Here is a 101,306-nt window from a genome sequence, read left to right as displayed (position 1 = left end):
TCGAAAGTTATTTTAATAGCAGGAAATTCCATTTAAATCATTTTAATCATAATAATGATAAGTAATTTAGGAAAAATCACTGAGGAAAAAAGTTGTGGTGTTATGGTCTTATCAACAAGCAGGCAAAGTATCAACTTTTAGCCTAAGGAGCTATTCCATGTGTTTATTTATTTCCTCCTAAAATCAAGTTATTTACAAAATAAATTAAAACCAATGAATATTGGTTATAAACTCAATATATGTGCTTTCTGGAAACACAAATTGTCCCCAGTTGTATTTCATATGACTAAGCTTCTAAGCCTGCATTCATCTCTGTTCGAGGTATTTATGCAAAGAAATCTTGCAACAAAATGGGTCCCTATTTGCCAACAGACTTTTCTTGTCAACAGTCTAATCACAGTGACTGGCACTGTCACGCCTGAGCCACACACACTAATGTATAGTCATCAAAGTTGGTTTGTCGACTACAATGCCAATCTGGATTTACTAATGTTTTTAATGTAGTTTGATCGAAATGCAGATGTCACTTCAGACACAGACCAGTTAAACAGTCAGAAGGCAGGGGGACAAAATAAACCCTAATTGAGGCCATAAAACAAATAAATAGGTGGAACTTTCAATTAAATATGGCTGTATTTGATAAAGACACCACAGCTCACTGAGCTATTACAAACAGTTCATACTCCTTATCGCCTTGATTGCCAAATAACCTACGATTGGCATCTTTCAAGTCAATGGGTCAAGTCAATTTGATTTGAAATGGGTCAAATCGACCATTAACAAAATATGAGGGTTAATTGTATGTTTCTCTGTTAGCTGCATAAGCATGTTAAACTGTTGTTTTTATCACTTCCAGGATGAAAATGACAACCCGCCTGAGTTCAGCAAGCCATCATACATTGTCAAAATCCCAGAGAATATGATTGCTGGTGAGTCAAGTTATAATTTTGTGTTGACTTATGGTCTGGCACATCCAGTACAAATAAACATCAACTAATCCCTCCAAATGAGGAAGGAGCTCTGGGAGATGGTCATCATCAGAGCCTCAAGGTGGGTGGTGGAGGGAGACCAAACTAAAAATGGTATCCGCCTCCCACCAATATGAGCATACCATAACAGGGCCACCTTGACCAATACTGTAGCATGTACCAAGCAACTACTTGGGAAATTGCCGGAGAGCATCTCATGGGCCCGGATGAAAATCAAGTCGAGCAAATTGCCAAGCATATCTATAGTGAAGGGAGAGCTCAAAAACATGAGCTTTTACATTGGTGATTATCCCATACCAACAGTGTATGAGCAACCTGTTAAAAGTGTGGTTGTGTCCAAGGCTGGGGACCAGTTCCACCATGGCAGCCTCAGAGGGTCAAATAAGGGTCAAAAGAGGGTCAAAAAAAGTTTAACCATTCTCCCATACTCAAGGCTGGGCAGCTAGTCATGGTCTGAGATTGAAACATGTTGGTTGACATTGTCCAGCAACTAATTATTCCCCCAGAAATCTACTACCCTAAAGCCAGATTGGGTACTTTGGTCCCCATCACTGAACATCATAGAACTTACTATTCCCTGGGAGAATGCAGTTGAAGAGGCCTATGGGCGCAAGAAACTGCGACACACCTTGCCGGCAATGAACACAAGAGCCAGAATGGAACACAAAAGTCTGGCCTGTTGAGGTGGGATATAGAGGATTTGTGGCTTCCTCCATTATCAGGCTGCTCAAAGACCTTGATATTCAAGGACTCTTGTGCAGACAGTTAGATCCATCTCTGAAACGCCTAAAAGAAGCAGCCAGTGGATATGGATAAAATGGAAGGACCCCTGCCGGGCTCACAGAACTGACCCACTCAATAGCTAGCATTGTAATGACTGGGCATTGGACAGAAGCTCAGACCTGATCAACCTGTAGTTGGCCACCTTTGAGGAGGTTGTATAGTATTAAATAGCCGAAACACCATATTAATCAAAGGCACACTATTGATGATGTGTCTCAAGATTAATATCTTTTCTGATTCTGATTTTGCTCTCAATATAAACCTCATGTAAGAGCATACCATCGACTGGCACAATGGAAAGTTTTACATCTGGTCCTGTGTTTCTATGATTCACCTGAGTTTAGCAAGCCATCATACATTGTCAAAGTCCCAGAGAGCATGATTGCAGGTGAGTTACATTATAATTTTGTGTTGACTTAAGGTGTGGCATATCCAGTACAAATAAACACCAACTAAACCCTCCAAATGCAAAATCTTTTCTGAAATTATTTACTTTAATGTATTCCAGAAATATATTAGCCTTGTGTGGGGTATGTTTTTATGTGTTATTTATTTTTATTCTTTTGGCCTCAGTTGTCATATTCATTTTGCTGTGGCATTGTGTTTTAGAATGCTGGATATTGACTATTCAAAGAAAAATCACTGCCCGCTTCTTTTCTCATTCTCATGCATACATTCAGAAGTCTGTTTTATCCCAGCCAAAAGATTTGTTTCAAATTGTTAGAGGGAAATTAGATATTTGACTGCCCCTTTCACTCTCTGGGCTTCAGCTGATGCTGGCCACCTTTTGTTTGCTTGACACGAGTTCCAGAAGCATATTGTTGAGCGGCTTGGGCCAGGGCTGAGATTTAGGGAACTTTGGCTAAAGTGCTTGAGTCTGAGCTGGGGACCTAAAGCTTGGGTTTCAAGGCTAAGCTGCGGGCTAGCCCTGCGGGCCTGGCTAGCCTCTCTCCTACTTGCCTGCCTTTGTATTGATCTACCATGTGCCAAGTGTGGGCCGTGCCAAACGAGCTGATAATCCACTAATCCATAAACCCACTCACTGCCATGCCAGCTTTGAAGGGGGCGGTTAAGAAATTAGTTCTCTGAATGCCATTTTTGTCTATCTCCAGCAGCTTGTCTTTCAATGTCTGTCTTTCCTCTTTGCTAGACTTCACTTATCTTTCCCATGACTCTTTTTTTTCTCCCACTCCGTGAGTTGTAACTATCTTCATCCTTCACTTCCACTCCCCTACAGGGGCCACTGTACTGCTTGTGAATGCGACTGATTTGGATGCCTCTCGGGAATTTGGCCAGGCTTCACTCATCTACTCGCTGGAGGGCTCCTCCCAATTTCGTCTCAACTCTCGTTCAGGTATATTAGCACCTCCATAAACTCTTAGAAGTACACCTTTTCATATTTTTGCATTCTAAACATATTTCTTATCAAATCAATTTACTTTTCAGGAGAGATCACCACCACAGCTCTGCTTGACCGAGAGTTGAAGTCTGAGTATATCCTAATAGTCAGGGCTGTCGATGGAGGGGTTGGCCCGCAACAAAAGACTGGGATCGCCACGGTAAAAGCCTTTGGAAGTTCGTCATTCAGCCATGAAATTTTGGAACAAAGTCCAGTATTTTCAATACTCTGTAGTCCGTCTCTGTTTACCAAAAACACATAGCAATATCCAATTTATTGTGATCGTAATTTTTATTCTCCTTTACCTATTTCCACAATCCACCCTTCCTCAAGGTAAACATAACCATTCTGGACATCAACGACAATGCCCCCACGTGGAGGGATGAGCCATACCATGCCAATGTGGTGGAGATGAGCCCAAAAAATACTGACGTGATCTCTGTGAGTGCACACAGTCTGGCACGATAACCTTAATATAACAACTTTGTCATCAAAGCTGGCAAGATTATATTAAGAACAACCAACAAATGCTCGCATTTGCAACAGTGCAAAGCATTATCAATCTTATATAAATATCATATGGATGTGATTCATTTCAGCTTTTTACTTCTTTTCCCATATTCAAATAGTTTAAGTAATTTTTGCAGCTTGATGTAACAGGAGAAGTGGTGCACATGACCCACTGTCATCCCAAACCTAAATCTTGTACTAGATCTAGCCAACCCTCTACCATCTGTTGAAAAATCCCAAAACATCTTTATCTGCAAAAGTAAAACTTTAGCCTATGTACTATTTTAATTCAAAGTTGATTCATGAAGGGATAAATGTTTTCTCTTTGTCTCATAACATTTATATACTGTATACATGTGCTTTGATGTTTAAAAATACTAACAAGGTAAAAATTTATTTTCCATTAAATATTTAGTAAATCTTTGATAATCTAAAAAGTTATATCCTATGTCTGCCTGCACACACAGCCACTATAGATGGACCCTTGTGTAGGTCATCATAAAGTAAACATTTTAATGCTACCCTTAACTCTCTCAGTGTCCTGCTAGTGTCTTTGGCAACAAGTTGTTGGAAATTAAACCTTGATCATTCATTAATTAAAGAGGCGTCAGTGAGTGTAATTAAGGGGAGCCCGATTGCTAATTAAAATGTAGCCTGCAGTCATATGCATAGCAAATTATTCAGCTGCTAGTCACAAAAGGAAGCAAGATCTCATCTTGCCGGGCAAACGAGACAGAGATGATGAAGAAGGATACAAGAATGTTGAGGTGCCCAAGTGCTGCAACATTGGTCACTTGTTGTGTTCTTTTTTTAGCAGCCACTAAGGTAATGCAAACTGAATATGCCAATGGCATTGGTCAGGGTCACAGTGCTGTACCAGCCACAGGATTGCCATTGTTCCAATGGTTAATAGAACCCTACTGATGACTCTTCAAGAAGGTGTCCAAATTACCAATGAACTGGGTAACAGTGTCCAGTGAAAGGCTCAGCCCATTATTCAGCACATATACATTTAGTGATCTTCCTCTAATGTCTCAAAACAATATTCACTATTTGCCATTTCTGTCAGCACCGACCAAATCTACAGTTCAATAGACGAGGTTGATATATTTGCTCCCCAGTCTTAATATGCGCTGCTCAGGCCAGAATTGATTAGTCCATCTGGCTCCAGCCAGACAGTTCCTAACATCTTATATCACCTCCGTTTGTCTTTGCAGTTGCCAACCAATGAGCCTGTGGGTTTGCCTGCCTACTATATCCTGTCAATAATTAAATGCCTGTTCCTCTAATGACCAATTAACCAGTTTCCAGTGTTTTTAGTCAGCACACTGAATAATTGATCTGCTATTTAAAAATCGGCTAGTGTTTTAGTCGGGAACCCAGTCTGACACATCCATCACCCACCGCCAATTTGTGTCAGAAAAGAGACGCAGCCATTTTTCCTTCAACTGATTTATGTGTAAAGATGCTCTAGGCTGAGGAGGGGATGCACTCATTCATATAATCCTCTGCTATTATGTTTTTACCATCCCTAATTCATCTTTTCGTTTAATCCCCTCCTTTTTCCTGATGTCGTCTTTCTGAAAGCACCTCTGTCCTCACACCTTTTAAATATTCCTACTTTGGTACATTTTAGCAAGACACTTGCTAAAATACACAGAATTGCACTTGTTAGTACTCTTGTAGTATAGAGCAAAGAGACACAGGTGTCTTGTTTGGGTAAGAATTAAAGACATATATTTAATATCCATTAAGGCAACCCCTCTCATTTTCCTGCCCAGGTGGTAGCCGTGGATGCAGACAATGGGGAAAATGGAACGGTGGAGTATAGTATCAGTCCAGAGAACCCCTTCTACACCATAAATAGCAGCACTGGGAAGATCCGCACCAGTGGGGTAACCTTGGACAGGGAAAGCTCCAAGCCCAAGGACACAGAACTCATGAGAACTATCATTATCTCTGCTGTTGACCGTGAGTTGTTTGCGTGTATGTCTCTTTGTGGGGAGGTCTCCATGATCATACACACTGGTAATAGTTTGTAAATTTTCCTGCATTGTGAAACATATAACCATATGCAAGCAGCATTTGGATGGCTGTCATTTTCAAGCTTTTAATTTCATGTGATTATTATCAGTATTTAGACCTTCAGTCTCTAGTTTTATGTCAGTCATGATACTTTTTATCGCTGCTTGTATATTCCATTGACTATGAAATGGTAGGTATGATTTGTTTTATATCTCTCTGGCGCCCTCCTTAGGTGGCACCCCTCCTGTGCGTGCATCAGCAAGTACAACAGTATTTGTCAACCTGCTAGATCTCAATGACAATGACCCAGCTTTTGTCAATTTGCCATTTGTGGCTGAAGTACCAGAGGGGCTGCCTGTCGGATCCTCTGTTTATAAGGTAAAAAAGAGGAAACCTAACTGCTAAATTATGGGAAATTGGAGTATATTGAAACGCTCATGAGTCTCTGAAACCTGAGCCTTCTATGATTTATCCAATCAATTTTTCAACCAGGTCCAAGTAGAGGACCCAGATCAGGACAAGAATGGTTTGATCACAATGGCCTTACAGATGGGCATGCCGCGCTTGGACTTCTACCTAAACACCTCCACTGGTATTCTCACCTCCACAGCAATCCTTGATCGGGAGCAAATTGCACAGTACCATTTGAGAATTATAGCCTATGATGCTGGCAAGTTCCCCCGCACTTCCACTTCAACACTCACAGTTGCAGGTAAATCTTTGGCTGATGATAATATACTGGATATGATTGACCTTTTTTCTCTTCTGAAATTATACATGTAATATATATATATATATATATATATATATATATATATATATATATATATATATATAGTAGTATAGTATAGTAGTAGTATAGTAGTGTATATGTATATAGTAGTATATATATATATATATTCTGTATATATACATAGTATATATAGTAGTATAGTATAGTAGTAGTATAGTATAGTAGTATAGTAATGTGTATATATATATATATATATATATATATATATATATATATATATATATATATATATATATACTGAAATAGGGGTGATGCAAGAAGTTATTAAAGTGTGGCTGAATTATCTGTCATTTGTTTAGCAAGATGCTACCACCTACTGGCAAGATAGGGAAACCCCTCAAGGATACGAGTTGTATTGCTGTTGTTAATTTTTTTTTAAAACGAATGTAAATATAAAGTGGATGAATGGATAACTTAAAATTGAACTTAACAATTTTCAAAGCTAAAGATTTAACTCATGTTCTTTGTCACCCTATTTCCTTATTTGTGCTCATGTGCATATGTGCATCCTAATAACTTTCTGTCTATCTGTATTTTTGTATGGGGGGGTCAGTTCTGGATGTAAATGATGAGACACCCACCTTCAATCCCCACATGTATAACATCTCCCTGAAAGAGAGTGTCCCCCGAGACCACATTGTAGCCCGCCTCAGCTGTTCTGACAACGACGCAGGCCTCAATGCTGAACTCAGTTACTTCATAACAGGTCAGAAGTCCAAGTTGGTGCTATTTCAGTATCTGTGGGCTAAAGAGCAACATTATAGGAACTATGAACAGAATGCAGTATTTTTGTCCATCCATAGCTATGTGATGAAATGAGATGAGATGAGAACAACTTTATTAATCCCGAAGGAAATTGTTGTGCCAGAGTTTCAAGTAAAAACATAACAGTAATAGACAATAGTGGAAACAGTGGATTTCACATGACTGTAAGTGATTTGACTCCAGAAGATTTTATCAGTATATTGTTTTGACAAAGTTTGTGTTTTGTACTTGTAGGTGGTAACCAGGATGGCAAATTCAGTGTAGGCTTCAGAGATGGTATTCTTCGGACAGTGGTTGGCCTTGACAGAGAGACCCAGGCTGCATACACTCTGGTTGTTGAAGCGATAGGTATGCCAAGAATACATGTCTTCTTCATTTTGATAGAAATCCTTAACATTCTTTATATTCTCATTTTTAAACAGAATGTGTTTTGTTGTTTTCTCTGTCTTTGGATTCTTCAAAGCACCTGCTCTTTGTGTTTTGATGAAAAAAGTGATGTGTGTGCATCTTCTGTGATTTCACACTGTTGCTTAACTGCTTTTGTTCCTTTTTGAAAAGAAAGAACAAAACTCTGAGGTTTTCCTGTTTTCCTAAAAGCAGTGAGTCAGTTTGGGTTATCTGCTGAGGGGCCAGCAGTAGAAGAGAAAAGAGAAGCACCCAAAACCCAGGACAAGGGAATTACACATTTTTGCAATTCACAAGTATCTGTAAATGACCAATGTTTCTAATGCGCCAACAATAATCCATTCTTGATCCTTTCAACCAGTTATGTTTGATTTTTCCTATAATTTTCTAATTTTCTAATTTACCATCTCACGTTGAACTGCCATTTTAACACAGAAAATGTAATATTAATACCAAGCTTAAGCCTTTGGTGTTGTGCCTTAACCGTAACCTATTAAATATCTGATAGCTTCTTAACAATATGTGTGTGTGTGTGTGTGTGTGTGTGTGTGTGTGTGTGTGTGTGTGTGTGTGTGTGTGTATTCTTAATGTAGACAACGGTCCAGCAGGCAGCAGGAGAACGGGCACAGCCACTGTATTTGTTGAGGTGCAGGATGTAAACGACAACAGACCAATATTCCTCCAAAACAGTTATGAGACCAGCACACTGGAGAGCATACCGCAAGGAACCAGCATACTTAAGGTAGGACTACATACTACCAAAATGCATCAAGACACAATGAAAATTCCTCAGTTGTACTTTAAAAAAGAATGACTTTATTACAATTGAATGTGAAAATCAAAGTGTAGCAAGATTCAGATGGCTCAGGTTGCATTTTTCTATTCAGTATTGATCATCCATCATTCACTGAGAATGATGACAGTAGGTTCAAGAAGGATGGTGACCTCAAGAAATTGCACAGTTCAATTATTCCTAATGTTTATCCATGTTGTAATTTTTTTTACCGCATTAGAATTAGCACATTGACTTCAGGGAAATTAATGATCTCACTTCTTTTGGAAATATTAAGTATACCTAACTGAGCTGTTGATGACCCTAAGTTCAACCATCCAGACAAACATTTCCCTATTTACAACAGAGGATGTTTTACAGTTTTCAAAAGATTGAATTTGATTAAATTTAATCCCATACAGACTTTCTGAGTGGAAAGACTTTGCTTAGAAAATTGATCAAAAACTGGCAGTTAGGTCATTATACTTATAAATACAGTGACTTAAAATACAACCATATCCAAGCAGTTTTTGTGGGGCCAGAATGGTAAAATAATAACTTTACAATCCAGAGACAGCATTTACGAAGCAACCATTATTTTAAATGAAAATTAGTGACACAACCTAAAAATAAAAAAACAGTGTAAATCTCATTTGACGCAGAGTCAAGCCTTGGTCAGTCCCAGTGTTAGATTTCAGTGACATAGTCAAACAGACAAGGCACTGTGAGATGAGGTTCCACACCCACCTCAGGCTGCGGGGTCTGTCTGTGTGGAGACTGGGATGCATGTGTGCTCCTGCACTCTTGTGGTCTACGATGGGGTGGCCTCCTAAAAGAGAGGTTATATGAACGCCGGTAGGAGCCCAGTCTCTTCCACACCTTGAGCTGCGGCTCACTGGACCGGCCTCTCCCACAGGTCAAACTCTCCCCGGTTTGACAGCTGGCCTCTGTGTCTGCATCCTGCTCCGAGGGCCTGCACGCTGCCAGAAAGGCTGCAAGCCCTGCTAGCAGCAGTGATAAACCCAGCACAACCATTATTGTAAATTCTGGGTCATGGATGTCTGAGGAGTGGGATGGTGGGAGGGGGATTGTGGGAGAAATGGTCGTGGTCGTCAGACTGCAAACAGTGATGTTTTCTGCATTGGCAGAAGTAGTTGAGTTGGTGCCTTGGTCACTGCTATTCATGGTGTCCTAGTCCTGGATGAACAGAGCAACATTAGAATCAGATTCTGTGGCAAAGTATTTCTGTTAGTTGTGTGTGTGTGTGTGTGTGTGTGTGTGTGTGTGTGTGTGTGTGTGTGTGTGTCATTTCTTCTTTTATTTTGTGTGTGTGTGTGTGTGTGTGTGTGTGTGTGTGTGTGTGTGTGTGTGTGTGTGTGTGTGCCTGTAGACAGCTTTAGCCAGCATACCCTTAATTAGCAGTTTTTTGTTCAACTCACAAAGCCCTACAAATCCAGCATCATTTTGTTTATTGATATGTTTCCCTATACTGGTATCACAGACTATAGCTTTTAGCCTTACATGCAGACATATATAAATTAATGTAGCAACAGGTACAAAAAAAAATCATAAATGTTCAGATGTGTTGTTGATTTAATATTTGCAGCAATTATGTAGTGCTACAAAATGGGTTACAAACAGCCACTGGTTGACAGGTTTTCTTCATGGTACAATTAATTGGGTGTTTTAAAATGGCCCTTTCAAAATCCATGACGCCCATCTATTCTACCCTGGTCTCCAATTATCAACCCTGGCGTCAGCATGGTAACATTTGTAAATGTCATCGTCCTTAATTCAACTGAGACAAAGCATAGCTTATAGGTTAAAGGGAAACACATTGGGACGTGAAATTATTTTTGAGACCTAACACCAGCCAAGCTTTGAAAAGGCCAGTGAAGCAGGATGGCTTGTTAGGGAGTTAGTTCATTAGTCAGCACTTCCAAGAAGCTGAGCAGATATGAACACACACATAAACACATGCACAAATATGAAATACGTATTTAAAGACAACATTTCTTTGTCATCCAGACATAATGTATCCCGTTGTGCACATAGGAGTGATTAGCCACACTGCTTTTAAGTTAGCAGTTTGGCTCTGATATACTGTCCTCCTTTATCATCCCAAACTCCTGCTTCTCTAAAACCTATTGCTCAGCTAACTGTGAAATACTTCATAATTTTTGTTACTTTCCAACAATACATAAAACTGCATGTTCAGAAAGTTGGTTTTTTTTGCGCAGATTTCTTGCAGCACCATATGAATCCTTTCAGGACAGGTCCTTTATTTCTGTAATTAAGCACTTATTAACATGAAAGCAAGAAAATACTTTCTGCAGAGACAGATCACTGACTCTGACATCAATTGCGCAGTTTGACACAGTCTTAAATCAAATATGTCCTAATCGTTTCAACCAAATGTGTACATAGTCAAATACTAACACAACACTTTCTTCAAAATCCAATGGACTATGTGCAGTCACTGAAGAACTTTTCAAGCTATGGATATTGTAAACTTCATCTCAAAAACAGACTTTATAGCTCCATTTCCATCTTTAGCGCTGTATGTGATGCGCATTAAATTAGCAGATTTCTTGCGTATGTATCAGTTAAGTCATCTTACTTATGCCAACTTTAACGATGCAAAAAGATTTATGTTTCTTATTTTCTTAAATAAAAGGTCTGCTATAAGAACCCTGAAAATATAAATACTCACACCCACACTTTAGACTCTTTAAACAGCACCTTGCTTAGTTCCAGTAACTGAGGTCAGATCTTGGCTCCACACACTTGTTTTCCCCCCTTAAACTGCTGCTTTCCCAGCGACAGAGAGGCCGAGGGAGGAAGAAGGGAACAAGGGGAGAAAGGGGAAAAATGTGGGTAATAACTCCAGCCTTGAGACATCTCACTTTTGTTTTAATCCCAGGGAATAAAACACAATAATGTGTTTTCTGAGCTATGTAGACGATTAGTTGATAATTCCTCAACACTTACACGCCACATGATCACACGTGCAACATCTGGCTTTATATGCAATAAAGTTTTACACTTTTTACACCCCCTCTTATGGCCTAAGTGGTGCAGTCCACTGTGTAATACCCTATTCATCAGTTACGAATCTGACCCCCCAGACTTTTTTTTTCTTCTCTCCCCCTCACCACTCCTCTTTTCTCCTCTCCTCTCCGCATCTCTTTATAAAGCTAATGAGACTGAAGTTGGGCCCCACTCCACATAGAAAGAGACAGAGAGCAAAGGAGGACACAGATGGAAAAAGGAAGGAAGACTGTGGTTGTGGGTGTGTCTTTATTTGTTGGTACCTGAGGGAAAATAAATGACCCGCATAAAAGTGAAGATGCACTTTTTGTTGCCCACATAGGTTCTCCCACTTCAAAGCAGGAACTGGGCATGACATGAATTCAGCCACATCAAGTGCCAGCAACCCTGTGCCTTTCTGGACTCAGAAGTTAGTCTTATGACATGGCCCATTCAGCAGCACCGCAGTTACTCCACTATTTATCTGTGGATGCTGTGGAGCAGAGCTGTCTTTGCAGGGCTTGGGGCTTCCCACTGCTCCAGGCTATATGCCTATGGCAGAGGGTTAAAGGTACTCACTGCCAAGCTATGTTGTTGTGGCAACAAGACACAAGGTTCCAGTGGGTGAATAGTGGAGGAGGACGTGATGGGAGTTTATCCACCTGATCATGGAAACTGTTTGATAAATTTAAAATGTGCATCAAATTCATTATGCACTGTCTCTCATGTCAACTTCATGGGACAAACATACAGGAGACAGAAATGCAGTTTTCTAAACTGATTATCACAATTAGGTGCCTGACAACAAATAGAGTGCTTTTTACAAGTATTTAGAGCTATATAATGCTCCCACCTGCTGCAAATCCCACACCAAAGTAGTCATTTCAAACAGAAGTTGTGAAATTGGGGGAAAAAAGTACTATTTGATTGATGATTTCCATGTGAAATAAGACTTTTACCTGAGACTGCAAATACTTGGTACTGTAGGTAGGGTTTGTTTTCTATCTTCAATAATCAGTCCAAAATTGGAATGATTTAAAGATTGATGGGTTACCCCGACACTTTGTCCTTGTTTTAACAGGTAAAAGCAACAGATGCAGACCAGGGCGAGAATGGACGAGTTCTATACAGGATCCTTACTGGTCAGTGCTACTCACTTACTATATGTTTTGATAAAACCTGCCCCACGAGGGTGCAGGCAAGGAAAGTGTATCATAAAAATCATCTATGATCACTTCTCTTTTTTTCAGAGCAATGTTACATAACAGCAATTTTCACTGCCTCTAGGGCATCTCTTACCATGAGAAAAAATACTAGTTATCTGAGGGGTGTGAAATAAGCAGATGCCTGCAGAGAATATTGAAACCATGACACTAAGTTAAATTTTTTACTACAGATAATAATAACCTCTTTTTATAAAAGTTTTTTCCTCTGTCTGACTTTTGTTGCACTATGTTTGTGTGGTGTTTTTTGTAAATGAATTTAGGGAACAATGACAACCTGTTCAGAATAGACAAACAGACAGGCCTGGTGACAAGAGGCCCTCAGGCTTTGGACAGAGAAAGCAGCAGCTCCCACGTGTTGGAAGTGGAGGCCTATAACAGCGATGAAGGCAGTATGAGGAGTGCTGTTAGGGTGAGAAAAAAAGGTTTTATATCATTATTATTATTATAAAAGACCAACTCATATGTGTCTTTCTAACCCTAATATGAGATGGTATATTTCCAAAGATTTTAATGTCCATTAAACAAGACAAGTACAGACATTAATGCCTCTGTTTTTTACCTAAAAAATGAGGTTATTTCCTCAAAGTTAAACTGCATAGATAATTTGCAGTGACAAATGTCTGCTGTGTAGGTGATAATATATGTGGATGATGCCAATGATGAGGAACCAGTATTTACGCAACAACAATACAACCGTCTAGGACTTAGGGAGACTGCTGGCATCGGCACCTCTGTGATTGTGGTACGTGCCACAGACCCTGACTCAGGTGAGTCCAGTCTAAGATGAAGCAGAATAAAAACATACAGGTGTGATAGTTTTATGGTCACAAGTCTTGTTTCAGTCCTTTTCATTCAGGTTTCATCAGCATAAATTACAGGAATGTGAGTGGTCCCTCTTGCGCTCTGCCAGATTTTACAAAAATGTATATTCCTTTATTTCTAAACGTGTATTTCATTTCGTTCCTCTGTCACAGAAAAGGAGTATTTACTGTAATCTTTGTAACTTAGATTTCTTACTTCTGCTTCGCTCTTCAAACTTCTTCTATTCATTTCCTGTTGGGGAAAAACAACTTCTGTTGTATTTCGTGCAGTGACACACATCTTCTATAAAATTAGCTCAGGCCCCATTTAGAAATAAACAGATCCAAGCCAAAAAATACAACAAACTGTGAGCATTAATGCAAAATAAATGTCAATGCTCTGTGTTGGAATATAATTAAACTAAAAAGTAAAGTTTCCGTAATACCACTGTAACTAGAGTACAGTATTGTCAGGTTGAGCTAATATGTTTAGAAATAACTACTTGTAGCTTGCCTTAAATTGTGCACACTTTTTTAGAATATTGGCTTTTAACCATTGAGTGCTCAGAAGGCTCAGATGGCTAACAACACACACTCACACAGATATTGGCCAGTCATAACAAAATGATACCCTTTGGTCTAGGAGATCTTTTCAAGAAAAATAATTGTTACATACACTCAACAAAATGACCAAACATACAGACATGCCACACACACACACACACAAACAGAGGAAGCGATTCAGAATTTTAGGATGGTGGTGCAGCTTTGTAGATGCCAAGTGTAAAACTTCACTGTTGAGGGAGAAGAAAAACTGAAAGGTTGTAGCAATGAGCGAATATGAGTTAGAAAATAAAGTATTTTGCAGAAAATTATTGTACACCATTACGTCATTTATAGATTGACATCCCATCCCTTTTCGCCTCTGTATATCCAGGAGATGGAGGAATGGTAGCTTACGCTCTTGTGTCTGGCTCGGATCGCAAGTTTGAGGTAGATGTCAGCACTGGCCTCATCACTACAGTGGACTACCTGGACTATGAGACCAAGACCACCTATCTGATGAATGTCTCGGCCACTGACCAGGCCCCACCGTTCCACAAAGGCTTCTGCACTGTCTATGTCACATTACTGAATGAGCTCGATGAGGCCGTGGCCTTCTTTTTAGCCGGCTATGAGGCCTCACTGGACGAGAACATTGCCACGGGGACTGAGGTGGTCCAGGTTCAGGCCCAGTCAGCTGACAACTTAAACCAGCTGACTTACAGATTCGATCCTGATACATCTCCTGCAGCTCTGGCTCTCTTCAAGATAGATAACATCACAGTAAGCGAGCAAATTATGTCTGAGTAATTGTGCATATGTTTTGAACACTTCAAAGACAACACCCGTCTTTTACAAAGTATGTTTTATATCCATTAGCAAGTGTCTTTATTTGTGATTGAAGACAGTACTTCCTTCTGCATCATAGTATCTTGATCAAAGGGACTACCTCCTTTGAAGTAATTAGACATTTTATATTGAAAAGTTTTCTTTTTGTTGTTTTGTTGGTTGCTTTTATTTTTACTGGCATGCCACTTGGTTCTCTTTTTTCTTCGTCTGATTTTTTTTTTTTTAAAGAGATTAATATTCTATCCTTATTGCAGCCAAAAACAATATTTTGTCCAATGTGCATGATTTTTCAGGGCCGGATCACAGTGACTGGGCAGCTGGACCGAGAAAAGGGGGATATGTACACTTTGACTGTTGTAGCTGATGATGGAGGACCTAAAAAGGATTCCACTGTGGTATGGTATTTCACACTGATTTTGTTAATTTATTGCTAGTATTATTTTTACGTGAATTGTGTTATAGCATTAATGTGATCATTGGAAAACGTAATTGCCTTTCTTGTATTTGCATCTCTTGCTGAATGAGCAGAAGGTAAGACTTTCAAACATTTGTATTTACACATTATATTAAAAAGGGTGTAATTGTTCAAGGTTATCTTAAAGTCAACAGAAAATATTTTGGTCGATTTTCTTTACAGGTATCAATCACTATATTGGATGAAAATGACAACAGTCCAGAGTTTGATATCACATCTGATACTTCAGTGGACATTCTGGAGAACACACCCATGGGGAAGAAAGTTGCAGTCGTGCTGGGACGGGATAAAGATGCTGGTTTGAATGGACTGGTGAGATGTAAAGAGAAATGGGCCAAACAAAGACTCAATAATACCAAATTTTCTGCTTAGTGTTGAAAGCCTATGTAATTACATTTCCTATGTAGGAGTTCTTTCACTATTTCTGAAAACTGGAAATGTTCCTTTTTTTTCTTAGTTGTTTTTGGTTTTGTGTCTACAACCTTTTATACACCTAACAATGTCTATTTCTGATGTTCTGTTTATATAGCTACTTCCAGAACAAGAAAGAATTTAGATCATTTTCTCCACTGATTTGTAATCATGTGTTAAGAGTTGATTACTGTTCAGAATTAGAAGTGACAATATGAATGTTCAGCTTTCACTGTAAAAATCTAAAGGTTACAATTATGATATGCATATGGCTCAATGGAAGACAAAAACGTTTGACCTTTTTATTATTTGACTTTTTTTTTAATGCTTGTTTGTCTGTCTCCTTAGGTCAATTTCACTCTGGTAGCAGGCAACATGGAGGATGTTTTTAAGATAAAGACAGTAAACCACACCTATGGGGAGGTCTTCGTCAATGCTCCTCTGGACAGAGAGTCTATGGACCGTTATCTACTCAAGGTCAACAGCAATCTACACTTCGAGCAGTTAGAATCAGCTGCAAACACAAAAAGCCCCAAACAGCATGGCTGCTTTATCTTCCTAAAGAATTAGACATTTATGACATTTTTTCATTGGTGGAGCTGTATCTCAGAATGCTCTTCATCAATAGGGTAACATTTTGAAAATTTGAATGTATGTGTGAATGCAGAAAAATTATGTATATAAATGTAAACATGTTCATATATATATTTATATATATATATACATATATGAATACATGAACATACATGCATATATGTATGTATGCATGTATACATACACACACACACACACACACACACACACACACACACATATATATATATATATATACATATATATATATATAAATTTAGGTGGCACTGTGGTTAGCGCTTCAGCCTCATAGCTCAAAAGACCCTGGTTCGATTCTGACAAGGGGACCTTTCTGTGTGGAGTTTGCATGTTCTCGCCCGTGTCTGCATTAGTTTCCTCCAGGTTGTCTGGTTACCTCCCACATTCCAAAAACATCCATCCATCTTCTGTCGCTTATCCTGCACTCAGGGTCACAGGGGGTGCTGGAGCTGTTATCTGGTGAGAGGCCACAGACAACATTCACTCATTCGAGGCAATTTTCCCCAATTTTTTCCACTTAGCCTGTTGCTTGTTTTTGGAATGCCCCAAATCAGTGAGTGAGTGAGTGAGTGAGTGAGTCTTGTCTGTATTTGTATGTGGCCCTGCGATTGACTGGCTACCAGTCCAGGGTGGAGTCCGCCTCTTGCCTGAAGACAGCTGGCATAGGCTCCAGCATCCCCCCATGACCGTGAGTATGGGATAAGCAGCAAAAGATGGATGGATGGATGGATGGATATACAGTACACACATGCACATATATATGCCTTTTAGGGTTTCAAACATTAAAATTATTTGTGTGACGAGTTTTTTTATTTTTTTAAATATACTACTTTAAGTTTTTCTGCCCATGATGCAACAGCATCACATAGATATTGAATGTTGGATTTTACCCAACAAGTCCAAAGACAAAATCAGGCTTACATCCTAATACCAATGCATCTCCATATTTTTACAGGTGCAGGCCATGGACAATGGTTCACCTCCCAGACACAGAGACCACTCCCTCACCATCAACATCCTAGATGTCAATGATAATGCACCTGTTATTGAAAGACAGGGGGGCTACAATGTCAGCATAAGTGAGGTGGGATAGAAAGCCCAGCGCATCACATGGAGCATGTGTCCATTCTCTGCTTTTGATTCATGTTTCAATAATGTTTCTGAATATTATAGCTTGGTAAAAACTGTTGATTTTGTCTCAATACATACCACGAGTTGGTATGTCTATCTTGTTGTTGAAAAATGGGAGCTGAGAAGTATTTTCTAATTTGAAATACAGAATGTTGGAGGAGGCACATCAGTACTGCGTGTAATGGCTACTGACAGAGATATTGGCTCAAATGCCATGCTGTTTTACTACATCACTGCCGGAAATCAAGATCTTACCTTCCGCATGGATCGTGTGACAGGAGAGATGGTGACTCGGCCTGCCCCTCCTGACCGAGAACGCCAGCAAGAATACCATCTGACTGTCACTGTGGAAGATGATGGAACACCCCCTCTGTCGGTAAGAAAAGACAAATGTAGTTCAAGTAGAAATGTTCTATTTTTTTAATTTTTATAAACCAACCAATTGCTTGACCACCAAACAACTTAACTCCATGAATTGAAGTCCTCAATGACTTGTGTTTTACTTCTTACATTTATCTGGGATCACTTGGAAATTACAGAACCACAATACCAATGTGCCTCTAATTGTCAATTGGTTCTAGTAGAATCAAAATTAAGGGGCAACTGACCACTTACTAGTTCAACTAACTTCATAGACATGGCTTCATATTGTCTACACACTTATTTAACTAGTAGAATCATCTGATCGCATGGGTTGTGAACAGGAGAGCCATATTTCACAACAGAGCAACACATAAATGTTGTTTCTTTCCTCAACAATTTCCTGCAATTTTGAAATGATCCATTAGATGTGGGCACAGACAAGAGTTAAGACTACCTGCTTAATCATGTGACTGTTAGATGTTTCATATGTATGCAGCTTTCATTAAAACTTCTGTCTTGATCACATTGTGATGGGAGTTTTACAAAACCATGGTAAAGAAGTTTTTTGCTCTCTAGTACTGTCAGTAGAGGAGGAATGACAGTGGGAATGGGCAAGTGCAGGAGTCCCCTCCCCTTTTCAGGTCTATCTATTCTCATATACCAAATTACTAAGATTGTTTTATAATTTATTCCCCCCAGTGTCAGTCCTAGTGCCACCATCATAGATGCACATGAGTAAAATAACCTTGTTGCTTCTGTGATGGCTGCCCAGATAGATCATTTAAGAGATTTTCCTGCAGAAAATGACAATGACTCAAAAGAATAGACCGGAGGCTTTGATGTGATAGAATCCCATTTTATTTTACAAGGTACATCCAGCACTGTGAAATGCATTATTATACAGAAGAAACATGCATTCACAGCATTTTTCGGCCTCTAATGCAAGCTTTGTGCGGTATAAAGCATAAAACCCAAACAAACAGTGCGAAATTGCACACAGACCATTGGTCAACACACACACACACACACACAGACACAGACACAGACACAGACACACACACACACACACACACACACACACACACACACACACACACACACACACACACACACACACACACACACACACACACACACACACACACACACACACACACACACACACACACACACACACACACACACACTGAGGAAAAATTAAATACGAAATTATAAGACCATCTATTGAACACTTAGGCATTCAGTAAAATGAACAAGAGACCAAAAATGCAAAAAAAGCATAGTACCCTGTCCTCCACCTTATTCACATCATGAGGTGATATCCTCTTTGCACCTGCAGTTTTACAACCCAATGAGAAGAAACCAACAGTGGTTTCTGACCATCACTATAACATCAGAGCCATACATAATGTATGCTTTATGATATTTAAAAATGTAAATTCTACTCTTTTACAAATATGTCCATTTCAAAAATTAAAACAAATTTGAAAAAATTCACATAATGAAGGATATAAGAAAATACACTGTATAGTAAATCTAACTCAGCTTCAACAAAAACCTGCTTAGTTTCTACTGAGATGCAATAACGAATCAGTAAATGATCATAAATGACTTTGATGACTTGAGTTTTCAAAAATGTATGATTTTCTACAGCAGTATTCAGTTGCTGTTGGCAATGTAGCCAACAGCAACTGTTGTAACAGAGGAGAAACACATAGATGTTTACAAGAAGTGATTCAAAGGATGGTGTAATGCCAGACCGTTAAATTTGGCAAATTATAGCCTTTAGATTGGTTCATGTATTCTGGACCAAAATATTACTATTATTGTTTTGTGGGGTTATATAATAACAATAACGATGCTGATAACATGTTTCATAGACAGTTAGTGTACAACATAACTGTAATATGAAAACATACACAGAGTTCTGTATTAAAATCAATTTCACCTTAGATAGAAATAACACAGAAATCAGGTGGCTTACTCTTCATTTGTTGGTTAAGTGTAGCTATTCAAATAGAGTCTGTACACAAACCTAAATGATTGGAATAAACAGGAATTACTTCAGTTTGCTTGAAAAGTACAAAGCACCCAAAGTGTGAAGTTGGTATAGAGTTCAACGGTTCTGCTTTTTTAACTACTAACTGGCAACAGGTGTGCAATGCAGGAAAATGTCTTAACAACTTTGGTAAGGTCTCATTCCTTACTTCCTACCAGCAGCCATTGTAGTTGTTATGATCGAACATTACACCAATTCCAAGGCCCCACACTTGCGAACAGAAGTTTCTGGCCTCCAGCTGTTATTACAGGTGGACAAGTTTTTGCACAGATCTCCTCTGTTCTGCAGGCCAGACATTGCCCAGATGATAATCCTTGCAGGGGTAACAGTGAGACAGTCCAAGGGTAACATTGCTTTGTAGGCGTAGAGAGGAAAAATGAGGTTGCTGCATTTCCGCAATTCAGGTGATGAATACAACTTAACCCCATTTAAAGTTAAGGGAAGTCTGGAGATTCTGGGATGGTGTCTGCAAAAGATTTTTTTCACATTAAAAAAAACATTTGCTTTTAGAAAATTAAAGAAAAAAAAATCAGAATACAATAATTTCCAAGATCCTGTTTCTCTGGAAAGTATCTTACTAACTAATGCATAGAGATGCGGAACAAGAAGTACTTATGTCTGAGTTGCAGCATATTGGAAGATAACAGGAACTATTGATTTCAACTCCTCTCAGCTAAAGGTCACGCAGAAGAAAAGATCAAAGAAACACTTGAGGAAGTGTATATTTACACAACATATAACCTTCGATATACAGCCAGGCACGGCATTCTATCTTATTTCAAGCAATGGCCAGGGAAAATGCAAAAGTCTTGTTTTCACAGAAATGTCCCCAGTTGTGTCATTATATATAACTAGTTTCATTATTACACAAAGGTGGCAAAGTAACTGCATCTCAATTATGGTTCTGTGACAAAGTAATGGTTAAATGTGAGGGTTTTATTGTTTTGTTTTCTTTCTTTTTAAGTCTGCCCAGACTCCCAAGTGTGTGCTGCCAGGAAAGAGGCCAATCCATTTTAGTATGTTTGGAATGTCCATAGAGGTGCCCTGGGACTCTGTAGAGAAGCACTCAGGATCGAACACCTTCAATCGAATATATGTGTCAGTATTATTTCAGGCCGAATCCAAGTCTGAGAGGACCATGGGAACCATTAGTGTTGAATGAGAATTGTGTCATTACTAAGAATACTGCTGTTTTTGGAGAAATGAGAGCATTAACATAAGCAGAGGGTTTCAGTTGCATTGGCTGTTCCTAGCAGGACGTTTTGTGAGCACATCATACTTTCCGCAGCTCTTTACACAGTGAACATGAAATACAGTGTCTGTGTATCTTTCTGCAGAGACTTCTATCAAATGCAGGATGTTTCAAACACACCTCATCTGTGGTTTCTGTTTGATTGCAGGACTTTTGACACACTAAGTACATTTAGAAATAGGGTGTACCTGAACCACGTTCTTTAGGACAGAACTAAAGAATGTCCATTTATTATTTGAAATATAATGAGAATTTGATGTGGAGGTAGTCAGGTGTTTGCTACTATGGATGACGAGGACTGTTTGTAATTTTTATTCTTTATTTGTACCATGGCCAAAGTATTTTGGATGACAGTCTTTGGGTTGATGAGATGTGTTTGCCTATCTTCCATTTTGTTCTGTCTCTGTGTCTTTATTCATCTGATTTTCCAAGCAATAGTTTCTTTTTCATTTGTTTGGCTTGACATGGCAGCAATTGTTGTCATTTCCTATGTTTTAATTCTGTGGAGACCACAGACAACATCAATGCACTTCTGTTGCACTGGTTTTAAGATGAATATCTCATTCTCAATGGAAAATATCATCTTATGAGTTAACAGGTGACCTGCAGCCACTGTTATCACTGATGCATTGATGTGATTCTTGAATGGAAGTGTAAATTCTCTGATACTTGATACCTGTCCTTGTCAGACTTCCTCTCTGACTTTTTTAACTATGTGAAGCTTGACAAATTCTTTAATAATAAATAGACTAAGCTTCTGTTTTTGGTGGTCACTACCACAGTTGACTTTATGAGTTACTGTGATGCGGAGAAATATACCCACATCTTGATGTGTTACGCCTACCTTCAGTTGGGAAGAAAACATCACCATGGGAAGGAGGAGAAAGCGGGGTTCCTGGTTCAGACAACAGGTGACGACCTGTGTCTGACGCCTGCCTGGCCATGATCTGAGAAACGGTTTGGGTCTTTATCTGTGGTGATCCTTCTCCGAGAAACACAGGGTTCTCATGGCCAAGTGCTTCACTGAATAGACATAATAAACATATACATAAAAAAGAAAGAAAATCCGAGAACTTCATCTCATTCTTGTATGACAATTAAATCTAATCAAAATTTGGAGTTAATAAATAATAAACTAATAAATATGTCTTAGAATACTGAGTCAATTATGTCTATGATGATTTAAGGCACAATTGGAGTGCTTTTGCTGTGCTAATAGCTCAGATAATTGATCAGAGGCATTGAGAGGAAACAAGGAAGACGCAGAGATCTTCATGCAGAGGCAAAAGGAAGATGTTCACAAGAGCTGAACTGAAGACGTATTTGTCAAAATGTCATTGCTGTTATATAGAATCATGCTCAGTTATGTCTTGGAAGACATATACAATATATATATATATATATCTATATATATATATATATATATATATGGTGTATCTTGCAGCTCTTAAGCAGGGATGTTAGGTCCTTGCAGGGAAATTAGGTCCTTGGCAAAAAACAAGTGTGACCAGTACAGTAAATATAACACTGTGCTGTATAAAGCATAAAACCCATACAGACAGTGCAATATTGCACACAGACCATTGGTCAACACACACACACACACACACACACACACACACACACACACACACACACACACACACACACACACACACACACACACACACACACACACACACACACACACACACACACACACACACACACACACACACACACACACAATATTGTTTTGAAGAGCAACATGGCCTGTGAAAGCAGCTGGTTAACAACTGTGGAAAAACATACCTGTCCATCCTCACCAGCTCTTGTGCACCTGGGACAGGGGGAAATAGGAAATGGGCCATTGTGCATGAATTCAACATGAGTGGGACTCTACAAATAGAGTGTGAATGTGCTTCTTAGTGTATTGAAATACAGTTAATCCAATTCTCTTAAGGGAAATATGAGTCAGACCAAGCGTTATTGGGAAACCAGAGTATCTGACCCAGGGCATGGACATAAAGAGAATGAGTTTTTGTGTGTGTGTGTGTGTGTGTGTGTGTGTGTGTTGGTAAAACCTACGTCTATTTGACTGGGCGTTGTGCCTCTGTTTGTAAACCAGCACCAAAATAAGAGGCAGTGACAGCATAGCCAAGATGCATGCTGCTACAGCCAACGCCACTGGCACAGAGCCTGGGGATACAACAAACAGACTGAGATTTAAATAAATTGGATCGCAGGAACAGCTATCCTGTGGCTACAATGCAAAAAGTCAAGAACATGTCTTCTGTGTAAAAGTAGGAAGTTTTTAGATTTTTATAAATATTCATTAAATTCTTTTAAATAAAATCTTGCCTTGTTAATGGTAATTATTGTTTTTGTTAATTCAAGATTCAAAGATTCAAAGTGTTTAATGGCACGTGTACAGTCTAGAAATGAGTATCCCCCGTACAGTGAAATTCCTACTTTGCTGTCCACAGTGCATTGGCATATGTGCTGGTAGAAGAGTGAGAGGCTCAAGTGGCTGAAGTTACATTCTACAGGAAGTTATTGTTTGTTTTCACCACATATCCAAAAAATTGAGTACAATATGGTAGCATACCTCCTGGTGTCATGGGATCCCAGATGGTGCACTCATTAGATCCATTTCTTCCTGGAAAAAAATATAAATTATATGACCATATTGGTATATCAAATGGAACCACTGTGGCACAGAGCAAGCAGGCTTAGAATCATTTTTTTGGTTGTTCAGTTAATTAACGTGGTGTTCAATTACTATAGTTACTTGCTACGTTCTTGTATCAGTTTGCCAAACTGACAACACACAAATGAAATGAATGTGCTTACGTGGTGTAATGTGGAGTATAACATGGCTGTGGGGTCTCTGCAGGATTGTGCCATGATTATGGTCCTTCTGGACATCTAGGACCATACAACAGTAGCGACCCTGATCTGCATGGGTCACATCCTTCAGAATTAGCCAAAAGCTCTTTTCTGATGATCCGACTTGCAACCCTGGCGGCAAGCTGTGATTTCCACGGTGATGACCAACATGACGAGGGCCCGTCCATCCAGTACAGTGCTGGTCACTGTGTGGTGTAAAAAGCCATCCATATTTCAACAAGTCTGTGGGCTGCAATGTACTACCCCTTTGGTAGCACTCAAGTTTGACTGTTGCACCTTCTGGACAGGTGTAGTAGCGGTGAGGAGAGGAAACACTCAGGGAGGAGTGGGCATGGGATATCTCACCATTTGCTAGAGAGAAGATAAAAGTATAGAAGAAAGTAGGTGACACACTTCTTAGGTAGACCTCTCCCTGGTAGTTTTACATGAGACTAAGATGTAAACAGGATACAGTTCAATGGCTGAATTACTCTGATCCGGATTATATTCTTCCAATTATATTCTTCCAATCATTCTGCAGCAAGAGGGATTTTTATGATGTGGGCATTAAACACAGTGCCAAAGAAGTTCAGAATCCTTAACTTTTATTAAAAATATCTGAGGACTAAAGTATCTATAGTAATCTATAATTCAGACAGGTTTTAGCATTTAGCAAATAGATTGCAGATTTATCTTTAAGTGTGCTTAAAAATTGCATATATCAAAATGTGATGCTTTTAACAATGACTTGTGAAGATTTTCCTTACAATTCTGCCAAAGACCACCCGTTTCCCATGTCCTATATCTGCATATTCCTTACATCCTGTTTTTTGTGGAATTTTAGATCAGACCTCCCTGTTTTTGTTCACATTGTGGTTGGAGATACGAGCTAAAGTAAATATACAATGCACCAGTGGGAGTTGAAAAAAACATTTTCCAAAATAGTGACTTATACTAGCCAATAAATAGTGAAACCCATGCAACATGTACCATCAACAATGTGTTTAACTCTTCTTTTCGGGACAAATACACTGCGTGCACAATTATTAGCCAAGTTGTATTTTTGAGGTGGTTATTGTACAACTACAGTGCTCTTGATCATTTCAAAATGTTAACAAACCCTCAAACCTGAACATTTTAGTGGTAAAAGTAAAGTTTTGTTTTGGCTTTCTGAAGAGAATATCTATATGTACACCATTATTAGGCGAATATTAGTGTGCAGAGTCATTATGCAACTAAATGAAAAATGGAGATCTTCTCACCTTATTTGTTTATTTTCACCTGTTAAAGTGAGACTCATAAACAAACTCAAAATTTACAAATGAACATTTCAAAAAACAAAAACAAAAAAACTCAGAGACCAAATAGTCACCCTTCTTTTCAAAAACAATCACAAGCCTTCCATTCACAGAGTCAGTCAGTTTGTTGATCTGGTCAGAATCAACCACAACCCCCCGACAGAGGTGTACTGTTTACTTTCACTGTACATATCCTGCTTAAGAAGGGCCCAAAAGTTCTCAATAGGGTTTAAGTTAATTTGAAGAAGGGGGCCATGTCATTGGTTTTTCATCTTTAATGATTTTACTGGCCAGCCACGCACGAGTATTTTGATGCATGTGTTGGAGTGTTGTCTTGCACAAAAATCAAAGTCTCCTTGAAAGATGCAGACTTTTTCCTGTACCACTGCTTAAAGAAAGTGTCTTCTAAAAATTGGCAGTAGCTCTGAGGGGTGATTTGGAGTCAATTTTCAACCCAAAAAGGTCCAACTAACTCATCTTTAATAATACCTGCCCATACCAGTACCCCACCTCCACCTTGCTGGCATCTGAGTCGAAGCAGAGCTCTGTATCGGTGACTGATCCAACCACAGGCTCATCCATCTAGACCGTCAAGAGTCACTCTCATCTCATCAGTCCACAAAACCTTTGAAAAATCTGTCCAGATATTTCTTGACCCATTCCTGTAGTTTCAACTTATGTGTCTTGTTCAGAGGTGGTCGGGTTTCAGCCTTTCTTATCTTGGTCATGTCTCTGAGAGCTGAACACCTCATACTTCTTGATACTCCAAGTAGGTTGGAGTTGTGGAATATGGGAGCAGAGAAGGATAATGGGATCCTGGTAGCTTCATGTTTGATTCTTCTCAAATATTTGGTCGTTAACTTGCGTCTTTTCTTCTCGACACATTTCTTGCGACCCTGTTGACTATTTGCAACAAAATGTTTGATGGTTCTGTGATCATGCCCCAGTATCTTAAATATTTCAAGAGTGCTGCATCCCTCTGGAAGACTTTTTACAATTTTTGACTTTTCAGAGTCAGCTAAATCTCTGTTTTGGCCCATTTTTTCTGAGGAGAAGAATCTGCCTAATAATTATGCACTCCTTGAAATAGGGTGTTGATCTCCTTAGGCCACACTCTCCCTCGTTACACAAATAAACATCACCGGATATGCATTTAATCCAATAAGCGTTCAAGTCTCTACAGCTTGGAGTTGGACATCATGGATAAAATGATGATACAATCAAAATAATCACTTGCCTAATAATTGTGCACACAGTGCACATACCTTAATTATTTAAGGCTGATGGGCTTTTTGAAATCTATATCATTTTACTTAAAGGTTACATGATTAATTCTGTGTACTGTGTCTGTGATGCACTTCCAATGTTTGACCACTCCGTGACAAACGGGCAATAAGTGACTTTAGAGTTCTATCTGGTGACAACCCCCCTCCAGTCACCACTCTATTCCTATTCAGCATCATTAAAACAAAAATCTTTGGGTAAACAGGCTCTGCCAATAGCTACTTAAACCTCTAAATGTAGACAGGAAACTAAAAAAAAAGACAGCTGGGTACATTTTTTTACAAGTTGCATGACGCATTCTCACTCCTAGTGCTGCTGTCAACCACATCCTGTTTTGAGGTCTTTTTGTCTGCACAGAGTTGTACATTTAGATAAACACTATAATGTAAGGTCTAAATCATTATTCCACTGCAGTAACACAGATATCAAATTTTACTAATTTATTTTTCGAGTTAAATAGCTTTTCTGTCCTCAAAGCAAAAACCAAGGCACACTGTATTCCATATAATGAAGCAGGATCACAGCACGATCATATCATATCATAACATTTTAAAAACAAAACAGCAACTTTGTCGCGCTGTTGTTCTCTGTCTAAAAAGATCATCACCATTCTTTGGCCATTAGAAAGTATAGTGTGATTTTGTATCTAAGAATCCTTAGCTATTTAAATATCCAAATGGCAAGGAGTTGTGTGTGGTGTGTACATCTTCATTGCATTGCATTGAAAGGCACAAGATACAAATGTTTTGATATCCTACCTTTAAAACTACATATGTTGGTGTGTTTTAAGATTCACTTTCTGTTGGTATACCTATCTAACAGTAGTAGAGATAATGCTAACCTTGTAGCGAAAACAAGAAGGATGCACAATTATGCATGAATGCACTGTAGCAAAACAGAAGGATGCACTGAAGTGTGTTTTATCGCAGTGCCACACTGTGGGATTTGAGATATTCTTCAGGGGTGGGGTTAGGGGTAGGGGGGATTGAAGTTTGAGGAGGGGATTTCCTTCCTGAGTTGCTCCCACAGCTCCACTTGCCAGTGTCCTTTCTTTTAAAATCTAAATCCCCAAATGAAATAATTTCCGTTGCTTTGCTCTTTATTACCTGAAAATTATATCATGTCACGTGTGCCCGACCTTTATCTGTACTGATGATCCTGCAAGGATTTTTCATTTATTCAGGAGCCGAAACTCATTCTGCTATAATGATTGAAAGGCTACATGTCTGGAAGTTTAAGTCCTTTAAGAGCAGTAACACTGTTGAGTATACAGTGTGGGGACACAGAAGTCACAGAAGTAATTTGTAAAAGTCTTGTGTGTTGGCTAAGATATCAATGGGGAAGCACAAGTATTGTTTTTTTTTGGGTGGTTACAGTCAACAATCAAGCTGACACAGTAGCTAACTTGCCTGTGACCTTTCTGATTACTTGTGCTGATTTGCATCTATGTTTGTCCTGGGGGCAACAGAAAGAGCAAGACGGGTGAATGAAGTGAAAGTGAATGAAGTGAAACTTGTAGCTGTTCATGACACTGTGCAGGGACAAATGGGGGGGGGGGGGCAGCAGTGTTGTTTCACTCCCGTCCTGTCTTCCTCATCGCTCTCTCGCTTGACAACTCTTAGTTTCTTTGGTCCAATTTACTTGGGCAAGGAAGTATTTTAGACAATTTGCTTTTGTCACATGTTATCATCTTTTCATCTAACTGGAATGAACAAACTTTTCACTTATTGCAAACCAAATCATTATTATGCCACAGTTGCCAAACACGTGTTTCTCACAATGTAATCACAATCTCATCTTAACAAAAAGGTCCATGACTCCCATTGACACTGCCACCCACTCCTGAAATGTTATACCTTGCATTGATGCAACTCGAACTTGTAAACATAAATATTTAACTGACTTGAAAATATTCGATTCCTTTCTGTTAATCTTTATTTTTTCCTTACCTTATTTATGCTCATGATATAATATCAACTATAATCTCTACTACATATCCATGTCTTAGCTCAATCAAAATCTTAGTTTACTCCTCTTGTGCTTGATCTGGAGACTCAAATAACACCAAAAGATTCAAAACAACTGCCCCTTCCATATATTAAAATTGCACACCACCTGTGAGGAACACACACCATGCCTTACATACCGTATTTGAACTTCTGTATCAATATGTCCAAATAAAATTATATGAACATGCCCTACCAGTTAATCACCTATATTTTCACTCACTACCTGTGTTTGTAGAAGTGCCTTGCCACACACACATCAACCGAGCCCTTTTTTCACACTTTCTTTGATGGTAATGATTATCCACTCCATTACAGAGTGCTAATGAAACTAGCAGGAGGGCCAAAATTAAGCTCTTCACACAGTTTCAGTCAAAGCCTGCAGTATCAAAACACATAGGAAGAAAAGCTTATATATATGACACATCCCACACAAAATCCTTATACTGCAAAAGGAAGTGGCTTACTTGTCAGATTTGTATAAATATAAAGATCTAGCTGTATTTATTTCAACAGAAATGTGTTGTGAAATCACAGCTTTGTAACCATACTTACAACATTGCATTACAACACTGTGTGATTTAACGTCAACAGAAAAAAAATATTACGAATCTTAAAAGTGTCTCTTTTTCTGTCATAGCACAATAGAATCTTCTGATAGTTAAGATTGCAATTAAAATAATTTCACCTGATGAGTTGTAAACATCAACATAGAATCTTTCACTGCTTTGTGTCGTTCCAGCTTTTCGTACTTTGACTATTTTTACTTATGGTTATTTGTAGAGAATATAATATATATATGAAAAATACAAGGGCAGTGAAAATTAACTTGTTGATCGAGATAAATGAATTTTGCCTGGTCAATTTGATTTAAAAAATATCATGCAATTTAGCGCACAATGACTCAAATCCACAATTTTACGTGCCGGCCCATTAATCCAATGCTATCTCGTGACAGAACTGCCTCTATCATGACTAAAGACTAACATATTGGCCCTCTGTGGGAAGTTTTATTGCAAAAAAACAAAGACAGAACCATTGATCTGGCATTTAGTAATTTGCACACTATGTAGGAATGAGTATTCATTTCACCGACACACTTCAAGCTGTAAGTACCATAACAAGGCATAGCATGCATTAATAAAAGATTCCTCTGCAAGTACTTCAACGACTGTAATGACCGGCTTACGCCAACCCTCAGAAACATTGGGTCATCAAATAATGTAAGCATGTCAGTCTGCCTCAGCAGCTGACAGAGTGCCACATTGCAATGGATAATTGTTTGATTAAAAAAAAGAAAGAAAATCATGGTTGGTATTATTTATAGATTTTTTCCATTCTTATTTTGCAATCTGGACACCATATCTGTTCTTTAGTTAGTTTAAGAAAACATGTTAGGTATACATATATCCCCTTCTGTCATGAGTCTTTTCACCACGCCTAAATGAAACACAAATAATCAGAACGGCATATATGAATCGTAATTAATCTAAATCAATCTACAGCAACCCGAGATTAATCAAATGTAAAAAAAATCCACCCCAAAATTACATACAATTTTCAAAGACAAACCTCAGTTAAAGGGTTTACAGACCTTAACAAGGGGGATACCCCTGGAAAAAAAAAAAAAACAGATTCATGTTCATGCTGGTTTCACAGTCTTACAGAGAAGGAATAACTGTCTCCCAGAGGCTTATTGTTTGGATAAGATCGATCAAGGAAACCAATCATTTAGGACATGGAATCTATTCAAGGCATGAGCTCTACCAGAGCAGGAGGAAAAATAATAAAGATTGCAAGTAAGTGGCTGCATCCTATGGAGCTGGTTGACCATTTTTGATTATGCGATTGTCCTGTGTGGCAAGCTAAACATCTAGACTGGGAGAGAAAGAGCCTCTGATTATCAGTCTGTTTATTTCCAATCATGGTTTGAGCAAGTGAACCACATCACTGACAGTGACACAAACAGCTGTTTTCATCATTTACTGAAAGGAAGGAAACTTCCAAACAAAGAGGACACAACTTGGCTGTGGGAAAGGCACCTTTGAGTCTCTAATTTAATTGAGATTATTACATCCAGACCAGCAATATGTATCTTATATGTATTTTTAATTACTGACAACTAATCTTGTGGTATTCTGAACAACATTTTGCTTTTTTTATATCAGGGTGACATACAGATTAAAGGGTTTTTAAACATCTAGCTGCATATAGTGTGAGCTGATCCAAGTGGCACTGGAACCGAAAACTGAGAAGTCCTACGAGGTTCTGAAGTTGTTTGAAGTGAAGTAGCCTGTGCCCTGGAAGCAGCAGCTGTTTCTCCTCACTGCACCAGCGTCAGTTGTCTACACTTCGAGCAATCACAAAGTCGGAAGCAACAGAAAACAAATAAAAATAAACGCATTTTAACAAAAATCGGACCGACGTGCAAATCGGCCCGCTGAGAAACGGGCGGGGGGAGGAAGGAGCAGGGAGCTTTGGTCATTCCAGGGTGTTTTAAAAACGTTTAAGGCCAATGAGAGATTAGGGTTTGGTTCAAACAGAACCTCGTCCCACAGGAGGGGGCTTTAACACAGCCAGATGTTCTCGCTCAATATAACAACAGCGACAAACGGAATCTCAAAAAATTCACGGTGCCGTAATGTTATGGATCGCATGCTTTATGTGCATCATTCGAGAAGATGCACAGACTAAACGAGATATTTTGGTGGGAAATATACTAGTCGAGGCATTATAATGGTAAGGAAATGGAAAGTACTGAGGGATAAAGACTAGTAAAAACCCTGGCTGTCACATGTGACACTAGCTATCTAACAGCATCTGTGCGCCTTCTCACTACTGCAACGCTTGTCGTATATAGCTTACTATAGGCTACTACATATAACAACTACTAAGACTTTTGACCCTGAAATAAAGACTTCAACAAGTTTCAACACGGCCGGACGCCTCTTACCTCCAGCAATGTGGAACAGTGTGAAGCAAACCCAGAGCGCCGCCGCCTGTGCCCCAAGTAGTCGAAAGCATCCTAGCTTCATGTCGGTCTGGACTCAGAACACGACGGGAAAAACAAATAAGCTTTGGACAGTTTAATTAAATACAACTAACTCACTCTTACAATTATTGTACTGCTAGAAAACAGTCCTTAACTTCTACCCCAAATTATCATATGTCTGTATTTTAAAGTAAGTAGCCAGACAATTTCAGGCGACTTGACGCTTTTTTTTTTGCTAAGTTTGGAAAATAACAGAAATGTGACACACGCAGCTGTAAAGCTCAGTCGCCTCTCACTTGGTTCGCCCCTCCCTCCTGCGTGGCTCCTCCCACTGGGATACATTCAGATTAACCACGTGCTGGGAGTCTAAAATAATTGAATGCCTGACCAAGGGAAGTCTACAAATAAAGGAGGGGATTTTCCAAAAAAAAAGAAAAAAAAATTCAAAGGTAGTCCCTAATGTTTTGCCCAGTCTGCTCGGGGCCATGATATCCCCCAAGTGCTTCGAATGACATGATATCATCCGTTATATTTTATTTAACATGGAATATTTCTTTTTTTGAGGCTGACAGAAGTTTTGCCATGATATTTTTAGGCTCAGTAATTCTGCTATGACTATAAATCAGTGGTTCATAGTGCAGAAAAGCAGTGTGCAGTGTGTTTGTAGTTTGGCAGTAATTATATTCCTAACTAGATACTATGGTTTGGATGTTTGGATGACCACTCCTCAGTGGTCACGGTTCATGCAGCTTTCACAACATTGCAAAAAAAACACGGCCTTGAAGTGCCATTGCAGTCAGCTTGTCAATCTTTCTCACTGAAGCTTTTCAGGGAATCTGAGGAGGAAACCAGACGCCCAGACTGGTTGAGCAGGAATTTACTTTGTACCCTCGCAGTGATAGACTGCCTTTGCTTACATACAAAACTCTTTCAGTGGTTTGAAGAAATATAATGTTTTGCATCCCTGTCTGTATGAATGTATATGTTGGACTTGCTTTTTTAGCCAGAATAAGAGGAGCAGTAGGGAATCAGAGCTTCAAGTTTACTTTATACCACTCTTAGATTTCCACTTGCTTTTTTTTCTCTCCACAGTGTTTGTTTTGTGCTGTCTTCTTCTAGATACGGCCATAGATACCCCAAATATATTGTGAACCTTAATATCAGGTATTAAAGCATCATAAAGCATTTGCATCATAGGGAAAAAATTTGAAGTCACATTTGGTGTGAACATTAAAGAAAGATTATGATGAAGAGGTGCATAAGAGATTAGAACAAAGTAAAAGGAATACATTTTCAGATTTGTTTGTGCCTTCATATGCGTACCTGGTTTGTGCTTGATCTTTCACACTTGTATGGTAACGAATCAACGCAGACCTTTTCACCTTTTCACCAAAAGAATGAATGGGATACGGGATCAAATTTTGGCTAACTTGCAAAGCTCACACCTCTGCTGAAAGTAAACAAACTATGTGTAGCAGAGTGTAATTCTATAATCTATCAGTAGTGGTTGCAGCTCTAACAGCTGTCCTTTGTCTCCCTTTTTTCTCACACAGACTTCAACCACCATCCATGTTCGTATTGTGGATGAGAATGATAATCCTCCAGAGTTCCCTGAGGAGGAGTATGTCACAGTGCTGAGTGAGGGCCCTGAGACAGTGGGTGCTACAATTGCTACTGTAACAGCCATTGACCCAGATGAGGGTCTGAATGGCACTTTGCGTTATGCAATTGCTCAAGGCAACCTGATCCAAACTTTTCACATCAACAGTGTCACGGTAGGGTATCTAATTCAAGTGGCGAGCACATCGTAGACTTGAAATCACCCTAAGAAATATGGAAACATATCTTTTTGTCTATGTGCAGGGGCGGATCACAGCTGTAAAGGAGCTGGATTATGAGATCAGCAATGGACACTATGCACTGGTGGTCACAGCAACAGACCAGTGTCCAAAACCTGCTTTACGCTTGACATCGAGCACAACAGTAATTAGAAAATAAGATTCTCTCTTCTTCGAAAAACTACAGTACACTACAGTGCTTGACTTTGATGACAACAAACTTTGTATAAATGAAAGCCTTTAATATTATTCTGAGATCTGGGTTGATTGTGAGTCTCCTGTCCAACATTCCTACAAGAAAAACTGAGGCTCCCATGTCAGTAGACATTTTTTATGCAAAGTTAAGCCTGCAAAACTACCGGTTTGAGCAATTACTTTCATAAATATTTTTGTCATAGTATATCAATACAATGTATTTGGGTAAGCTTTTGTTCCACACACTATATTGTCTTTTGATTGGTCTGTTTATACCTACCCTTCCCTTAGGTGCTGGTGAACGTCTTAGATGTGAATGATGTGACACCCACCTTTCCCAGAACCTACGAGGGACCCTTTGATGTGACTGAGGGCCAGCCAGGTCCTCGGATCTGGACACTTAAAGCCAATGATGAAGACTCTGGGCTTAATGGCAAAGTGGAGTACAGCATCACTGGTGGAGATCATCAAAGTTAGTGCCATAATGATTTTAAAACATACTGTACATCTCGGAGTCCTGTGTATGTATTATACTGTATAACTCCATCTATCTTGTCCCATCAGACGAGTTCATGGTTTCACCCGTGGAGGGGGAACTTCGAGTAAGGAAGGATGTGGAGTTGGATAGAGAAACTACAGCCTTTTACAACATCACCATCACAGCCAGAGACCTAGGGAGCCCATCTCGCAACAGTTCTGTGGGTTTATATTGCACTATATCATTAATTCAGTCTATAAAATATGATGTTCTATGGGAAGATTAATATTGTCATTATTGTTATTAATGATTGAATTCCAGTGAAACATTGGTTCATCAGTGAAACAATTCACAGTGGCTTAGTACATCCTGGTTCCCAAAAAAATTACAAAAAATCAGATTTGCTTCTGTGATTTCTGAAACATGGTAGTTCAGTTTTGTGAGACTTATTGTGGTCCAGCAAGTTAATGGGCTTGTGATTCAAGATGAGTAACCTTGAACATTTCGTTCTCTTTTTTTCCAGACTGAAACTTTGTTTTTGTCTTTGAAGACTTTAGTATGTTTTCATTACATCTTCATTAAGTTGCCCATCAAATTACCAGAATATCTGGCCCTGTGAAATCTGAACTTAATTGTTGTTCTTTACTCACAAATGATTTTAATCGAGATATTGTCGTTAATTTTCTTAGCCTATTTGATTTAACTTGTACATATTCTGTTTTTTAGGAAAAAAACACAACAAATTTTCCTCTGTAGGATGACAGATGTACAAATAGCTTTGCATCACCTTGCCTTGACATATTGTGATTGGAACTGATTGTTTGAAACAATCATAATTAGATAGAGCCCCGGTTTAAAGTAATATGGATTTGATGATTCGATTTTGACTTATGTTTTATTCAGGTTGTCGTGGGGGTCCATGTCCTTGACATCAACGACAATGACCCTGTTCTCCTAAACATGCCTTTCAACACCAGCGTGAGTGAGGGTGCCTCCATACACACCTCTGTGGCCAGAGTCCATGCACGAGATGCAGACAGTGGGCGCAATGCTCTACTCACGTATAACATCACTGCAGGCAACCAGGATGGAGCCTTCTACATCAATGACACTGTGAGATGATTGGGTGATCAGAAAATTGGTTGCTGTTGGGGGAGCAAAGATGACAACAACACCAACATGGTGTACCATTTGAAATATTGCATTGATGAAGTAAATCCAGCTACAGGTTCACTCCTTTATTTAGTAGGAGGTTGAAGCATGTGTGGCATTTTTCCAGCCTTTATTCACTTTTCTTATGTTTTCACTGTGTATCTCAGACAGGAGTGGTGCAGGTGAACCGGCCACTGGACAGAGAGCGACTTGCAGAGTACAGACTCACTATCACTGTCAAAGACAACCCAGAGAACCCCCGCATCGCTCGCAGGGTATATCCCCTCTTCTTGGCCTCTGTATCAGCGTGCAGCATTAGCATCCTCACTTCAGAACCACAACTTTGAATCATTATCTTGTGTCTTTCTTAACAGATTGAGGGGGTCATTATAAGAACTCATTTGCTCCAATTATGAATTACCTGCAACCAACCAATGCCATTGCTCCCATCAATACTCATTTATTCCATGTATGGGATCTTGCACTAGAGAGCATGTGGTGGCAGCACCAGGAATTACTCTGAGGAATTTACAAACAACACATAAACTACTAGGAAACATATCTTTTTTGTGGGCATTTTGTAATTTGTCTAGTCACCTCTTCTTTCCTAAACTATCTCTGTCATGATCATGTAACATTGAGTTCAAAGGTGTTTAATAATCACATAACTGGTACTGTCATGTTATCTCAAAAAAAACAACAAACACCGGTTATGTGGGAAAGATGTAAAACTACTCTGGCAAGTGTTGCAAGTAATTTAGCTACCAAGACTTAAAGGGACAAAATCTGTGCCTCAAAAAACACAACTCTTATCTAAGGCAAATTTTGTCTCTTATTTTGGGGCAATTGACCTATTTGTTTCATATTTTTTCATTACAATTTGTATCCTATTATTCAATTCCACAATTTTCTTTCATGTAAAACACCCCTGCCTTTTTTATTGTACACCATCAGGATTCTGACACCTTGGTGATCGTCATTTTGGATGAGAATGACAACAGACCTATTTTCACTAGGTCAAGCTACAGGGCAGAGATTATAGAGAACTCTGGAGCAGGTTTGTAGAAAGTAAAAACTATCAAATTGACAGGTACTTAAAAAAATATATTTTAAACTTGGACATGATAATGTTACATCTGTGCTTCTGTCTGTCCCACAGACAGCACAGTTGCGGTGCTGAATGGGCCAGTCCTGGCTGAGGACAAGGATATTGGACCAAATGCTGTGGTGAAGTACAGTCTGCTGGGAGCTCGGGTGGACCTCTTTTCTGTGGATGCTAATACTGGTAAAAATGATTACTTCCTCGGCAAGGAGATGCATATAGGCACTGAATAGCTATAACTAATGAAGTGTTAATTTTTTGACGTCTATTTATCCGTCCAGGTGTCATCCATGTGCGACATGGGGCAAAATTGGACCGTGAGGCATTTCAGGAGCCTCGGGTAGAACTTTTCTTGGTTGCTGAGGACATTGGTGGTTTAAACAGCAGTGTTCCTCTTGCAATTACAATTCTGGACCAGAATGACAACCCACCTGTTTTCAGTCCATCCAGTTTCAGTGTGCGACTCCCAGAAAACAGCCCCACTGGTGTGTGTCTGTCTAATGATTTGTATGTCTAGGAGGAGTAAAAGGGAAATGCTAGCTCTATGTTGTTGATAGTAACACTACTCCAGACTATTTCATATAGTTTAATTTCATTCTCATGAACATTCAATTATGTACATTGTACTTGGCAATATTTATTGTTGGCTTCTCCAAAATAAACAGAAATTATGTAAATAAAAAGAATAAGCATTTAATAAGAATGTCAAACAACAAGAAAAGAGAAACCAGATGATTTAGTGTGAATTCAAGTGGAATAGATCAAAGTCCTATAAATAGATTACATTTGCAATCAGTGAATTCAATGACAGCAATGACTCTGGAGATAAAATTTATTGGAGAAAATGTCAAAAAATAAAAATAAAGGATAAGAGTCAATGACATAATTCCTTTAAAATCTTTGTTACACCATTAGAGATGGATCTGACTTTTCCAAGAAATATCTTAAGAAGATCCACATCATTCTGTATAGCAGATTTTTTGTTCCAAGAAAAATGTGTACAACCTCCTTATCTGTGCCTGGCTCGATTTTTTTTAAGGTTATTAAAAAACTCTTAAAGATTAATATTATAACATCTTCAAGAAATCTGTGTCCTTTCATGGTACACATGGTACTACTTGGTACTTTTCGATGAAAGTGTCCTTTCATGGCAGTTTGAAGGAAGCTGGGTTTTTTGTGCACCAGGGAATTATAAATTGCTACACCTCACCCTCACTGCATCCCACTAGTCAAAAGTTTTCACATCAGAAATGTGAATCTCTGCATGGTTGCTTGTGTCCTAGTTACCACTTTTGTCTCTTCCAGGTGTTGTGGTGACCCAGCTGTCAGCCACGGATGCAGATTCTGGCTCCAATGGCTGGCTGTCATATCGTTTGGAAAGTGGTGCTCAGGATCGATTTGTAGTTGACTCTCTCTCTGGGGCTGTACTAGTTGGAAACACCACCCTTGACAGAGAAGATCGTGGTTCTTACCGCCTGGTTGTCATGGCAACAGATCGTGGTACACCATCCATGTCGGGAACAGCAACCTTGTCAGTCATCCTGGATGATGTCAATGACTCCCGACCCCATTTCATCAAGCCTGTAACAATAATAAACGTAAATGAATCCACACCGCCTGGAGTGGTGGTGGCCACACTGACTGCTGAGGATCCTGATCTGCATCCACGACTGGAATATTACATAATTTCAGTGGAGGCAAAGGATGATGGGAATAGCCCCGTTGAAGGCCTGCAGGAGTCCTTTGGCATTGATTTGCACACTGGTTAGACGATTTCCAAAAAATTTATCATTGCGCAATGAATACATAAAATCCAAATGAATAAATTTGGTATTTTCTATATATTGGGAAATTATTCGAAAAATATTTTATTTTCTCACTTTTTAGGTGCAGTGTTCGTGCGCAACCCACTCAACAGAGAGTTGGTAGCTACCTTTGAGATCATTGTGTCTGTCCATGATAATGCCAGTGACATTATTGACAAGTCAGGAAGTGTTCCAAATGGTATGTTAATTTTGTAAAATAAAACCTATTTACTATGTCTTCAGTTAGTTTTCCATACAGTAAGTTGTTTCAATCTCTTCTCCTCAGCGAGACTAACAATCAACATTTTGGATGTAAATGATAATGCTCCTCGTTTCCGGCCTTTTGGAGTGTCCAACTTCACAGAGAAAATTTTAGAAGGAGCACAGCCTGGAACAACCCTTCTGTCAGTATCTGCCATAGATCCAGATAAAGGTCCGAATGGACTAGTTATATACCAGCTGCTCCACTTGCCACGAGGGGGATATGTTAGACTGGAAGATCCCTCTACCGGTATGAGCATTAATATAGTACACGCTTTGACTATACCTGTGTCAACATGCGCCGGTGTAAGACAGCTGACGGTTCTGTTCTTATTTTCTGTGTAATCATGACAATTTAATGGGAGTCACCATGTACAAAGCTAGGCACTTGAAACAGATGCGCAAACATTCAAACAATAGTTTAATCATAATATTTTTTTATTCTTGGAACATGCTAGAAAGTAGTTTTCCAGATTTGAATTAAAAACATAAAACAAAGGAAAGTTGAAACTAAATTATCATTGCTGACTTTCAAACCATTTTGACATTAACTGACAATGTATTGCAAAACTTCACAGGTAAAATTGTCGCTAACAAGACTGTGGATTTTGAGCAAGTACAATGGCTGAATTTCACCATTCGGGCAAAAGACCATGGAACTCCTCCTAGGATAGCTGAGCTGCCCGTTTTTCTGCGCATAGTGGATGTCAATGACAACAACCCGGTTTTCCTACAACCCTCATATCAGGTGGTGGAGCGCAACATTTAAGGACATTTAATAGCTACTCATACAGATTACTAGCTACTGAATTGTCTAGACATAACATATTAACATACTTTTATGTATACCAGTCTTATTAACTAATGTATATACCAACTTTTTATTGAGTTATTCTGTTAAATTAAACAACATTCCTATCCATTTAGTGTTTCTGAACCAAAGCTTGTATTTATCTGTATTTGAAGGAACCGGTGTTTGAGAACATTAACCTTGGAACAACCATAGTTCACGTCAGTGCAACAGATGCTGATTCTGGTCTATTTGCTGTCATCGAGTACAGCCTGGTAGACGGCGAGGGAAAATTTGGAATCATGCCATCCACTGTGAGTTATCTTTTGCGCTTCAAAATTCAAGGCTTCATTTTACTTAGTCGTTCCCCATTTTGCAGATTATAAGGTCTGGACAGAATCTGTGGTCTTCTATATTTCTTTGGGGTAATATTAAAACCATTTGAGACATTTTTAGTTCAATTTGATTGTTCCAAAATGTTTGCAAGTCTACATCATTATTGTAACAACTACTTATCTGAGAATTCCAAACAAAATATATTTAATTACTTTTTAACAAGAACATGAAACTGTAACAGCCAATAATGAATGACAGGTATTGTGTGCCTGGCGGTGGGGACACATTGGGTTTATTTGGGTGTTACCACAGAACTCCATCCTGCTTGGAAACGAAAATTTAAACAAAGGTCTTGAGTTTGCCAAAGACAGTCTAAATATGTGGCCCCATTGCTCCATTGCTGTCACAAACGGAAATAAATGTCTTGATACAATCACCACTCCCAGTCTTTGCATCCACTTCCTTCCTATTAATTTCTGCTCCTCCATCTCAGGGAGAAATCTACATCCTCTCTCCTTTGGACCGAGAGACTAAGGACCACTACACTTTAACTGCTGTTGCACGTGACAACCCTGGCGGCAGTTCCAACAACAGACGAGAGAACTCTGTCCAGGTAGAGATCACTTCCTGTTTTGAAGCGGGGATTTGGCATCACTGAAGGCATGAAGATTGTGATCTATTTTAACAATAATACAAACAATAATGTTGTAACCAAGTATAAGCACAAACAATGATGTTTCTGTTGTTTCTGTTCTAGAGTCTAAATTATAAGATTGAATTTAAGATTTGATTGTAATTATATAAACCAGATATCAAAATAAAAAATGATGTAAGTATTATTATGGCAAAATCCAATATTTTTTTGACTAATACTTGAATTAGTACCCAACTTTTCAAAGTGTCACTCAGGCAATATATAACTAAGTGAGAAAATGTTATGATTTTTAACCGTATCTTTCAAAGTGTGCCATTTTGTTACATAAATAAATTGTGACCAAGATATGAATGGAAAAATGGGTGAATAATGACTTCTCGGTAGGTCTAATCTGACGTTAAATAAGCCATGTGGTAGTACATTTCAGGCTTCAATATGGGCTCTCATTTGTAGAATATACTCTTGTGGGGAGAAGATGCCGTTTCCAAATCACCCTCATACATGTTCGGTTTGCCAGGTCTTGGTGACAGTCCTTGATGTCAACGATTATCGGCCACACTTCTCTGAACGAGTGTTCAACACCAGCGTATTTGAGAACGAGCCTCGTGGGACATCTGTGATCACAGTGAAGGCCACTGACCTGGACGAAGGAGAAAATGGTGCAGTGCTCTATAGTATGCTTGGAGCCCATTTAGGTATGCACACATGATATAGCTGTAGAGAAGCTTGGCCTCACCAGAATTTATTAACAGCAATGTGAAAAATACAGTTGACTCACAACATAATTGCCCTAGCACCAAAAAACACTCAGCATTGTAACAAACCTCTGAAATGCTTTTTTAGATGCATTTTCCTTGGATCCAAACACAGGACTGGTGCGTTCTCGCCGTCTACTTCAGTCCTCTGAGCGTTTCAACCTGACTGTGGTGGCCACAGACCAGGGACGTCCTCCCCTTTGGGGCACCGCAGACCTTATCATCACAGTCATTGATGTTAATGACAACAGACCTGTATTTGTCAGACCTGCCAATGGAACAATCATCCACATCTCAGAGGTAGCTCTTTGCAGGTCTCCTATTTGCAACTTTTTTCCTGCTTCCTCTCAGGTTGTCCAGCAAGTGGTACCGATAAAAAGGTAAATGGTCACTCTGGTCACTGAAATTGGCATCTGAAGAGCACATGAACTTCGTAGTGTCACAAACATTCCCCTTAACCCAAGAGAAAATGCTAAAGGTCAGTTAAGTGTTGTTCCAAGCCAAACTGTCGTATTGCTCTAATGGCATATTCTCATTAGCATTCTTGCCAGCAAGATCTGGCAGTCTTTTGGTCATTTGTTAGCGTAAAGCTCTTACAGATCCCTGCAACACCAACCCTTCAGCCCTAAACAGCTTGAGGACAAAATCATCAATGACCTGATGAATGGACAGCAAGTTGCCGTAGACAATAGAGTAAAGGCTGCAAACAAAACCAAAATGAACTTGACATGACATTTCCAATCATCAGACATGACTAAAAATTGATGATTATGTTGACATTTTAGATAATCTCCAAACAGAATATTTTTTATTTCTCATATTTCTCTTGTATTGGGTCCCCTTTTGATTATTGTTGTTTCCATGACAGACTCATCTTTATTTTGTATGATGTCTTTCAAGTGTTTCCATTTTTTTTAGTTCCACTAGAACCAGGCACTTCATAGTCTGTAATTAAGACAAAGAAAAAAAGGTTGCTTGTCTGTTTGCTATATCTAGCACCGTTTACTTGCATTTCACAGCATAGTGATGCCAGATTGAATAAAATCTTACAAATGATCCCGGAAAACAAATAACATTTTTGATCTTGCAAATTACCAGTCAATAACCTGAGCCAGGCACGGTGGCGCAGTGGTTAGCGCTTAGGCCTCGCAGGACAAAGGACCCTGGTTTGACCTTTCTGTTTGAAGCATGCATGTTCTCCCTGTGTCTGCTTGGGTTTTCTCTGAAACCTCCAATGTCCTCCCACAGTACAAAAACATCCTTCTATTTGCATCCTCCTTCCTGCAGGTTAATTGCAAAAAATTGGGAAAATTGCCGAGAGTGTGTGAAGTGTCTGTCTTTTTCTGCCAGGGTAGTGGGCTCTGTGTGCAGAATAAGCGGTAGAAGATGGATGAACCTGACCCAAACAAATTCTCTTTGACACCCATGTAGGAGCAGCCCCCTGGCCTGCCTGTGTATGAGGTCCATGCGATAGATTCCGACGAGGGGGTGAATGGAGAGGTTCGCTATGCCTTCCTCCAGACTGGAGCTGGTAACAGAGACTGGGAAAACTTCCACATCGATCCCATATCAGGAGTCATTACAACTACTGTCAAACTGGATCGAGAGAAACAGGCCCTTCACAGTGTAAGTTGGCTTTTGGGCAATGAATGCAAGTACAGCTAGTACAGAAAATTATTCAATAATGGTTTTCTTGCATTTGTGAAAATGCCTTCTTAGCTTTTTATAGTGGCCCACGATTTAGGCCAGCCAGTGTCTTATGAGACCACACAGCCTCTGCAGGTGGCATTGCTAGACATTGATGACAATGAGCCAGTCTTTCTCAAGCCACCAGTGAGTATTGCAAAACACTTTGACAAACCTGGATGTCCTCTGGTCTGCTATCAGATAAATGTATGACTTTGTTTGTGTGTGTGTTGTGCACCTCAGCGTGGCACCTTGCCTTACCAGAAGCTGATGGTGCTAGAACACTCTCCTCCAGGTACAGTGGTAGGAAATGTGACCAGAGCAGTGGATGCTGATGAAGGCTCCAATGCCATTGTTTACTACTTTATTGCAGGTGACTCCCACACACACACACACACACACACGTACACATACACACCCACACACACACACACACATAGAGATTTGTAAATGTATCATATGACATTATGACACAGTGATGCATCTGATGATAAAATGTAACGCAAACTTATCCTCCTCAAAATGCATTTAACACCTGTAGAAATTATTTAGATTCAAGCGAAGAATATATATGTAATATAATATAATATTAGATTTTTTTTTCATTTAGGTTAGTTCAGTTTGTCTGGAGGCAGTTTTATCCATTGTGTGCTTAGATGAAAGCCCCCTAACTTCAAAAGCTTTTGACTAATGAAGACATTTGTATAGAAACATCCGTCTTTGTTCTCTGTTTAAAGCTGATTGTATTCTTGCCTTATATGTAAATGCATCTCTTCCTGTAGGAGGAAACAGTGATGGAAACTTTGGCTTAAGTTTAGAAGGAGAACTGAAACTTAATAGAGATCTTGATCGAGAGGAGACCCCAGTCTATTCCATCATCATTAAGGCTTCTAGCGACAAGAGCTGGACTCCATCGAGAGGTCAGAGGGCAGCAAGGCCAAAAGCCCTAGACCCCGCTCGAGACCCGAGCCTGCTGGAAATTCAAATTGAATTGGTAGACATCAATGACCAGAAACCTCGATTCACCAAGCCAGAGTACACTGCAGGTAAACTATGTTAATGAGGGCTGAGTGCTTGTAAATATTAGATTTATGACAACAGTTCTGACACTTTGTTATTTGTCACTCCCTTTTCAGGAGTTGCTGCAAATGCTAAAGTTGGCTCTGAGCTGATCAAGGTTGTTGCGTTAGATAATGACATAGGAAACAACAGCTTGGTCCAGTATCATATTGTCACCATCCGCTACTTTCAGTCCCAGAACAATGGAAGTGAGGATGTTGGCAGCATATTTATCATTGGTGAGCATATACCTCTGATGTGATTTGGAAAAAAAATATCGTATTTTGATATTGGGACTTCAACAATGATATATATAATGAAATATATATATATATATATATAACAATATCTGATGAAAAAAAAAGATTTAGTGAGTACAGTGAGTTTTTCATAATTTTCAAATTATCTCTTGTGATTTCATGATTTTTTTTAAGATGACTTATATCCAGTTTACTTTAAGTATTTTGCAGGTCTTTTAAAATAATCAAAAAGATTTTGTCAATTATCTGTCTGGATGTTGTGTATAACATTTTCAATTTTGTAAAAAATCCATATTTATATTGTCAAACATATATGCATTTTTTGTATGTCATTATATTGCCAAGTCCTGATAGAGGGTCATTGTGTGGCTACCAGTGGAATCTTTAGGCTCTGCATTCCAGGGCCTTACTTTCAGTTCCACTCACAAGTTTCAATTCTGAACTTATTCACAGGTCTGACTGATGGTATCATCCGTACCTATGACCTGTTCACAGCCTACAATCCAGGGTATTTTCAGCTGGAGATTTTAGCTTGTGACCTTGCAGGACACAGTACAACCACTAATGTGAATATCTACATCTTGCGGGATGACCAGAGAGTCAAGATAGTCTTCAATGACATCCCTGACTCGGTCCGTAAAAACCAGGAGGATTTCACTGGCTTGCTGTCCAACATCACTGGAGCCATTGTCAACTTAGATGACCTTCAAGTTAGAATTTACATTTCCAATATTTCTCAATGAAATGTTATATATTTGTGAATGTGAATGTGGATGTTTGGGTGTTTAATATAATATCTGTGACACTGCTTTTATCCAGTTTCATGTGGACAAGAAAGGACGAGTGAATTTTGCTCAAACAGACATGCTGATCCATGTAATCAACAATCAGACTAATACCATCTTAGATGTTGAAAGGTGCCATATACCTTCCTCAGCGAAAATGTACTCCAACACTATCATTCGAGCAGAAACACAAGAGCCTGTTCTTTGTTTACAGAGTAATCCAGATGATCGATGAAAACAAAGAACAGCTAAGAAACCTTTTCAGGAAATACAATGTAGTGGATGTTCAACCAGCTGTTAGTGACAAGCTGCCTGATGACATCACCACACTACAGGTCTGCAAGGCCTAATACCTCAGAAATTCCAATGGCAGTTTGTGTTTCTCTCCTTCTGCTGCTTTCATCCCCTCTTCCTTTCAAAAACAGCTGGTCATCATCATCCTGGCAGTGTTGCTGTGCTTGGCGGGGATTCTGTTTGTCACACTCAACTGGCATTATCGCAGAGTGTAAGAACCCTCCAGCCCGCACCAGTGGTTTTAAAATATACAACTTAGAATTCACACCACTTGTTCCTGGAAAGCTGAAAAATCTAAAATCGATAAATAAAGGTTTTCAGTTACAGAAAAGGCATGGTTGTCAAATACCTAAACCCACTGCATTGTCAGCACATGTTATGGCTGTGCTGTATCCTAATTTAAAAAAACGATAAATATGCATATGCAATTTCAAGTCAACGTAAATAAGAATTGTTGCATTCAAAGGAAAAACAAGCAAAATTTACCTGATCAAACCTATCAACATTCAACATCACAAATAAATCAAACACACTTGAAAAGTTTTACTATTTTTCTGAAAGGTAATCTAATTTATCTAAAATGAGGAGAAATTACATTTGATTAGGAGATAATGACTCAAAAACAGGCTCAAAAATTAAATTTACCTCGAAATCAGTGGAACCTTAAGTATAAAACTGAAATTAAAAATGAAAATCAGTTGAACTTTTATTTACTGAAAATACAGGGGACGATTGAGAAGCAAATAATTTTAAGATAAAGAACTGAAAAACAAGCAGGGAAAAGAAATCTTCATAATTGGCAAGCAGATACATAATAACTGATACAGAAAACAACCTGAAAATTAGAAATAAATAATTAAAGAGATATTACCCACTGTAGTGGGAGTAGAACAAAGGAGTACGTTTGTGTATAATCAGCTGTATTGTCGCTGAAAATATTATGGATAATTCTGGAAAATTATGTCTGGAAAGCCATGGGAAACATGCACACAGATTAGAAGTATTTTTCTTCTTCAAATAAAGTTAAAAAATATGAGATAACAGTATATACTTTTACTAGTTTATAGCTAATACCTAACATTTGTGGCTTTACAGACACCAAAGGAAATTGAAGGCCATTGTTGCAGGATCTTCTGGTGAGATATTTGATTTGAAGGAGAGAATTTACAGGACAAGAGTTTTTTTTTCTTACCCATGTCTGTCTTTTTTTCCATACAGGGAACCAGGGTCTGATGGATATCCTGGACATGCCCAATACCAACAAGTATTCTTTTGAGGGGTGAGATCTCATCAGCACATATAATCAAAGGGAATCCCTAAAAAAATTTATTCTGTTTTTCCACTCTTATCAAACTTTAAGATTTGTTTTTTCATTTGTTATTTTTTGAACAACACAGATGCTTTCCTTTAATTTCAAGGTAATTGAAGATGATTGAAGATTCAAGATGATTTTTGTATGTGTTAAAGGGACAGTCACACTGGGGATAGGAAAAGTACTGAAGTACTAATATCCTTATTTCATCATTGCTGAGTTGCAACATACTAAAAAGGGGATGTGGCGTTGTCTGTTTTTTGCCACTGACCTTAAAAAAACAGTAAGAAGCATTGTTAGCTTTTACAAAATCAGTTTGAGGCCACATATCTTCTATCTTCATTAAGTCATTTCCTTTATGTTTCAAGCATAACACACTGAACTAAATTTCTTAGTGCAACCATTTGACAGGCAGACAGAGGATGTTCACTGAGATCAACAGTGTATCTATTTATGTGTCTACGTGCATTCAACACAAATGTGACTGCTTAGGATCCAAACCAGATGACATTGTAAAGATCAGCTGTTAGTATCAGGGATGATAAAAATTTTCAATTCACAGCTCTTTACATTGCATGGCCACAAATCCGTTCACAAGCAGAATAACAGGCAAAATCACAAAGGTGATACCATGAGAGGAATCCAGTGCAGGTAGAAAATATATAAAATGGCACAAAGAAATAGTCCTCTTTTTGGAAAATACAACTGTTTCTCAAAATGTAAAACAAGAAACAACTGCGGTGAATGTTTGGGTTCTGCAAAATCTTAAATTTGGCTACACCTATGGGACCACAGTTGAGGTTTTTTTATAGCCAAACCAAAATAAAGCAGATCTGGTTATATAAGAAATACCAGATACAGATTCATCTGTTATTTAAAAAACAGACCTCTAGCCACACAGAACTAAGATGTAATAATGATAAAAAAATATATATGTGTATAATATTATATTGTATAATATTATAATATATATTTCTTGATTGCTTTACATCAATGTGCTGTACAGATGAAAATGGAAGAGTCGGAAATATGCTACCATTCCTTAAGTTCCTCTGTGTGAATGTATGAAGACTCAGAAACCCAACATTCCCCCATGAGCAAGCATTTGGCAACAGTTGCAAGGAAAAAATGCCTTTTACTGGGAAGAAACCCTCAACACAACCAAGCTCAATGCATGTGGTCGTCTGTCTCAAGCAGTTCAAGTCGAATGAGAGAGACCAAGAGAGAAGGACAGAAATAGAAAGGAAGAGTGTGATAGAGACAGGGTGGTATGAGGGTTGGGAGTGATAGGCAAACAATCTCATATTAGTAACAACAGCAGTGCTAACAGCTACAAGCTACAAGCTATGTGACAGTACAAGAAGATTGCTCCACAAAAGAGGAGCTCTGAAACAGAATAATCCTGCCCCAGTTCTGCTTTTAGATACACCAGGAACCGCAAGTACCCCTGCATCCGGAGAGTTTAGGGATCTGACTGTGTGGTAGTGTTCTTTAAAACATGGGGTTGCCTGGCTGTTTAGGGCTTCATAGATTAGGGAAATTGTTTTAAATTCTATTCTGAATTGTCCAGGGAGCCAGCGCAGAGAAGACAAGACACGATCCCTCATACTAGTTCTCATGAGAACACGTGCAGTCAGCTTTTTTCTTCATCTTTCTAAGACAGACTTTATATGATTTTGCAATACTGTGTAAGTGAAAGAAGGCAGTCGCTCAAATATTTTTTTATTCGTGAGCTTAAGGAAAAATCAAGTGTCATCTGGATAAACATAAGCACCCTAATAATACTACCTAGAGGAAGCATATTTAGGGTAAAAAGTAATGGTGCTAGCGCAGAATCTTACAGAACACGTATCTTAGTTTGCAGCAACACAGAAGATCTGTTGTTTACGTGTACGAATTGAGATCTGTCAAGAGGGACAGGATTTGATCCAATCTAGTACAATTCCTCAAATGTCAATCAATGGCATCAAATGCAGCACTGATCTGCTACAGCAATATATCTTGAATAACATTGCTAACAAAAGCAAAAAACATCTTTGAGCAGTTTGTTGGGGCACAGATCTAAAAGGTATTCGGTCAAGAAGAAAAGACAATTGAAGAAAGCTGTTCGGTCTGAATAGAAGAGAAGCCCTCAACGTATGTATCTAATCTCAATGGAGCTTGAAATGTTGCTTTGTTGGTGTTAGTTTGGGGCAGGTGTTTATTAATGTGGTTAAAATGGAATTTTTTAATTAAAATAGGTCAGAAAACGATTGCTTGAAAGACTCAGTAGTATCTGTGGCTCAAAAGAGCGCTGACTTTCTGTCAGCCTGGCTATAGAACAAAACAGGAACCTAAGATTTTTCTTATTCTCCTCTATCAGTGTCTATCAGTGTAAATAGTAAGTTGATAGAGCATTGCAAATAGCCTTCCTGTATGTTTCTAAGCTCTCTTGCCAGGGTATGCCTACAGAGGCATTAAAGAAAAGGCATGACAATAGTTATGTACAAAAATTAACTGAATAAACATTTTCACTGTCTTGTTCTTTTGGCTTCTAGCTAATCAGGGCTAACCACGGTGGATCATCTGCTTCCATCTTGCCCTGTCCTCTGCATCTTCCTCTGTCGCACCCAATAGCAGCATCTCCTCCTTCACCACATCCAGAAATCTTCTCTTTGGACTTCCCTTTTCCTTCTGCCCGGTAGCTCCATCTCTAGCATCCTTCTACCAATATACTCACTCAATCTACTCTTCACGTGTCGAAATCATCTCAGTCTGGCTCCAAGACGTGAAACCTTGGCTGTCCCTCTTATGTGTTCATTTCTAATCCTGTTTTTTCTCGTTACTCCCGAAGAAAATCTTTACATTTTCAGCTTCAACACCTCCATCTCCGTCTCCTGTCTTTTGGTTACAGTCACCATCTCCAAACTGCACAATAGGCCCGGTCTTGTAAACTGAAACCCCTGATACTCCAGCCACCCTGGAGTGGTAGAGAGAATAATCAAAAGCTTTATTTAACGTTACATTGCTCATGCAATGTATTAATATTCTTATTGACACCACATAAAGCTGCATTTATTGCTTTACAAATTTTGGATTTCATTTTTGATGCGTTGTTGTTCTGCAGAGCCAATCCAGTGTGGCTGGACCCATTCTGTCGCAACTTGGAGCTGGCCGCCCAAGCTGACCATGAGGACGATCTGCCTGAAAACCTGAGTGAGATAACGGACCTGTGGAACAGCCCTGCACGCACTCATGTCTGTACCAACTTTAACCTCACTTCAATTACGTTCCACAAAATTGTAGTGGCTTAGATTCTTGACAGACTGTGACTAGGCCTTAATTCTGTGTGTGTGTGAATATGTATGTATTTATATATGTATATATATGTGTGTGCGTGAGTGTGTGCACAGGCACACACGCATCCAAACTTGGGTATTCATTCGTTTGTTGTCCTTGCAGGGAACATTTGGTCGAGAGCCTCAAGCAAAGCCTGAAGATGATCGTTACTTGCGAGCTGCCATTCAGGAGTACGATAATATTGCAAAACTAGGCCAGATCATGAGAGAGGGGCCTATCAAGGTGAGACACAGTTAGGTTAGACGATCCTGGGACAGAAAAAACTGATGCGTTCTCAAAATCCTCTTTTCCATTGCTCATGTCCATTCCATTATCTCAAAACCCATGGGAAGAACTCAGTCAGCCTGCCTCCCAGTATGTCCCGAAAAGAAAACAGAGATGCAAGAGAAAGCAGACATTGCCCCACTTATCTTGAGTTAGGTCTTAGTGTAAGAAATTGTGTTTCATCCTAACTGCCATCCTGTCAGGGTTCCCTGCTCAAGGTGGTCCTGGACGACTACCTGAGACTGAAAAAACTCTTTGCAGCCCGTTTAGTCAACGTATCCACCAGCCAAGGAGATCATTCATCAGTCACTGAGGTGGGCCGATTCTGCCATGGAAGCAATGTTACTCCTGTCTGCCAGTGCTGGACGCTGTTCCTGCCTCTCTCTGATTTTCTTTCCAACATTGTATAGTCATCTGAAATGGCACTTTGTCATTATGTGTCCTATGTTTCCTAACTTGGAGAAGTCATCAGCAAATCAGCGGCATAATTTATACTAATTTGTATTCATCATGCCTCTTTTTTTTCTCTTTTCCCCCCACTAGCTGATTCAGAGTAGTCTTGATGATGAGGAGGATGAGCGTCTAAGTATGGGTGGAGGATGCGGCACTCTACGCTTCAGACACAAGCTTCCTGTGGAATTGAAAGGTCCTGAGGGTGTTCATGTTGTCCATGGCAGCACAGGAACCCTCCTTACTTCTGACCTCAATAGCCTGCCAGAGGATGACCAGCGGGTCCTGGCACGTTCTCTTGAGGAACTGAACACTGATGGGGGGCTTTACTCTGAACGCAATGCCCGCACGGAGTCTGCCAAGTCCACTCCAATGCACCGTCACAAAGATGGGGACGGCCTGTCAGAAAGCCCCCTAGAGATCACAGAATTATGACTAGCCGAGGCCTCGCTGGTCTGAGCTCAAGCACGACTTGCGTGTGCGTGTGTGCGTGTGTGTGTACGTCACCCCCTCCACACAGCCATCCTGACAAAGTTGGGGATCCATTGGTGAAGACCTGAGTATGTGTAGTCAAAGGATTCTCATCAGCCAGCTAAAATGCATTGCTGATGGGTTGGTTTGAGGGGACTATTGGTTTTTGGAAGTTTATTTAGGGATTGAATAATCATGTGTTGGACATACACTCAGCAAGACTTACCTTAACATCATAAATCATCGAAAGAACAGAGTGGACAAAAGACTCTGCCTCAACCATGACTTTACAATCTTTGAAGGATGCCTCATTCTCAGTAAATGTTTTGGAGTCATGTAGCATACACTTCCTCTCGCTCTCTCTCACAAACACATACACACAAACACACTGAAAAAATGAAGCTAGAGGGATCTAGAAAAATACAATTCCTTGTCATGCTCCAATTTTTTTTTCCCACTTCTTTATTTTGTAAGGTGTGGTCACTGTCAAAGACAAGACAGTAAGGCTTGTTCTTCCAGTTCAAGAAACAACTTGTTGGAAATCTTTAAATGGAAGGCATGGACCTCCCTTTTCCCCCAAAAATGCTTTTTAGAGAAATGCTTGCAGCTGAGGAAAAGGGGACCTGCCCTTGGTCACAATGACAGACTTGAGAAACTTGAGAACTTTTTTCAATCAGTGACTGACAATTTCAGGGGGGAGGTCGTGGTGGGATGCTATACAGCGTAGCATGTACTGAGTAACATTTCCAGAGACCTCTTGATAATAAATGAAACTTCTCAATGGTTGAGTAAAAAGGGCAGGTGACAGATGAAGGTTTTCATGTTGGGAGCCACGAGATATAAAAAGAAATCTTTGAATCTTTTATGAGTACTTTATTATTGATTGCAATGGGGAATAATGTAAGGAGTTATAAGAAAAATAAATGTTTTGGTTTTTTTTTTTCATAGATGGAATTATGCTCACAAGACTATTCACTGCCACGTGAGTGTATGGAATGTTCAACTGCAATTTACTAATTTTCTTATCTTAGTAAGAAAAAAAAAAAAGACAGTATTCAAAGATATTTTTGAAGAAAAATGCTGGCTTACCAAACTAGGTAGGACTTTCTTTGGATGTCTGTTGGAATATGTGTAAATTGTGCTATGGTGAGATATGGTGTTTTCCTTTCTATGACAACCCGACACTTTCTGGTGAGTGGCGTGTTTTTAAAATTAATTTTTATATTTCCATTTTGTAAGTTTTTATTTGTCATTACTGTCAACGGCCCTGAGATCTGTGAAAATAAAAGATACATGCAACAATCTGACTTTGTCGAGAGGGATGAGAAGAGGGCAAACAGAAACAATATGGCCTCTGATGCTGTCATTGGTCTGTTATGAAAAACACAGGTGAGACGGAGTTTCTTCAGGGACTCATGATTAAATGTTAACTTTCTAATGGGCCGAGTAAACTACAGTACAAACTGGTATGGTTTAACATTACTTTGGTACATATTTGAAAAAATTTTAAGTCATGACAAATAGTCGTCTTCAATTCCTTGCAAACCCAATCACCACACTAACTACATATCAATACTGCCCTCTATGGGTTGTAAAGAACAAACACAGCAAATGGTTTAGAACACCGCTCAATTAATTTATTGTTTTTGGAGTTACTTAGAAAAGTGAATTACAGGTTCCAAAATTGTTGAAAGTCCAAGACAGAGGAAGATGCAGTGATGGTCATTTTCATCGGCCCGTGGCGCTACCAGAAGTGGAGGTGGTTCCACTGGCTGGCATCTTCTTCAGTGTCCGATTCAACTGTGGAGACAATATAAAATGAGTCTTCCATAGAGGGGAGTTGAGCTGTTTTATTTTGTACAGACCTTATCAGGGGATAACTTCAGTCTTACTCACCTCCTCAAACTTGTGAATCTGCCTGATGAAAAAGTCTCCATACCTACGAGCTACTTTAGTATCAGCAATGTGGATCATGTCCTGCGGAAATGTAATAGAGGGGAAACCTCATAATCATACATCAAAATATTTTGCCTTTTATATTCAAAATGACTATGTTCAACGCAGTTAGTTTGACCTTGCTGTGATAACATTAAAATACAGAAAGTGACCATATGTAGTATTTCATTCAGAAATATGTTTAGGATTGACGAGAGGACAATGCTTTTATCTACAGGGCTTTACCTTATCAATGTAAAAGTCGACCTCAGAGGCAGACTGGAACTCTCCATCAAGCGCTGAAATGCCACTTGTCCAAACCAGGTTCTTCATCTTGTGTTTGAAGACCAGAAGCTGAATTCGGAATTCCTGCTCAGTCATGTCCAGGAATCCTGCCAACTTGGCCACTGGCATCGTGGTGTACAATTTAAGGAAGCTGCAGGTCCAAACATAACACTCAAGACATGTTTCATTTTAAATTGACCTGGTCAGAGAAACCGTGACACTTAAGTAGGGCTGCACTGTACAGGAAGAACAGGAAGTTTAATCCTATTAGGGTTTTTATTTTGACATGCAGAAAAGAAAAACACAATAAATATAGGGTTTAATTCTTGTAACAAAACATTTTTTCTCCATAAACCTGCACATTCTAATATATTTTTATGACACATGCAGGAATTGCAACATGGATGCTGAAACAAATATACCGTGCAGCCGAAGTATTTAGTTAAGTTTAATATTGGCACAGAGACACAAATACACTCTGCCCTACCTGCGAATGGTGGAGAGCTGTGCCTGCTGCTGCACTTCCTCTGCAAAGACTTTCAGCTGCTGCTGAAAGGGCTCTTTGTGGTAGTTTGGGTGGACGTTGTCATAGTTTGGCACCACAGGTGACAAAAATTTAGGACAGGCAAAGCTGAACAACTCCTCAAACACCTGCAGGTCTCTGAAACATCAAAGATCATCCAGAAATTCCATTAATGAGGCAAAAATTTTCCTCAACCCTCTGGGTTATTCCTGAACTGCCCCATCTTCATATCAGGCTATTCTTATTTATATGTCTTATTTTTGCATTTAATTTAATACATAAAACATATACCATGATAACAGATACTGAAGCAGCCATAAGTGACAGGTTTTCACACTCACCCTTTCTGCATACGCAGCATCTTGTCCCCGTACTTCTCTCTCAGCTGAGTATGGATGCTCTCATCAATACGCATCGGGTACATGGTGAGTGCAATGGCTAGAAGGCCATGCATCTGCTCATTTTGTTTGTTAATCTGGGAGGAAAAATTTAAAAAGATTAATGACATTAGCTAAATTAGCCTGTAGTCACAGACTGTGATAATAAGTATGAGACAGGAGTGCTATAACGTGCTATAGCATAAAAGTTTTTAAATTAATGCAAAAGTCACACATTTCATATATCAGCCTTTAATTTTGATAACTCTGAACCACAGTATTTTTTTTCTAATTTTTATTGATTGGGTGAATTAACATTTGCTTGTGACTTACTAAAAAAAGGATTTGCTACTTGAGTGCAACCAATTGCAGCTTGATGAGCAGCATATGGTTTATGAGCGACGCAATTCGTATCTGTGGTTAATAGGAAGTTAAATTCAGTCTGAAATTGTCATTATATGTACAGGGTAGTCATTTCAGATTTGGGCTCTTTTTGAATCCCAAAGTGACAAATTAACCTGTCACACTGTCCAAAAGACATTGCTCTGACTCACCATCTCATATTTATACGTTGACCTCTGAAACATGTTTCTCGTCCTCTGAATGTAGAGCAGGATGTTGGCAAAGACTCGGATGGCATCCTGGTAGCGCCTCATCATCAGGTAAGCGAAGCCCACATAGTAATAGGTTGTAATCTGGCACTCAGGTACACGAGAGTACATACTCTGAAAGAGGAACCTACAGGTGAAGCTTTGACCCTTCAGAGATATATAAAGTTTACAAAATAAACGGTGACTGTTTCTCACATGAGACACATTTTACCTTCTTGTTTAGCTCAATGTTCTCCAGGACTTTGATAGCCTGGTAATAATCCCCCAGCAGTGAATGCAACCTAAGTAGTCCAACAAGGCTGAAGTACCCCAACATCTTGTACAGCGAGTGGCGTCCATATTCCCCCGCCACGCTCTCTGGGTCTCCTACAGGACATCATATTAGTATGTCAGAATTCAATATGCTAGGGGTTATGATCCACTAGCAACTGAGCTAACTACTAAATATTCTTGTGATATGAATAATTGTCTATAAAGATAAGCAACATCAATATATACCTCCACTGGTATAAACCTCAAGCTGGCGGTTTATGTTACTTTTGTCCACCAAGGAGTGGAGAACATTGAGGACACTGTGGACGTTCCAGATCTTTGGGTTGTTTCTCAGAAACTCAATCTCCTCCTCAGACTTCTTGGCTGTCTTGCAGCGGTATTGACTGAAGGACTGGAACTGAAGGAGGAAAAGGAGGACAGGAAAGTGTTGAATTATATGATTTTGAGTTGTGATTTGATTCCAATGTCTCAGACAGTCCATGTCCTTTTGGTATGACACAGTTGAGGTTAATAAGCCCGGTAAGATATATAATGAAATGTGAAAGTAGTTCATTTCCACCCAATCCATAGGCTTTGTCACACTTTTTAATTAATTTTATGTGAAATGTAATTACCAAAAATTTATGTGGTACTAATGAGAAAGAATACCTGATAAATAAACTCATCAATAATATCCCAGAGCCACTGGTTTGGCAGTTCCAAAGGAGCTGGACCATCAGCATCTACGTTCAACCAAGCACACTCCCATTAACCAAGCACACTCTTGTTGTATTCACTGATGGCTGTGTCAGGAGCATAAAGAACACCAGACAACTTACTGAGAATGTAGTTGAAGAGGTTGCAGTAGTTGTAGTATGATTCAAACCTCTGGTCCAGAGTTGGCCCACCCTAAAAAAACATTTAGGAAAACCCAGTTTATAATGTGGGAACACCTCGGGGTCCCCCCAGAGGAACTGGACCATGTGGCAGGGGAGAGGGAGGTCTGGGCCTCACTGCTCCGGCTGCTGCCCCCGCAACCCGACTCCGGATAAGCAGGAGAAGATGGATGGATGAATGGATTGTTTATAATGAAAACCCAGATCCTGGAATGTTTTGTAACATCATCAGTTCCCTGTTCAAGTGAGTTGGTTGATTGACAGTGACTTACGCTGACTTTAGCATAGATGTGTCTGTAGTACAATTCCTTATACAGGATGAGGAACACAGCATCTGATGAAAAAAAGTAAACAATAGTATTAAGTGATTCACATTTTTTAGTGCCAGTTATACTTGAACTCTAGGCTAACTTATTAGATTCAAAACTGAAAACAGTTCAGATCATCCAATCATGCATCCAATGCATGTCTTCAGGTGTAATGTAATATATTCACCAACACACAAGGATCATATGTCCTCCCTTAATCTTAGGTGAAAGAGACCATAATCTTACTGTGGAACTTATTGATTTTCTTTATCTCCTCATGTTGCAATTATGAAAGTTGCAAGAATAAAAACCACTCACCATTACCCACGAGGGATGCGATAGCCTCAGCTTCAGGCCATGGGGATGTCTTGAAGAAGCGGTCTGTCAACTTGTTCCAACTAACAAAAAACACATAAGGTTAGTCATTCCAAAAACACACTCAGTAGTCTAATCACAAACACTCAGCTATGGAAACATACAGACAGGCAAAATGACAGGGTTTTTAAAACTGTGAGATGAATATACCTGTTTTCATAAACATCCTGAATCTCGTAGATCTTCTGCTCAATGCTCTCACTGGAAACGCGATTGGACTGAAGCTCATACACTTTCTGATCAATCAAGTCAGAGATGGTTTTGTGGAAATACTGAAGGAAGTTCTTGATGACCTCTGGAATAACATGGTATGTCTGTTGTTCATATTGCCTCTCATAAGCCAGATCTGCCTTGGGATCACCTACAAGAAAACATAGAATAATTAAATAACTTAAGAATACCAGCATGTGTTAGTGTGTAAACTAGAGCTTTGAAAAGTCAATTCTATAACTGACCGGTGTGCAGGTCGTAGTCGTTTGGGTAAGCGTACGGGTCGTACTGTGGGGAAACAAGTGTAATTGTTAGCAGAGGATTAGTCAACATTTGTAAATTGACCTGTCATAATTCACTTCAACCTTCACATGTCACCCTCAACCAAGTGTTTTGGTTTTATTATATATAATAACATTTGTATTAACGTGGATTTTATTTCCATCACGCTAAACACAATGACATCACAGCTGCTCTTTGTAAGCTATGTTATACCGCTGAGGTGAGCTAGCTTAAATGTTGCAGCTCGCTAACCAGCTACGGCTAGCTCGGGCATCCCCTGTAAAAAAAAAATAAGAACGGTTTGAAAATTCGGAAGAAAATTATGTGTACTGACTTCTTCTTCGTCGTGGTAAGACATGATGTGAGATTCGGTCCAACCTCTGTGTTGCTGGAGTGAAATTGAAAGTATGTGATCGGCTAGCTAACTCCGTGGAACCACGCAGCTCTCGCCGGAGAAACGACCGGAAACGGAAAGAGCAAAGCAAGACGAAGGGGGAGACGGTCCAAGTATTGACGTCATTTCACATGCCATAGTGTTTGATGGGAAATTGAGTCTATGGTTTTGTTTCGCTTAATTGATAATTGATTTATAGCGATAAGACCGTTGTCATGTCAGTTTTACATTAAGCTCCGTATTGTATTTCAAATATATGGTCAAATTTTATTGCGCTAAGACCAATTAAGCGTAACAGGATTGCTGACACGTGAAAACGAACTAATTTTAAATTGGTTAACCTGCTTGACATGCCAAGAAAATACTATGAATGAGCTCCGTTTGAAATACGGCAGTTGCGGGTTTATCATCCCTAATTAATCTCATTATCAGTAAGCATCAACTCTTTCCGTAAAACATAAAATAATTAGGTATGCAAGATGAATCCCATTCGTGTGAAACGGCATAATATTCGTAACCAAATACGATCCATTCAGCATCGAACACGATGTTTGTTCTCTGCGTCTCCCTGGATGAAATGTTTTCTGACAATCGCCACAGACGCCACAAACGGTTAAAGTTCAACGGTGACTTGATTGGGACTCAGGATTTTTCGTATGGGGGTTGCATGCTCCCCCCGTAGCTTGTTCGTTTTTCCGGGTTCCCCTATTTTCTCCCACAAAAATGCCCAGACAGAGAAAGAACGAAAAAAAACCGGCGCTTGTAGTTCCCCGATGAACCGTCTGAGGGCGCTATAGTCGAAAGGTCCCGTGCCCGGTTCCAGGAAAACCCCCGTCCTATGATGGCATGGCAAGAATTGTGTTCAAATTTATCCTTTCACTTTAAGCAGACGGGTATTAACACCAATAATGGCTAATTGCTAATTAAAGGAGTTACTTATGAACTCAATATTCAAAATCATCTTTTTTTTTTTGTTTTTTTGCAAATACCACACATTTTATCTGCAGTGAATATTTTTCATACATCAATAGTTTTCTAAGCACTGCAGGCTCTGCTTCCCCCACCTCGCCAGCTGAGAAATAATTTGAGAAATGTTTAAGAAGGTTAAAAAGTCTCAGGTGAAAGAGGAATGTCTGATTTTTACTTCAGCAACTGAAAGCCGTCTAAATCCCCGGGGGGAAAAAAAACTCTACCTACGTACCGGCGGGGGAACTGCCAGCGTTTGATAAGGGATCGAGTCCTTGTAGGAGAGAGGGGCGGCGAGGGGGTGTGGAGAGAAGAAGTCGAATTGGAGAGAGAGAGAGAGAGAGAGAGAGAGAGAGAGAGAGGAGACACCGAGGGAGGGAAAAAGGTCAGGGACACGGGGGGTTCATCACACTGCCAGAAATAAGGAGGCTGTTTACACACATGGTCAGACAGACGAAACTAAGGAGACGAATAGACATATACCTGCAGCCCCTTCTCCAACACTAAAATTTGCTTTTCAGAGAGACTACTTGGATTTGTTTAAACAAATTGGACGTGTTTCCCGAGATCTTATGCGTTAGAGTATTCCTGGAGACGCAGTGCAAACTGGGACAGTGCGTAATTTGGAGAGTTTATTGCCACTTTGCGTCAGGATGCGCGTCTGTCCGCTGCTGGCCTTCCTCTCTCTCTTGTGCGTCGGGCGCGCTCAAAAGTTCTCCGCTCTCACGGTAAGAACAGCCATATAAACTAAAGGCTCCCTCACTCTCCGTAAAATATGTTTTTACAGTTGCACATTGACGAGGGGAGTTCAGCGTGTGCGAATAAGAGACGAATGACATTTGACTTTCAATTTCTTTTATGAAGTCCAGATTAATGATGAATGGACTTTGCGTTGATAATCCTTTTTTGCTTATAGTAAAGTGGCGATTGCCACCAAAAAGGAATATATTTTAAAAACACTTAAGATGTTACTTGGTTTTGGGTTTAGGTTTTTAAGTGCAGATTCTCTCACCGGAGAGGGTTTTCCGTGATTATTGAAATATGTTTTTATTTTCTTTTTTAACCTATTTTATATTATATATAACATGTAAGATCCACAAACTAACCTTTGCCTGAGTCTTTGTGAAATATTTCTGAAATTACATAGCTGGTGTTTAAGTCTTTGCATTAGACTGGTCTGCCAAGCACCACCATTGTTTTGTTTTGTTTTTTTTTGCATTGTTTTTTTTTTTTCATACCCTGTCAGCCAACTTGTCCATCGCTTGTCTCACTCTTTGTCCTGTTTACTCCCACTGTGCAGTGGTGTTTGTAGCGAGTACTATGCCAATGTGGCCAAGTTTACTTCATAGAAGCACATGCCATTGTTTACAGCAGCAAGACAACAGCAGCAGGACATTACCTCTGGTCCACCTTCTGTAAATCTGAAAAAAGATTCAATATTATCATTGTCACTAAGACATTCAGAGTAGATTTGTGTAAAACATAGCTACATGTGGTCAATATGATGGCCACAATCAAGTGCAGGTACAAAAGAAAAGATAAATGATAGAGGGGAAATATGCACTGAACACCATACACTGAACACCTTGATTTAGAGGTTGATGCGACAGCTGCCTCTCCAGCACAATTATTTATTGTCTTGGTGAAAATACCTTAATAACCAATTGGAGACAAATGACTGTGAGTTGTTAACCTGCAGGTGAAGGGTCAGAGATCTTTTCTTCCTGATGGCACTTTGGATTTGTGGAATGTGGGAGGAAGCATTGCACTGGGGATATGCTCCCCTGAAATTTCATCATGACACTGAAAGAGTATCTTTATGAAATAAGTGAAAATAATAAGTGTCTCCTGGCTTGTCATGAATCATAATATATACCTAGGAATTCATACAATGGGCTGAGAGATACAGTTATGTCTATTTGTGTATGCCACAGTATTCGCCATTCTTTGGATATGAATGAGACGTCTGTATTTCATGGCATGTCTATGTCAGATTTCCCCACTTGTGGTTAATCACACACTCTATTGGAATAGCACATGGAGCACTGGACTTGTGCTTTTCAAGGAAATGTCTCCATATGATATTTTGCGCATATTTGAGGTCAAACAGGCAGTTAAATAAATGGGATATTTGCCGAGGTTATTCATGAGCCTGAAATTTTCCATGGTTCATGGAAGCATGAAATAGTGCATGAAAAGATGAGGGCACACAGAACACTGGCTGCATCCTTTTCTAACCCCAAATACATTCTTAGTATAACATATGGGCTCCATTGGCCTTCAAGCTCTCACACAATTGTGCACCTGCCAAAAGAGATATTCTATTGTCACATGACTAACAGTGGCCTTTCACACTATCTCTTTTTCTACTGAACATCTTTCACAGCAATTAATTGCCTTTTCCTTTGATAGAGTTAGTTGCCTGGTTAGAGGCTGTCACTTCCTTCCCCTTCCACAATGCTGGAAACCAATGATCCCCTTTGCATCCAGGATCCATGCAGGAAACTCCCGCCAAGGTCATTTAACACGTTTTTCCTCGACTCACAGCTGGGGCACCCATTGACCCTATGAGGCTATGGTGTGAGGGGCCTCTCGGGGCGTTGGAAGCAGGGGCCTCCCGGTCCAGAAGGCCCTTATCAGTCGACAATGTGCTCTCTGCTGGAGACTCACCTCCTCCGTACTCCATTCAGTCCCACAATGCTGCAGAGCCAGGGGGAGGTAATAGGATTTGATTTGTATGCTGTTTGGTCCTTGAAAAAAAAGTCCCTTATACTCTGCCCGTCTCACCCTTTCTTGCCTGTCTCTTGATCTTTTGCCAAAAGCTTAAATTACTAAAGCACATGCAATAAGCATCATCCAAGAGAGTCTAAAAAAAGACAAAGCGAGATCATGAAAGGGGATAAAATGTGTGATGCAGCACCTGGAAGTAGGAGAGAAAAGGATTTGAGCGTAAAGGCATGGTAAAAAATTGCTCTGTCTTTATGCATCTCCTTTTCTGACGACTCCTAGTGAGAGCTTGTGCTGCATGTCATCAGGGTAATCCATCACTCTGCTGTGTTGCTATCCGTGGCAATGGCGCTTCTTGGAGAATGATGGAATGAGACATCAGGGGAGTGTCAGGGCTCAGTCTCACCCATCCATCAGCACAGTCCAACGTTACAAAGATTTGCAGAAGACAGCTGACAACCTTAAGGGGTACAGAGAAGGAAAAAGGTCTTCCACAAACCATTAGTCCCTGAAATGTCTTCCTCTGGCTGGCTCTCACATCTTATTTTTAGTGGGACTCCAGAATACAGCTCTGACATACAAAGTGATAGTGAATCTGGGTGGCAGATTTCATGGCTAACTCTGGTCTTGTTTTTGCTTTCTTTGAGCTTGGCACTCTGCTGTGTGATCTACAGTGGACACTGAGCAAGATGCTGGGCTGCTGAAGAAATTAGTTTTGGTTGTCAGTCATCTATCTGGATGGAGCTGGTATTGATAATGCTGAGCACTGAGATGACCAGCATGGGTTGTGGCAAGGCTGGCAGCCCACCACCAAAGCATCGCCCTTAAAGTGCTCACTGATTTTGCATACTTTTTGTTTTTTGCTGAAAACCACATTCATGACCAGCCTGCCATGCCTGCACTTCATAAAATGTGAAAGATATAACTGGTGTGTTCAAGGACAAAATATGAGTGATTGGGGTGCCAGTGGGATTCTGCTCATCAGATGTGTAATCCAAGCAATCTAAGAAACTTTGAGAAAACAAGGAAGAGAGGAGGTGCAGGGAGCTTTTGCAACTCATGCTCATAAAAACCTTTGTATGACTCTGTATAAAATGCAATGATCAAAAATGATACATGAATCTCTGGAGTTTATGATCACATAACCCGCAGTGCAAGCTGGTTTCAGCTCCAAAGGATCAGGTTCATTTTCCGAACCGCAACCATTCTGATTTTTGCCTGAAGGTAACCAGTGGAAGTTGGCATGACCTTAATCCTGCACTAGTCATTTCCCTCTAACTTCAAACTCTTGAGGATTTAGAGGCTAGAGAAAGGTTCCATAATGCAATAGACTCAATGTTCTGTGTATAGTACAATTGCATTTCACACAAAATATTTGTCTTGAGTTTGTAGAATTACAGCTTTTTAATGTTCTACCATTCAAAACATAGAGATGAACACGATTCAGAAATGGGAAAATGATAACCAGCAATCAGACAAGAACAAGAAAATGCATAATCCAATTTTTCTGTACATATTACAAAAACTGAATGAAATATCATTAATTCTAAAGCTATTTCATAAGTAAAATTGTGCCTATTAAAGGTGGCATGGCTGTGCAATGATTAGCCCTGTCATCTTGCAGCTGGAAGGTTCCAGATTTGATCCCAGTGGCCAACTAGAGCCTTTCTACTTGAGCCTGCATTTTCACCCTGTGCCTGTGCTGATTCTTTATGGGTTCTCCAGTTCCCCCTCAAGGAAAAAAAACAGGCAGTCGCCTAATTTACAACTGTAAATTTTCCATCAGTGTAAGGTTGAATGGTTGAATATTGTCTTTGTATGTTGCCCTGTGTCCAAATGGTGGCCAGCCCAGGCTCTACCACCACTTTTCAAACAAAGCCAGCAGGAAATGGCTCCAATACCATTGTGAATTTATTTGTCCATAAATGATATACTGTAGATGCAGTGATAGATGATGAGTCAATAAATGTTTGCCTTGTGATGCCATTAAGCCATATTTCTCCAAAGCTTTTTAAACAAATGTTTTTACAGATCAAGGTCAAAAGGTAAATGTCCAAAAGAGGATTTATTGAAATAATGTATTTCAGAAGAAAATATAAATATTTAACCCAGAGGAAAAGGAGGTGGATGGTGAGACACAGAGGGAGGAACCTGGATTCATTGTGTCCTGTGTCTGTAGCCATGGCAAATCTTTTGTGAAATTGGCAAATCTTCATAAATATTTCTGCTTTTTGAAAAATGTTGTCCAATCCATAGCACTCATCTTATCTCAGTCATGGTTCCTCTTCCGATGTGTTTGAACGGGCCTCTTCCCTCTGATCCCCTCCCTTAAGGATTTATGAGCAGAGTTGACAGAGGGCTGTATCTCCCCCCTTGGCCCAGGGCGACCCCTCCTTCCCTGCCAACCCTATTCCAGGTGCAGTGCTGCCTGAAGCCCTGCCACCAAACCCAGTCTCTCATGTTATTTTGAAGAAGAAAGACGCAACTTATTTCCTCTATCGTGAATCTTTCCACCCACTTCTTGGATGTGTCTTTCTCAGTCATTTGTTTCGTGCAAGCGGTTTTGTTTGGGTTTTTTTTTTTCAAACAGGGAGAAATTATAAATTATATTGTTTACGTTTAACCTTGTGCTTAAAGTGCTTCTTTTGTGCCTGAGATTCATAAATTCCAGTCAGAGGAAAGACAGTGAGAATTTTGGATTGGTGTACCTATTGTAACTGAACAAAAACGTCACACAAGAGAGAGATTTACCGAATCGTACAAAATCACATTTTTTTTAAAGAAAAATTGTCAGTCATTTATATATCAATTTGAACTGAATGAACACTAGATGTAGATTGTTATAGTCTCGTTTTGGTAACTCGGCTCATACTCCACCGTGAATGAATTTTTCAAACTTGATGAAAATCACTTCTCTTACTGTAGTAACACAAACTTCTCTGAAATCTAAAGTATTTTAGTCAGTCTCTCTATCATTCACTGTATATTCATTCACAGCTTGTTGCCATCCTGCCACTGCTGCCCCATTGTGTGGCCTGGCAAAGAGGTTTTCATACCGTGGTGGCAGGTACAATGGTGGCATTGATACAGGTGATCCGATGCATTCAGCCAGGAGTCTGTACTGTCTTGTTGCTCTTTGCATGGGGGAATAAAACATCCTCAGGGGTAAATCCAGGTGCAGGTGTTAGCACAGATTAAGAGAAGAGGAGTGTCAATCAAGACCTCTACTGCAGGTTTGACAAAGCTAGAGCATGGCAACTCTGTAATAATAGTGTCTCTTTGTTGTGTTCTGCTGGTTTGTTCTGCTCATAAATCTGTGATAGGCATCATAAATTCATGTGATAAAGAATTGATTTGTATGGCTTTGGCAATGGACGTCTTGCACAAAAGGATGTTGGAACAGGTTCAGGTTAAACTTCATAAAACTTATAGGAAGGGCTTAGATTTTTTTTTTGAAGGTTGAAATCTTCCAGTAATAGGAGGTCAGTGGTTCCTGAAACGGTTATTTTAGCATCTGTTTTCTCTGCTCACATCCTACTTTTTCACTTGAGCAGTTCTTGCGGGTGGATCAGGATAAGGAGTGCAACATGGAATGCAGCGGAGCTCCTCGCAAACCCTTGTGCGCCTCTGACGGCAGGACCTTCACATCTCGCTGCGAGTTCCTTCGAGCCAAGTGCCGTGACCCCCAGCTGGAGGTCATCCGAGGGCCATGCAAAGGTCAGGTCATGAGTCATGCTTCAGCGCCGCCTGGTGCTCTCAAATGCACAGAAGGGGGTCACAGTAGAACCTTGTGGGTTAAATTAATTTCAGCATAATTGAATCTTTGAGTGCTAAGAGGATGAGTGGGATTGACACAGTGGGACTGGGTGGGAGAGTTTGCTGCCTTACACAATCATTTCAAAGTTGCAGTGAGAAAAAAAATCTGTGTACTCTTTTAAGTGAAAATTTATTTTGCTTTTCTTGCATTCATGCCTCATGGACCAAATGCATCGTGATGGATTACAGATAAAAAGCAAAAAGAAGGAAACATTGGCAGGCAGCTGAGATTTTGCCCTGTTGTTGCTCAGTGTCTCAAGGAGGGGACACGTCTAGCGTCTATTAGCTCTATAGATCTGTTTGTTTGTTGCAGAAAAAAGCCCTCATTATTATCCATTACAGTTTTGGATCCCTAATGCAGACAGGTTGCATGAAAGGGTTTGCAAAAAACAGTCCTGCATGATGGAGAAGCATTCAGCAATTGTATGCTCGTGCTGGGTCACTATGGCAACGTCTCTAAGCAGACATCTGGATGTGTCGGACTGTGTTGGGACACAGAATAGAGGTTTCCAACTAGGAAGCTGAAAAGGACGAGGGTCCATGAAAGTCTTATTGTATGTGTCAATAACATTGGTTTCTATAAGAGTTCAGACCCCCCTCTGATTCTGGATGGCTGGGGTGAAAGACACAGCAGCAGCAGTCGAGTCAGCAGCCGAAAGAAACCAGAGGGATGGGCCTGGCCTAAAAGCACAGAAATGGGATTGTATTTAAGGATGGTGAGGCTGGCAACACATTTGTTTTCTATCACTGTACTCAGTTGATTCAAGTGTCCTGTCAGTTTTTCCAGACACGTTTTTGGTCAGAGCCCCCTAGAGAAGGAGGATGGTTTTGGGGTTTTCCAGTAGATCTAACTTTAGAACTCCTTAACTCCCTGTTTTTCTCAATCTGGAACATCCAGCATCTTCTTGCTAGTGACACATGTGTATACTAGAGCTCAGTGCTCACTGACAATCTACTGTAAGGCAAGCCAGCAGCCATGCAGCCTCTGGACCAACTTGCTGGATGTTTTTAAGCTTAGCATGAGTCACTGCTTTTATGTATTTTAAACCTGCCAGCCAGACGAGCCCCGATGTGTCTCGCTCTGCTATCATCAACGCCATCACCATGAGTTTGAAGAGCTCCTGCTGGCCTGGCCAGGTGAGATGAGATGAGGCCGCTGAATGACAAGAAAATCCATGGCTCTGACAGAATCATTTGAAAATACACAGGTGAAAAGTGGCTGACCCACATTTGTGGTGTGAGATTGTTGGATGTGGACAGTTCAGATTTAACTGAGGAGACGGGTGGAGGTTAGAAGAGAGCATAGCAGACTGAGAGACAGTAAGGTAGGGTCAGGTTTTCCCCGTGCATCAGCCCTTTTCTTGAGTGACTGGAATTTTCAACTCAAGCCACCTCCTTCAGTAATGGCTTTACCATTCCAAGCACACTGTAGGCCTGCGTGACGTGCTTCTAGGACTTGGGGTGTTGGTTTTATTCCCATTCAAACAAGTATATGCCGCTTCTGAAATTTCTCTAATAATTTCCTCTGCTTCCCATTTTCCTCTTAGTTGTCTTCAATTCTTCATCATTTGCATTATTCTTCTATTGACTTTTTAAAAAAGAAGTTGGTTTTGAAGCCTGGTGTCATGGTAGTTACTTGGATGATTTGTGGCCCCTCAGATACATCCAGATGTGTGGCAGAGAAGAAGTATACTGAGCAGCAGGCCAAGAAGCTCTTCCCTCAGGTCTTCGTGCCTGTATGCAACCCTGATGGCACATACAGTGAGGTAAGAACAGAAATAGTAAATCAATCTAAATGTTGTTGATATGATGTTTCATAGAGTGATCCTTATGTATAAATTTGCTGTTCTGCTCTCAGGTTCAGTGTCACAGCTACACTGGATACTGTTGGTGTGTCACCCCAAATGGCCGACCAATCAGTGGCTCAGCAGTGGCCAATAAAAAACCTCGATGCCAAGGTACAACCCCATCAACTTGTCTCATAATGAGACATTTTTCCGTATGAAGCCAAGACTTCTCAGATTACAATGTCTTTGCAGTAAGAAAACTGACTAATTTTAAAGCTTTATGAGTAAATAACCATGTATCAATAGTCTTTTCAGTGGGATGGTGGTAAGTGACTGGACAGACAGCCACTGAGTTCAGGGCTACCGGAGGACTTTCATTGCTTAACAAGGGGCTGCAGTGTAATTCAGCCAGTATAAAATCCTCACTACCGAGTTAAGCAACAGTAAGGAATGTGCTTTTGGAATATGGCGTCTGCCAAACAATCAAATAACCAATGCCACATGTCCTCAATGCTTCTCCTTGGGGCTGTCTTGGAAGTTGCTCCTGTTTCAATTGGAGAAAGCTCCAGATGTAGTGGCAGTGGTTGGAAAAAACACCAGTTCTAATTTTTCAACTGAATTTGAAGACAATCCTACTAAAATTAATCTCCGATCATATGTGGTGTGTTAGATGCTGTATATGTGGGAATAGGAAAAAAAAAATGTCCAGAACGCCTCCTGAGGTTTTTTCTAAATACCCTGAAAAGGATGTGTTGTGGTGAAATGATGAACTGCTATTACTTGTTTTCCAGGATCCAAACAAGAAAGAGCCACCACAAGAGAGCCAGGGAAAGGTGAGAATATAATTCAAGAAAAAAAAATCATCTTTCTTCAAAGGCAAACTACCACTTTCACGTATTCATGTGCTTGGTGTTACACATGCTCTTATTAATACGTGTATGAACATGTTTGTTTTTAGTTTTGCATCTGTGTCTGTATACATTTGTGTTGTGTGATGTAACGTAGGTGGCCTGTTAAGGCATGCCGCTAATATTTTGTCAATCTTGAAAGATTGTGACCGGCCTGAAGGCTGATATAGAAGCAAACTGTTACTATTTGGAAGTTCATGAAGAGGCTTTGCTAAGCTTTAACTTGTACCGTGAGCAGCTAAAATTCCCTATTCCCTATGTCTTAACCAGTCCTTCAAACAGCCAGGGGGCCAGTGACCAGTATTTAGGGATGCTGATTTACCTCCTCTTTTCTCATCTATATCACTTTTTCTTTTTCAGCCACATTGTCATAAGATACAACAAGGTGTTCACCCTTCATCTTCTCATTCCACTTTTCCACTTTCACTCTGTCACTTATCAATATCTACCCTTTTCCCACAGATTTTCCCACAGTTCTTTTGCATTAACTATATATTTTGCTTTCAGCCTTTAACAATTTTTTTTTCACTGATGTGATATGAATACACCAAAAGAAAACCAACTGGATAATTTCTGATCCATTGTTTTGTTCGTGTATGTTTGTGTTTGGTTCCTGTCTCTTGGTTCGAGATTAAAATGCATCTATTTGTATGCGTGTGTGTGTGTGTGTGTGTATGTGTGTGTGTGTGTGTGTGTGTGTGTGTGTGTGTGTGTGTGTGTGTGTGTGTGTGTGTGTTACATGGGCTATTCCAACCTGTGTGACATTTACTTCCTTGCCTCTCCCTGTAAACAGTCTAGGTTATAGTGTCTGAGCAAGGCCAACTCATTACACAGATCAAGTGGGAATGCAAAATTTCAGAGGAGGCAGTATGATGGCAGCGGGGAGAAAAAGAGAAAAAAGAGAGAGGGAGCAAGAGGGAGAGAGACAATGAGAGAGGGGAAAAAGAGAGAGAGAGAGGAGGAGGTAGTAGAGTGGGAGTGTAGTCTGAGCTGGTTGTATAAATAGAGTGGTGAAAAGCAGAATAAACTGTTAATTATATAATAATAAAGTAACGTAATCGTAATGGTATAGAATAAACTATTTTCAGTGTTGGTACACTGAAAATAGCCTTGTTTTTGTCAATAATTTGATTCAGCACAAGCCCATTAGTACCTTGACATTCCATGGTGGCAGTTGCTGCAACTTTATCACCGGAGCGCTTGGCATTGCTCATCACCAAATCCTTTTCTATAAATCCATTTGTGGTGCTTAATTTGACAAATTCAATCATATATTCATATGTAGGAGCAGTAAAACAAACAGCAGTAAAAACTAATGCTGGTGTGACCACAAATAGCACAGGGGTTTCCTGGCAGATGCTAAAAGAGGTGTTACAGTCATGTAAAAGGCCGCAAAGTAAAGACAGGTCATTAGTGGTTCATTGTAAATCCAAATCATAAATGCACTTTCAGAAATGGCATTTCCATCCGTTAAGTGAGCAGAGTAATAACATGTCTGCCAAGTCAGTTATATGGAGTTAGTGTGTATTTTTATCCATTGGGCATGCTTGATACATGTCTGGCATAACAAACTTTTGTTCACTGTGAAATACCGATTTTGCAATTGTTTGAAAAAGAAATTCACGATTAATTCCTGTTTGTGGGGCCTCCTGTTAGATAAACTCATGGGCTAACAGAGGTCCTCTTTGAGTAAAATGAGTGACCCAAGCTGAGGTTAACCACATATATGGCCTTGGCTTCATCCTCTCCATCTCAGCCTTACCGCAAATCAAACAGACAGAAACCAAACAAATACTGAGCTGGATTCTCCCACTGTTAATTGGTTGGTCTCAGACTTGGCTACTGCATTCTTCACCCCTTGTGTCTCTCTCACATTCACACAGCTCTTAAAGCTCATATGTAGGCAATTGAAGGATGGAGACAAACAACAAGGACAACTAGTCCTTATCCTCTCTTCATACATTATAACTGACCTCAATCTGTCCTCCATAGCACAATGGTCTCCCTCATTGCATGGAGTGAGACCATGGGAATATATGACCACTATACTTATTTCCTTCTTGTTTCTCCTCCTTCTTTAAGGCACCTCTTTTAGTTTCCATCATGCTCTCTCTCTCTCTCTCTCTCTCTCTCTCTCTCTCGTGCACTCTCTTTTCCTCTCCCCTTTAAGTCTGTTCTTTTTTCTAAGTGGCCGGGCAATGTGCAAATCTCACAGAATCATATGCTTTCTAATCTACCTGACTCTTGTAATTGTAGTCTCCTTGCAAATATTCTCAATTCTAAATGCAGATGAGACTGGCCTAGTGGTGGATCCTCAGCCTCCTGCAGATGAAGAAGGTGAGATATTATCAAAAATATTATCAATAACACTGGCCAAAAATGTTTGGTATTGTGCCCTTTTCTACTAAAAAAAAAACACAAACTCATCACACAACTGTCCATAAAAGGCCAGCAACTGTGGTACACGAGTCAGCTCAGGCATGGAACTTCAAATAAATAAATTAATCAAGATGGATTATTATGTGACGTATTTACTCAGGAAAAATATGGTAACGTCATCACACTTCAGTCAAGAAGATCCATTATAGTACAAGTCTGGCCAAATCAGTGCTAAAATTAGATACATTTAAAAATACACTCGTACAATAAACAAGAGCCATAATGACATACATTCCAGACCAAGTAAATTAGCCTCAAAACACACAGTACTCCTCAAGTTTTTAAGCGTTTACTTGTATTGGAAAGGATATATATTGTTTAAAATTCAGACTGCATATCAAAACAGTCAGGCAATCATGGTAGCTGCTCCAAAAGGAAATACAATATGTGAACTTCTTTGTACAAAACAATGGGTTATCTATCTATCTATCTATCTATCTATCTATCTATCTATCTATCTATCTATCTATCTATCTATCTATCTATCTATCTATCTATCTATCTATCTATCTATCTATCTATCTATTCATCTAGTCATGGCTTTGAGAGTTAGGAAGACAGTTTTGCAAAGTTGCATGTAAAAGAACTTTTTGGATTGTGCAAAGAGTATCTTTTTATGTTAATGCGATCAACTGAAGACACGATCACAGCAGTTTACATTCCACATCCACTCCAGCGGTTTGAGATATGATAACCTTGATGTGCATTTTACAGTCTGTGAGTTTTGGAACCAGCAGGTTTGGCCCAGATTATATACAAGTGTTTTTTCAACTGAACCTTATAAACTTGTCTTGGTGATTTCTTTCAGACATCATTTCCCAATACCCCACTCTGTGGACAGAGCAGGTTCGCAGCAGACAGAACAATAGAACCAGAGCGCCATGTGAGTTTCAAAAACCACTGTTTTTTTAAAGACGGCGATGGGGTGTTTGAAGACCTCAACTGAAAGCAAAGTGTGTTTTTCCATCTTGTGTGAGCAATTATGGTTTGAGACTTTTCCTCTATTTTTTTAAGGCAGATGTTTTGTTGAGTAACCAGTACACCTTGGAGTTGAAGTGCATTAGACTTTAAGGATCTGCTTCTATGTGGTTCTTTGCATTGCAGTGTATCTTTAATTAGCAAAAGAGTAGGATCTCTGATTCTTTTGACTTCCCAATCCTGGCATTGCTTTCAGACTCAAGTATAGGGACCTTAACATGTAATTTGGTTCCTTTTTTTTTATTTTGAAGGGTGCTAATTATCAAAAACGGCCATTTTGTTTAATACCAGAGATTAAAACCCCATTGTCTAAAAGTGTATCTCGACGCTCAACCGATAAAAAGCTTGTGGGGTACAGCAATGATGATTTTGTTTAGCATGTGCTCTATGGGATATTAGGTGGAAAAAGGAACACCTATCCCAACAAAGAGAGCCCATACAGAGGAATTGGAGCGAGGAGTCAGTTGAGAAACCAGAAAGGCATTTCATTTTGACTCTTTTGTGTGGGTAAAGATTTCTAATGAAAATGAACAGAGAAAATGGATATCTATAATCCTGCAGTTGCTTCCGAGCCTTGAGGCAGAAGCAAAAAAAAGACATTGGTAATGAAAGCCTTTGTGGCCAGAAGCGCTCTTCTTCCATCCCTGAGTTTAATGCTAAAATCTGTGTTGGAGTGCTGCATAGTAGAGAGAGCAGCTGCTGCGGAGAAGATGTCTGATTAGATCCTGCTGAGGATCTGCAAAAGCCTGTCTCTCCCACCGAGACGTTCGTAGTCTCAGTATGCATGGATAAAGGAAATGATCCTGATATATCACATGCTTCCCTGGGAATTTTTAACATGTAAACGTACATATCCCTGGTACTTTACAGTACACCTCAATAGTGTGTGTGGGTGTGCAAAGGCAAAGAACTGACTGACCACTGCTCACTCTTTGTCTTATCTGTTTCTCTCTCTGCCGCACACATACACAGAGGGCAGTTGAGTGTCCAAATATTTACTTAACTTGTGGCACAGGGAGCTCTACTAGTCATTAGCCCATTAATGTCTGTAAACAATGCCACAGGGGGCTGATATAGCAGTCTACGCTGACTGTCTCTAAGCACTCATCCTCCACCTCTTTGTCTTCAGCCCTATGACCTTCTCTTTGGGGATTCTGCAGCAAGAGTTGGAGTGAGAACCATTTGGCTTTCCAAGGAAAATCACAACAGTCATTGCTATGTTGGAACAGACGAGACATCAAATACAAAGACAAGACAGAATATCATCATAAAACTAATAAGTATGAAAAAATGGGACTAGCTGTTTTTATTAAAATTTAAAAACACCGCTATGTAGAAGACCGAAGCTACCAAATGCTCTCTTATTATGTGGAAGTGGTTTATAACTTCTAAAATGATTCAGATTGCAGAGTGTCAGGTTCCATTTGTAGTTTGTTTCATGTCAGGGGGTCTGAGGGAATGCAAAGAAGGGGACAGAGAGTCTAGTGACAATAATACTTTACTAATTGTTACTAATTATAACATCAAATATGTAAATTAAGTTGTATCATTGCAAAGATACGGGTCGCCATGTTTGAGCCACACATTATATTTCCACATTCTAAAGTCATTCACCATGTGAATGACTTTAGAATGTGGATAGACTTCTTCAATATCCTTGACGTTGCATACTTCAGGGAGTCTACACAGAAGAGGCCTCCACTTACATCTCCTTAGCAAATCAGATGCACTGTAACTCACCTCTGGACGACCTTGAGAGGCAACAACCTCAGCTTGCATGCTGTTTATCTATACTGCTGAAGTACTACAACTTTGTTCTGTTTTATTTCAATTTTCAAAAATATTTTCAAAAATATTTTTTCCAATTACGACACTTTGGTTAAATTCTTGCATGTTTGTTATGGCTCTTTCGACTACTTCGTGTGTGTGTTAATATGTGCGTCTACTAAAACCTTCACTGATTACTCCTCAGCTTCATCATGTGACCAAGAACAACAATCTGCTCAGGAGGAAGCAAGGCAGCACAAGAATGATGCTGTTTTTGTACCTGATTGTGCTCAAGGAGGGCTGTACAAGCCTGTTCAGTGCCATCCATCCACTGGCTACTGCTGGTGTGTTCTGGTTGACACTGGACGGCCAATACCTGGGACATCAACTAGGTAGGTCATGCAACACCCTTATAGAACACACCCGCTGACCATGGAGCTGTGATTATTTCAAACCCCTGTCATGTATTTCCAAGTTGATTTCCAGAATGCTGGAATTTATTGCTCTGTTTAGAGTTGCAAACTAGACAAACAGTTTACGCCAAGCAGGTAAGTGATCAATAGCCAGTCTTACTCATTAATAACAAGATGTCTTCTAACTGAAGGCCCCAGCTTCAAGGCCTCTTGCATTGAAATTTCAATGAACAACACTGGACTTTACTTTGGCTTTCAGTCATAACATCTGCAAAAAATGTTAGATACAACAAAAACAAAATTAAGCCAGAGCCACAAAGTAGAAGTCTAACATAAGCAGGCACAATGACAGAGTTATTCAGTCAGTGTGGAGAGGGACAGGTCAGAGGTCAGTCAGGCTGGCAGAGAGGGGCAGTGGTACACTTGTTTTGAGCTGCAAGGCTGGGTATCAGATTAACAAGGCTCCAGGCAAAGAGCCAGGCAGCACATTAGCACACATATGGAAGCATGAATTTTACCCCTTCTCTCTCCTTGTCCTAGACCAGCTTTTGGCCCAGTCACACAACAGCAATCGGTGCCCTGCCGGCTCTCCAAGGGAAGCCATGAAAGATTCCTTGTGTCCCACGCTCCCTGTCTGCCTCTCTATCTCGCCCCCTCAACCCAGTCCTCATACCAGCCCCAAATCCTTCCCATCCTTTTGGATGATTTTCACAGACTGATTTTCCACAAGCAACAGTTCCAATCCCTGAAATTTAACTGTATGGGGGTAACACTGGATTCATCTGTGAATTTGTAAACAGCTCATTCAACCTTTTGTGTGTTGTCTCATAGATATGAACAGCCAAAATGTGACAGTAATGCCAGGGCCCACCCAACAAAACCAAAGGACCATTACAGAAGCAGACATCTCCAAGGTAGGTCTCCAAAGACTGAGTCTCTGTTTTTTCTCTTTGTTCAGACCACATGGCAAAGTTATTGTGTGTGTGTGTGTGTGTGTGTGTGTGTGTAAGTAGTGTAAGTAGTGTAAGCAGTGCTGGTTACTAAAGGCTTGAGGATTGCCAGGTACTGCTCTTCGTTGGTCAATAAGCCTGGAGGGGTTAAACTGCACCTGAGGTGGTGAGATAGAGGACAGTGGGATGATAGAAGACAGCAGAGGAAGAGAAACAGCTGGAAAGTGAGATGAATATAATTGATAATGAGATGTCAGAGACAGGTAGTGACAGAAACATTGACAATAATGTAAATAAGTGAACTGGAAGGAGGGAAGAATTTGGCCATGATGGATATTTGGGGATGAAAGCTTTCATTTTTAATGAGTCAAGAGACAATAATAGTCACTTCCTTTAAACTGCATGAGGATTTTTTTCACCTCATGGGTTCACTTTCAATATAACTTTGCTGTTTGGCTTCCCATTAGCTTAAGCCACCGAATGCCAGGCAGTGGAATTCAACTATTAACAGCAACAAATAATCCACAGCACTAAAAAAAATAGACAGTCGCTATCTCTACAATACCTCTTACTTAAGAGGGCTGTCAAACATTGAGGTTTCCTTCATCCTGAAATGTACCCTCCTAGGTTTTACTCCAGGTTCTCTCATTTCCAGTTACAGTTTATAATCATGCAGTACTTTAATTGAACTGTTTACGGTTGCAAATTGGAAATCCCGGCGTGGGCTGTCTCTCGTCCCCAAAGGAACTTGTATGATAATATGTGGAATAAATGAATAATGAATAAATTGTGCAAATTAGATATAATACTTTACAATCACAAAGTGTTTGTGAATAAAATACATTGCACTGCCACTGAACTCACTATTGCACATTTGTCCATAAATTGCCCTTCAACACACTTTTTGGTATTCAATTCAAATTCAGATTGTAAAATAGAAAAGCCAAAGTACACAGATACAATCAATCTGACACGTTCCGATTGTTTAAAATGTCTTTTGTCGAAATCTTTGGACTTCTGTAAACTTTGAACAACCATGTACGCTGTCTTCAAACTCAATCTTGACATCCTATCATTTATATTTACCACACAACTACATGTACCGCACAATAAATGTAAAATAAAATTCTGAAATAAGGCACACATGTTAACACGTAACGTAACAAATGACAGACAAAGTAATTAGTCTAGGTCTACACAACTAAATCATAGTTTGAAATTTAATGACTCCTGGCACATTTTCCGTCTTCAGCTGTTTTTTGGTGTTTTGGTCAACACGTTAATAATCCAGCAGTATACGAACAGAGCTTTCACTGTTCCTGTCCCATCCAAAACTGTTTATGTAACAGTAAGTCAGGCCAGTTCTGCTCTGTCTGGTTGCAGGTGCTGCATTTTAGCACCAGAGTAACACTGCTCAGACATTGAGGATTCTTGTACTGTGTTTATAACACAGCAGGATAGTCGCTCTACTCATGAACGCTCCTTACAGCAAGAAATATTACTCAGCTTTGCCTTTCAGAGGCACTGAAGCTACAGATTGGATGCAGAGTACTATCAATTACGGCATGAAACTATCAGAACAGGTTGTGAGATAGTCTTAGGGTCACATCACAGTGGAAAAAAATAACAATTACTTTATGCATAATTGCAACAACAACTGCAAACTGTTACTGTATAAACCAAGGCTAATTGCAAATGTTGCCTTCCTGGTGCCTGAGCTCCTTTGCTGCTGAAGTACTGGTGTTGAATGGTTTGTGGGGCAACATGCAAGAAAGGAACCACTTGCTCTGAAAGAGCAGAGGAGGAAAGCAGTTTATTTGACTTGTTTCCTCCCAAGAGTGGGATCATGGGGTATTATTGAACCAGGCATTGGGTGTATTGTCTCTGAGTGCTGACAAGAGTCACGTGGCTCCATAGAATAAGAACACCGGTTCTTATTGACAGTAACACACAAGCACACAGATGCAAACATGCCCTTAATGCACAACTTTTCAAAGCAGACAAGCACCAGACACAAGGAAGTGTCAGTTTGTGAGGGCAAATTGTCAGGATTTTTAACTAGAGTCTGTCCTGTATCTGGCTTATTTAGGAATTATACTTTGAATATCTTCAGTGTGACAGCAGCCTTGAACAGAAAGGAAAGTTTTCACATTTGTGTCCGGCCCCTTAGCTTACTAATGTCTAGATAGTTGCTATGGCAGATACAGCAGTTTCAGCTGATTGTTGATGGTCTATGTGATTAAACAAACAAACTGGGATTTTTTGGGACTGGTGCCCCCGAAGGAAAAATATGGGCTTAACAACATCCTTCTAATCTCACTGCACTAAAAAGCAGAATAAAAACACTTTTCTGTCTGAAGGTGCAATTGTGTGAGTGTCTAGACTAATTTACCACAAGGCGCTTCACAAGCCACTGTTTTGACCATCAACAGGTGAGTCAGATATTTTACTGGACCAGAGCCAGCGAGTGCCCACTAAAACTTTAATGCAAGTATGTTCAGCATTTAAAGAAGGACTGAGACTGTTTGAGCATATGTATCATTCAACCTTTGGCTCAACACAGGCTGCTAAAGTTCTGCACTTGGGACTGGTGGAGTGGAGGATAGGTGCTGGGTGTTTATCCCAGTGCTGGTTGCCACCTGTTAGAGAGGGGCAAAGCATGCTATTATCTCCAACACAGGAGAATCTGGCCCCGCAGGCCTGGGCCATAAAATACATTGCAGAATAGCAGAGTGGAGTTGGACTGTGAGAAAGAAAGGAAGAGTCAGGAGAAAAATTCAGGAATCTCTGTCCTCCATAGCCTTCAGCCCTTCTACAACAACTTTGGACATACTCTTAAACTATATGACCTACCAGACAATTACTATCATTAGGGTCATTCTACCCTGTTTGTCCCTTGTTTTAATTTCTTCCTGTCATTCAGCATGTAATACTGTTCTGTTGGTTTTTCTTTGATAGTTAACAATACATTATACATCCATGTGTAATAGGCTAATTTTATCAGTTTCTTTTTTTGGCAGACATTTCAAATGGTAATCCTACCACACACTGAAATGGTCTGTCTTTCAAGACTATATTTGGTCTAATTAATGTCTCCGATGACTTTCAGGTGCTGTATGGAGCCTCTTGTCTTTACATACAACATTCAGTAACATCTTCTCTGCCTCCAGCTGTCAAAACTACTCAGGGGCCTCTTAGTTGATTGGCGGGTATCTTCTTCCTCCTCCAGATGAGGGGTGGCCTGACATTTTATGTGAAGGAGTAGGACTAGTAGACTGTTGTTTGGGTTTATTTTCCCCTCTGCCATCTTTATGGGGTTTTCACATTAAAAGTACACAGCCTGTAACATGACGTCCCTCCCCAGACATTTATTAGGCCACCTATGTCGGCAACATTCCTCACTGTACTGCTTGGGGTTCAAGTCTGTGTTTACTGATATGCTGCATGCTCCTTGTTCCATATGAATTGTATTGCAGACACACACACACACACACACACTAACAGACACACACACACACACACACACACACACACACACACACACACACACACACACACACACACACACTCACACTCATTCATGGCTTATTTTCCAGGCTGTCCTGGGGCAAAGAAAACAGAGTTCCTGACAAGTGTTCTTGACGCACTGTCGACAGACATGGTGCACGCTGTCACAGATCCAGCATCCACCGGAAGGTATGATGGCCAGATTCAAGATTTAAAGTGTTTATTGTCACATGTACAGTGTAGAAACGTGTTGCCCTGTACATTGAAATTCTTACTTGGCTGTCCGTGGTGCATTTGGCTATGTGTTGATATGAAGAGTGTAAAGATGATTATGAATATGATTATAGATATGAATATGAACAATGCAAAAGAGCAGTGGCAGTGCAATGAAGAAGAATGTCAGCTGTTTAAGACTCTGATGAAAGTCGGGTAGAACGAGTTCATTAATTGTGTCGTTCTACGTTTCACACTCGTCTACATCCGGCCAGAGGGTAGGCATGTGAACAGTTGGGGGTGGGCGTGGCAAAGATATGCATTTTTTTATCCTAAGATATTTTCCTGTACATTGCTGACTTCAGTGTTTTAGCTCAGGCACACACATTTTTCAAAATGCCACTGAGGCTCGAAGGAGGGATTACTGAATGATAAACCTGTCTTTTAGGGTCATGGAGCCAGACCCCAGCCACACACTGGAGGAAAGAGTGGTTCACTGGTATTTCAGTCAGCTAGACAAAAACTCCAGCGGCGACATTGGAAAGAAGGAGATAAAGCCCTTCAAACGCTTCCTACGCAAGAAATCAAAGCCAAAAAAGTGTGTGAAGAAGTTTGTGGAGTACTGCGACATCAGCAATGACAAGGCACTGTCTCTGCAGGAGCTGATGGGCTGCTTGGGGGTTACCAAGGAGGAGGGTGAGCATATAGGACTATAAAAATGTTAATGTACCAAAATAGACCGAAAATCTGCTTTTTGAAAAAAAATCTACTTTAGCCGAGGAGTCAGTGTATGACGTGGAGTTGGAAGATCTTTGGAACAAGGGCTTCATTATTTCTTAACAGTTGACCATTTATTAGGACCCTCCCATTAGCTCTGACAAAATAATAGATTAAATAGGTCACTGAGATTGGCTGCTTGAGAAAGCTTTGGATTTCTCCACAGTGTAATCAGGCGGCTGTAAGCATCATGACTTTGCGTTTTACAAAGCGTTCAGATGGTTGTGCATTACAGTCTGTGGTCTGCTTTTAAAATCACAGCTAAATTTGAAGAAGTCCAATACCAAAGTGGGAAAATACAAAAATGCCTTTCTTCAAACTTCCAACATGTTTAATTATATTACATGGTCCCATACCAGTGTCACATCAGATACGCAAACCCCTAACTAATTTCAAGCAATAACATTACTGCTGCACGCAAGCATATCCCTTGATTTCTAACTGATGAAGTTAGCAATGTTATTGTTCCCATGTTTCACCAGTTCCACAGCCCATGGCAACAGGTCTCATTTACTTGATGACTCCCATACTTCTTCCCATACACTCAAAGCACATCATAGTCAAAAGAACAAACATATTTATGAATAAATTAATGTAGATGTTGAGGATATAGCTTGGTCAAGAGACAGAACTACAAAGTTATTCGCAAGAATGTTGACAAGGTCAGTGGATTATCTTGAGTACCTGTGGCATAAAAAGATATTACCGTTGAGTTTCTCAAATGTATTTTTTTGGCACGGTGGATCCCGAGTGAATCCAATTGACCTCAACCATATCTAAGTCTGGCATTGTAATGTTGTTTTTTTTTATTTTGGTTATAACTGTCACTCAAGTGTGTTTTCCAAGGCTTATGTAATAACAAAGCTTCTGCAGCTGACAGCCAATGTATTTACAAGTGGCAGTACACAGAGGAGAAGCTCGCATTGTATACATATTTGAGGATGGTGGTCAAAAAGATCCATGGTTTGAAATTCTAATGGATCCTAAGTCATGGCCACCCACCAATATCAATATTATTTGGCTGAAGGCCGTTAGTGTGAAGACACCAGGTGCAGTCGCAAGCACTAAGCACTTCATATGGATTTAAGTTTTGATTGACCTGCTTCATTTATCACAGCTATAAAGGTTTGCCTTACTTTTTCTTTTACAGGGGCCAAAACAGGAGAAGCCTTATCTTCCAGTAAACTAGTAAGTGAGCTATTCATCTCAGCCCAACAGACACTTGCTTTCTACTGTGAGCTGTAGATCTGTCACTATAAAGAAGCAGAAGTGAACATGTGGCAGATATAATTTATTCAGCACCATCCAAGCGTGCAGTCTTGTAATGACACAATATTACTGTATAAGGAATTGCAGAAGCATAAATCTGAATAGCAATTCAAAAAAAATGTTTGAATTTATAACATTTTCACATTCAACACAAAAAGTAAGTACCTACATAAATCTGTTGGAAAAATATTGTTCATAATGTCAAATAAGTGTGCAGAATAAGCGACAGATGATGGATAGATGGATGGATATCAACTAAGTGCTTTTCCAGTCAGCAAGACTTAGACCAAAAGGGTTTAATGGCTGCTATATACGAAATCATTTTTATCACTGTCAGTCTGGACAGAGGCAAAAATAGACAGACAATAAAAACCAACAGTAGTGAAAGAAGTATAAGTCAAACTAACGTTGCCTTATTTGTTGTCTTCAGCATCCCTCGAAGAAACAAGGCTAAACCAGCAACCAAGATCTTCCCTCCCACAGGGAGATGCAGCCCTCACCAATCGGCAATAATGGAGACCATAGTATTTGCACTTTGTACTTTAAAAAATGTAAATTCACTTTGTAGAAATAAGGTATTTAAACAGACTGCTGAATCTGTGAATGATGTAGTTAGCGTTTATGTTCTGACAAGCAAAAATTATTTAACACATACAATGTATGTGTCCTTTGTGTGTCTAAAACGTATACTTTTCAGAGTTGTACAAGTATTCATCTTTGATGCCTCATCTTGCACCCCTCCTTAAGGTGTACTTTTTTCATGTTGATGGTGTTAAAATTTCAAGCAGTTTGCTACACAATTACAATAAGTAGCAGTATACCATTTCTTAGCCTCTTTTCTTGTGCTTTTGTATGGCAGTTTGCAGGAATGTTTTAAACATCAAAAATGTCCAACGTGTTCACATGTATTCATGTTTATTAGAAATAAAGAACTGTTTTATAAATGCTTTGTCTCCTCGCATCTGTCAAAAAAATGGACAACTTTGTCAGCAGACTCTTTTGTTTCACTCTTATCCAATTACACCTATTTTCCTTCTCATTTGATAAATCTTGTTCTTCTGATGTGTGTCCTTATTGCTTATTCAATACAACACCTTGTTGACACAGTCTTAGGGAGCCAAGTATTAGTCACACATAGCAAAGGTTGTGTATCATTCTCCTTCTTTACAGCCTGCCAAATCCCTCAAGGCAACATTTTGGAATTGGAAAAACGGATGACACCTATTTGTGCAGTGATTGCAGATTCTCTGTAAGGAGTAAGGAAAGGTAAATACACCAGTCTATGCAGAGTATAGTAAAAGTGTCCATTAAAATTGTGTTATATGAGCCAGCGGGTACACGTGAAAATGTACATTTGCATAAGGTTTACCTACATGTTTGAATGGATTCATTCTTAAAGAATAACCTTCGACGTCTAGCAGTCTTGACATATAACACTGCGGTACATTGTTTCAGTCTGATTATGTCGGGACTGCTAAGTGCCAAGCTGTGGCTTCTCACACAGAGAGTCTCCTATAGAGCTGAGTGAGTGACCTCAGACTGACCTGTTCATTCAGGCTTAGACTCTAATTTATGATTAACACATTAGTCCTCTTTTCAGTGATATAATCCAGCTCAATGCTCTGGTTTTAACACCCTGTGAGAACACAGAGGGGAGATTATGACTTTGTTGTAAAATGCTGAGAGTAAATACAAATTGATATACTATGGCCTCCTTGTGAACTTTGGGCATCCATTTCAGTGGAAACATTAATCTGGGATATCAAGATGAAAGCAGCATGTGTATTTTTTGAATTTGCAATTCTCCCCCCAAAACAAAAGTTTTCCAATTATTAAAGTAATTCAGTTCAATCTTTTTCTACATTCCTAAATATATCATTGCCTAAATACCCATCAAGATTTTGCTCAAAATAACATTTGCTTTTCCCAAACAGCTGTGTTATCAGTAAATGTGGCCATGGTTGTAAGCATGGCAGAAGCTGCAGCTAATCTCTCAGCGTTTACCTAAAGCAACCACTCAGCTGTGGCTTATTCTCCAACCTCCATCTTCCACAAAGCTAAAGTCTTGTCATTTGCCATTACTGTTCCCTGGGCCGATATGCACGTAAACACCTTTTACGAGTTGGCTTGTTGTCAAAGCATGATTTTCCGACCGTGTACTCATGATGAGTTGGACTCTAACTTGAACTGATGGAGTAGATAAGGATACCCATCCAAACCAGCACTATCTCATGATTGGCAAGCCTTCCCCCTCTGTAACTGTTCAGGCCTGTTTCCTTGCTTCCCTCAGTCACACAACCATGAACACACTCCATGAGCACAGAGATGCCATTGAGTGGGATTTATGGGCACAGTTTGTGTGCTTTAATGGGCAAGAGGAGGTACCCAATCTCACCACTGGCAGGCCCCGTGGGCCACGGACTCCTGAAGAAATTACTGTCAAAAGCCATCAGGGCTTTAATAGCGTCTGGCCTGGCCATGGCTTCCCCCTGGCCCTCAGAGGGGCTCTGGTCTATAAGTAAACAGTGTACGGAGAGCAAGCACCCTGGGACTCTCTCATACTCCCACACTGCTTCCCTTGGTGTGGCCCTAACTATAGCCCAGGCATCAGTGCAGGACATTGACACTCATTACATTCATGTAAATTAATTGCTAGAAAGTGTATGGCTTTAATGGACTGAATGCATCATGAAAACAAGCAATGCTGAGTGCTGCATACTTTCCCTACAAGGAGCCTTTTTCAGAAACTCCATTTTAATTATTTTACTTGTCAGGGCTGACAGAACACTTTCAACAACTTGGAAAAAACTGAGTCTGCCTTGTTGCAAAGGTAATTCGACGCAAAACGACCAGTAAATGACAGATTTTACTTTTTCATGTTTTTCGTGACTCCGTGTGTTGACAGATACCGAAGTTGGAAGCTGAATAGTGCTGAATACCGGATAAACTCATTCACCATTACAATTTGAATTTTGAATGTCTGTAGCACACTCCTAAAACAGTCCTGAACAATGCCTCGAAATATTATTGATTTTTCACCATGAAAAATTTATTTCAAACAGAAAAATAGCAGTCTTTGTGACAAACTCAAAAAAATCCCAAAAGTTTTTTCAAGATTCTTTAACTTTACTAAAGTAAACATCACCACTGCATGATTAATGAACCACACTACCGGATTGATTTCTGGATTATCTCTGTAAATTGGCACAGCTGTCCTTTTACCCTTCCCAGCATCAAATTTAGCAGCCACTCTGTTGTGCCTAGTGCTGCACAGTCATGTCTGCTCTCCTTGGTTGATGTGGACAAAAACAGCATCAGTTGTCCCTGCCAGCTAGTCTGTCGAGCAAGATGAAATGTTCCGCTTGAGAAAGAGTGTCTGCCGTGTGGATTGAAAAGTTTGTAAGGAGAATAGCGCTGGCTGTCTCATTTATGTGTTCCAGCTTGACGGGGTGATTGCCAAGTTTGGTATTTGGCATAATATCAGACATTTCCCACAATGATAAAGGGACTCTTGTTATAATTATACTTAGTGGATGTGAGGAGAAAAAATATATATAATATACAAAGGGTGGTATGGGCAAAAAGATGAGCAAAATGTGTAGTTGACAAGGGATGTGTCTGTATGTGTGCATGGTTGTCATACCTACAAAAGGACTTTACTTAATTATGGAAACACAAAGATTAGGCAAAGCAGGAGCACCTGAATATGAAACTTACCAGAATTTGAAGTTAGATATTTTCAAGGCTCTGATAATACTGGATGGAATAAGACTGACCAACAGACCGAAGTAAGCTCAGCTTTTCCTTCAAAAACAATTCCTGCAAGTCTGGAAATACAGGTGGTCCTCACTTAACGACGGGGTTACGTTCCAAGGGGTCTGTCGTTAAGCAAGTTCATCGTTAAGCGAAACAACGTTTCTATCGTACTACCGTACAGAATTTGCATACATATCGACCATTTGTACCATGCTATTTTACCTTTTTTTCCTTTAATGTTTATATTTGCATGAATATAGGCCAATTGTACGCGCTTATCTGCGCTTACAATACATATTCACTAACAACTCTGCTGCCAGCACATTCCGCGCATATTCTAATATTATCGCAAAGCCTGTCGTAACTCCAAGTCGTCATTAACCGAGTACGTCGTTAAGTGAGGACCACCTGTATTTCCTTTCACTGTTGAATATTCGGGGCGATTAAAACCTGTGGGTCTGGGAGCTACTGGTTCATGTGGGGGGCTACTCGTCCTTTAAGCTGATTCTCACAGTGTCTACCTTTGACATGGCGGTGTCCTATTTGAGCCTGAGCGGCGCTAAGAAGGAAAGGAAGGACTTAAGAGAAGGAGCGAGAGAGTGAAAGAGAAAGGGGGTGGGGGGGCAACGAGGGGTACAGGAGGTATCGTGAAGAGGGGTGGGGGGGTGGGGCTGTTGGGCCTAAACTCAAGGGATTAATGGGGTGACTTCTCCTCTGGAATGTTCTACTGACAGCCAAGGCCCGCCCACCCACAGCTGCCTGCAACAGACAGGTGCAGGGCCAAGGCAAGGCGGGTGGTGGTCGGGTGGATCGCACAGGAAAAAAGACTTCCAAATGTAGACTGATAAGTATATCAATAAACAATTTGGCAGATGGTCGCTGGAGCATTTCAAAGCAAAGCAGTTCAGCAACCTGCGTAAGAGTAGTTCCTTCAGCCATGACGGAAAAAGATAAAAATAACCAAAAAGATAAATGAGGAACAGATCGTCGTTGAAAAAATACTCTGAAAACAGATGATTTTGAGCAATTTAAAAAGCCCCTTGAGGTTCATCTCCTTTTGAAAAAAACCCGCTGCGACTAAGGAAAACTACAAACATCTTTCTGAGGAGAATAAAAAAATATTCCACGGGAAACAAATCTGACAGACCCCACAGAATACATTATGAATCAACTTCAGACACAAACCCCCTGTTGATCTTTACACCAGAACAATGCTTGTGTATCTCAGTGCTGTCATTTAGTTAGCTTGCTGTATACAAAGCAGATCTGGCAGCATTTAGAAACACACACACAGTCACACACAGTGAATTCATTTGTTCTGCCATAATTTATGTTGGGAATGCACAAGAGTTTGTCCATACTTGCCACACAGAGTTAATATTATGCAGAAAAAAGATGACAAAGGATTTATTTTCTGCGCTTTTACTGATGTGTTGTATTAATTCTATAACAATAAATTAATCGCGGTTTTAGTAACATCCGCTGGTTGAGTGAAGTACCAACAAAGGACAATAAATGCAGCTGCAGCTTAGAACCAAGAAAAATGAGAAAAATCCCTCACACATTCTGCTTTGAAGCTGCAGAGATTCCTGTTGGTAGAATGAGTGTGATTTTAAGATGTTTGATTGATAGAGGGTCTCTGAAATCTGAGTCTTTGTTTTGTTCTCCCTTTGGTGACCTGCCCTGTCATGTCTCCTGTGTTTTGAGAAGCAGGTAGTCTATCTTAACATCAGGTTAATGTCAGGGATAGCACACTGCTCAGTTTGTGGGACTTCAGTCCACGAGAGGTCAAAGGTGACAAGGCAGAGTCCCTCTGGGATCCAGGTGGATGCTCTGGAGGAACGTTGCAGACTTTTGAAGAAACAAAAAGCACATGCAGAAAAAGTTTCTCTAGGCAATAAAAATTGAAACAGCTCAGTATTTGATCATTACAATGAATCAGTATATTCTGAATTTGAATTGCCATATTTTCCGCTGTGTTTGATTCAGTGTAAATATATATTTGTCACTGTTGTATTTTACAACCAATCAACACCCATTTTAAAAACATTTATTCAACAAAAAAAGACATAAATTATTGTTTAACTGTTTAATTAAAATGACACCTTCATGAATTTCACTACAGGTAACCTTTGAATGATCATTTTTAACTTTTTAATTTTAACCGCAAACTATCGGGCTGCAAATTCTATTGGAGGCATAGTGCTTAAACCAGTCTTGGATGAGATTCACTACAGACCTATGGTGCCGTACAGTCTTTGAAACTTTACAGAATGGATTTTCATTTTGCCAAAGAAGTGAGGAAGATGATGTTGACAAAGCAGGTGTGTCTCTGCCTTCCCACCATCTGAGCTGTTTTGTGCAGATCATCCAGGTATGTTTGCAGACCACCAGGAAAGGCTTTGTACTTTCCCCAGATGCATTGAGCTGCTGATCTCTTGATTTAAACAAGTCGGGGACACAGCAACCTACCATCAGAACATTCTTTCACCCGACTGTTCATAAGCACAATAATGCAACAACTGATCTACCATCTTGGTTACTAACAAGTAAGATGGCACAGGAAGGCAACAGTAAAAAAATCCTTCTAGTGGTACATTGGTACGTTATGGTATGCGGTCACTCTAACCAAATTCAAGCCCGTCACATAAATCCAGACTGGATGATTTTTTAGTGAGGTAGTGAATATATATCGATCTCTTCCCCTCCCTCTCTGCATATGGTTCTCATGCTACTATTAACAATGTCCTCTATTAGCTTGCCAATTTTTTAAGGTTATAATGATTTATAGATCTGCAAAATCCAGCAGAGTTACAATGAAGTACTAAGAATGTGGTCACATTGTTTAAAGGCAGGGTACAGTCAGATGCTGTAATCCATGGCAATGAAAGAGACTCTTGTTGTTGCCCTCCCACCCTTCCACCAACAGGAAAACATTAAAAGTCAGGTTTTGTGAAAGTCTTGTGTCAGAAAGCCTGCTTACATGGTATTAGTTTTGAATGAGTATCAGAGCAGAAGCTGACTCATACAGTATCTATCTGCCCAATACCTCAGAATAGGACTGCAGCAGGTGAAAAAAAGACAACCATTGTTGTGGCCCTTCCAGTGCAATAAAATACATTGTAAATCACATACAACATGTATTTTGAGGAGAAAACAAATTCTCATGACCAACTCAAGCCTGCTCAAAAGAAGATCACATGAAGTCTTTTGGTCCGCAAACATTCTTTGAGTCTCACAGGAAACCGGATTTCTATTTTCCAACTTTATATTCAAGTGTCCCAATAGTAATTTTAACACAAGTAAACATTTGTTTTTTCTTTTTGTTTAGTACCTTTTTTTCATTTGTAGCTCATTATGTTTGAATCTAGGTCACGGTTTACTACAGATCTGTAGAAGGAAACTGCAATATGGTTTTTATCTGGAATAATCATAACTACACCTGACCTATCAGAATGAGAGTGATTTTGATAGGACTATTACTTTCTTTTGTGCTGTGATTGGTGTAATATTTGGGATTTTGAGCAAAACCTTTTAACTACAAGTATGTACTTTTTTCCTTACGTTCACAGGTCAATTATGTAATCCTTTCCTTTTTGCCAAAAAACTATCAAAATGCCAGCAGCATTTACAAGTATCTCCCTAATTGCAACTGGGCAAAAACACCAATCTGAGATGGATATTGGTATGGTAAAATTTCATATTTGTTTTTATCATGGTTATGGTACAGTTATACGTCTAGATTTTTTCAAACACGATGTCTAGTTTTAAGAGTTTGAGATAGGATGGAATTCCATCCACTGCTCCTTAAAGCTTCATCAGACATTCATTTTCCCACACTTTTTGTCAAGAATTCAGTTATATCCTTTCAGAGCAGTTACATTGAAGCTCCTGACGACCTGACTCACAGTCACCCTCCTCCCCTCCAGTCAGACAGCCCACCATCCCAATCAAAGGCTTAGCATGACCTGTGGACAGATGAAGGGGAAAATGTGATTCCAAAGGGAAGAAATTATTAGAAGAAAAAAAGAGGCCAATGAAGTGTGAGGGAAGTGAGAATAGCTGAGTTCATTTGGTGAAGAAAGTGCTGTTGGAATTTGGTCAATGTGAAACAAACAAAAAGCTGTTCACCTCCAATACCAAGCAGTTCCCAGAGGAGATTATGCTAAGCTGAGAGAAAAGGAATCTCTGTTAAAGATAGAGGTTTTGTATTTTTTTCAAATTTTTCCAGAAAAGCAATGAATGATGACTAAATGAATGGAGGTTTTGCTGCTGTGCTCTCACTTAAAAAGGAGAGGAATCCTGGGGAGGAAGCTTGTTTGGCAGGTAGGGAGATGGTAGGATAGGGGTGGTGATGAGGTTGGTGTAGAGGTTGAATGATGTGTTGTTGAAGGAGACAGCATCCGAGGTGTCAAAGCAAACAGGACTTCACAGAGGGGCTGCAGGTGTGCAGTCGAGGGCCTGATTGGAAACAGGCTGCAACACAGACTGCCTTGAGCTCCCAGCATGCATACCACTGAGCCATGTGCCCTGCAGGACTCTCTGACTGGCCTCCTCCATCCACCTGGATCACCTACAGAATTGAGGGGGAAAAAAAGTTGATAAATATTCACTGCAAAGTTAAATACTCTGAAAGTTAGACATAATAACACTGATGTTTAAATCTTATGACTACAAGGATTGACAGGACATTTTGTTGCCCAATTTTCACCACGATTTCCTTTTGTATCCCAACCCTCTTTTCACCTTCATTAATTTGTCTGCACAGTACAAGCCGAATGCTAGTTGTAGCAAATATGTGAAACTGGTTAGTTCTGGATTCTTTTTTCAAATTCAAAAGATGTATCCTCGGACTCCATCTCTGATTTAAGATCCATACTCCGTACAATAAGGAACACAACCCAACAGCCCCCGAGGATAAGCTGTGGTTGGGTCCTGACATCCTAAGTAATTTACTAAGTCAACAGAGGATGAAGAGGGCTGCTGTGCTGCAGAGAAAGCCCCTCTATGCAATAGGCACAATCCCCAAGGAGACATGGCACACCACAGCATTCCATACTGCAAATTAAAAAATGCTTAACCTATACTTACCATATCTATTATACATTCATAGAGTGTCATATATAGCCCAACTTACTCAATTGAATATAGTGTTCACATCACACAAGATACTGAAATTGTTGTCATGTTTCACCAAGCTATAAACTTTATAGCTTGGTAAAACATGACAACAATTTCAGTAAAAAAAACGTTAGCATGCTTTATAGTATAAAGCATCCTAATGTTTTTACTGGAAATATGCATCTGCTTAGAAATGGCCAGATCACATCTTCTGTAAATTTAAACATATTTCTCAATTCTTCCAATGGATATTGTGAAAATGTGCATAACTAACATTTTCAACAAGGCTCTCAAGTGTTTCCTTATAAGTAGTGTTAACCACTCACATGGACAATGGTGACTTTGAATGTGATATTAGAAAAGTCTTTTCTTGAGAACATTTTTGATGTATCAGAAAGATCTGGGCACTGTATCAAAATGAATATAATATTACTAGAATATTGTATATCAATTCTAATACTATAAGACAAAGTTATGGTATCGGGCTGAAAAATGTAGTATTATTTACATAAAGGAACCAGGAACTCTTTGTGTTCCATCATCACCATAAACACAATTCATCTGTGAGATGTGTGCGCACCCCCCCCCCCACACACACACACACAGAGTGGTTCAGGTGCAGCTCTCCACTCTCACTGCAGGCTGCTCCTTGTAAAGGGGCCTTGGTAATCACTGTGTTTGCTTTCCCATTAGGTTGCTCTTCAGATGTGAGGGCTACCTGGGCACTCTCACTCCCAAAGGACAGCTTTTCACACCTCTTCCAAATGCATTATGAAGAATTAGCCACATTAACACCTGCAAACTGAGTCTGTCAAACACAACCAGGAATATTATAGCCTCTGCCCTACATATTAATGTCCAAAATGAAGCTCTTTGTTGGGTCTGACTGGATCTGGGTTCATTTTCAATAACCAGATAAATTCAGATATTTTTGATTGCATGCTTTGGTCCACCACAATTCATCCACACATGAACATCTGCAGGGACCAACCCTGCAGATGATTTTAGCTGTTGGAAACATGAGGCATTTGGGAGGGGATGGAGTTTTTAACAATATGACTTTGTGATCCTGTTGGCTGTGGACAGAGGAAGAGAAACTTCCCAATAGAGCAAAAGGTTTATGCAGTGAAGGATGATGAGCCAAAACAAATCCACCCTGAGTCCAACATTGAATGTTGCATTTACAGTCTCTCACATTGACACCCTGACCTGCGCCTCATCTGCCAAGACAGAAGAACTTCAAGATTTTAAATAAAAAACATTTGAGCTCAAGCGTTGCCATCACAAAGAATAACTACCGGTGACAGAAAATTTGCTCTCTCTTGTCAAATTCTTCTTGTTGTGTCAACTGAACTTGAATGTCTTCACTTGAAGATGTTTCAGTGCTCATTTGAGAGGATTCTCTGTTGCGGATACAACGGTGGCAGTGATGAAAGATTATGATGTATGACAACACTATAAAATCAGACATCAGACCGATGCATCCTACACTGGTGCGGAGCGAGAGCAGTAACTAAAGCAAATAGCAGCTATCCCGCAGGGTAAGAAACACTCTTTTTCAAAGAAAAAATCCAGGAAAACACTACAATAGCCAGCTATGAGGTCACTCAATTCATAGCATGTCATGAAAAGCCTTTCTCATTAAAATCGTTGAAACAATGTGCACGGAAAAAGCATTTTAAAGCTGATAACAGTTTTTAACAAATGTTAATTACAGGTGTGTTAATAAGCCTAATAACTTAAAGAAGGAGCTTGAAATGTACCCATGCTATTTTCCCCTTTATTGGTCTTTCTCTCTTCTGACACGGTACTTTACTGTTTCTGTACTTGGTTGGAATCACATCCATTGTGAGAATGAGCTCTGAATCCTTTTTCTGAACAAATCAATAACAATCGAGTTTTTTTCCTGTAAACATATTCAACATTATAGCATATTTGACCAACTTTTAATTGATTTTTCTAACTTTAATACTAAATGTGAGTCAATATACCTCAACTTGAGTAAGTGCCCCAGCACCTCGCATATTTTTCTGCATGTGTTGAAAAAAGTTTGGACACCCCTGCTCTAGAGCAAACTCTCTACCTAATCCATTTGGTTTTAATTTTAAGAATTCTTGCTGCCTTAAAGTCTACTGTATCAAGGTGGGTGCTGGTTTACACTCAAGAAAACATCAACATTTGAGAAATATGAGGCTGTTTATATCATGATGCTAGCTGAGTAAAAGCATGCAGGGTTTGTTGTCGGAGAGTTCTGGGACGCCTCCGCACTGTACAAATGTACAAGACTTAGTCATCAATCAAAAGCAGAGGGGACTGCGTGGCGACGAGCTGGCTAAAGCAGTTGATGGCTTGACATGGCTTGGCCAAAGTTTCCTTCTCAAATTCCAAGCCATTGCTGACTGAAAGGATAACTTGCATAATCTAATATTTGGTGGCACAAGAAAGCATTCATTCTTCACCAAGCTACGTTTTTATTGGCTTTTTATGTGATTTAGATATGTGTGGCACCCTCTGCTTCCAATTCTCTTATTTTCCTTTGCATATTATAATTACTTTTTCATTAGAATTTAAATTATTCCAGAGCTTCAAACTTTAACTCCTGATTTTTGCAGCAAAGCTTTCCTTGCAGAGGCCATTCATTCTGCAAGCATCTCCGCAACCCTGTTCCTGCATGCAAAGCCCCTATTTCATGTTCTGATTGATATCATGGTCTCGCACATAGACCCATTTTTTGACAATGCTTTAATGTCCGTTAGACAAAAGTCATTGTCACTGAATTAGGTAATTCAATTTGTTTGATAGAATTATGCAAGAAAATGTGTGGCCAATGGTGCACTCTAAGTAAAGTTGTGGTCTTGTTGAGCAAGTGTCAATGATAAACTCATTGCTGAAAACAAACTTTGCTACTTGTTCAAAAATTAACAAATTAACAGGTTAACCAGTTTAACTTTTAATGAGTTACATGATGCCACACTTTGTTTCACTGCCCATGTGGCATCTTTCCCCACCAGATACATTTTCTATGGCACATCCTGCACACTCAAATTTTAAAGGAAGTTTCCCCCATACCAGCTCCTCTTGTGGATTTGTTGCACCACAACCCACATTGATGAGTTTACATAGCTCAGATACAGGGAGATATTCCAGCCTCTCACTGCGCACATCCTCATCACATAAAGACCTGATTGGAACTAATCAGCACATGGCGGTTTTAACTGGCAGGGGGATCAGACATGAGTTGGACCTCACAGGAAAATCTGATTCTATCACAACAAAACTCCACTGTGTGAAGGCCACTCTGTCAACAATTTGGTTTTTATGCAACAGTTTCACCTGCATTTGCAGATTGAAATGTGGGCATTATCATCACTCATCTGTCTTTTCCTACGCAAAAAATTGAAAATTGCATGCAGCATTTATTTTCTAACACCAGTTCTTTTGATTTGAGGTTACACAAAACAGGTGTCTTGATCTCCTGCAAACTGCTGTTATTTTCCACCCATTCCTTTCAATGCCACATAAGAAAATATGCTCTAGGTGAAGTAAATGTGGCTAATTACATCTGAAATGTGAATATTACTGGCTAAAAGTACAGTAAAATATTACTGTGCAACAAAAAAATAAATTGTCTGTTTTTGAATGATGGGATTACTTGTTGCCTTCCTGTGGGTCACGCATGCATAACTTGTTGATTACAGCAGAATCTCAACCAGAAATGAAGGAGAACTTATTTTTGAAAGCCACAATATCATACAATCGCACGTAGCATAGACCCTTTGAAATAAGTCACAGAAATCAAAATTAGCTGCTCACTCTCTCTAAATAGTTCTTGACAGATTGATTTCCATTATAGTCATATAGTCCTGATATAGTCATAACCTGGATTAATTGAGTTGAGTCTGGGACTCTTTGTATAATTTAACATCATGGAATCAACATTGATGATGGCAGTGATGGCAATATTCACAAAGACCAATGTCATAAAGAGAGAGCGAGAGCAAGAAATAAAATTTTCAAGCCACAACATAGGCTACACCTGTCCTATAGCACAGTGGAAAATTTTGCATACTAAAATTATCTTTGTCTCATCTCAGTGACAGACAACTGCTGAAAAGCTGTGTTAGTATCCCATAAATAATAGTGAAATAATAATAGTGTCATATAATATTCATCAAACGTTTTAACATTGTCTTACATTAGAGATATGTCGGTTATTGTTATTTTGAACACATGGTTTAATTAAGTTGGATTCTGTTGTTTACATTACCTATTTAGTATTTATACCATTTAAAAACTATAAATGGTCATTTTAACACTACAGCCTGGAAAGTCAGATTAACATCAACTTGTACTTAACGAACTTTTAAGATGGATATACCATTTCATTATATAAGCGTGTTTCTTCTCCTCTAGGTTTAGAAGAAGGAAAATTATTCTCCTGGTATTAATCCATATCTAAGACAGTAAAAATTAGTAGCAGAGAAGTTGAGTAATCAGGGGTGTACAAAGTTGCTTTTCATATAACATTATTTTTGCAAAAGAAACAATGTATTTGTAATACTTTTTAGAAATTATTTTTTAACAACAGTAACACCGCAGGTCCAATGCTCATTATCTAAACAGCGTTATACCTTCAATGGTTATGCACGGGGCCTCCTTATTATCAGGACTAACCCTGAATTACCTTTCCTCAGTCAGTCCAAATCAACTTTCCATTTATCTTGAGCACTTCCTCAGGAGCTGGTAAATTTTGACATTTATTGGTGAGAAACTAAATATGTGATGCATCAGAAAGTAACAGATTCAACACATGGCTGTTGTGGGATGATGTTCGTGACAGTATACAGGGGATTCCATGCGGCACAGAGAGGTGACAGAGTTTCTGTGGTTGGCTCAACACACAGACCTGCTCTGTCCCAGCCTGCTGAGCATCGAGATTCCTGCGTCAGACCCGGCCTTGGAGAGAAGGGCTATATTATGGGTCCTTGGCCTCAACCTCTCCCCTGTAGTTCACAACTTTTTCACCACAAGAAAATGTCAGGGATCAAGTTTTGATTTTGCCCCCAAAATTTCCCTTTCTAATCATGTATCTAAGTTCTTGCCTTGAGCAACTGGGAAATTCAACACCCTGCAATGTCCAAAAACATGTCTGAGCTATATCTATCAAAATACACTTTCCATCCAAACATGCCAATAAATCAAGTTTAGTGCTTGGTCGCAGAATCTAATAGCGGTATTGCTGCACCTTTTAGATACCTGTGCTGGTAGATGATACCAAGATGTGATACTAGCGCTTTATAAAACATGTGGAAGGAAATGTATGTCTTTTAAAGGCAGTTTCCACTTACCAGCCCAACACATGGCATCAACCAGCATCTCTGTGAAGTGTAATGGTCTTGATTTTTATTCCATTAAGAATCTGATCCTTCTGAGCAAAAAACTTCAAAAGGATAAGAGGATTTTACACATCGAACAGATGAAACTCATTTAGTCTTCACTAACTATTCGCTGAACTTTGATTAAATGGTTCCATGTGCTTTGCATCATGACCTTTGGATTTCTTTATATAAGGTGTCATGTTCTGAACAAAGGAGAATATAATTCTAAAAAGAACAGTACCGTAACAGTCTGCCAGTACAGTTAAAAATCTTCATTTCTCAACTGCATGGGGAGCGATGCAGAGGAATTTGCAAACATTATCTTGTTACAAATACTCCTAATCCTCAGTCATTCTGTAATAGGGCGGGGGTAATGATTACTCCTCACAGAGAGGTTTGGAGCAATGTTTCTTTAAATGTGTGGAGACCTGTTGGTCAGATTCATTGTGTTTTAAATGACAGATAATTTCTTTGGGTTGGTGTATGTGATGAAAACACATAAAAGAAGTACTTAGGAGGAACACATTTTACATATGAGCGTGCCGGTCAGTTCAAGGAAGTTCATAAATTGTGGAGCTAGAACCCAGTGGGTACGTTTTCAGAAAGCTTTTGCTCCTTGAGAGTCTAGAGCTTTGTTTGTGCAAAATCAAACTTTACTCTGGTGCCTTTGATAGATGTTGCCTTTTTTTTTCAAATGTTTATGAGAACAACCAGACAACAGTCTTGTGTGGTCCCGTGTCAAACCAAAACCCTAATATATCTCACAGCTATCAAACAACACAATATTCAACATAATATTCACTAAGAAATATAATTTCTAAAAGGCTAAACCAAGCAGTTGCCGGGTTTGACAAGCAGAGTTTGAGTGTTTTTACAAAAATGGGGAGACTTACGAGGGATTAGAGGGATACAGGGAAGAATCACAATTCAGTTCATGCCAAATACAGGAAACGATATTGAAGACTAAATTTACCTTACAAGTTGCAAAAGGCACATTAACACAAATTACCACAGGCTGACTGGCAAAATGAAAATGGGATACCATCCAACACTAATAGATATGTAAAATGGTAAAGAAAAACTGTCTATAAAGTGTACCAGGCCACACAAAAAGAATAAATAACTTACATTATTTTAACTTTATTTATTATCTGAGCCTGAACAGTGCTTGATTTTGAAAAATGACCAAATTATATCCGTTACATTCGTGTATGACTCACCCTTGACTCACTCTTGACGCATGTCAAGATTGGTCAGGTGATAACTTAATGCCAATATTAAACCCACAGGCTTGCAAAATTAGCAAAAAACAGACATCGTTGGAGATTTTCTTTGCAAGGGGGAAAAGGCCCAGTGAGGAGACAGAAGAGGAGCCTATGACCACAAAGAAAAAGAAAGCTGAACTTAACAAACAATTTCAGGAGACCTACATAAAATATGGATTTATCGTGACAGGTGATTCCCACGCACCAAGCCCGCTCTGCATAATATGTGGTGACTGACTCTCCAATGAGGCAATGAAGTCTTCAAATCTGCTTCACCACTTGAAGACCAAGCACCCTGCATTAAAAAGCAAGTATTTTGAAAGAAATAAAGTGGGAATATTGTATATTAGTATGTATTTATCGACCAAACATTAAGTGCTGGTCCGTGAAAATATTTTCTGACATTAAACTGGTCCATGGCACAAGAAAAGGTTGGGGACAAATGGTCGAACACACCGGCTTTCAGATATGTATTACTAGCCTCATCTAGTATAAACCGACAAAGTAACATGTCCCTTCAGATGTCCGTAGTTTGCTTACTACGCTTGAAGACATACAGTATGGGATTAACAGCAAATACTATTTTGGATAGTATCAACGTTACAATATTGATTATGGTGAGGTATTTGTATTTGCATGTACATCCTAGATCGGTTATTATTTTGGTTAAAACCAAAAAAATTTAAAAGAGATAACCGTGCACTAGGGGGCTTCCAGCCCCGCAATCAGCTCTGCATGCCAGCTGTGTTGGTGCTGTCAGCCTCATTGCCTCCAGTCCATCTCCCCTGGGCTAATGAGCTCCCATGGAGGGCTCTGGGAGAATTAGCACACTAGAGGAGGGGCTGGAGGGCTCAGGAGCAAGTGTTCAGGGTCAGTTTGAGGTTTTATATTTGATCTCCTGTTTAGTATAAATTAATGTGCTCTGATGTATTATTTTAATTGAACCAGCTTACAGTGATATGAGCCCCAGTTTGTCAACCTATCAAATTTAATAAAGTCATATTCAGTTTCACACTGGGGATTCTGCTTGACTCGGGAGCAAAGGATCACCCAGGTCCGGTATTTTCCTGCCGGGTGCAACTGAGGAGAGAGCTGCAGGTCGTTTTGGTTTGAGTAGTGGTGACAAACCACGCTGCACAAAGTCATCCGTGTCATCAGCGTTCAGTAGCCAAGCTGTTGTGTTGCTAGGGTAGGTGGCTGAAGCAAGACCATGTTTTGTCTTATTTTCACAGCAAGAGAGCACGTGAGGGGAGTTGTGCTTTTCCATGTTTGATGGATGTCAATTTTGTGTGAACAGACAGTTTCTAAAGCCACCCTGAGGGCATGGGAAACTCACACTCCTCACAGGTGGAAATCCTCTCGGGCCTCTTTAATTCCCCCACCTGCATGGAGTTAAAGTAAGAAGCCTGTCTTGGCCACATATTGAAGCACAAACTCATCCGATTACGATAAAATACCAGAATGAGATGCAGATTCAAAGGATATAGAGGAAGTTTAGACAACGCAATGTTGGATCAACTGTGTGTGAGTTAGTGTTGCAACAGCATTGTGATAACTTGGTGGATGTCTAAGCCACATCAGCACACGTTCCTATCTGCGTGAAGAAACTTGCTCTTCTAAAGAAGGAGAGGACGTTTATTCTTTTTTTTTCAAAACACCTTTTGTTGCCAGGCTTTTGTGTGTGCCATCAATCTAGATAAATATACAAAAATTGCAATATACAGGACATAGGACAAAACAAGTGACATTGTGTTTCAAGTCTGGACAAGACAAAAGGCTTTCTCCTTACCTTTGTATCAGATGTGGTCAAGCCCGAGCTTTTATTGGAGGTAGTCTTTTAACAGTGTAGAAAATGTAAGCTAAAACACCCAGACGTCAAGACATTTGAGAAAATGTTATGTCATTTCATTTTAAACCACAAGTCTTAACCTCATGGTGGCACAAGACAAAAAAATCAATGAATCACTCATTTGGGAACCCTTAGTTTCTATGCTCAATTTCCTGGCAAAACAACTTGCCGTGTTTCAGATTGTTGGGTAGACCTACTGTCTTAAACTGGCATTTCATTGCAGAGCTAAAACAGACTAAATTGTGTCCTTGAAATAGCCCACTCCATGTGCTATTTCACAAAACATCTCACTGGGCAGCGCCATTGAACCACAGTTGTGTTACCAGAAAACTGCTGACTTTATTGCAAAAGGACGGTCTGTGGCCAAAAGAAGAAATGTAGCTTGTCCTATTTTGTTGTGTGTGCCGAGACGATTGCCCAACTCTATTGTCCAAAAGTACCTCTTTCAGAGCTACAATAATAAACTCCATGTAACAGAATCAGCTGTCTGCACTGCTATGGGGCCGGAGTTGGAGCAGAGGTGAAAGCAAGCTAACAATCGGGAAATGTAATATTGTGTGGTCTTTATTCAACTATTCATCATTTCTATCTGATTAGCATCGCAATAATATTTCAGCTTTTCTATCAAGAGTTGTGGAATGCAATTAAGTCTCATTCTGCTAAGGTTGTAAGGGAGCACGTCTCTCCTAAGACTCGACAGACAGGGTCAGTTAAGCAGGATGTCAGAGTTTCACACAGCTCTGAAGTCTGTGTCCCTCCCTATAAAAGATATGGACTGTTGGAGACCTACCATGAGAAGTATCCCTTGTATGCACTTGGATGTTTTTACACATATGTTTGAAATATATCCCACTGCAGGTAAATGATGTCTTTCAGGCAAGACTATTTATTTCCCCAAAACCCAAACAGACATGATATGTACACACAACTAATCTCAAGAATCTATAATATACGCATGGCCGCTGCAGGTGTAAATAGAAAATGTACCTAATAAAATTGGCATCATATTAATAATTATTGTGTGTGACACACAGTGCCCCTTGACAAATCCCTCTGGAATTTCATGGAAAAAAGATATTTTTCTAACAGCGCCCCAGCCTTGTCACAAGAAGTATTGCCAACTACTGCTTTATATTTGCTTTGGGAACTTGGCTGAAGCTAACACTCTGAATTCGCAGGGAAAGTAAATCAGTTAATTTAGACTGATGTCTTTATGATTTTCATGAGTGCTGCATGGAAGCAAGTCTCGCTCACTTGCTGAATAAACACAAATTTGTTCAGCTCAAATAAAACTTGATGAGGAGATAATTTTGTGAGCATACAGCATAAAGGTGGCTCTCATGTGCAGAGGTGCTGTGCTCTGAAAGCAAATCAAGCAGAAGGCTGAAGAGTTAGTTCAGCACATGCTGGACAAGATGATAGTGAGATAAGAGTGAGCAGGTTCACCTTTATAGACCTAAGAATGCTGGTAAGAGTCTGGTGTCTCAATTTGAACTATCCAATGTACTTTGAAGTTGATTGAAGTTGGTAAACTTTCCAAAGTTAAAAAACTATTTTAAGTGCCTTTTGTTCAGGAAGAAAAGGAAATCCGGTTTCCTGGTTATATTGTGAATATCACAGTGCATTATTCAATCAAATGTTCAAATAGAAGCATATAAAGTAGCTTATAAAGAGAACTCAGTCAGGCAGTTAGGTGGTTCATATGACATTTTTGGGGTTGAACAACATTTAATCAAGAAAAAAAAACAATAAACAAGTCTCGAGTCAGGATTTAATCATTGGCTATGTATTCAAGCTGCTTCTCTGACAATGAATAGAAAACTGACATGGTGGATTGACACGGTGGTCTGAGCGTACACGTTCACGTAGCTTTGACAGTAACTTTAGAGCATGAAAGTATGAAGCAGAATACTTCTGAAATACCCTGCAAAGTCCTGGAAACTGTCTTGAAAGTCAACATCAATCAATTACAATTCTTGGATGCAACTCTGACTACAGAATTCGACTGGAATCCTTAATATGTCCCACGGGTGAGATAAAGTGGGAGCTTTTTGATTCAAAATACTTAAAAATAAGTATCAGGTTTCAAACTACACAAAACCATAAGGATGACTACACTTGAAACTTTTTAAAGAAGCGGTCAATAAAGAACACTTTGCAATTCGTCACCACGAAAATCGAGCTCCACCAGAGGAGGTAGGAAACATCTGGTGAGTGGCTATGTGTTGACAAAAAAGTAGGAGTCTGAGTGAGAAGTTCTTCATGGTTCATTCAATTATTTAAACAGCTTGTACTGTTATGGTCAGAGGTGGCAATGCAGGGGGGGGCGATGTTGTCAGACACAAGAAGCCACTTTGATCTCTGAAATCCCCTATCTACGCCTTTGTTGAATGACAGAACCTACGACAGGGATTTTCAATCAGACAACCCGCATGGGAATCCCCTGGCACACAACAAAAACAAAACACACCCTGAAATATTTGAAATACACAAAATCTCCAGGAAATAGCTCAGAATCAACAACATCCATCAGAAGAGTTGTGACTCATTTTGGGCATCACAGGGTCTTTTCTATTATATCAGATGCTCTTCCTTTGAAGCCATAAGCTTATAATGCCTACATGTGAAAAGGTTGTTTTTCCACATTCACTGAATGACCACAGAGTCACACACATACATCCGCACAGACACTCGCTGAGTCCCACATATGACAACAGACCAGGTTATCTCTCTGACTTGAATCCCACACATCCTGTTTGTGGCAGCGTCATCCTTTGTTTCTGTCGGTATCTACCTGAGCAGGTACAAATATTTTATCACTTTGTTTCCTCCCCACAATATTCATGAATACAGCGAAAGGAATCCCTGCCCTTGTGCTTTTGTTTTGTTATCATCATTTGGCTACTCTATCATCTCTTAAGTGGGAGGATAAAATGAGCAGAGATGGAAAACCTGCTGGTACACAAAGAAGAGGCCACACAAAGAGAAACCACCGATGAGACAAAGCTTACTTGATTTAAGCAGAAGGTATGATTTTCGTTGCCATTATCACTCCTCTGGGTTTTGGGAATCCTTGCTTTTGTACAAAATTCAAACTTCGCAGCCAAAAAGAGGGCCTCTTTTGGGTAAGACCCCCTGCTGATGTCACCTTATAGGAAGTGCTTTGAAGGGGATGAGGGCAGAGGGAGATCCAGGCATTACAAAGCAGAGTTGTATGCCAGTATCATCACAAGGACATGATGCTATCCCTGTGATGGTTAGACTTCACAATACAGCTCATGTTGTCTATAATGTCACCATGACCTGGGTCTTGCCAAGATGCACTGCATGACATGGATGGTGGATTGGATAAACAAGTGACTCACTCTGTATCTGGCGAAAACATGTATGACTAAGCTTTGTCTTGAACACTGGATCCATCATTCATCACTAAATTGCATTTTTTTTCCTAACACGTATGTGCACATGTGTGCTTGCACAGGCGTGTGTGTGAAATTATACAACTCCGGCCTTTTGCTGCGTTTGCTAGCTTGAGAAGTTATATGAGACTGCCATCTAGCGTTCAAAGTTTAAAGGCTGTCCTTCATTTGTGAATCAAATAATTCACAAGCCACAGTTATTTCAACAGCATACAATCCACAATTAAGATCATTTGAAACTGAAATGAATCACTTTTCATTTGATCAAACTGTGACTATCCATATTGTACGATGAGATACAGTATGATATGATAATGATATTATTGTGTTTACAATAGAATGGAGTTAATAATTCCTCCTATAGATCAGTGCACTAAATGCAGGAGTTATGAAATTCTTTGAGTGTTAATTTCAAACAAAAAGCTTTGTTACTCCCACTATCTAATTTTTGTCTTTCCAGGCAGGCATGGGCATATTCATTGCTCACTGTCTCTGCGTCTGCATGTTTGGGTCCAGGTTAGGAGACGGGGTTCTGACTGTTGTATGTGCCAATGCATCTAACAGCAGTTGAGACTACCCACCCTTTTTGGGGTGTCTAGAGGGGCTGCTAGAGCACTCCTGTTGGG

The 101,306-nt window shown here is 39.7% G+C and overlaps 6 protein-coding genes across 11 annotated transcripts; 3 read left to right on the top strand and 3 right to left on the bottom strand.

The window, feature by feature from the left end:
* The first annotated feature begins 7,182 nt into the window (after positions 1–7,182).
* Positions 7,183–15,529, top strand: LOC147236275 (cadherin-23-like). Its single transcript, XM_086166011.1, has 8 exons — positions 7,183–7,205; positions 7,499–7,612; positions 8,263–8,411; positions 12,553–12,613; positions 12,958–13,106; positions 13,329–13,464; positions 14,435–14,823; positions 15,183–15,529. Exons 5-8 carry the CDS (start codon positions 13,089–13,091, stop codon positions 15,321–15,323), a joined length of 684 nt encoding a protein of 227 aa, XP_086022137.1. The 5' UTR covers positions 7,183–7,205; positions 7,499–7,612; positions 8,263–8,411; positions 12,553–12,613; positions 12,958–13,088; the 3' UTR covers positions 15,324–15,529.
* On the bottom strand, positions 8,463–17,802 carry LOC147236274 (uncharacterized). 5 transcript variants are annotated; one of them, XM_086166053.1, is made up of 2 exons: positions 17,774–17,802; positions 8,463–9,638 (listed from the first exon to the last, which is right to left on the bottom strand). In XM_086166053.1, the coding sequence occupies exon 2, from the start codon at positions 9,624–9,626 to the stop codon at positions 9,129–9,131; it is 498 nt and encodes a 165-aa protein (XP_086022179.1). In that variant the 5' UTR covers positions 9,627–9,638; positions 17,774–17,802; the 3' UTR covers positions 8,463–9,128. The 5 variants fall into 5 exon arrangements, with proteins under 5 accessions (XP_086022179.1, XP_086022169.1, XP_086022149.1 ...); XM_086166043.1 differs by lacking the exon at positions 17,774–17,802 and adding an exon at positions 16,764–16,777; XM_086166023.1 differs by lacking the exon at positions 17,774–17,802 and adding an exon at positions 11,155–11,342.
* cdh23 (cadherin-related 23) lies at positions 15,556–52,439 on the top strand. Its single transcript, XM_086166064.1, has 35 exons — positions 15,556–15,676; positions 16,124–16,252; positions 17,343–17,471; positions 17,667–17,894; positions 33,194–33,415; positions 33,504–33,623; positions 33,965–34,145; positions 34,238–34,371; positions 35,055–35,264; positions 35,471–35,578; positions 36,258–36,364; positions 36,467–36,588; positions 36,687–36,890; positions 37,711–38,169; positions 38,293–38,409; positions 38,497–38,721; positions 39,050–39,219; positions 39,438–39,575; positions 40,091–40,210; positions 40,770–40,947; positions 41,096–41,307; positions 42,439–42,633; positions 42,727–42,840; positions 42,937–43,066; positions 43,476–43,739; positions 43,830–43,991; positions 44,466–44,722; positions 44,832–44,929; positions 45,012–45,132; positions 45,223–45,302; positions 46,187–46,227; positions 46,310–46,370; positions 49,510–49,639; positions 49,845–49,964; positions 50,550–52,439. Exons 1-35 carry the CDS (start codon positions 15,617–15,619, stop codon positions 50,889–50,891), a joined length of 5,688 nt encoding a protein of 1,895 aa, XP_086022190.1. The 5' UTR covers positions 15,556–15,616; the 3' UTR covers positions 50,892–52,439.
* On the bottom strand, positions 18,722–31,958 carry vsir (V-set immunoregulatory receptor). The gene is made up of 7 exons (XM_086165999.1): positions 31,602–31,958; positions 24,025–24,432; positions 23,780–23,830; positions 23,260–23,370; positions 22,984–23,011; positions 22,037–22,215; positions 18,722–20,406 (listed from the first exon to the last, which is right to left on the bottom strand). Exons 1-7 carry the CDS (start codon positions 31,681–31,683, stop codon positions 20,375–20,377), a joined length of 891 nt encoding a protein of 296 aa, XP_086022125.1. The 5' UTR covers positions 31,684–31,958; the 3' UTR covers positions 18,722–20,374.
* A 100-nt stretch (positions 52,440–52,539) lies between the features above and the next one.
* On the bottom strand, positions 52,540–57,453 carry eif3l (eukaryotic translation initiation factor 3 subunit L). The gene is made up of 15 exons (XM_086165987.1): positions 57,316–57,453; positions 56,945–56,987; positions 56,640–56,850; positions 56,433–56,512; positions 56,079–56,140; positions 55,750–55,819; positions 55,580–55,653; positions 55,157–55,328; positions 54,870–55,024; positions 54,602–54,772; positions 54,012–54,145; positions 53,635–53,808; positions 53,109–53,298; positions 52,824–52,904; positions 52,540–52,727 (listed from the first exon to the last, which is right to left on the bottom strand). Exons 1-15 carry the CDS (start codon positions 57,337–57,339, stop codon positions 52,656–52,658), a joined length of 1,713 nt encoding a protein of 570 aa, XP_086022113.1. The 5' UTR covers positions 57,340–57,453; the 3' UTR covers positions 52,540–52,655.
* A 1,260-nt stretch (positions 57,454–58,713) lies between these two features.
* On the top strand, positions 58,714–80,819 carry smoc2 (SPARC related modular calcium binding 2). 2 transcript variants are annotated; one of them, XM_086161335.1, is made up of 13 exons: positions 58,714–59,069; positions 64,623–64,785; positions 66,544–66,650; positions 66,743–66,842; positions 67,463–67,504; positions 69,869–69,916; positions 70,827–70,901; positions 72,969–73,155; positions 74,008–74,090; positions 77,723–77,822; positions 78,295–78,542; positions 79,774–79,811; positions 80,323–80,819. In XM_086161335.1, the coding sequence occupies exons 1-13, from the start codon at positions 58,995–58,997 to the stop codon at positions 80,344–80,346; spliced, it is 1,290 nt and encodes a 429-aa protein (XP_086017461.1). In that variant the 5' UTR covers positions 58,714–58,994; the 3' UTR covers positions 80,347–80,819. The 2 variants fall into 2 exon arrangements, with proteins under 2 accessions (XP_086017461.1, XP_086017454.1); XM_086161328.1 differs by having other exon boundaries at positions 69,836–69,916.
* The last annotated feature ends 20,487 nt before the right edge of the window (positions 80,820–101,306 follow it).

The sequence above is a fragment of the Fistularia commersonii genome, chromosome 2, assembly GCF_037954325.1.
Source record: "Fistularia commersonii isolate RoL2024-O1a breed Wild chromosome 2, RoL_Fcom_v1.0, whole genome shotgun sequence".
In the NCBI taxonomy this organism is placed as follows: Eukaryota; Metazoa; Chordata; class Actinopteri; order Syngnathiformes; family Fistulariidae; genus Fistularia; species Fistularia commersonii.
Note: the sequence above shows the minus strand (reverse complement) of the source record. Positions and strands in the feature narration are given on the sequence as shown.

What these genes read in the sequence shown, in the direction of transcription:
- cdh23 (XM_086166064.1), top strand. Translation starts at nt 15,617, where the DNA reads ATGGGGAAGAAAGTTGCAGTCGTGCTGGGACGGGATAAAGATGCTGGT. An exon ending in TGGACCGTTATCTACTCAAG is followed by an intron (nt 16,253 to 17,342) that starts GTCAACAGCAAT and finishes ATATTTTTACAG; the next exon opens with GTGCAGGCCATGGACAATGG. An exon ending in TCCTACAACCCTCATATCAG is followed by an intron (nt 39,220 to 39,437) that starts GTGGTGGAGCGC and finishes CTGTATTTGAAG; the next exon opens with GAACCGGTGTTTGAGAACAT.
- LOC147236275 (XM_086166011.1), top strand. An exon ending in TGCCACAGACCCTGACTCAG is followed by an intron (nt 13,465 to 14,434) that starts GTGAGTCCAGTC and finishes CTGTATATCCAG; the next exon opens with GAGATGGAGGAATGGTAGCT. An exon ending in TCAAGATAGATAACATCACA is followed by an intron (nt 14,824 to 15,182) that starts GTAAGCGAGCAA and finishes ATGATTTTTCAG; the next exon opens with GGCCGGATCACAGTGACTGG.
- vsir (XM_086165999.1), bottom strand. Translation starts at nt 31,683, where the DNA reads ATGAAGCTAGGATGCTTTCGACTACTTGGGGCACAGGCGGCGGCGCTC. An exon ending in TATACTCCACATTACACCAC is followed by an intron (nt 23,831 to 24,024) that starts GTAAGCACATTC and finishes ATTTTTTTCCAG; the next exon opens with GAAGAAATGGATCTAATGAG. An exon ending in CAACGCCCAGTCAAATAGAC is followed by an intron (nt 23,012 to 23,259) that starts GTAGGTTTTACC and finishes CCCCTGTCCCAG; the next exon opens with GTGCACAAGAGCTGGTGAGG.
- LOC147236274 (XM_086166053.1), bottom strand. Translation starts at nt 9,626, where the DNA reads ATGAATAGCAGTGACCAAGGCACCAACTCAACTACTTCTGCCAATGCA.
- eif3l (XM_086165987.1), bottom strand. Translation starts at nt 57,339, where the DNA reads ATGTCTTACCACGACGAAGAAGAA. An exon ending in ACATCTATGCTAAAGTCAGC is followed by an intron (nt 55,820 to 56,078) that starts GTAAGTCACTGT and finishes ATGTTTTTTTAG; the next exon opens with GGTGGGCCAACTCTGGACCA. An exon ending in TGAGGTTTATACCAGTGGAG is followed by an intron (nt 55,025 to 55,156) that starts GTATATATTGAT and finishes GATGTCCTGTAG; the next exon opens with GAGACCCAGAGAGCGTGGCG.
- smoc2 (XM_086161328.1), top strand. Translation starts at nt 58,995, where the DNA reads ATGCGCGTCTGTCCGCTGCTGGCCTTCCTCTCTCTCTTGTGCGTCGGG. An exon ending in ATACCTGGGACATCAACTAG is followed by an intron (nt 73,156 to 74,007) that starts GTAGGTCATGCA and finishes GTTGTCTCATAG; the next exon opens with ATATGAACAGCCAAAATGTG. An exon ending in CCTTATCTTCCAGTAAACTA is followed by an intron (nt 79,812 to 80,322) that starts GTAAGTGAGCTA and finishes TGTTGTCTTCAG; the next exon opens with CATCCCTCGAAGAAACAAGG.